At 33.0% G+C, this 142,281-nt stretch overlaps 13 protein-coding genes and 4 pseudogenes across 22 annotated transcripts in view; 2 read left to right on the forward strand and 15 right to left on the reverse strand.

Annotated features, from left to right (window-relative positions):
* Window positions 1–259: 259 nt before the first annotated feature.
* LOC146902398 (uncharacterized) lies at window positions 260–4,289 on the reverse strand. The gene is made up of 6 exons (XM_085734284.1): window positions 4,048–4,289; window positions 3,852–3,934; window positions 2,731–3,167; window positions 1,921–2,348; window positions 1,222–1,311; window positions 260–936 (listed from the first exon to the last, which is right to left on the reverse strand). The coding sequence occupies exons 1-6, from the start codon at window positions 4,167–4,169 to the stop codon at window positions 723–725; spliced, it is 1,374 nt and encodes a 457-aa protein (XP_085590410.1). The 5' UTR covers window positions 4,170–4,289; the 3' UTR covers window positions 260–722.
* Window positions 4,290–10,374: 6,085 nt separating this feature from the next.
* Window positions 10,375–12,215, reverse strand: LOC146902399 (class V chitinase-like). Its single transcript, XM_085736138.1, has 2 exons — window positions 11,123–12,215; window positions 10,375–10,560 (listed from the first exon to the last, which is right to left on the reverse strand). The coding sequence occupies exons 1-2, from the start codon at window positions 12,192–12,194 to the stop codon at window positions 10,538–10,540; spliced, it is 1,095 nt and encodes a 364-aa protein (XP_085592264.1). The 5' UTR covers window positions 12,195–12,215; the 3' UTR covers window positions 10,375–10,537.
* Window positions 12,216–13,886: 1,671 nt separating this feature from the next.
* Window positions 13,887–16,632, reverse strand: LOC146902400 (ankyrin repeat domain-containing protein 2A-like). Its single transcript, XM_085733982.1, has 5 exons — window positions 16,487–16,632; window positions 16,245–16,368; window positions 14,424–15,522; window positions 14,135–14,291; window positions 13,887–14,033 (listed from the first exon to the last, which is right to left on the reverse strand). Exons 1-3 carry the CDS (start codon window positions 16,624–16,626, stop codon window positions 15,400–15,402), a joined length of 387 nt encoding a protein of 128 aa, XP_085590108.1. The 5' UTR covers window positions 16,627–16,632; the 3' UTR covers window positions 13,887–14,033; window positions 14,135–14,291; window positions 14,424–15,399.
* Window positions 16,633–17,778: 1,146 nt separating this feature from the next.
* On the reverse strand, window positions 17,779–23,454 carry LOC146902401 (ATPase 8, plasma membrane-type-like). Its single transcript, XM_085733861.1, has 14 exons — window positions 23,236–23,454; window positions 22,778–22,996; window positions 22,520–22,657; window positions 22,044–22,358; window positions 21,594–21,920; window positions 21,363–21,482; window positions 21,122–21,244; window positions 20,682–20,786; window positions 20,097–20,406; window positions 19,467–19,981; window positions 19,044–19,217; window positions 18,624–18,806; window positions 18,187–18,356; window positions 17,779–18,083 (listed from the first exon to the last, which is right to left on the reverse strand). Exons 1-14 carry the CDS (start codon window positions 23,284–23,286, stop codon window positions 17,987–17,989), a joined length of 2,847 nt encoding a protein of 948 aa, XP_085589987.1. The 5' UTR covers window positions 23,287–23,454; the 3' UTR covers window positions 17,779–17,986.
* A 2,644-nt stretch (window positions 23,455–26,098) lies between these two features.
* On the forward strand, window positions 26,099–31,118 carry LOC146902402 (uncharacterized). 2 transcript variants are annotated; one of them, XM_085734225.1, is made up of 9 exons: window positions 26,099–26,319; window positions 26,525–26,615; window positions 27,006–27,080; window positions 27,172–27,208; window positions 28,227–28,310; window positions 28,442–28,502; window positions 28,636–28,742; window positions 29,160–29,225; window positions 29,530–31,118. In XM_085734225.1, exons 1-9 carry the CDS (start codon window positions 26,253–26,255, stop codon window positions 29,551–29,553), a joined length of 612 nt encoding a protein of 203 aa, XP_085590351.1. In that variant the 5' UTR covers window positions 26,099–26,252; the 3' UTR covers window positions 29,554–31,118. The 2 variants fall into 2 exon arrangements, with proteins under 2 accessions (XP_085590351.1, XP_085590350.1); XM_085734224.1 differs by having other exon boundaries at window positions 30,758–31,118.
* A 1,567-nt stretch (window positions 31,119–32,685) lies between these two features.
* On the reverse strand, window positions 32,686–34,967 carry LOC146902403 (nod factor hydrolase protein 1-like; annotated as a pseudogene). The gene is made up of 2 exons (XR_015022949.1): window positions 33,714–34,967; window positions 32,686–32,962 (listed from the first exon to the last, which is right to left on the reverse strand). The product of XR_015022949.1 is annotated as a nod factor hydrolase protein 1-like (transcript).
* Window positions 34,968–38,393: 3,426 nt separating this feature from the next.
* Window positions 38,394–40,188, reverse strand: LOC146902404 (class V chitinase CHIT5b). Its single transcript, XM_085737437.1, has 2 exons — window positions 38,991–40,188; window positions 38,394–38,712 (listed from the first exon to the last, which is right to left on the reverse strand). Exons 1-2 carry the CDS (start codon window positions 40,114–40,116, stop codon window positions 38,687–38,689), a joined length of 1,152 nt encoding a protein of 383 aa, XP_085593563.1. The 5' UTR covers window positions 40,117–40,188; the 3' UTR covers window positions 38,394–38,686.
* A 1,481-nt stretch (window positions 40,189–41,669) lies between these two features.
* Window positions 41,670–44,936, reverse strand: LOC146902405 (G-type lectin S-receptor-like serine/threonine-protein kinase SRK). 2 transcript variants are annotated; one of them, XM_085735220.1, is made up of 5 exons: window positions 44,777–44,936; window positions 42,869–43,079; window positions 42,534–42,771; window positions 42,308–42,458; window positions 41,670–42,207 (listed from the first exon to the last, which is right to left on the reverse strand). In XM_085735220.1, exons 3-5 carry the CDS (start codon window positions 42,620–42,622, stop codon window positions 41,899–41,901), a joined length of 549 nt encoding a protein of 182 aa, XP_085591346.1. In that variant the 5' UTR covers window positions 42,623–42,771; window positions 42,869–43,079; window positions 44,777–44,936; the 3' UTR covers window positions 41,670–41,898. The 2 variants fall into 2 exon arrangements, with proteins under 2 accessions (XP_085591346.1, XP_085591347.1); XM_085735221.1 differs by lacking the exon at window positions 44,777–44,936 and having other exon boundaries at window positions 42,869–43,097.
* A 648-nt stretch (window positions 44,937–45,584) lies between these two features.
* Window positions 45,585–46,405, reverse strand: LOC146902406 (class V chitinase-like; annotated as a pseudogene).
* A 3,435-nt stretch (window positions 46,406–49,840) lies between these two features.
* Window positions 49,841–53,665, reverse strand: LOC146902407 (cysteine-rich receptor-like protein kinase 19; annotated as a pseudogene). Its single transcript, XR_015023245.1, has 7 exons — window positions 52,843–53,665; window positions 52,237–52,349; window positions 51,938–52,117; window positions 51,327–51,538; window positions 50,932–51,166; window positions 50,703–50,852; window positions 49,841–50,585 (listed from the first exon to the last, which is right to left on the reverse strand). The product of XR_015023245.1 is annotated as a cysteine-rich receptor-like protein kinase 19 (transcript).
* Window positions 53,666–56,009: 2,344 nt separating this feature from the next.
* On the reverse strand, window positions 56,010–61,488 carry LOC146902408 (cysteine-rich receptor-like protein kinase 10). Of its 2 annotated transcripts, XM_085736139.1 has the most exons (8): window positions 60,389–61,488; window positions 59,928–60,038; window positions 59,619–59,806; window positions 58,466–58,676; window positions 58,066–58,303; window positions 57,840–57,990; window positions 57,358–57,671; window positions 56,010–56,858 (listed from the first exon to the last, which is right to left on the reverse strand). In XM_085736139.1, exons 5-7 carry the CDS (start codon window positions 58,152–58,154, stop codon window positions 57,360–57,362), a joined length of 552 nt encoding a protein of 183 aa, XP_085592265.1. In that variant the 5' UTR covers window positions 58,155–58,303; window positions 58,466–58,676; window positions 59,619–59,806; window positions 59,928–60,038; window positions 60,389–61,488; the 3' UTR covers window positions 56,010–56,858; window positions 57,358–57,359. The 2 variants fall into 2 exon arrangements, with proteins under 2 accessions (XP_085592265.1, XP_085592266.1); XM_085736140.1 differs by lacking the exon at window positions 56,010–56,858 and having other exon boundaries at window positions 57,004–57,671; window positions 58,466–58,721; window positions 59,568–59,806; window positions 60,389–61,436.
* On the reverse strand, window positions 58,347–61,518 carry LOC146902409 (class V chitinase-like). Of its 2 annotated transcripts, none has more exons than XR_015023055.1 (4): window positions 60,389–61,518; window positions 59,928–60,038; window positions 59,518–59,806; window positions 58,347–58,676 (listed from the first exon to the last, which is right to left on the reverse strand). XR_015023055.1 is itself a non-coding variant. In XM_085736141.1 (4 exons), exons 1-3 carry the CDS (start codon window positions 61,476–61,478, stop codon window positions 59,643–59,645), a joined length of 1,365 nt encoding a protein of 454 aa, XP_085592267.1. In that variant the 5' UTR covers window positions 61,479–61,518; the 3' UTR covers window positions 58,347–58,676; window positions 59,619–59,642. The 2 variants fall into 2 exon arrangements, 1 of the variants encoding a protein (XP_085592267.1); XM_085736141.1 differs by having other exon boundaries at window positions 59,619–59,806.
* Window positions 61,519–63,903: 2,385 nt separating this feature from the next.
* LOC146902410 (stem-specific protein TSJT1-like) lies at window positions 63,904–66,714 on the reverse strand. The gene is made up of 5 exons (XM_085736142.1): window positions 66,398–66,714; window positions 64,881–65,121; window positions 64,674–64,794; window positions 64,252–64,361; window positions 63,904–64,077 (listed from the first exon to the last, which is right to left on the reverse strand). The coding sequence occupies exons 1-5, from the start codon at window positions 66,601–66,603 to the stop codon at window positions 64,042–64,044; spliced, it is 714 nt and encodes a 237-aa protein (XP_085592268.1). The 5' UTR covers window positions 66,604–66,714; the 3' UTR covers window positions 63,904–64,041.
* Window positions 66,715–71,026: 4,312 nt separating this feature from the next.
* Window positions 71,027–71,813, reverse strand: LOC146902411 (uncharacterized). Its single transcript, XM_085737137.1, has 2 exons — window positions 71,782–71,813; window positions 71,027–71,510 (listed from the first exon to the last, which is right to left on the reverse strand). Exons 1-2 carry the CDS (start codon window positions 71,811–71,813, stop codon window positions 71,027–71,029), a joined length of 516 nt encoding a protein of 171 aa, XP_085593263.1.
* Window positions 71,814–107,834: 36,021 nt separating this feature from the next.
* On the reverse strand, window positions 107,835–109,406 carry LOC146902412 (putative aspartic proteinase GIP2 pseudogene; annotated as a pseudogene). Its single transcript, XR_015023582.1, has one exon. The product of XR_015023582.1 is annotated as a putative aspartic proteinase GIP2 pseudogene (transcript).
* A 24,410-nt stretch (window positions 109,407–133,816) lies between these two features.
* On the forward strand, window positions 133,817–137,010 carry LOC146902413 (dual specificity protein phosphatase 1B-like). 3 transcript variants are annotated; one of them, XM_085737837.1, is made up of 6 exons: window positions 133,817–133,874; window positions 134,043–134,173; window positions 134,250–134,385; window positions 135,018–135,137; window positions 135,966–136,112; window positions 136,536–137,010. In XM_085737837.1, exons 2-6 carry the CDS (start codon window positions 134,057–134,059, stop codon window positions 136,787–136,789), a joined length of 774 nt encoding a protein of 257 aa, XP_085593963.1. In that variant the 5' UTR covers window positions 133,817–133,874; window positions 134,043–134,056; the 3' UTR covers window positions 136,790–137,010. The 3 variants fall into 3 exon arrangements, with proteins under 3 accessions (XP_085593963.1, XP_085593962.1, XP_085593964.1); XM_085737836.1 differs by lacking the exon at window positions 133,817–133,874 and adding an exon at window positions 133,879–133,952; XM_085737838.1 differs by lacking the exon at window positions 133,817–133,874 and having other exon boundaries at window positions 134,030–134,173; window positions 134,263–134,385.
* A 5,245-nt stretch (window positions 137,011–142,255) lies between these two features.
* Window positions 142,256–142,281, reverse strand: part of LOC146902414 (uncharacterized) — a 2,800-nt gene continuing 2,774 nt past the window's right edge. Inside the window, exon 3 of the mRNA XM_085737839.1 lies at window positions 142,256–142,281. This exon is cut by the window's right edge and continues 1,884 nt beyond it. The gene's annotated coding sequence lies outside the window, so the exon portion shown is untranslated.

The following is a 142,281-nucleotide window of genomic DNA, read 5'->3' on the forward strand; positions in this document are numbered from 1 at the left end:
TCTCTTTCCAATTACAGCAGCAAGGCAGTACATTACAAAACAAGCTTTGTCATAGGTACATTATGAAATCCATCCCTGCATTTGGAACATTTTCAGTAAATAATTTGTGTTGATCCAGCAAACAAACAAACACGTCTAAAGGCTGCCAGTACTTCAATTATGCAGCAAACAAAATTGAGTAACCTATATAATTATGCTCAATGTATAGCAAACATATTTGACATATGGATGATAGTTAACAAGAAAAAGCCAGGAAAGATAAGCGGAAACTAAAATGTTTCATGTCTCTGCATCCAACAGAAGTGTATGTAGAACTAGAAATCTGCGCTAAATGTTCAAATATAGACCTGGGCTAATTCTGCATAGTTGAAGTTTTGAGTGATTTTCAGAAATCAATTGTATACCACATGGGATACTTCCCCATTATAGCATTTGCCATATCCAGCGGACATAGTTGGCATATAGATGATACTTTACACATACATGAGATAGGCAAATAAAATGGTACAAGTTTTTGCATCCATTAGAAGTGCATATTGAGTAAGCATATTTTAGTTGTGGGATATTCAAGAAACGCATGGCCAATCAAAAGTTTGTATTTATAAAACTTCATACAAGTTGCGTCCCAAACAGCATGGGGACTCGAGAATTTGTGCTGCAATACCACACCAAAACAGCACGGGGACTCAAGAATTTGTGCTGCAGATTATAGAATAAAAATCTTAGCTTGATGTCCAAACATAGACCTGGCCTCCGCTAGTTCCTCCTGCTAACATCCCAACCTCATAAGAGTGTGCATCAAATTTAAGTGGATTTGCAGATATGAGTGGACTCTCTAGAGTCATCACGGTTGACTTTTGAACTGCTGAGACAACGTCAACTCCTTTTTTCTCACTCCCCATGAAGATGTATGAGTCGTCCCAACCCCATATTGCCCTGCTACCATAAAATCAAGATAGCAAATGTCAACTGTTTTTGTTTTGAATCCAATAAAGTCCTTTTTAACATATGAAGATTGGAAACTTAATTGAAATGTCTCAAAGCTTTGATGTAAAAACATTTCTTGAATCCAATAAAGTCCTTTTTAACATATGAAGATTGGAAACTTAATTGAAATGTCTCAAAGCTTTGATGTAAAAACATTTCAAACAGAAGATGGCTAAAGAGATGCATAAAAAGTAAAAACTCAACAAAAATCTGATGCTTCCTCGGAAACCGCACCTGAAAGTAGAGGTTTTCATACTTTTATTATAAACGAAAGCTGCATCCTCCAAGTTAACTCCGCTGTATATGCCGATCGTGTTGTTCATGCTACATCAAGAGATTATATCAACCCAATCCAATCAAATTCACAGTTAGGTAAATAAAACCAAGGATTGAAATCATCAAGAGATTATAATCAAGGATTGAAGATTTAAAAACATACTTTTGGAATCAAGATACTATGCAGAACTGGAGTTGGCAAATAACAATAAACACTAAACTACAACTTCTTATTATCTTGTGAAGAAGTTGTTCACGACTCGTAGTAATTTATCACTGTAAATACCAGCATTTCTTGGAAACTCAAGTACTTGACAGTGTTGGATATTTGATCAGATGATATCAAGACAAAGTAATATCTCAGAATTCACGGTTTTGCAACAAACTAACCTTAAAATGATTCACCCAAGAAGAAATGAAAAATAAAAACGGAGTAATGCCATAATTTCAACTTCGACAAATATTTATGGAAACAAATAAGTTTCTTGAGGGGAAAAAAACATCCCATTGATATGTTGGGAACGAGACAGGAAGAATATTATTCATAGACAGCAACCATCAAATAAGTAAACGAAAAACAGCAAACATAATTGCATTGTACCTCACTTAAAAGTATTGAAAAATAGTAACATTAAGAATAGAACATGTGCTTCATACCTTGTGATTGCAACACTGCATCCAGAAGGAGAGAAGTAGGCAGACTGCAAGCCCCTTTTGTAGGTAAATGTCCTTAAAGCCGCGAGGTTACCCTTACCCCTACCACTAATACATCTAAAATCCCATGTACATGCAGTTCCATCAGATGAACTAGTAACTGCAATGTGAGGGTTTTCAGGGTTGAAATCAATTGTATTAATCCTCATTTGATGCAAAGCCAAACGGGATGAAGACGAACATTTCCCTATCCTGTTATCCCAAACAGTCAAACATCCAGAACCTTCAGCAAAATATAAACAGTTTGCTTCATTCTTTGGTTGTGAGAGAGCATATATACGTTCATCCTCACTACTATGATATACCATATCAAAAATTTCCTTTTCAGCATCCATCATCCTAACAAATCCATCATCACAACTTGTGTATATCTGCATATTAGAATCAGTTATCACTGCATCAGAAATTTCTTTTATTTCACAAGCATGCTAACAGAAAATAACTACAAGCCTGTTTGAATTGATTTATTTGAGTGTATCTACTGGCATAAGTACTTATGAAACTGTTTGAGAGGGTTTATGGAAACGGTTTATGACATGTCAATGAGCTGCTTTCAGCTTATTCCAATAAGCTCTCCATAATAGCCTATACGAACAATGTATAGCTTATATGAAAACAGTTTGATTTTAATTTATCCTCTGTTATAAAAGTAACTTATATATAAACAATTATATGATAAGCGTTTGTGTTATAACCACTTAATTACGCTATTTATTATCCAAACAAAGTTTAATTACTTGAGAATTCCTACACCTTTGACAGGCAATGTGGTTGAACAGAGATCCCAGAAATGGGAGCTTGATGTGGACGGTAGACAAAAACCTCACTTTCTCCAACATTCCAGAACCCAATATCCCCTAATCTGTCACCTGCCACTACCATCTTGAAATCATTGGAAGGTAAAAATCGCACTTGAGTTATCCTGTCAGGAACAACTCGTGCTATATTTTTACAATCCAAAGACAGGGATTCCAGCTCAAGTGAACACTCAATTTTCTTCTTATTTTTTGCAGTTCCATTAAGTTGTTTTAAGGCTTCCTTGTTGGATATACTACTATCAGCTAGTGATTCAATGAACAAGCGATCTGAGCGTGTACCCTTGTAAGCATCCTTCATGGGAAGAGGACCAATGTTCTGATGATCAAGAGCATCAGTTTTATGCGTTAGAGTGTCAGAATCGACTGGAATACCTGTAGGAGATAGTTTGAGTTTTGTTAAAATTAGTTGAATATTGTTTAAAGTAGTTACAAGTTAGTTATGATTAGTTGATATTCGATTATATTTATATAAAGCAATCATACATAGGGGTATTGAAAACCAAACCAACCCAAAAGAAAACCGTAAACTGAACCACTCCAAGCTAAAAAACCGCAACAAAAAAACATGTTTAGTTTGGGTGAATTCGGAGCAATTTTATACTCAACTGCGTAGTTTGGTTAGTGGTTTTTGTTTTGTCAACCTTACCTAACCAGACCAAACCGCAGACTCTAAGGGTATTAAATTAGTAACTCAGTCCAACCCAAACACTCAACACTTTTTTCCTTCTTTCTCCAATTAGCTTTATATGTACAATGTAATCATTTTCAATTCATTAAAAAAATCTAAATCATTTTTAGATCGTCCCTCTCTCCCAGCTGCTAATATAATCAAAATTGTTGACAGATTCTGTAAATTACGTGTTGTCTCGCAAGTTTTGAAACACGGATACGGACACGGACACGGGATACGACATGGACCACGACACCGCTAATAATTTGAAAAAATCACATAATTCAGTGTAATTACAAGTGTCGGTGTCCGGGACACGCCTAATCCGACATAAAAACACATGTTCAAACATTATCTCTTCGAATTTTGAAGAATAAAGATAATACCTCTAGTTCGAAGGGAGCGCCTGATAGGTGCAACAGGGGTTTCGGTAGGTTTCTTCTTCTTCACTTTCAATTTGGTTGAGGAACTGTAAAATGAAAATTAACAATGTCATGCATGAACAATAAGTCCAATTAATTAATTAATGTTGAAATTAGAGAAAATTAATAACAAAGAAATAGTAGTAGAGAAGAAAATGACTTGGGACGCTTTGAGAGTTGGGAGGCTTTGGAATGGATTTTGAGAGCTGTCATCATTTCATTGTTGCGGCGAATGTTTTCGAGTCGATTGCGTTCATACTCAGTCAGTTTCTGAGGCGCCATTGAAGAAAAAAGTGGAAATTAGGGATTTGGTTTTCCAAATTGGAATAGTGAAGCAAATGCCATAGCCCATAGCAAAGGACACTTTCTTTTCCCGCCGAAAAAGTCTCACCTTTAATGCCTATGCCCCATTGGAATTGGTTTATTTTTGAGTTTATGCAAAATAACTTACAAATAAATAAGTGTTTATGTATTATTCATAAACTTATTGAAAAAAAAAGTACCATTTTTATCAAAGTGGTTTAGGTAAAAATAGCTTATAAAATACAAATTTTGTCAATAAGAATTTATGAATTAACATAAAAACATATTTATTTGCATAAGTTATTTTTATAAGGTCAAAATTATGTCAATCTAAAGAGACCTTTACACTATTCCAAAATATCATTTTCGTTTAACATATAAAAATGAGCGTTGTCAATATAGAAGTATACAAAGAACAAGTTAAGTCGAGTTGTAGGTGTATCTTACAGACTCAACATTAGATCAAACCAATTTTTCAATTAAACTTGAGTCTAAATTCGATGAAGTACATGTTCGAGAAGGATGGTCCGTGACATAACCTGGTTAGTCCAAGACAAGTCACCAAATTAAACAATAGGTTAAATTAGATTATTAAATAAAATTAATCAACAACTCATCAAAATTTGTAATTCGATGGTTAAACATTGTTGGGTTATGAAGAGTTTCTGTCATTGTTATTTCTAAACAAAAGTTATGAGACACCCTTATGTTGTTTTGTAAAGACAAATACATTTTTGGAAGGAGAAAACAAGTAAAAGAAGAAGTTGATGAAATCAGAATTCAAGCATCAACCCCAATTAGAGAACACTAAACAATTTGACTTTATTTTATCTTTTGTTATAGAAATTACTTTTACATAAACATTAATATGATAAGTGTTTAATTAAAATGTTTATCCAAAGTTTGAATCCTATTGCCCTTTTAAACACAGACTTGAAGATGCCTTTTCATTTTCAACTTTGAAGAACTCCTAATGACAATGACTAGAGTGTATAATGATTTTTGCAAATTTACCCGGAACATGTTTCTCGCCCAAGTGAGAAGATCATGAGTTCATTAAGCATGTGGAGGGAGACATATAAAAAATGCACAAGTAAAATGAATATTTTATTCATTTTAATATTATGTTTTTTTATTATCATTAGTTCAGCCACATATTGCAATGCTAGTTTAAAACAATTGAGCTTATGGATGCTGAAATTGAATTGGGCATATTACGTGATGTTTCTATTGACCTTTGAAATTCATGAATAATTGTTATTGATTGGCTTGGAAGTTTGAATCACAAAATGCGGTTTCAAATGGTGATGAACCTTACGAGTGGACCTTTATCTTAAGTGTATTCATTTGGGAATTAATTATCCATTTGCATTGAATTTGATAATTGGAAGCAAAGCAGCTAGCTAAATGGACTTGACATGGAATGACCAGCCAAATAATAAAGGTGTTTTGCATGTAACATCGGTTACATGATGTTAGTGAGTCGTATAGCTCTTTTCGATCAAGTACACATGTATTAGTTTTAATAAGTGTCATTATGAATTAGTCTAATTAGGCATAAATTTATATTTAAAAAGAATATTGTGTTATTTTAATTCATTAAGGTCTTTTCGAGTTCATTACGGATAGAGCTCTATAAATTGTAAGTTTCATTATGAAATAAGATAAGTTGAATTTTATAGAATTTTACACATATGTGTATTGAGAGCCTTGTCTCTTGTGGTTCTGGATTGAACCATCCTTGATCTTATCAAAAAATTCTTTTCTTGTGGCGATCCTCGCATCCATCGACTTATCACTTTCTTGGATTAGAAAGTGTGGCGTCCCTGTCTGTCCATTCCATTTCTTCAATTTTGAGTCTTTTCCACCAAAATATTCATAGTTGTTTTCGACGGCTCCGTGACACTCATCACCAAGACTCTATATTGGTCTACTATGATGTCATTGTTCACGGTGAGTGACTAATCCAACCCATTGCCATTTTCTTGCTTACAGATTCTGTTTCTTAAAGACTATATTTGTGTTATTTATTGGACTTGTCTCATATATGTTTCTATTTATAGCCATTCATAGTTTCCATTCTTTTATTACTACAAGAAAATTAGAACAAAATGTTTTGCAATTCATCTTATTTTAGTATAAATTGTGTTCTCATAAAAGGACTATTGATGTTAGCTTAATCTTTTTCATCCATACACTCTCATTATATAAAAACGAGAATACTATCAATATTACTTTACTATACGAAATTTTCTTCCAAACTTTTTCCTTTACAACTTTAGGGTTATTTTTGTCAAATCCACTATCAAAACCCACTTTACTAAAACCCACTTTCTCACATTTCTTTATTTAATAATAAACTTTTCTCTCTCATCTTTCTTTATTTATAATAATAATTTTTTTCTCTCTCATCTTTATTTATTTAATAATAAACTTTTCTCTCACCTTTATTTTTTAATAATAAACTTTTTCTCTCTCAATCTCACTCTCCTCTCTTATCTTTTTCTTACCAACTTTCTTCATTTTTCATTTTCTCTCTTCATTTTCTCTACTAATTTTCAATTCGGTTTTACTAACAAGTTTTTTTTTTTAGAGGAAACTAACAAGTGTTGTTGTTATAGCAGAATATGATTTTGTATTTTACGATAACACTATTATATAATGGTGACTTTTAGGGTGCACAAATTGTTAAATTTGTGTACCCATACACAAACATACTTTTAACCTTAGATTTACTATTTAAAAATTGAATGGCTTGGATGTAATGATGGTCTACATTTACAAAAGTTGTTTATAATGTCGGCTTTAATGAAAATGAATTTTTTCGAATTGTGGCGTATTTGCACTTCTTTTTTGAAATAATGTTCTACACATTGTTAATTATATTCGAGATATTGTCGGATATTAAACATGAACACCTCTTTTATATGAGATTTAAAAATTGGTTTGCAACGTTATGAGAGTCTAACTTCTTCGGATAAAATGGAATCGATAAAATTTAATATTAGTTAATAATTTATATTTGAGGTTTGACAAGTGAATTTTTTTTTTCTTCATATAAAGTAGGTTTATGGGTGCACATGATGTCGAGGTTTTGAGACAAATGTAAAAGAATTTTATAAAAATAAGAAGAAAAAAAATGACTCTCAAAAAGTAAAATATAAATTCAAAAAATGAATTTTTTGTACAAATAAATATATAATAATTGAATTTAACTACGTTAATACAAAAAACAAAAGTAGTTGACGAAAAATAGCAACCAAAATATATATATATATATATATATATATATATATATATATATATATATATATATATATATATTACTGAATAAATGCATCCTAAAAATTCATATTTCTTTTAAGAACCATTTTATAAAGTAAACAACTTTTGTAGACCACATGGCCATACAACACGGCGAAGGCGCGCTACCCGTGCTTTGTAGCACGGATATCTCGACTAGTGTTTTAACAAAATCACATCCATTATCTTTCAGTTACATGTTATCAATCATGAAGTCTAGAACATACATTTGCATCATTATCACATGTCCCCACAATATCAATTCAAACATTTATTTTTCTTGGAAGATTTTTTATTAAGATCTCCTACAACTATATTTCAAGTAGTGAAATTAATTTCTTTTCAATCCTCTTCCTCGTCCCTGAATAAATTACTTCTTTACAAGTTTTTTCGAGATAGACATATTTTGAAGCCAATGGAGTATCTATGAAGCCCCGATACCCGACACGATACCGATACGATGCGATACGGCGATACGGGAAAATTTTCAAAATTTCCGATACGATACGGCCTCGATACGTTATTAAAAAATTAAATTTAAAATTAATAGTATAAGTGCACAATGTATAAACATAACTAAAAATGATAATAAACAAAATTCACATTAATAAAAATGATCAAAACAAGTGACAATTACATATTTTTTCCGCACAAATTAGATAGAATATAGCTAAACATCATTAGTACCATCCAAAGAGAACATCATAAGTACTATAAAAAAAAGAACATCTTTGTCTAATGTTGACTACTTAACAGCTTAACTTTAATTTATATCGAAAACAAACAACAGTAAGAAACATAACATTAGAGAGAAGAGAAACAGAGTAGAATTCAATCGGTGGTAATGGTTAGAAGAGAGAATAGCTATTGCTATGTGGTGACGAGAAACCCTATTTTTTTAGGTTAGAAGAGACAATATGATTTTGATAAGCGCCGTCGGACTTGTAGTTTTATTTCTTCTTATTATTTTTTTTTAAAGGAAATATGTAAGACAAAAGTATAGGTGTCGGAGTATAAGTAAGCTGTGTCGGAGTACAAATTAGTCGTATCCGACATATATCGGTCATTTTTTTTTCTTCAAAAAATAAATATTAACTGCCCGATACTTCTCCGATACGCGTATCGGGACGCATCCGACACGTATCGGTCATTGTTTTTCAAAAAAATAAATATTAATTGCCCGATACTTTTCCGATACGCGTATCGGGACGTATCGGGGCGTATCGGTATCGGATACGTGTCGGATATGATACTTCATCATTTTTGGAGTATCGGGGCTTCGAGAGTGGAGTATGGATCCATGTTTATGTACACTCACATTGATGCACAACTTATGCTATTACAGACAGTTCCAACATCGTGTGTTCTTGGTTCGTCATGGGCTGATTGGAAACATATATTTATTATTTGCACAAACAAAGTATTTTCGAGTTAATTTTCTTAATTCTTTACCAAAGTTACATTTCTTCGACAAACCTCTACGCATTCTCTTCCCTATGTCAATCAGTTTATTTTTCAATATATCATCCCTCTTTAATTTGTTTAATGAATCACTTGAAGATGTTTTGAGTTATTTTTCGAAGAAGCTAAATTAACCCACCTAAATTGGCACTTGGAGAGAATCGAATGCGAGACCTCGAGGAGGAGCACACTCCCAGTCCCAAACCAATTCCAACAGACCAACCCAAGTGGGTTAAGATGTTTGAGTTATTATATTCATGTTTATGAAGACAATTTTTTAAAAGCAGCATTCTCTCTTCTTACTAGTTACTATGCTTGCGAGGTTGTTTCCGAACAGGAAAATTTTCCACCAATAGAATGACAGACATCAGCTGACTATCCCCTTGTTATTTTGTGTATAATTTTATGTTGACTCACACACACTTCATTCCTCGTTTTGTTCTACTGTTCTTAAGTTTTCTCTATTTGGTTGTTAGAGTAACATGTTCATCTTAATTTGTAGGAATGGTCTATTTCTGTAAGCTATGGAACATTAGCTGGTTACCTGGTGGGATTGGTTGTATCATTAGGCTTTGTTCTTGCTCATCGTAGTAGGTTGCAACATGTCAAAAATGAATGAAGTGCAAATGACTGATTCTGGTAATTAGCAAGTTAATAAAATAGCATCCAATTTTGATACTTTGTTGAAATCATTAAGAAGGGATAAAAAAGAAAAAAGAAAGATAAATAAGACTCTTAATAGTATTTTGATAATGTGATTCTATGAATTTGCCTGTGGTAAAATCTTGCTACTATTCTAAAAAGGTTTAAATACGTGAAGTGTACCTATTACAAGCAAGTACAAAAAGACTGCCATGACCATCATCATAGGACACCTAATTTATATGGAAAATGAATCATTGATCTGTCATGAGTTTAAGCGCAGCTGCAACCTACAAGAGAAGGATAAGATATGTTGTCCGATTTGAAAACCACTTCAGGTAAAGCATTTAGATAGGGGAGGGTCCTAAACCATTTTAGCAAAAACTTTAACTTGTTTATTTGGGATATACGATGCAAAGACGATACTGTTGTACTATGAATTTACTTGTTTATTTAGAATATATAATCTAATGGTGATAATGACAGCACTTGTAATATGAATTTTGTTTTGTTCAATTTAGACATTTAATGCTCGATTATTTGTCGTTTTCTCATTGGTTTTGCTTGAAGTAATGGCAATCAATCAAATGAGTGATACTTTAATTAATCAATGTTTATGAACTGTTATTGCTATTAAGTAAACTGTGCTCTATCTTTATTCTCTTACCTTTTTTGGTATAAAAGTGAACCCACATACCAAGACAGCAAAACCACATATACGTTTGCCATGCCTTTGAAACTAAACATATTGTAGTAAAAGTCTTCTTATTAGATCAAGTAAAGCAAGAGTGAGTTCCTTTTTATTACCAGAGATCCTTTAATATCTCATTCTTATTTTTTATTATTACATGAGAGCATAGAAGCTAAAAAGGTTATAACTTTATTATAATGTATATATCTTTGTTCCCCTTGCTGCACAAGATCATCTCTACAATCCATTACTAGGCCTCCCATGCTTGAGAAGCTGCAGAAAATACAGTTAATTTTTTCCATTAGAATGACTCGCTATGATACAGTTTGAAATGGCATTAAGAATAAGAGGTAAAACTCTAAGGTTAAGTTTTTCTATCTATCTTTTTTGATATGGGAATTGACCAAAAGTATCCCTTGGGAATAGGGTCGGCCGAATAAATATATAGGTCTAAAGCATGATTAATCCCAAGAGATTGCTCTTTAGGCACCTAGCAATTGCTCACATGCACCTAACTCGAACGGTAGTTAATTACTGTTTGCTCCCCATCAGTAGTTAATTACCGCTCATCACTTTTTAAACCGGTTTAACCAATTTAAAAGGCATCCGAATGGTGATATACTACCTGATGGCGGGGCGTTTTAGGTGCCTGTGAGAAATTGCTAGGCGAAGAGCAACTTCCTTAATCCCATGAGGATAGGGTCAGCCCAACAAATATAGGCCTAAACCAAAATTTGAAGTTAGCCATATAAAAAACAAACAAACAACAAACTCCGTATGATTATATAATAAGTAGAACGGAGCTATGTTTAATTAGGAGAACTAATCCACCTACCTGCTTGAGAAAGAGCCCAGTTGCTGTCTTGTTCAATATTCCAAGCAAAATATCCAAACAAACCATTTTGCTTGGCATAATCAACCTTGGCAGATATACTCTGAGTGTCATCGTATCCATACCAATCTGTCCCTATGAAGCAATAATTAGTAACATATGTGGAATTGTACACAACCTGCGCCCCAACATTTATTATATCTTTGTACTTCACTGCCCCAAGCCCCTGTGTAGCTTGATCAAAAATTTCATGGTTATTAGGATCTGACAAACTCCACTTGAAACCGTAGAAAGGTACACCCAATGCTAGTTTGCTTTTTGGAACTCCTAACCCAATCCATTTTGTGATACCTTCATCTACACTGAATTGGCCTGTTGGATTTTTCAAAGGAGCAGGTGGTTGTGTCTGAGTTTGATACCTATCTGACATGTAAAGGTCGTAAGTCATTACATTGACCCAATCCAAGTTGTTTGCAATATCCTGACCTGGGTAGTATTCCAAAGGGGTGATCTGATCAGAGCCACCCACTGCAGCAGATAACAACAGTGTCGGCTTGCCAGAACTGCTAGACTCTTCGGCCACAGCAGCTCTCCACTCCGTAATGAGTAAACCAAAGTTGGTCTTATCCGCGTCGGAGGATGGATACTCCCAGTCAAGATCAAGACCATCGAAGTTGTTATTTCTAGCAAGTTGAATGGAAGAATCTATGAACGATTTTCGGCTACTGGCTTGGCTAGCCATATCAGCAAATTTTTTTGCCAAAGTTGAATTCCCACCACCAATTGATAATAGGGTTTTCACCGAACTACTCTTTGCCTGAACGGTTTCAGTGAAGGTTGAGAAACTAGCTGTGTTTGTAGAAGAAATAGTGAGTTGGTTGGTATTAGAATCAAGGTCAGCAAATGCACAGAACAAGTGGGTGAAATAAGAGGGATCAATGTCAGAAACTGCAAGGCCACTATCAGAATTCCAATAGCCACCTTTAATGGCAGCGTTTGTGGTGGATAACTGGAGTTGGAGAATCATGAGGAGAGTGGAAATCAAGAGGAATGAATGCTTTTTGGAGTAAGCCATTTTCTTTGTTGCTGTGGATGCAAATTGTCTCTGATAAGTGATGTAGATATATAGCAATATAGCAGCACCTTTTGTTGACTCTTCTCTTGTTTGTTTAACAAGTGGTCTCCTCCAACCTTAGCTAATCGTATGGAATTGGTTGTATAACTATGCTTGAATTTTCTTTATGGTTGAATGGGAATGAGTCAATATATTGATAACTCTAACTCACAAAACATGACATTTTTCCCCAAGATGATACTTTTTTTTACTGAAGATTACATTTCCTGGTAATTTTAAAGGTTACGTTTGCTATAGAAGAACATTCTGAAAAAATATTTTCATTTAATATTTTTTAAAATGATTTTTATGAGAAGAACTTACTCAAACAATAATAAAAGCTATTTAAACTTAATTGGTATAAATTAAAAGAGTAATATTGATGTTTTAAACATTTTTTGAAATTTTATTATCCATAATAAATTGTAGAAAAAAGATGAAAACTGATTTTTTGAGGGAAGTTGAGATGAAAACTGATGTGAAGTTATTTAAACCAATTGCTCATTTGAAGTTTTTTTTTTATAAAAAATTCTCTTTTAAAAAAGTAAATAAAAACTAAATCTTCCATATTATATTACCACCCTTGGAAAAATAGAGTTGTATGTATTCACTTTTTTTCTTTCAAGTGCATGTATCACTTTATTGTTTGTATAAATGTATTCACTTTTTTTCTTTCAAGTACATGTATCACTTTATTGTTTGTATAAATTACCAACAATAGTTTTAAAGTTTTTTTTATCCACTTTTTTATTTGCATTATATCGATTTTATAATATCTATATTATGAAAACTTATCTAAATTTCGGTTTAGATATGCATATTTTATTTTTACGTTAAAATTTAAATTTAGAAAAGACATGTTTTATCAAAAGATTGACTAGCAGAGCAGCGTTCTCTGCCCTCCCAAAAAAGTCTCTAAAATGTAGGGTGGTATGGTAATTGCATTTGACCCAAAAAAAACATTTAGTCTCACTTTAATACTTATGACACATTTGGATTGGTTTATTTTTGAGCTTATGCAAAATAACTTACAAATAAATGTTTATGTATTATTCATAAGCTTATCAAAGTGGTTTAGGTAAAAACAACTTATAAAATACAAATTTTGTCAATAAGAATTTATGAATTAACATAAAATAAAATCATATTTATTTGAATTAGTTATTTTTCATAAGGTCAAAATTATGTCAATCCAAACACAGCTTTACACCGTTCCAAAATATCATTTTCGTTTAACATATAAAAATGAGCGTTGCCAATACAGAAATGTACAAAGAACAAGTTAAGTCGAATTGTAGGTGTATCTTACAAAATCAACATTAGATCAAACCAATTCAATCAAACTTGAGTCTAAAGGAGCATACTGCAGTAAATTAAACTATCATTAGTTGTTTCATGGATAGGCTTATGCAAGTAAATTGAAAGAATGATCTTATGTAACTGTCGACGATCGATCAAATATCAAATGAATGCAACTGGGATTTTTAAAGAAGCATACTGCTAGATGAATAGCAGTAGCAGCAAACTTGAAAAGTGTTAAGTTAGTTTATTTTCATCAGGTATAATATGGAGGAAACGGTTAATTAATTGCTGAGATCAGACCATTGTTTGGAGTTAATACAGACTTGCTTCTTTGTAACTAGTTAATAGGAGTAATAAGAAAAGATAGTTGGGAGTATGAGGTATCTACTATCTACTACTCAGCCTTCATCTAACTCAGCCTCCAACTGTTTGCATCTCTCAAAATAATTCAGCCTCAAGTTCCCTTGCACTAGCCAAAATTGCCTTTCCCCTGGCCACCTGTTGATGTTGAAGAATTCAAATATGCACAAAGAAATTAAAGTTGTGAAAATTGAATCAAAAGCATTGATAAAGCTCCATAAACTTTGTCAAACACTTGCCTGCTCTTCTTCATCAATTTGGATACTATGAGTACAACCCAGTTTGCAAAGACTATGATTTAGAAGGAGAACTAGAACAAATTCCTTTGTGAATCGAACAAGGTTTCTCCTCCTTAACTCTAGCCAGGATAGTCAGCAATGCTTTACTCCCAGCCACCTGCTGGTTTAAAAAATCGATATCAAAGAATAAAAATATGCATAAAGAAACTAAAATTGTGAAACTTGAATCAAAAGCATTGCTAAATGCCCTATCCCGTATACTTTGTTAGCATTTGCAGAAAAAACTTGCCTGGGTTTCTTGATCACGTGGGTTGTTAGTCAAAGTTGAAGATTTAGCCCTCAAATGGCCAGATTTAGCCCTTGGATGACCGGAAAAATCCCTCTCATAGCCGTACCAATAATAAGGAAGAGGCACCCGGGGCCAACGTCTAAAGAGAAGGTCAACTAGATGGAGTTTGAGTATGACCAAAGAAAGCTCTTTTTATGCTCTCTAGCAAAAATAAAAATATAAAAAGGGAATGAAAGCACAAATCAGTGTAGGACGACATCAATAATAATGAATGAAATGGGCTCGATATCTCAAGTCTAGAAACAATCCCAACCAAAACATTACCAACCTATGTGCATCAACACTCAAGAGCTTGCATTTTCATAAAAATAAGAAAGAAAAAAAATTGCATCTGCACATGTTTCTAAAGTCAAAATCTAAATCGTGAAAGATAGATGGAGTACAAGTTAACCCAAAAAACTCGACCAATTGCCGAGAACATATTAATAGTTCAACATTACAACATTGAGCAAATTTACTTTCACTTTAAGTTGCCTTATCTTAATAAAACAATCTAGAATAAAAACATGCATACAATTAAACAACAACCAAGCTTTATCCCACAAAGTGGGGTCGGCTACATGAATTAAACAACGGCATAGTGTTCTATCAAAAACCATGTCTTTCTCTTATAAAATTTAGAGGTATGTTACTCAAACAACCATTTTTTAGACAACTTATGAGACAATCAAAGATATGTAAAGAAATCTAGGTATTAGCACAAAAACCGAGCAATAGCGAGACATAGGAAGAGCACAATGAGAGTATGAGAGAGAGAGAGAGAGAGAGAGAGAGAGAGAGAGAGAGAGAGGGTTGTCCAAAAAGTTGTCACAAAATGGTTGTGCAAATATCATTTCACTAAAATTTAATACTCAAATTAGTTTATGATAATTTTATACGAGGGGCACATATCAAAGACTAGATCAAATAAATAGAATTATAACAAGGCCGCACATTCCTTCTTGTCATAACCTGATGGATGATGAAGAGTTGTGTTCTTGTTCTTATCCAAAGAATCTACTTTTGCCCCGGACTCAAGGAGAAATTGCGTATACTTGACCTGGAATAACATCACGAGCAACTTTTAATCCATACATTACAAGAACAAAACTAAATTCATAAAATTATAACTCCTTGAGCTTTATTTCTCTTCTTGCACGCCCTGCCTTGAAGGAAGAGAGGGCTGGATGGAGCTAGAACGTTCATCCATATATATATATATAGACACACACACACAAACACACTATAATACTTGCATTGAGGTTTATGCAGATCATAAGTGATGACAGGAATGGCATTGCAAACGTCAAATGAAAATGCTACTTATATCGGCATTTTCAAACCAAGGACCTTAGTAAACTTGGGCATTGTTGGGTATAAAAGAGACCAGATCAAACTAATAAGGATTTTATTTTTATCAAGAGGAGATATGCAACCAATTTGTAGAAGGAAAGACATACTCTAGAAGCTAAACTGGTAGAAATTCTAAAGGATCAGTTGAAAAGCTAATAACTAGTTTACTTGGTTGTGATTCATTTTGACATTCCTTTAACAATTCATGCAGAAACCTGGAGTTCCAATTCCAATTGCAAGACAATTCATTACACTAGAAGCCTATTTTAATTTCTTCAAATTCAACGTGAACTTAACCTTAACGTTTGTGTTCCACATCTGCACCCGACCCATAAAATTTTCATGCTTGAGCAAAACTACACAAATTTTATCTTTTACAGTTTCATTTGAATGACTTCAACGATAAAGTGAATGGCCATTATGTCATACCTGGACGTCACCAACATTAGCAGTATGATGAACAATTGATTCAGAAGCAGCTACTACTCCAGAGTTTGGAGGAATGCCCAAGGCTTGTCCGAACTTCTTCAAAACCTCCTCATCATTCCAGTATCTGCATGGAAAGGATCATTCAGAAACTATCTACCAATTTATACAACAACAAAATATGGTGGAAAAATGGAAATGCCAAAACAATAAAATATGATTTAAAAAATAAATGGTATTTAAACCTCATGATTACTGCAGGACCACCATTCTCTATCTCATCTAAAATCTGTTTCAAATATGGTTCTTCGTTGATGTGTGCTTTTCTCTCTTGAAGCTGGCGTTCATTTGACGGATTGGTAAAAATTTCAAGCATGGAAGACATTGACGGATCCTGTGATAGACAACATATACATTCTAATCTAACAACCAGCAGATGTTTAACAAACGTAACGAAGAAATTTTATAAATACCTGCATCAATGCCACCCAGTGCTCTCGGCCATGGTCATAAAAGTAGGATTCTTCATTACTTGTCCCATGGTTGAATTATAATTCTTAGGAAAATGTTAACTTGTGCCCTTAAGGCACAAGTTTAGAAGCCAATTGTAGAAACTAATTCTTGAAAATTGTGCATTCAATGCTTTGAAAGTTTAAAAATTTATTTTTTCAATACAAAACTTATGTTTTATTTCTTTTTTAGATCCTTAACTTGTGCCATAAGGGCACAAGTTAACATGACCCTAATTCTTATCATCAAATTTTGGGAGACCATCCTGTGTTGCTACAAGTGAACCCTCCCCTCCCTTCCCCTCCCAAACCCTCAATCCAAACACGCCCTAAGAGAACAATGAGGGTATGAGAGAGATTATTATTTCACTAAAATTTAATATTCAAATTAGCTTATGATAGTTACCACCGTATTGTTTCTAGATCCCAAATCCCAAAAAAAAAAAAAAAAATCCCAAATCACAGGGAGGAATTGAAAGATTACAAGTAGTATAGTTGAAGTTTACAAGAGAAATTACCCTCAAGAGGATCATTCATCCTTCTCAGCCTTTGAAAACAAAGGAAACATGCGGAAAACACACACACACAATTAGTGTTTAGGGTTTAATTCCACCATCACAACACGCTCAAAAGTTTAAATTGTAACAAAAAAAAAGTTTATATGTTTAAGTTATTTGGACTAAGTTATTATAGCGATAAAATGAAATGGGACAAGTGACCCGGAGGTTAACCCAAATCCGTCATTCCCTTTCACTAATTATGTCTTAGGGCATCTTCTTGTTCAAAAAAATGTCTTAGGGCATCTTTCGTCCCCAATTTTCATTTGAGTCTGTATAGAATAAGATTGGTCAGGTTTTGTACATCCCTATAACTATATGTATAGAAGGATTCCACTTACAAGCAAAACATATCTTTTTTGTTTTTATGTAGAAGTTAAATTTTCAAAGTTTTATTTGACCGAAATCAGAGAAGGGTAGAGGTGAAATCGTGAAAGTAAATTAGAAAACAGATGACATATTATTTGTAAATTGTAGGGAAGGACTGTAAATTAATATTAGCTTATTAATTTTTTTTTTGCTGGTATATAAAAAATGACCAGCTACAATAGATGTACGCAAAGGGAAAAACATGGGAATGCATACTAAGCACAAGAGACATCATTTCATTTGCTCCATCTAGCTCTAGTCCCGTCTTCAATGATAAATACACCCCCTATGCATTGATATTTGTGTTGATTTAGAGTGTGTAGTGTTGTTGAATTGTGTCAATGTCAAGACCCTTCAACTTCACCACAGATTCAACATGTCCCTTGAGTGTATGGAGCTCTTTCAGCCTGGAAAAATATTTATCAAGATTAAAATAAGAATTGTTGTATATACACTAATCCAAAATTAAATAACATATTTTAGATTGCATTTTTTATTATAGAAATGTACCTGGCCGCTTCAGCACGTCTCTTGGCTTGCTCAGCCATTTCAGATTGTTCATGATGGTGGTGGATGTTCTTAGATTCTGGAACATGGAGACCATGGAGTGTGCGTTGATCCAAAGCCCATTGAGCCTCCCTCTCTCCTCTTCCATAGTCCTTCTTTGTTGTGAAAGCAGTCTAAAGTCAATCAAGCCAGAAACAAAATCATTCATTGGCATTGACATATACTATATAATCAAATTCCAAAACACTAACATTTGACATGTGACACCAGTTATATACTATAATTTAAGATAATAAAAATAATTGGATACATGTTGTGTTAGATACTAACACGCATCGAATACTAGACACGCTTTCAATCTGAAGTGTTAGAGTTAGTGTCGATAGTATTATATATATAGACTTGAAATTAATTTGGTGATTTTAAGAATGTTTATAGACCTTATTATCAAGCATGTTGTCCCATGCCCTGCCTGACAATCCCAAACGGATGATGAATTTGAGGATGTCAAGAGGAATGTAAGTGACAATGGTGAAGATCCAGATTACTCCAGCCCATCTCCAACCAATTCCATTGATTTTAGCAAATCCCCAGTGTGCATACACAGCAATGAGAGTTGCCACCTAAGTTCAATAATTCACAAATATAATTTAAGATTAATTTCACAAACAATAAAACCTTTAAAATTGTGCTGCAAAATTTGAAAAAAATGACTAAATTAATTGGCATTGTTTAATTTAAGAGACTAAGTTGTTGTTTCGTAAATTCGAGGGACTAAAACTACGAACACTTACAATTTCAAAGATTAGAATGCTGGTTTACTAATTTTCAAATTGTAGGTAGAAAAAAAAAGGACTAACCAACTGTGCAGCAAAGAAGGCTACAAGAAGCAACAAGCCAGGGCGTTCGACATAAGACCAACTCCTTGACCTTGTCACAAAGATGAGTGCTTGACTAATAATGCTCACTTGAAGGTATAGAGCTGAGTTTAGGTGATAAGTAGAGTCTGCTATCGGCTTTACACCAAAAACTCTCTGAAACAAACAATGAAACATGTCATGTCATATGATAATTAAGAAAATCTATAAATAAATGAAAGGATGTTTAATGTTACAAAACTATATTTATTAACTATTGGTTACTAATCATTTTCATAAAATTTTAAAGTAGAATATAATGATTTGAAAGTGGTGCATTGTTTTGAAATAAATTTTATATGTTAAAAACGACGATTAATTTGCAGCCGAGGGAGTATTGAATTTCAAACTGCTAGAAATACTTACGGTGAAGAAATCAGTGTCATGAACTAAATAGAAGAACACAACAGTGATGATGGCCATGTAAGATCCAAGAACAATTCCAGTAGCAAAGATTTCTTTAAGCTTCCATGAATCAGGAACTGGTGATGGCTTCACTCTATCCTTAGAGATGGTCATGATGGTTCCATCATTCAAGATGGCAATGATGAGGACCATGAATGGTGAGAAGTCAAACTTCCATATCAAAGCTACAAGCATGAATCCAAAAACAATACGGATGGTGATAGAAACAGCATAGATTGTGTAGTTTTTCATCCTTTGGAAGATGGCTCGGCTAGTTAACACCGCACTCACAATCACACTTAGTCCTGGCTCTGTCAAAACAATGTCAGAAGCACTTCTTGCAGCATCAGTTGCATCATCAACTGCAATACCGATGTCTGCCTTCTTCAGTGCAGGTGCATCATTCACACCATCACCAGTCATACCAACAATGTGTTTTTTGTCCTGCAGCCTCTTCACAATCTCGTATTTGTGTTCTGCATATATGTCACATAAGTATCAGGTGTTAGGTCAGTGGAAATAATTTGACTTTATAATCTCAAGAGACGAAGTTCAAAAGATTATATTATATTGATGTCAATAATTAGTTACCAGGGAAGACTCCGGCAAATCCATCAGCCTTCTCAATGAGTTCATCAATTGGGATGGATGCAATGGCAGGGTCCGTGTTATCACCAAGAAGAGACGATGAAGGGTACATGTTGGTGCTCATCCCAAGTCTGCGACCAGTTTCTTTCCCAATGGCAAGTTGGTCACCAGTGATCATCTTAACATTAACACCAAGATCAAGAGCACGTCGAATAGTCTCAGCACTGTCATGTCTTGGAGGGTCAAAGAGTGGCATGAGACCTAAAAACTCCCATGAGTCTCCTTCACTCTCCTTGGTCTTTTCTGAAACAGTCTATTAACCAAGAGCAAAAGTAAACATTAGTAAGATATATAATTTCCTCATTTTTTTCAGGTCATATGACAAATTGACACTAGACCCTAGACAGACCAGGATCTAAGATAAACAAAAGACGTGGTTACACGTAGTTTTTGATCTCAGTCTTTAGTTTAAGTTTCACAAATACAAAATTAGTTTAAAACAATCTAGACTGTTAATTTGATATGAGATAGAAGACTGTGTGACCCAGTTACTGCACCAAATTCAAATTCACTGGACCCTTTACTCACCTGGCGAGAAACAGCCAATGAACGCAGACCGCGTTCAGCAAACTGATCAATGATTTTGTGGGCCTTTTTCAAAGTCTCTCCCTTGAGCTCACAAAGTTCAATAATCTGATATACAAGATGTATGGTTAGTCAAATATCAAGTGCTGTGTTATATTAGTTAAACAATAGTTATTTAATGGTGATTAAAGTTATATATTAGTGTTATATAATGCATACTTATCATACGGCGTTAGTCTCAACGTATCTCAATAACATATAAAATGGACTTAAATTTCAATAAAAATTTGCATAGATGATCTATATGATGCAAACTTTTCATCCAATAGTCAATTTTGTAAAATATATACTATTTAGTAAAACATTTTTTAGTAGTGTAACTTGATATATTCTTTATTACATATATACACAAATAATATTTGCAAATGAAATGAATCCCTTACTTGCTCAGGAGCACCCTTGCTGCATCTATGCCAATTTCCTTCACTATCAATGTAGGTAATCGCTGTACGTTTACCCACTGGATTGAAGGGCAAAAAATGAACCTCAGTGATTCCTGCTCTTGCCTAGAATGTCAAAATTGAGCCAGTTAGTATTGCGTTTCTTATTAAGAATTAAACGTAAGACTAGTTAAGGTTTGTATACAATAAAAGAATATAAGTTCAAATAAAAAAATCTCAGTACCTCCTTGGGGTCACCCAACATCCCAACGATTGAAGCATCAATAGCATCCTGGTTTTCAATCCTAGAAGCCCTGGCAGCAGCCAAAAGAAGACCATCCTTGTTTACACCATCAATGAACACCTGTATTTACAAACAACCTTGATCAGAACAAAAGGAAATTTTTGCAATGCAATATGTTGATTCATTATCACATTTTTTGTGACAATCTAAACTTTTAGATTGGTCACTGACCTCGATCAAATTTTTGTCAACAGAGAGCTTGTTAAGTGTGAGAGTTCCAGTCTTGTCACTGCAAAGAACATCCATCCCGGCCATTTCTTCAATTGCTGTCATCCTCTTGGTGATAGCTCCTTGCTGAGATAAACGGTGAGATCCGATAGCCATGGTCACAGACAAAACTGTTGGCATGGCGATCGGGATACCTCCGATGAGAAGAACCAACAAATTGTCAATACCTTCCCTATATGCCCTTTGTTGGATTGGGTACATCACAATAATCTCAATCAACATTCCTACTGCAATGGAGCAGATGCAGAAGTTTCCAATTGATGTCAACACCTAATAGAATCCAATCAAATAGTATGCAAAGATTAGTCCATATAGTCTAGAGTCATCAAATAAATTAAATTAAGAAAACACTTGCTAGAAACTTATATAAAACTAAAAATCACAAAAGTTTACCTTTTGGAAGTGACCAACATTGTTGGTGCTATCGACAAGGTGAGCAGCCTTTCCAAAGAAGGTATGGACACCAGTGGCAATGACAACAGCTTCAATCTCACCTTGTTTGCAGGTGGAACCAGAGAAGACTTCATCACCAGGGTTCTTGGTAACTGGAAGTGACTCCCCTGTGAGTGCAGATTGGTCAATCTTAAGGGCATCTCCTTCCAAGAGGCGAGCATCAGCTGGGACAATGTCTCCTAGCTTTATGCTCACCAAATCTCCTGGCACCAAAATTGCAGCCTCTTGTTCAGTCCATTTTCCATCCCTCAACACCTACAAGTTCGTTAATTAATTATTCCCTGTTAGAACAGCAAGTATGATTCGAAAGAAAACATATCCGAAAATGAAAATAGAAAACACATAATTTGATCACGTAGTTTGGCCAAATATGCCTACGTCTCCACTATAGAGTGACTGCAATGCATATCAATTACCTTGGTTTTGGGTGCAAGACCAGCCATTAAAGCTGCTGCGGCATTGCCTGCATTGTTTTCTTCAATGAAACTAATGGTTGAGTTGATGATGAGCAACACAACAATACCAACGAAATCTTGCCAATCCGCTGGCTTGCCCTATTAATTGATACACAACGAGTTATTTGTTAGATAATAAATACAACATACATTAATTTTGAGTCCCTAAAACTCAACTCGCTAAACTTTTTTCTGTTAAAAATAGTTATTTGTAATTACCCCTCCATTGGCCAATCCAATGGCCATAAGGGCAGCAGCCTCCATAACCCATGATAGTGGATTCCACATGAAACCCAAGAATTTAAGTAACTTGCTTTCAGTTTTCTCCTCTAACTTGTTAGGACCAAATATTTGTAGCCTATTCTCTCCCTCAGCTGAAGTTAAACCCTCTCTAGTACATTTTAATTGCTTGAAGACTTCCTCAATTGGAATGTTTTCCTGCACATACACACATGCAAGGTAACAACTTAATTGTCATTACAAAGGAAAATAAGTAATTAAAAATTAATAAGCATGCCAATGCATGACATCATGGTTTTAAACAGTGGTCGCAGCATCAAACATTTATATCGAGGAAAAGTACAGCTAATACAGTTGAACTGTATAGACTTCAATGCAGTTGCGAACCACAATTTAAAACCATGCATGGCATTATACGCGTGTCATTTTTGTCTTACAAGATCAACATTTTCATTCTTGAGTTCTTCAAATAGATTGTCAGACGACATAATGACAAAACTATAAAATTTCTCTCTTCCTCTTTCAAATTTTTCTTTCAACCAGCCCTAGGAGCTCTACTTCTCTAGCTCTCTAACAGCAGAGGCTCCTGCTAAGGGTTGAAAGAGCAATGAAAAAAAAAATTATCAAGTGATGATTTTTTGCATTTGGAAGATGACAATAATTCTAGGCCCTTGTTTCTCTTGTTTTATAGTAGATGGAATGCGTTGTACAATTTTTATGTTATTATTATCAACCACTAAGTATTCGTTTTCCTAGGGAATGTTTGTTGCATGGTCTTCCTAGGGAATATTTGCTGCATGTTTGTTACAATATCATGGTATAGAATTTTATAAAAACAAATTCATGAAATATAAGCTATTTTTGTTGTGTAAAAAAGAAAGCTATTTTTGTTGGTGGTCTATTACATGCTAAATTTGGGAGAACAATTTAATGATGGGATACAAAATTTGTTGGGAGGGTTCAATTGGAAATTGAAATATAATTCACCAGGTTGTACAATAAAATTGAGCCATTCCCTTGCTATATAGGTTGAAAAACAACTCACAGCCTTTAAGTAAAACCTCATTCAAATGGAAATTCGTTCGATTTGTTTGAAGAGGTTTTGTAACTTGCATGAATAAGTGTCTTAACAAAAATGTTAAATCGTGATTCGTTAGTACCATGAGTTGCCATGATTTTTGTTAGATATGTAGTTTTCCTTTTCTTTTTCATTTTTTTATTTTTTAACAATATTGTTTTTGTTTTGTTTTAGATAACGTTTAGTAATGTTATGTCAAATAAAATAACATTTTTATAAACAGATAAATTTTTTTGAGAATTCGAAAATAAAATTCAAAATTTTTAAATAATTGTTGGATACTATGAGGCCAGAAATATTTTTTTAAGAGGCCAGAAACAATTAAAAATCACCATTTGAAACACAAGGTGTGCCTAAAAGGGAGTAAAAAGAGTAAACATTACAAAGAAGCTAGATAAATTAGCAAAAAACACAAAGCTAAACATTATAACATATTATTACCCATACAAACCAATGGATTAGACCATCAAGAATGTAAGTCGACAAAATCAATAGGTTTGCGCATATTCGATCACCACCAAGAGCGAAGCTTAATACGATCGATAAAATTCTTCAACGTTAATTTCTTTGTTACGAAAAAAATCTGAGTATTACACTCCTTCTAAAGAGTACAAATACAAGCTGTCCAAATTGCAAAGCATGCTTGCCGTTATGAATCTAAACTCATTCATCCACAACATTATCTTGCAAAAAAAAAAAAAAAGGAGTTATTTAAAAGAGAAACACACGACCCAACCTGCTCTTCCTTTCACGCAAACAATCGTCTTCTCCATCGCCACCTTTGCCTATAAATCTTCGACTTTGTCTCCGATCTCCGCAAAAGTAACATTACTAGCAACATATAAATTAAACGAGAAGGCTAAATCTAGACCTTAGACACCCTCCCTCCGGCCAAGGATCACACCAAAAAGACGTGTTTTCACAATTACCAATAATACGACTCACCCCTTCCTTAAATCAAGTCGCACCCCACCTTCCACCCCTTTGCTAATGACATGCAAATCCTTCCACCACAACGACGTCGTTCTCCCACCTCTCCTAATACGACCCTATTTAACCCCATACTTAGCGACCAAAACTTTGAACCACGACCCTCCTTGATCCACATACAACCGCCAACTCCACTTTTCCCGACAACACAAGATTAAATTCAATAAACCTCCTTACCCCCCATATTGTCATTCTCCATACCTAAGCAAGCTTTATCCCAATGTAACCAATGTATTTTGCTAGCTTCTTCACTCCCCCGATAAGAAAGATTTTAAAAGAGATTCAAGGAAATAAATAATACAAGTGGGAGCAATGAAGAAGGAAGTAAAATAAATCGGAAGCAACACCATGACAAATTTAATGAGTATAAACACCAAACACCTTTAGATACTCTGTTAATAAATTGACTTGAGAAGGGAATTCAGAACCCAGAACAATAGTACACAGCTCACATATGGTCTCAATATCTATGCTCCTTTGCTTATTCCTCTAAACAAAAGTACTCCAAATTTCGAATAAGTATAATCTAACTCCCTCCGACTTTTTTTTTTAAGTAAATTCCCTCCAACTCTTATCATAAGAAGTTTTGCAACAACTTTTTATTTGATTCTATTTATAAAAAAATGTCATAAATTTTAAAGTGTAATATTATTTAAAAGACTATTTACCTTATATATGTTTTTTTAATATTAGTCAAACTTTCACAACTTTCTATAAAAATATATATTTATAAAAAATTTCAAAAAGTTACAAAATATATTCCTTCAAAAAAAAAAGTTACAATATATATATATATATATATATATATATATATATATATATATTCATATATTTTTTCAAAAAGTTACAATATTTAATTATTGCATTGGTTTTAATATTTTTTAGTTTTTTTTTTTTGTCGGGAGTGGCTAGAATTCACCTTATAAGGTGAATAAGTGGGGTGTCGGGGTTCGAACCCCGACCCCATATAATAATGCATTGTCCATTTGTCCTACCAATTGAGTTAGACTCACGTGACTATTTTTTGGTTTTTTCATTTTCTCACAATAAGGATGTGAAATAATCTTATTTTTGGTCAAAATAATCTTGATTTATTGAAGGACATAATCTTATTTTTGGTAAAAATAATGTTATTATTTATTGAAAAAATAGAAAGTAAAAAAAGATAGCAGCACGTTTTCCAAAGCAAGGAAGGAAATATAAAACCTCACATAAACCTTGTTCAATCATCCAATCTTTGAACGCGATGCTCCTCCCTCCTCTTCTTCACATCACCATTCTCTACAAATAAATAAATAAATAGGGTTTCTTCTTTCAACGACTAGGGCTTTCGATTTCATTCTCAATCGCTCTTCGATTTCACCATTCTTCAGACGAACGAAGAAGATGCCTCCTCGCTCCAAACGAAAACCGGTCCCACCAACCACTGACGTCGATTCTTCCATTCGTACCGGTACTTCTTCAATTTCTCCTTTCTCATTGGTTCTCCGTTTTTACGAGTCACAAAACAATAACGAAATTAACTTCTTAATTCTATTTTATTAATTTTTAATTTATTGGATTATTATTTTTCATATGATTAATTCGCTGATTTTGCTTGATCTGATTTATTTTCTTGAGATTGATTTATTTAATTTCATGTTGTTGTTGTTATTCAGAACCGAAGACGAAGAGAACAACTACAAAGCAATTTGAACGGATAGATAAACTCTTTGAAGCATACACAAATAAATCATTGGATATGATTGAGTAAGTATTATTATTATTATTATTATTATTATTATTATTATTATTATTATTATTATTATTATTATTATTATTATTATTATTATTATTATTATTATATGTTAATGTTAATGTAAAAGTATTATTATATGTTATGTTATTAGTTGTTGTATGATCTGGTTTCGAATTGAGAAAACATGAGTCACTATGACACTTCGATGGAAGGCGTGATGTCCATCAACGACACATGTCATTGCATTAAATTAATTCATTTTTTGAATTTTTTATCGGTGCTGATGTGTCGGTGTCTGTGTTTCGTTGGAAGTTACTGTGCTTGGATTATTTTTTATGGTACTTTGTTGTGCTTATGTGAGTGTTGATGCAATGCTTTATACTTTTTGTTTGGTTGGTCAGCCCAGATGGGATTGAAGCACTTTGTAAAGATGTGAATGTGGACCATACAGATGTTAGGATGCTGATACTTGCTTGGTACATATCTGACTGGATTCTTTTATTTATTTTTTACTGTTTATCTTTAACTCGTTTTTTTAACTTTTTTAATTTATGTCTTTCTTACCAGGAAAATGAATGCTGAAAAGCAGGGTTATTTTACCAAGGTTGGTAGAAATTTTTTTGCTTCACAATCTTTTTAGTGCTTAAAATATTGAGATATTCAGGCATATGCTTATTTATTCCCCACTTTTTTTTCCATGGGACACATGCATATTGTGGCGCTATGCCGTTATAGGGTAGTGCTATTTGAACAAATCACTATTGTTTGATATGATATTTAGTATAAACTGTCATCAAATAAGACTATTTTGACAATATAGTCCTTTAGCATAGCAGAATTTGAACAAATTGCTATTTTATGCAATTGACAACACTGTCATGTTTGTTATGGAATGCATTGCTTAATATTTATATGTTTTAGTATATATTCACACACACATAAACTGTGTTTTTCTTATCTGTCTGACAGTTGAACAATAACAATGGTATTGTAATCAAATTATTCTTGTTTCAACATATTTTAAAAGTATATATCAAGTCAATTTTGATGTATACAAAGTACTGTTAAATAGGTCTTGTTGATATGTATGACCTGAACACTGAATCCAGCTAATAATAGTTTATTCCGTGAAAAGTTATTCAATGGTGTAAGAGTGATTTTGACAAGCAGTGGTTTGAACTTTAAATTGTGTGTGTCTGCATGTGTGAGTCCAAGACGAGGGGAGGTTCAATTTCTCATTTTTGTTCATTTAATTTCGTAGTAGCTGACAATAGAATCAATCTAAGTGAAATAGGTAACTTGAGACTGTTAAATCGTAATACACTGGAATGCTGTCCTTTTCTTAATCTTTTCTCCGCCCTAAAAACTGAAGTACGTTTTCTTACCTCAAAAAGAGAAGAGTTAACAATACGGCTGATAGCTATACAGTGAAACTTTTGGTTTTTGTGTGAAAGCACAAGACTGTTGGATGCCATGATCCAAACTACAATCCATTTATACTGTTGATACTTGATACGCCATTCATATCATCATCAGTTTAGACAACTTGAATATCCTTCTCGTAGTATTACTTGATTTTGTATATGTCATGATCACAGCTCTTTCTTTCTTTCTTTGAATAGGATGAATGGCGAAGAGGTCTCAAATGTTTAGGGGCCGACACACTCCCAAAATTAAAAAAAGCAATGAATGGACTGAAGAAAGAGGTTTTTTTCCTTTCCCAGCTATAAAATACTTATGAAGTTCATTGTGTTCTTGTTGAGATTAGCAATTATTTACGGATGTCCCTAATAAGGTTTTGATGCAATTTATTTCCTTTTTTTTTGGTCTTGGGTAGGTGATGGTTCCAGAAAGTTTTGAGGATTTTTATTCCTATGCATTCAAATATTGCCTCACAGGTAAGCTTAGTCTTCTCGGGTTTATTTTTCAACTGTAATTCAGACTGGTTGTGATACATAATTATATTGCTGCCTTGATGATTTTTTCTTCACCACTTTGTGAATCTGTTTGAACACTGATTAATACTTTCAGAGGATAAGCAAAGGAGCATAGATATTGAGACCATATGTGAGCTGTGTACTATTGTTCTGGGATCCGAATTCCCTTCTCAAGTCAATTTATTAACAGAGTATCTAAAGGTGAGTAGGTGTTTGTATTTCTTTTTGTTGAATCCTAAGTTGTTACTTTATGCTACTCAGCTCTGCGTTTGATCTTTTAAGTTGTATGTAATTTGGGACAATGACATTCATTGATGTCCAGCACAACCATGTTAGATTGTGAAGAATGTCAATGTTACTTTCTTGTATTAGTAGTTGTTCCATACTTGTAGCCAGTCGTACGCATGAAGTTTTGTTTATTTCGTGGTTCATGATACAAAGTTGGTTACATCCTGGAAATATTTTTCGTTGTAATGTATTGAATATGAAATCCAGTGATAGAAAAGATTTTTCTCAATGACACTCTAAAGTTATGTTGTTTGGGTGGAAAATTTTGATTAGAAGAATTTTAATTCCGTATTCATAAATTATTTTCTAATGGTTGTTTTTTCTTGGCAGATCCAGAATGAATACAGAGCGCTAACAATGGATCACTGGAGAAATTTTTATCGGTTTTTTAAAGAGGTAATGCTATGATTTGTTTACTTTACCCTTTCTTGAGTTTTTATCTGATTGAGGTCCATTGGAATCAGAAATTCATCATACAACAGACATCAACCTGTTATGTGTGGTCATCTTATACCACAGCCTTATGATTTGTGAATTTAGTGAGTATGCCTTGTACTTTTTATCATTAGAAATTCATCATACAACAGAGAAGCCTATTATGTGTGGTCGGCTTATACCATTCTTATGATTTGTGAATTTAGTGAGTATACCTAGTACATTTTGTTTTCAACTGAGTGAGTTTACCTTTTTCATCTATTAGGAAAAACTTAAGTCCCATATATAAGGACTGTTTAAGAGCTTCTGAAGCATAGACAATTGTCACCTTAATGAGCCACTGTATTATCCACACACCAAACACAACATTGCTGGACATAGGTGGCGTTGGAAAAAAACCCAAGTTGCACATAGGCTGGAGACAAGAACTCTTTAGAGCTTATAAAGTTTAGACAATTCTCTCCTTACATGTCGATTTTGTGGGATCTACTTAACTCTTAAACCCATGACTCTCAAATCTCAACTACAAAATGTTCATATATTTTTATGTTATTAACACACTTAGATAAAAATTGTATAGAGGTTTGTAAATAATTTTTATGTTATTTAACACACTTAGATAAAAATTGTATAGAGGTTTGTAAATAATTCGAGTCATGCTAAGCACTTGAAGCTAAGGCTTGGCATGTGAAATTTGAAACTTGGTATTGACTTATTTACAAATATGAAATTCAAGTTTGGCTTATGTAGCTTGTTGTTTGCTGTCCCTTTATCACTTTTTTTTTTTTTTTTCTTGAAATATTGTAAATGTACTAATTTTTTATGTCGTAAAAAAATAGAAAGAGAAAGGATGTAAAAGAAAATATTTGATCATGGAGTAAGGTATAGTTCCTTATATAAAATTCGAATGTATTTAGTAACAGTGATATATAAGTTATTACTATTATTTTTACCCATTTCTTTATCTAATATTATATTTTTTGTTATTCTATTGACACAAACACACTCACTCATGAGAGTTATTCATAAGCTTTTGTTGTCAAGCTTATAAAGTTTGTACTTGGTTCACTTGGATAATGGTCTAAGTTAAGTTTGAGCTTGTTTGTTAATATCATTTATATAATGGTCTAAGTTAAGGTAGACTTTGTTTGTTATTTGTTAATAAATTGAAAAAACTTGATTGAGCATTAATGACTTGAGCTTGAATAAATGTAGACAGATTTAGTCCATTTAAGAGACACTACAAAGAAAGACTTAGAGATCAATTTGCCGAGCCCACTAAGTGGAATCTTGGTTGTTGTTGTTGCTAACTCATGCGCACTCTTTATCTGCATATATGGTCTCTGCTGTTATGAAACATGTCTAATTGTCTACAATGTGTAGTATATTTTGCATAAGTTGTGCATTTCATTAACATAGTTTATTGATGCTGTTATTGTGTCCATTTAAAGAAATCACACTCACAAAAGATGTTAACATTTTGTTGCTGCCAGGTAAGCTTTACTGACCTTCAAAGTTATGATTCCAGTCAAGCCTGGCCAGTGATTGTCGACAATTTTGTTGATTGGTTGAAAGAAAAAGAAAAGACAATATAGTTATAACCTCCTGAAGTTTCAGTTCAACTTCACTCATACTCCGAACCAGAATACAGATTGAAGCTGATTAACAATTGTATATGACTGTTCTGAGTAATCTTTTTGCAGTTTTCTGCTAATATTGTCATTGATTAGTCATATGTTGCAACACCTCAATATAGGGTCAACTGTCAAAGCTATCTTAATTCTTGAGTTTTACATACTTTGGGGATATTGTTTTGATGCAATTTTGTTTCCTAGTGACATATTTCTTTTTTAACATCTTTTTTGTATGTTAACCATTTCTGTGATAAAACTTTTTCAAACCTGCATATTTGGTCTGTCTAACGAGAGTCTTAACTAAATTTAAAGTTTGAATCTGAATGTGAGACTGAGAGAGTATCAACCAAACACTACCAGTCCTTTATTATTTTTCATTGTTATAGCTATAGCTATAGTATCTTGACATTCCCCCAATTCACTGATTGGTAAACAGTTTTTGATAGCTGATTATACAAATGGAATCAACAACCAATTAAAATGGACAGCCATTTGTAACTATTTTCTTTTATTGTGTTTTGTCCAATTAAATGCAAATTTACTTTAAAAAATAGTTATATTCCTCTTAAAGATTAAAAAATCCATTTAATAATGTTACCGTTCTCATATTTTTTTTTTTTGGAGAGGACTGTTCTCATTAGTTGTTAATCTAAGGGGGTGTATTGAATTTAGATTTCATGGGATTTTAATAGACTTTTTAAAAATAAAAAAGTCTTGTGGTATTCAATCAAGACTTTTATAAAATATAAATAAATCTAGTGGTATTCAATTAAGACAATCAAGACTTTTTGTTCAAGGCAATGAAATCCGGTGGTATTCAAATGAGGCTTTGGGTGACTTATAAAATGTCCGTTGGTATTCAAAAATATCCAGATTTTAATGGATTCTTCTATGGAATGGATTTTGTGAGACTTTTTAATTAAAATTACACATAACATGCTCATTCTACAATCTCACAAATATCCTTGAGACTTTTCAAGACTCTCATAATTTTTATTTTGTTCTTTTCTCATACCACACTGATACCTTTTCTTGTTATTATTCATAAGCCCTGACTACTACTGCTACTGTTGTTCCCTGTTCACCATGCTTATTCATAAGCCATTTTCTTGTACACAGTAAATATTACAGATTAATTTTTACGTGTTAAGATTTTTAAGTCAATGTTTTTCTTCTAAATTATTATTATTTGTTTTTTAGCTGATTATTTTGTTCTTGTTTGTATACCTTACATTACTTTTGCAACGTTTTGTTATTATTATTATTATTTATTAGTAATATTAATATTTTATTTTTTTATTTTGAGTAACTTGTTATTATTGTAATTATTATTAGTCAATTTCATATTTTAAGTTCATAATTTTTTTCATTCACTCTTGTCATTTTGAATTTTTCTTAAGAATCCATGTGATCCTCTTAAATCTTTAAAATTTCATAAAGTCTATTGAAATCTTTACAAATCTGTGTTATAAATCCATTAAAATCTTGTGTTCAAAATCCTGATTGTAAAAGTCATTTTAAAAAAGTCTTTTAAAATCCCATAAAATCAATACAATCACACAAAGTCTTTTAAAATCTGCGGGATTTTGTTTGCCAAAATAACCTTTTAAAATCCCAATCCAATACACCCCTAAGATTTGTTTCTCAAAAAATAAACTCCCTTTTTATACAGAAAAAGAAGTGTCCTTTGTAGAAAAAATAACAAAACTTCCAAAATAAACTTATTCAAAATTTAATGATCAAACGAACATAGATAAAAGTACAAGACACTTAATAAAGAATACACGTGGGACACAACAAATAATCATAAATTATTATAATCGTAATAACTAAGAATAAGAATTGAGAATGGAAAAAAAATCCACAGGAAAGTGAAAAACTTGTCAGTCATGTTTTCTCCAATGCCATCAATTTGTGCAAATTCAGTTACTTAACCGTTGACGTTGAATATAAATAAAGTCCAAACTTCCCCTGCATGATGAAAGAATGATAACGGAACCATGCAAGGCAAGACCTCAATTCACTTCTCCAGTCTCATTCACTCAAGCCTCCATGCTTTCGAAGCTGCATTTTGTGAACAAAAAAAAAAAAAAACATTGAAATTCAGGTTGGCAGTTCTCATTTTATGGTTTATTGCATGAAAATGCTATATAGTGACAGCTATTTCTTTATGTTAGACAATCAATATCAAGAAGTCATAAGAATTAAGAACCATGCCGATAAGCTTTGAAAGCATATTATTAAGTTTTTAATATCGGTTAGGTCTAACTTATCCTTATAAAGTTGATTTTTAAGACGATGAATATGACTCTATGTAAATTCATTTCATGCCTTATCTATATCCTATGTATACAATGTTTGGACCATTCAAAATCACGATTGGTTAGACAAATCAATTATACCTAAAAACTAATATTTCCAACTTATGGTGTAACATATCATCAATTCTCAAATTTATTTATATATGTACACCCAAAATCAATTTTGATCCGAACAACTTATTTTGAAAAAACAAAGATTAGTATAGTTAATTTTATGTTTCGGTGGGATATCAAACAATCAACCTCTTTATCAATCTACTCCTTAGCATCTCCACTTAAACCCCAAAACCATCCTAATACATTATTTTCCATTTTGATCAGAACTATTTAAACATAAATCATTTTACATTCAATCAAAATCAAATTTATAAAACCAATTCGAGGCAAAATCAATTTTTGTCACAAATTATCACACACTTAGTTTGTAAACCATAAAAATTCTCCTAAAGTAATTTGTCAAACATCTACATGGTTAAGAAAGGGTGTTAATTTACCTTGAGTTGAGACTTTCCAATCACTAGTATCCAAACCGGCAACCCAAAAGAAATATCCACGTAGTTTAAGAGCTTGAGCAAACCCAACCTTAACGAAGCGTAAACGGATCATCATACCCGATCCAAGTACTCCCACTATACGAATAAACCGACCCAGTCTCCTTGTCATACACCACTTTTGCACCCATTTGTTTATTAAAATCCACAACTTGAAAATACGCCATTAATCCACCATCAACCCCGGGGGCCCGGCCCAACACTCGGTGCCCCGATTCCATGCACATTTGGATCCTGAAGCTTCCATGTCTTTCCATAAAGAGGCATACCCATAACAATCTTTTCCGGAGCAACCCCGCCCCGGATCCATGAAAACAACCCACTCACCACACTCACATTACTTTTTGAGTCAAACATTCCGAGATGGAGCCCCGGTCACATTTTTACCCGGCCCGCGAAGATCATAACTCATAACGTTAACCCAATCCAAATTCTTGTTAATAGAATCAATCGGATACATCCGCTGTTCACCGGAGAGGAAAAAATTCACCGCGAAATAAACAGCGGCGGTGAGAAGCAAAGATGGTTGGCCGGTGGAAGGCTGCTTCGTCGGAAATTGCTTTTCGCCATTGGAAAAGCAATTCTCCAAAGTCATTCATTTCTTTTGTGGTTTTAGGAAACTCCCAATCGAAGTCGATTCCATCGAATCCAAACGTTCGAGCGACTTCAATTGTAGAGTTGATGAAGGTAGCGCGTGCAGTGGGGTCAGAGGCGATGAAAGCAAAGAGTGTGGAATTGCTAGCTGCACCTCCAATGGAAAGGAGAGTAGGAACGGGAGGGGTTTTAGTTTTGAAAGTGTTGGTGAAAGTAGCGAGGGAGGTGGCTACAGTAGTTGAACCTTCTTCTTCTTCTTCTAGCTTGTAAGTGAATTTGTTGGGTAAAACAAAAGCGTAGAAAATGTGAGTGAAAAGTGATGTATCTATTGAAGATGGAGGGAAAAGTGGGTTTTCTATCCAGTATATGCCTTTCACACGTGTGGTTGATGATGATGGTGATGGTGATGGTGATGGTGATGGTGTGCTTGTGGAACTTTTGGTGGCTAGGGCAAAGAGAATTAATACTAAAGTTAGCAACTGTTTGAGTTTGAGGAAGTTTGCCATGACAAAATCTATATAATGTTTTGGTTATTTGTGGACTAGTTTGTATTTTTGCTTAATGATGAGGTAGTTATAAGGAACATATATATAGCACTATGGATTTGGATACTATATATAGTTAAGGTGAAGGGGCGTGTTCAACATTCTTAAGTGGGAATAATGGCATGTCACTTTTATTTAAAAGCTGGCATAATCTTTTGTTATTGGTTCGAATCAAATCTCAACTCAAAGGTTCCCGCGTTGCATGGAAGACTCGAAGGAAATGGTTGACAATCATTACTATATTCTTTTTAATCATATTATAGGTAGAAAATATTCCCCAATTGCAACTAATTTTGTTTGAGAATTTTTTGAACACACAAAATGAGTTATTTCCTTTTAACTGAAATAAGACCCAAAGATGAAATACCTCAATAAGAAAAGAAAAAGCTTGGTAATGATCATTTATTTTTCAATTTAATTTGAACTCCAATCATTTAGGTAAAGAAAAAATGTTAGTGTCTGGTTATCAAACCCGGAACTATCCATCCTTCGACTGTTCGACATTAATCATACTTAAGCATCGTTGAGTTTGGAATATTATCTAATCTAACTAAATCTTTTATTTATTCTATCTATCTCTATTTTACGTGGCCACCAAACTTGTCAAAGAGTATGTGAGGATGTAAACAGTAAATATAATCGTGAGCACACAGCCGTCCATGGCCCTTTGGATTAGTTTTTTATTCGATTATTACAATTCGGTTTAGGAATTCTCTTTTCGTTTAAACAAACAACAAATTGTTTAGCTCACCAACAAAAAAAAAACAAACAAACAACACTTGACCAAAAAAAAAAACAACTAATTACAAGCGTTTGTTTTCCTGTACGGAATGAAATACAATTAGCTCAAAATCTTCTAATGATTGATTAATCCATTAATATTAATAATACTCCTTCATCCTAAAATATGAGTTTCTTTAACAAATCATTTGTCCAAATTTATAAGACCGAAAATATATATATTTTTTATCATAATTTCTATTTAATTCACATATTTTTTTTTTGTGAATGAACAATAGATATGACAATGTACCAACACAAACTCCTTTTTTTAGGAGAAAACCTTTGTGAATAAATTTAAGGATTGAGTAAAACGATACAACTTGTAGACAATTTTAATAATTTAACTATATTAATAAAAAAAATTGGCTTCCTTCAGATAAAAAAACTCGTTATTAATGAGATGAAACTGTGTCGAATCGTGGCAACTTGGTATTAACTTAATTATGGCTAAGAAGGACGGTAGACAATAGCTTTGTTCGGCTGTGTGTGAACTGTGGTCTGTGAACAATTGTTATAGGAGGAATTTTGATCTTGACTTAAAATGATTTGTTTTGCCTTTTTAAATATTATTTTGGGAACTGCCTTGTTAAATATTAGATGTTACTTTAGGTTGTCTCCTACTCCTAGCATATGGGGTATAAATTAGTACTTTAGGACGTCCTTCCTTACATTCAAGAAGGTGGAACTAATTTAAAATTAGCTTTTCTAAATATTGCAAGTCGTACAAACCAGCAAGTTTACTAATTAGACATACTTGGTACCGATACATGCATGTACGGTAGCAAGTGGATCCATCCATCCATATTAAAGTTGTGCCATAAAAAAAATTATTTTAAAGAATTCTGATATTTTGATACCTATACGTATACCTTCTCCCACACCTCTACTAGTTTTCATAATTCCTCACCCTTTTTTTCCTATTCCTTTGATTCCCTATATCTCTCTTCCTAATTTACCACTTGAGTTTATATCTATACTCTACTATATATAAAAAGAATAAATAAGTTTCGAGGTGACATTTTTCTCACCTATTTTATCATTCTTTTTTTTGTTAAATTTTATCATTTAATAATATTATCTAAAATATTAATTAAAAAATAAATCTCATTAAAATAGGACTATCCCATTAAAATAGGAAAAATATATCTTTAAGTGAATACATGAATTTGAGTTGGGTTTTTTCACTTCCAATTATACCTTTAAAAAAACTATAAGAATGCTATTTTGTTTGTGTTATTCAAAAAGATAAGACTTTATATTATATTTGTTATATTGTTGATGTTATTGAAAAAGATAAGCATAATTAGTTACAATATGAAAGTGCAAAATATCTAATACCAATACCTATAACTTTAATCAAAATAAAAATAATTTTTATCACAATTTCATACAAAAATATTGTTCGTAATTTATACGCATTAGCGCAATAAAAAGAGTGGACGAGACGGACACAAAATTCCCTTACGAACGCTAGTAGTAGTAGTAGTAATAATAATAATAATTTATATCTATACTATATACAAAGAGAATACATGGTTTTGGGCTAAATTTTTCACTTCCAATTATACTCTTAAACAAATTTGACTATAAAAATGTTATTTTGTTGGTGTCATTTAAAATGATAAGAATTTATATTATATTTGTTATATTGTTGGTATCATTGAAAAGATAAATATACTTTGTTACAATATAAAGTGCAAAAAATCTATTATCTATACCTATAATTTTAATCAAAATCAAAATCATTTTAATCAAAATTTCATAAAACTATAGTTTGTAATTTATACACATTATCACAATAAGAAGAGCGAACGAGATGAGCACAATGATAACACCATTTACATGTAGTAGTTTCAATTTACGTCATATCATCTCACTGCTCATAACTAATCGATAATGCAACGCAAAAAAGGAATTTGTATACACTTACAAATAAATATCGTGTTAGCTAAAATTGGTGGATAGGCGATTTAGAAAAATATCCCTCAAACGATAGCAAGTTAGGCGAGCGTTAATATAGTTGAATGAGTGTCGGTTAAATCTCTCGAGTCTTTAGAAGTATATATACGAAGGTAATGAACACATTAGACTTAGCCAAAGCTCAATGAAATTGGATAATTAAGCATTTAACTCGTGCTCCATGATTATAGCGCGCATCTAACCGAAGGGAGCGATGAGCACACGGGCACGTTATGTAGACATTTGTGCACATGTAGATTATATTAATGGATTACGCCACTAAGTGGAAGACTTCAAGCCGAACGTGGGGAGCCTTGTATCCCTCACTGGGAGAACACTTAGGCATTACCCATGTAAATAGTCAAGTGAGGTTAATCTTTGTAGGTCACATCATTTTGACCATTAGGACTAGTGTTCACCTCTAAATACTGGACTTGTACGTTTTATTTGACACACACAATCAATCAAATAAACTATTTAAATCATTTGATCTCTTTATCTTTACTTTATACATTTCTTGGTTTAGTAGCTGAAAACACCATACTTAACGCTCCTCGAAGTAATTAGAAAATCCATAGCTGAGGGATATATAAAGTTTCTTCATCATGATAATTGCTTGAAGAAAGAAAATCATGACTGAAAGTTATTAACAAATACCTCAGTTAACTTCCAAGTTCAACAACAGTTCCATAATTGTTTTTTAAAACATTAAAGAACAGACAAACAAATACGTACCAAAGTATTGCACAAGAATATAATATTTTATAAAGAAAACACGTAGGACACTACAAAGAATCATAAATTACAATCATAACTTAAAATTGAGTGAAATAGGGGAGAAAAAATCCACAGAAATGTAGAACATTCCCCCTTCATGCTTTCTTCAATGCCATCTAATTGTGCATTGTCTACTCAGTTATTTAACCATTATAACGTTGAATATATAGTTCAAACTTCCACTACATAAATGATGAAACAATTGACAACGGAACCATGCAAGTCATCACAGGTCTGAATTCACTTCTTCAGTCTTATTCAAACAAGCTTCCAGGCTTTCGAAGCTGCATTTTCTCAACAACAACAAAAAAAGACAATTTAATAATAATGAATATGCACTCATCATTGTGTAAAATTATTTTATACCACATTCAATTATAATTTATAACTCTTAAATTTGTTATATCATGTTCGTTTTTAAACAAAGACAATTATGTTCTATTGTTCATCCCTAATTGATTAGTTTTTTTAACAAGTAATTGATTAGTTCCTTCAAAAAAAAAAAGTAATTGATTAGTTATTACTCAATTAATTATATTGATGCACTAAATGTTTAATTTACCTTGAGTTGAGATTTTCCAATCAGTAGTATCCAAACCTGCAACCCAAAAGAAATAGCCACGAAGTTTAAGAGCTTGAGCAAACCCAACCTTAATAGATACCGTAAATGGATTATCGTATCCGATCCACGTACTCCCACTATAGGAATAAACGGAGGCAGTATCCACGTCATACTCCACTTTAGCACTTGTTTGTCTATTCAAATCAAACACTTGGAAATACGCCATTACACCATCAACCCCAGGACCCGGCCCAACACTCGGTGCCCCGATTCCATGCACATTCGGATCTCTGAGTTTCCATGACTTCCCATAAAGTGGCATACCCATAACTAACTTTTCCGGCTCAACCCCACTCTGGATCCATGAAAGCAACCCACTCACCACACTAACATTACTTTTCGGGTCAAATGTTCCGGATGGAGCCCCGGTTTTATTACTCCGTGGCCCACGAAGATCATAACTCATAACGTTAACCCAATCCAAATTCTCGTTAATAGAATTAACCGGATACATCCGTGGTTCACCGTAGATGGAAAAATTCACAGCGAAGTAAACTGCGGCGGTGAGAAGCAATGGTGGCCGGCCGGTGGTGGCGCCTTCGTCGGAAATTGCTTTTCGCCATTGGAAGAGCAATTCTCCGAGGTCGTTCATTTCTTTCGTGTTTTTAGGAAACTCCCAATCCAAGTCGATTCCATCGAATCCAAACGTACGAGCAACGTCGATTGTAGAGTTAATGAAGGCGGCACGTGCGGTGGGGTCGGAGGCGATGAAAGCGAATAAGGATGAATTGCTACCTGCACCTCCAATGGCAAAGAGAGTAGCTGCAGGAGGGGATTTGGTTTTGAAGGTTTTGGTGAAAGTGTTGAGGGATAAGATTTGAGAAGATGAAATTTCAAGTTTGTAGGTGATGTTGTTGGGTGTGAGGAATGAGTAGAAGATGTGAGTAAAGAGTGATGTGTCTACTATAGATGGAGGGAAAAATGGATTTTCTAACCAGTAAATACCTTTCACACGTGTGATTGATGATGATGATGGTGATGGTGTGCTTGTGGAACTTTTGGTGGCTAGGGCAAAGAGAATTAATGCTAAAGTGAGTAACTGTTTCAGGTTGAGGATGTTAGCCATGACAAAATCTATATAATGTTTTTGTTATTTGTTGTGGACTAGATTTTGTTGTTTTTGCTCTGCTAGCTATATTTAAGGAGCGTATATATAGTTAAGGTGAAGGGTGTGTTTGTTCTACTTCTACATTCTTAAATGGCGTAATCTTTTGTTATTGGTTGCTTTTGGTTCAAATTAAAAATCTCAATTCAAAGGTTTCCGCGTTGCATGGAAGAACCAGAATCGGTAATGGTTGACAATTATTTAAGAATATTTTTTACACATCAAAACTTAATACTAATAGACAACACAACTTAGAAATATAAAAGGGAAAACATATTTCAGAAATAACAAAAATAATAATTTTGCATTCTCAAAATTTCTAAAAATATTTTAACTATTCCCAGAAGTAGTAATAGTAAATAGTGTGGAAATTATTATCTTATTATAACCTTATATTTTATTAGTTAAAGTGAAAATTAAAAACATAAAGCATATATCAGAAGTGAACCGGTTCGAAAAAACCTCGTACTTCCTTTAATAGTCAGGAACACTTTTTCTTTTTTCAAGAACCTTCAAGCGGAACTCATATACACTAAATGTTGAAAAGTAAGCAATTGTTGGTTCGAACACACAACCCAACCTATCACATGTCTATACATCTACCATCTGAATTGTTAGTGAGATGAAATTGTGTTCTATCGTAAAGTTGTATAATATAATGAGCCAGTTTGGTTTGGGGTTTGTGAGAAAATAATTAACCTAAACTAGTAAAAATATTGGTTTGGTTTTTTACAGTAATTACTTATGAAATTTGAAGCAAATCAAACTAGTGAAAAACAAGTAAGTTGGTTTGGTTTGTTTCAACCGGGTTGATATTTTTAACAAACTTAAGAAAGTTATTTTCAAATATCTAAAAATTAGCAATGTTTGTTTATTCAAACATATTGGATTTTTTTTTTTATGTATATCCAAATGAATTAATTTAATTGGTTTGAATCTTTAGATTCATCTAATCATTGATTTGTTTCTTACACCTTATTGAATAGTATTAGCGCCAAGTGATATTAAAATGATTGTATATATCTTTGTTCGGCTGTGTGTGAAGTCTAACCTGTGAACAAGAGTTTGACTTGAACCTTGGTGATAAAATATGACTTCCATATTAAATATTAGATGTTAATTTAGGTTGTCTCTTAGTCTTATAAATTAGTTGTTACTTTAGGCCGTCCCTCCTTACATTAAAAAAGGTGGAACACATTTATTTAAAATTAGCCTTTCTAAATATTGCAAGTTGTACAGACCAGCAAGCAAGTTTACTAATTCTAGCTACTGCTAGTGGATTCATTAATAAATCATTTTAAAAAATTCTCATAATAATGTTTTTTTTTCTTTCAATAAGTAGAGATTCATGAATAATGTCTAGCTACACCATCATTGTGAGCAATGAGTGATAGATGTAAATGTGGCTACTCTTGCTAAAGTATAGTGACCATATTTATTTTCCGTCTAAGGAATTCATCATGAGTGTTTTCAAAATAAAGACTATACATAAAGTTCTACATTCATCTAAGACGTAACCGATCGAACTGAGAAACAATTTATTTTCAAGAGGGAAACTATGCATCATCCGTAACATTGCTTGATATAGTCCCAAAACTTCCACATCATGAATCCTTAAACAGGGTGATGAGCACATCAAATTAGCATGTACTAAACCTAAAATATTCTCTGTTTGATCTAAAAATTCTTACATGACCTAAACTAGATATCACATTAACTACTAAAATATGCTTATCGACAACATTATCTTGGTAGCATTTGAGAAATTGTAACATCATTGATTGAAGAGAATTTGAACCCAGATTTTAATGTATCCACCTTATCTTCATGTTTTTTCATCGAAAAAGCAGGCACGTTTGGAGTACCGACATATGCACTTTCATTCTTGAGCAGCGAGTCAACTTCTAACATGGATGGTCTATCTTCCGAGTTCTCTTGAACGCACAAAAGAGCTACTTGCATGCATCTCATGATTTTACAATGCGATGTTGAATCATCCAATGAAGGGTCAACAAACTCCATTCCTCTCCCTTCCATCCACAGCTCATATGCCTGAAAAATGAAATAGTCAATTGGTTATATGTTTTAACATCAAGAAAATTAGTAAAGATCTTGTGTAAGATTGCCTGAAAAATTAGTAACGATAACTTACATATTCCAAAAGGTTCATATTTTCATGTGGGCCATAATATCGTGAAGTCCTCTTTCCGCTTATGATTTGCAAGAGAAGGACTCCAAAACTATAAACATCATACTTCGGTGAGTATATGCCTTTTCCGACATACTCGGGAGGCACATACCCACTACAAAAGGCAATACGCGTGGTTAGAGTCATCCAAGGAACAACGATAACACATTATTGATTAAAATTTACTTACTATGTTCCCACGATCCTGCTTGTATTTGCTTCAAGTTCATACTTCTCAAAAAGTTTAGCCATACCAAAATCCGATATCTTTGGATTCATATCATGGTCTAACAAAACATTACTAGCTTTAATATCTCGGTGGATTATAGTAAAATTGGAGTACTCTTGGAGATAAAGAAGGCCTTGAGTAATCCCTTCAATGATATTCACACGCTTGCTCCAGTCTAGAAGAATTGATTTTCTTGGATCTGCATTAAGTTCAATTGTCAATCATTAGTAACTAAAAAATTAATTATCCTATTTTTCTGAGAAGAAAACTTAACAGGGGCAAGTAATGTTACAAACCAATTAGAAAATGATCTAAGCTTTTATTTGGGAGGTATTCATAGATCAGAAGCTTCTCATTCCTTTTTGTGCAGTAACCCAAAAGTCTAACTAAATTAACATGCTGTAGTCTTGCTGTAAGTGTGATCTCATTTTTGAACTCTTCAAGTCCTTGTTTTGAGGTTTTTGAGAGTCTTTTGACAGCTATTTCTACTCCATTACGTAATTTCCCCTGACAAACAAAATCATAACATTGTCATTAGAGAATTACTCTACTATACTCTCAACTAATTATGGCTTGGATGTAACATAATAACTTGTATACTTGATATTTATGGTCCATTAATATCTACAGTCCTTCCTTCCTCTGAGGTTAAAGTTAAAGTTGTTTACAAAGTGGAGAGATTTCAAATTTTGATAAATTTGCAAAATTGAAGAGGAAATTCTTAGAAAACAACAAGTCACTACATAACAGAAAACATGGCATAACTAACAACTCTGCATCCATTAAAGTTCAAAAAATATAGTGTTGAGAGCAAGCATATCCTCTTAGATTTGGGGTTGAGTCTAATACACTACCTCACACCGAGGACTAAAGTAACATGATGGCGGGTAACTTACAACTACAAAGCCAGTTTATAAGATGATGCATAGTATTAGATAGTACACACAAAGAGGATATTACTTGCATGTCAAGCAACTAAGATTAGAGTGTTTAGAAGTAATATAGTGAGCTTACCTCACCTTAGTTTACTATGTTCCTACACTTTTGTATAAATATAAATACTCCTTGTACCTTCATTTGCAGATAATAATAATATCACATTTTACATTCATTCTTTCTCTCTTAATAGATACCTCAAACTCCCATATTGAATGATTGTCAAGGCTATAGTTATGAAAATTTATCAATATTAAATTAATAGACGTATTTTCTTGCAAAATTCCATCTATGTAGGTCTGATTCATGCACCGATGTTAAATTAAATTAGTTTTTAATGTTAAATTTGCTGGCTTCTTCAAAAAAAAATGTTAAATTTGATGGATGTGTTAGTGTACTGGATATTACGTAGATAATATAGTTTTGGGGCTAACGAGATTAAAATATCTCAACAATGTATTTAATGCATAGAAATTCGCATCATTACTATCCTTAGGGAGGTGCGGGAGCTCGAATCATCGATCATCTTTTCCTTCATCGTGAGGTGATTACGGAGGTGTGGGGTGGATTATTTAGATGGCTGGGTTTTCATTTTTGGACTCCTCCGAATCTGTACATTCATTGGGAATGTAGGAATGATGGTTGCGAAATGAAAGGATTCGTAAGGGGTACCGGCTTATTTGGGCATGCGGCGATTTGGACAATTTGGAAGGTGAGAAACGACAGAATCTTCAACAATATACTGCTTGGGGTGGAGGAGATAGCGGAGGATATCATGGTTACGTCGTGGAGGTGGACTTTGGAACGGCTGAAATTGCCGGCATGTTTGTTCTACGAATGGAGTTGGGATCCGACGGATTGTATGTTGTGGTAGGCGTGTCTTGTTGGTATGGTGCGGGTGCTGAGGCCGGGGTATGCCTTCTTTACATTTGCTGCTGTTTGCGCTTTTCTTCGGGAAGTGTTTCGTTGTGTTTTTTGTGGTTTCCACTTTGGTAGGAGTTTTTTGGTTTGTTTGGCACTTGGATTTATAGGTTTCCGGTTATTTCGGTGCTTTTGTATTGTTATTATTTGGCCGCGAGTATTTTGGTGCCACTTGCACATACTTGACGAGAATAAATTTGTTGATTCAAAAAAAAGTTACCATAGTAATTCCTTTAAAAAAAAAAAGTTACCACCGTAATATTTCAACTTTGATAATCTTGAATTTACATTTCACAGGTTTCTATTTGCATGAAATATTTCGAAACACATGAATTTCCAAATGTTACCTTGTACACTGCACCAAATCCACCCTCTCCAACCTTATTTTCTTTTGAGAAGTAACTTGTTGCAAGTTTTATTGTGAGATAATCAAATACTATCAAATCAGAACCATTTCCATTGAGATCTTCTTCGAGTCTTGATAAATGTATCCTCAATCTCGTACATCATTCTTGTAATAGTTATCAACATTCTGCCAAACGGTGTCGAGATAATTAAAAAGTGAAAATTGTGCACATTGTCAATATCTTTATTTATTATTCAATTTTCTCGCTCTAGGGTGAAAGTTAATTATATCCTCATTACCTTTGTGGTAGTAGCAAAAAAATACCATTCCGAAGAGAAAGGTAGCGATCAAAGCATTAACTGCAACAACTATCGGCAACCTTCCGTTATGATGATGTTCATTTACTTCATGAGCTGAAGAAAATGATATGAATTAAACAATCTATTGATATAATGATATGTCCACCTATTCTTTATATCTAGGTCAAGAACATGGTATTTAACTTAAAATACTCAAATTAACATCTAAAATTTGACTAGGGATCAAGGGTAGAGAAAGGTCTTGTTTGTTCAAGAAGATACAAAAAAACATACAAATACCACAAAATGTTTGATCACGGAGTTCGGCCAATTGTACTTACCTCTCCGACTAATGTGGCTGCAGTATTTTTCTAGTAATCAAGCTTAGGGTGTACGAGTATAGGCGGTATTTTAATACTACGGTCCAATTTAAAAGATTACAATGAACCTTACTTGTAACTATGATTCATAACCAAAATATCTTTAGCATTTCGAATCGATCCAACCGTGTCAAATTTTCAGGTCAAATATTTTGAATCGAAAAACTATCCAAAGAGGGTAGAAAAAATTTACTGCCTTTGAAAGGATCCAATTGTCATCATTCCCAACTTGGTACACATTGTAACCAAGTAATCCATTTCTTTGCATAAGATACCTTTTGTTTAATAGCTTCCACATCATCAAAATTAACCCAAGTAGATGCGACGGTGAAATAATTCACCACAAAAGTATCATTATAACATGAAACTACTCCATCGCCATGGCTTCTAATGTAACTTTTTATCAACTTATAAGCCATTGAACCATCCATTGTAATAGCGGGACTAGAAGTTGGTGTACCAACACCACCTTCACCTTGTTTCACAAGTGTCCATGCATATCCATGATAAGGCAAACCAATTACAAGTCCGTTAGAAGAAAATCCTCTTTTTCTCCACTCTTTGATACTGAATCGGTATTTTCCCAGCCAGATGAACCGTATAAAGGTGCATGAAAACGTGTGACACCGTCCCTTGTAGGAAGATAGTAATCATATGCAGCAAAATGAACCCAATCAAAATTCTTCGCATTGATTCAAAAGGATAAGTAAGGGAATGCTGAAGCTTTAAGATAATAACCTATCATCACCAACACTAATTCTGATCTTTTAGTGTTTCTAGCCTCGAAGTTATCGCAACACGCCACTCTTTCAAAAGGGTTGCGAAATTGACAAGATCTTTGCCCCTGCTTTGGTAAGACTCCACAAAGGTCTATGCCTTGAAACCCATATTTTCTTGCTTTGTTTGGATGGAAGAATCAATGAATGATTTTCTATGAGAAGATTGGTTTATCAATGAGTTAAAAAGCGAAGAATTTAATTATGCAGTGTAGATTGATAGAAGAGATGTAACAGATGGGTTTTGAAGCTTTACTTCGTAATTGAAGGAGTCGAATTTAGAATACTCGAGTCATGTATAAAAATGTTGTAGTTTGTGGAATTTATGAAAGCAAAACCACATAAGAGGTGTGTGAAAAGAATGGATTTTATGTCCGAAGCCGAAATGTCATAAGCTGGAAAAATAATAACCGGCTTTTACCCGGGAAGTTGTTGTGTCGATTTTGAGTAAGATTTGAGAAAGAGGAAGACAAGGATGATAGCAAAATGTTTTGAAAACATTGTATTGTACTACTTGTTTAAGGATAGGATGAGTTCTATTGTTTCAAGACTCCTTATTAACCAACCCCTGTGGTGTGAGACAAATGTATATATGTATGTATGTATTATTACGTGTTTGCCAAAACCAAACAAAGACTCTCTTTCTACGTTGAGAAGGGAAGGAGTAGTTATTTAGTCATCAATTGGACAATTTGACCTAGTACTTAGGAAAAAAAAATTTTTGAAGCAAGGTACTTAGGAAAATTGTTTATATTTTTACTATAATTAATTATTATATTTTTATTTATGCTTAAAATTGTTATTATTAATTACGTATCGTTTAACTCAATTATTTTTATGACGATAAAGGGTTAATATTTATTAGTTTCTAATAATTTTGCAAAAATGTAATTAATGAATTATAATTTATAAAATTATTATTACGATATTTATTTAAATTTATGCTTAGAGTTACACGTAATACTCTTTTGACGAAAAAGTTACACATAATTTTTTAATTTTTTTTTATGAGTTATACGTAATTTTGACATAGAAAAGATGGAAGAACATAAAATAAAAAAGGGAGTAATATTATCAAACCCTTATAATTGTACCATTTGTTGTGTTACGTAAATAACATGCATGCACTTGATCAAAAGAGATTTTGGAAATCATGAAGAGAATTAGGAATTTTGACATTGTCCTCATCGAAGTGAACATTCTTTTCGTAATGTTTGGCTCTTCTTCAAATGATTTGTCTTCCTCAAATTTTCCTTTGTCTCCTCTTCATTAGAGTCTTCCTCTTCTTTTCCTTCTTCGAGAGGTTTCATTCAATTCTTCCTCTTCTTTATCGGGAGATTTTCTCGCTACTTTAATGCGAAGTTCTTATACTATTCTAGCAATAGTTTCCTCAATGTGTTCTTGTTTGGGAGCATCAAAAGCATCTCAATCCGAGTTTTGAGGAGTTTCCACTTCAATGAATCGATCAAGATCTTTCTCAAATTGATCTTCAACGAGTGGAATGCTTAGAGGCTTATTATGATGATAAGCGGTCATCTCTTCAAGTTGATTCTCAACTTGATCGGTGGTCTCTTCTCGAGTCTAATCTTCTTTCTTTTCTTCGGTGCGAGTTTCAATATGAGCATCGAGCATTTCACCAAGGTTTCTTTTCCTTGTGAGCTTCCTTCTTGATGGAAGGAGTTTGAACATTTTTCTCTTTCCTGTTTGATTTGTTCTCTTTCTCTCGTTGCCACGGCATATCAAGTGTGGTGGACTCACTACACCATTTATTGCTTATGGCAACACTTTTTCATGCAACACTTGTAAAACGTTGCCTAAAACTAGTTTACGGCAACGTTTTACGCACGTAGCCTTTATGTTTCAGCAACACCAAAAAATCGTCCCCTAAAATCTTATTGGGGACAGCTTTCGGCTCGTAACAATAACATTCAATTGGCAATCAAGTTGAAATCGTCCCCTTAGATATTTTAGGGGACAGTTTTAGAGTGTTATTGTTTGCCACGGCATATCGAAGTGTGGTGTACTTTTGGATTTTGCGGATGTGGAAGCAAATTTGCAAGCTTCTTTGAATGGCATGCCATGAGAAATGCTCATGTGTAGTAGATTCTTAGCATTAAAAATGGTGTATTAATCACTTGTTTTTCATTCTCAAGAGGTACCTTGAAGAATTTGAGAATCTACGTGATAGCCATACCATAAGTTAAAAACAAATGGCTAAAATATGGTTTTAGTCCCCGCAAATATGCCTCGTTTTGGTTTTAAGTCCTGTAAAAAAAATTGTTTTTGGTCCACTGCAAAATTTTTTGTTTTTTAAAAAACAAAAAATTTTGCAGGACCTTTTAAAAAACAAAATATTTCGCGAGGACCAAAAACTACAAAATGGGTTCGGTCATCATGCGCCACGTATGCAAATCATCACAAAAATGGGTTCGGGGACTATTTTAAAAAACAAAAAAAAATTGCAAGGACCAAAAACAAATTTTTTTTTACAGGACTAAAACCAAAACGAGGCATATTTGCGGGGACTAAAACCATATTTTAGCCAAAACAAATCATGTAATTTTGCATTGGAGTAAAAAAGAGATGGGTCTTTTGCATTTGGAATTCTTTTGAAAGGCTTAAAAAAACATCTATTGTAAAAAAATGCACATTACACGCCTAGTTGGAATCAACATATAATCCCTTATTTTTTTCTTGCAAGGAGATTCTACCGGTACGATATAATATATATAGGTGGGCCGGGCCGGGAGTTGGTGTCGTACTCAAGTATTTTAGGTAGTTTAGGTAGCTTTGTAGGATTGGGGTCTTGTAAGAAAATTAGGCTAGGATTGTATTGGTTTGGCTAGCTGTTGTGTGGGCGGTACGGAACTCCCGCAACTATATTATCTATGCAAGAGGGACTATGGTTGTCGAGCTTTTGGTGGATCGGATGAAGTTCTCGTCCTGGCCTCCTGGGAGTAGTTCCTAGGAAAAAGTTTTGTTAGCCTCTCGCTCCTTATATGAGTGGGAGGCGCAACCTATCATGTCTTGGTTTTCGGTAGGGTGTGTTGGGGGTGGGTCCGGGGACTTCGGTGAGGTGGTGTGGAGCTCGGGTTGGTCTGGCCGGCTTTTCGGGATGGTTTTACCTTGTGTGAGCGGTTGGGGTGATTTCGGGGTTTGGTGATTGCTGTTGTTTTACTTTTTGTTTTTGCTCTTCCATCACTTTTATGGTGTCTTAGTTAGGCGTGTTTTAGCCCAAGCACCTCTGGTGCTATGGTTTATTTCCAGTGTTTCGTCTATCTATTGTACTCATCAAGATCTTGATCGAGTAACATAATTCGTTGGTTCCATTGGAGAACCGCGGGTGGTTCGCGCGAACCGATTCGCGGTACTTCCGCGTACCGGTTCGCCGGAATTCGCGTGAAAATTCGCGGCCGCAAGCGTCCGGAGTATCCGCGAGAAAATCTGGAAAAATAGATCTAGAAATAGGGAAGAGATAGTTTACGAAAGTCATGATGAAAAGGAGGAAATAGCGATTTTGTATGAGAAGAAGGCGGGCGAAGCTAGATCTTGAATCCGGAAAAAGAGGAGCCGGCTATTTGTTAGGAGGAAGAAGATGACTTACGATTTCGAAATTAGGTTTTTTCATTGGGCCTCTGGAGTCTAGACGGTAAATGGGCCTTTGTTTGGACTATTTGTATTAAAATATAATGAAGTTACAATTCCGAATCATACCCCCTTTCACAACAAATTATAATCTTACCCATAATAGTGTACCAATTAATACATTAGCGCGTACCGCAAGCCAAAATAGCGTACCGACTATGTATACCCCCCACGTACCCGATTCTTTGAAGGATGCGTACCACGTACCCGAACTCGTACCACGTACCGAAGCGAACCACGAATTATGTGACTATGATCTTGATCCTGTTTCCTTTCTTTTATATTGCCATTAAAAAAATAACATGTATTAAACCTAATTTTCTCTGTTTGATCTAAGAAGTGTTACACGACTTAAACTAGATATCACATTAAGTACTAAAATATGCTTATCGACACCATTATCTTGGCAACATTTGAGAAATTGTAACATCATTGATTGAATATAATTTGAACCGGAGTTAAATGTATCTCCCTTATCATCTTCATGTTTGTTCATTGAAAAGGCGAGGCATGTTGGGAGTACCAATTGGCGTACCTTCATTCTTGATTAGTGAATCAACTTCTAACATGGAAGGTCTATCTGCCGAGTTCTCTTGAACACACAAAAGAGCCACTTGCATGCATCTCATGATTTTACAAGCTGATGTTGTATCATCCAATGAAGGGTCAAAAAATTCCACACCTCTCCCTTCCATCCACGGCCCATATGCCTTACAAAATATATAGTATGAAAAAATATGTTAAACTAGTAAAAAAAACGAAGTGTGAAATTTTGTCACATGTCATTAGAAAGACTTTTCTTAAAAGAGAAGAGATAGATAGCTTACATATTCCAAAAGGTTCATATTTTCATGTGGGCCGTAATAACGTGAAGTCCTGTTTCCACTTATGATTTGCAAGAGAAGAACTCCAAAACTATAAACATCATACTTGGGTGAGTATATGCCTTTTCGACATACTCCGGAGGTACATACCCACTACAAAAGCCGTTACAAGTGATTAGAGACATTGAGGGAACAAACAACGATGATACATTATTGATTATGATTAACTTACTACGTTCCCACGATCTGCTTGTGTTTGCTTCAAGTTCATACTTTCCGAAAATTCTAGCCATACCAAAATCGATATCTTAGGATTCATCTCATGGTCTAACAAAACATTACTAGCTTTAATATCTCGGTGGATTATAGTAAAATTGGAGTACTCTTGGAGATAAAGAAGGCCTTGAGTAATCCCTCAATGATATTCACGCGTCTCCTCCAATCTAGAAGAATTGATTTCCTTGGATCTGCATTAGGTTCAATTCTCAACTATTATTAGTCACTAAAAATGAAATGTATATTACGGAATTATTGCTACTTGAAGATTAATTGAGCATAGTAGCAAATAAAAACTTAATTTCCTATTTTTTTAAAATAAACTTAATAGGGGAAAGTAATGTAACGAACCAATGAGAAAATGATCTAAGCTTTTATTTGGGATGTATTCATAGATCGAAGCTTCTCATTCCTTTTTGTGCGGTAACCCAAAAGTCTAACTAAATTAACATGCCGGAGTTTTGCTTTGTTAGTGCGATCTCATTTTTGAACTCTTCAAGTCCTTGTTTTGAGGTTTTTGAGAGTCGTTTGACGACTATTTCTACTCCATTACGTAATTTGCCACCGAAAAAACCAAAATCATAACATTGTCATCGAGAGAATTACTCTACTATACTTCCAACTTATGGCTCGGATGTAACATCGAAGTTGCATACTTGATATTTATGGTCCATTAACATTGTTTTCATCTGCATAAGATGTAGGTCGATTCATGCATCAAGATTAAAATATCATGTAGCTAATAGAGTTATGGGGCTATCGAGATTAAAATATCTCAACAATTTATTTAATGCATAGAAATTCACATAAAACAAACATAATTACTATCCTTACCGAGTTATCACGGTAATTCCTCTAAAAAAAAGTTACCACAATAATTGTCAATTTTGCTAATCTTCAATTTACATTTCACCGTTTTTATTTGCATGAAATTTTTCGAAACACGAGTTTCCAAATGTTACCTTGTACACTGCACCAAATCCACCCTCTCCAACCTTATTTTCTTTTGAGAAGTAACTTGTTGCAAGTTTTATTGTGAGATAATCAAATACTATCAAATCAGTAACCATTTCCATTGAGATCTTCTTCGAGTGCCGATAAATGTATCCTCAATCCGTACATCATTCTTGTAATAGTTATCACTTTGTTCTGCCAAACGGTGTCAGATAATTAAAAAGTGAAAATTGTGCACATTGTCAATATCTTTATTTATTATTCAATTTTCTCGCTCTAGGGTGAAAGTTAATTATATCTTCATTACCTTTGTGGTAGTAGCAAAAAAATACCATTCCCAAGAGAACGGTAGCGATCCAAAGCAAGAACTTAACAACTATCGGCAACCTTCGTTATGATGATCTTCATTTACTTCATGAGCTGAAGAAAATGATACAAATATTAATCTAGAATTAAACAATATATTGTTATAATGATGTGTCCACCTCAGCCAATTATTCTTTATATCTAGGTCGAAAACATGGTATTTAACTTAAAATACTCAAATTAACATCTAAAATTTGACTAGGGATCAAGGGTAGAGAAATGTCTTGTTTGTTCAAAAGTAAGAAGATACAAAGAAACATACAAATACCACAAAATGTTTGATCACGGAGTTCGGCCAATTGTACTTACCTCTCCGACCAATGCGGTGCGGTATTTTTCTATTAATCAAGTTTAGGGTGTACAGAGTACAACTCGGTATTTTAATACTACGGTCAATTTAAAATATTACACCGAACCTTACTTGTAAGTTGTAACTATGAGTCATAACCAAAATATCTTTAGCATTTCGAATCGATCAATTGTGTCATATTTTCGAGTCAAATATTTAGAATTGAAAAACAATTCAAAGAGTGTACAACAAATTTACCTGCCGTTGAAAGGACCCAATTGTCATCATTCCCAACTTGGAACACACTGTAACCAAGTAATCCATTTTTCTTTGCATAAGAAACCTTTTCTTTAATAACTTCCACATCATCAAAATTAACCCAAGTAGATGCAACAGTGAAATAATTCACCACAAATGTCTCGTTATAATATGAAACTACTCCATCACCAAAACTTCTAATGTAACTTTTTATAAACTTATAACCCATATCACCTTCCATTGTAATACCGGGACCGAATCTTGGTGATCCAACACCACCTTCGCCTGATTTGGCAAGTCTCCATGCATATCCATGATAAGGCAAACCAATTACAAGTTTGTTAGAAGAAAATCCTCTTTTCCTCCACTCTTTGATACCCGAATCGGTATTTTCCCAACCGAGATGAACCATACAAAGCCGCATGAAAATTGGTGACATTGTCCTTTTTAGGAAGATAGTAATCATATGCAACAAAATGAACCCAATCCAAATACTTTTGCATTGATTCAAAAGGGTAACTTAAGGAATCTGAAGCTTTAAGATAATAACCTGCCATCACCAAAACTAACTGCGGTTTTTTAGTGTTTCTTGCTTGAAGTTATCGCGATTCGCAATTCCTTCAATAGGGTTGCCAAATTTGCAAGTTCTTTACCCCGCTTTGGTAAGACTCCACAAAGGTCTATGCCTTGAAACCCATATTTTCTTCTTTGTTTGGATGGAAGAATCAATGAATGATTTTCTATGAGAAGATTGGTTTATCAATGAGTTAAAAAATGAAGAATTTTCTCCTCCGGTGTAGATTGATAAAAGAGTTGTAACGATTGATTATTAAATGGAAAAAAACTTTAAAAAATACCTTAAAATGCATAAAAAAAATTAGAAAATAAAGATAAAATGTAGGAATTACAAAAAAAAAAATTATAAAAATCGAATTTTTTAAAAAAAAATACCTTAAAATGCGAAAAAATACTAGAAAATAAAGATAAAATGTAGGAAATAAACCAGAATAAACAAAAAAAATTCCATTAAAAATACATGGAAAAACGGTATAAACGGAAAAAAAATCCCATTAAAAATACATGAAAAAAAACATAATGCACCCGTAAATATTTGGATGATCATTAGCCAAATATACGAGTGCAATAATACACCTAATAATTGATCATCCAAATATTAGCCATGTATTTTTAATGGAATTTTCCATGTATTTTTTTTTGGATTTTTTCGTTTATTGGTTTATTTCATACATTTTATCTTTATTTTCTAGTATTTTTTCTGCATTTTAAGGTATTTTTTAAAGTTTTTTCAATTTTTTAAAAAATTTATTTATTTTTTGTAATTCCTACATTTTATCTTTATTTTCTAGTATTTTTTAGAATTTTTTCTGCATTTTAAGGTATTTTTTAAAGTGTTTTTCGATTTTTTTAAAAAGTTGTTTATTTTTTGTAATTAAAAATTATTTAATTTAAATAATTAATTAGGTGGATAATAAGATAATGTGGTCGAGAGGGTAAAATTTCGAAAAACATTAAATTGGGGGGTAAAATTCTGAGTTTTAAAATAGGGGGTAAAATTTCGAAAAACATTAAATTGGAGAGGTAAAATTCCGAGTTTTGAAATAGGGGGTAAAATTCCGATTCGGTCAAAATAGGGGGCGAAATTGCACTTAAGCCTTAAAAATAAAATAAAAATATTAAAGAATAAAATTGTAGATTTTAACGTAAGATGGTATCATGATGTAATTCAAGGGGGAGGAGCGTGAAATATTTTTTAGACTTAATTGATCATCCAGGTTTCTTAACTTTTTTCTTCATTTTGGTCCCTTAACTATTAAATGTCTCAAACTTTCCTTTATATGTGTTCTCTCGATCAACTTAGTCCTATTTTGTTAATTTAACCACTTAAAAAGAAGATCGTAGGATAAAGAATGTCCATAAAATTTAACGATATGCCATCAACACCTAATTTATTTTACTCATCATCTTCGTAAAACCTTCGTCAATCTTCTTAAAAAAAAATCCAATTATTTTTTTCTTTCAAGAATTTATTATTTCAACTTCAACAAAAACCACGTAATTATACCTTTCAATTTAAAATTAACACTAGCACCGTCATCGTCATCTATCACACAATCAAACTCATCTTCATGGAGATTTATAACGAATGATCAACAAGATAATAACGAAATAGGTTAAGGAAAACCTACCTCCGCGGCTCAATCGACGGCGTCTTCTCCGTCCTCCAACACGCATCCTGTCCAGAAAACATCGCCTTCCACTTCGTCACAACCCCACACCGCCGCCGTCAAAGCTCCGTCGCATCATCATTTCAATTTTCAACTTTTCCTTACCTCAGCTTAACATCAACCCCTTCGATTCAAATCTCGTTCGCGGAAAGTTCACATACTCCATCCGCCACGCACTCGATAAACCACTCAACTACGCGCGTTTGTACCTCGCCGATCTAGTTCCGGCCACCGCTCAGCGAATCATTTACTTCGATTCCGATCCCATCATCGTTGATGACGTGGCAAAACTCTGGAGTATCGATTTAGGAGATCATGTCCTTTGATGAGGAAGATTGGAACACTGTTAGTATTATTGCTGAATGCTCCAACTCGAAATGGTTCGTCAATTTAACACCTATCATAATTCAATTCTATTATGTGTTCAAGAGATTGATGCGTTTTAAATTGATGACTATTCTTTTTCATGTTTAAGAGATTAGTGATGATATGTCATCTAATGTTCTTATATCATTTTGGATTTCAAAGTGCTTAAGGGATATGTATATAAAGGATTTGAATTGAATGGTATAAAATCACATGAGTTCGATCGGCTACTTAATCTTGAGGAATTTATAGTTTTGATTGTGTTTTAGATGATGGTGGTGGTGTTAATTTTAAATTGAAGGGTTTAATCATGTGGTTTTTGTTGAAGTTGAAATGATAAAAAATTTCAAGAAAAAAAAATTGGGTTTTTTTATGAAGATTGATGAATATTATATGAAGATGATGACAATGTGTAAAATAAATTAGGTGTTGATGACACCAAGGGGGTTAAAATTAACAAAATAGGACTAAATTGATTGACAGAACACACATAAATGACCAATTTGAGACATTTAATACATTTAATAGTTAAAAGACCAAAATGAAAAAATAAAATAAGAGTGAAAATTATTGTATATTTTAACATAAGACAAGAGAAAAGTGTAATTTAAATATTAATTTAAATATTTTTAAAGGAGGGAAGTGTAATTTAATTTACTCTATAATTTATAAATAACATGCAAGTTTTTTGGTTCTTCTTCAAATGATTTGTCTTCCTCAAATTTTCCTTTTGGAGAATTTATCTCCTCTTCAGCTGAGTCTTCCTTTTCTTCCACTTCTTTTCTTTCATCATAGGTTTCCTTCAATTCTTCCTCTTCTTTCTCAAGAGATTTGCTCTCTACTTTAGTGTGAAGTTTGTACTGTTCCAGCATTAGTTTCCTCAATTTGTTCCTGTTTGGGAGCATCAAAAACATCTCCATAAGAGTTTTGAGGAGTTTCCACTTCAATGAATCGATCAAGATCTTTATCAAATTGACCTTCAATGAGAGAAATGTTTAGAGGCTCATTTTGATCTTCAGTTTGATTCGCAATCATTTCTTCAAGTTGATTCACAACTTGATCAGCGGTCTCTTCTCGAGTCTGATCTTCTTTCTTTTCTTCAATCTGAGTTTCGATATGAGCATCAGATTTCACCAAGTTTTCTTTTCCTTGTGAGCTTCCTTCTTGAAAGAAGGGGTTTAAACATCCTTCTCTTTCCTGTTTGGTTTGTTCTCTTTCTCTCGTTGCTACGGCATATCAAGTGTGGTGGACTTTCGGATTTTGCAGATGTAGAAGCTTTGCAAGCTTCTTTGATAGGCATGCCATAAAAAATGCTCATGTGTAGTAGATTCTTAGCATTGAAAATGGTGTATTAATCACTTGATTTTTCATTCTGAAGAGGTACCTTGAAGAATTTGTGAATCTCTGTGATAGCCATACCAAAAGTTATTAAGAACAATCATGTACTTTTGCATTGGAGTAAAAAAAGACGGGTCTTTTGCATTTGGAATTCTTTTGAAAAGCCTAAACAAAATATCTATTGTTCAAAATACACATTACACGCCTAGTCTAAATTGTAACAAAAACAAAATTATGAGCTCCATCTAATAAAAGTTTTATTTACATTACAAGACTCACATTCATTATACAATAGGATTTCGAGAGCGAATTCTATTGTAAAATCTTTTAGAAACTATCTAGTAATGATTCGTGCAAGATTTATCGGATGTTAACGAGAAAATAAAGGCGTGAAATTCTGACCCGTGCCATTAGGCGGAATTTTTTTTTCTCAAAATAGATCGATTTTTAGCTCAATATAGAAATTCTGTTTTTAGTTTCTCAAAATTTTCCCTGGTTGATCTAAAAATTCTTACAAGGCCTAAACTAGATATAACATTAAGCACTAGAATGTCTTGCTCCATACCATTATCTTGGTACCATTTGAGAAATTGTAACATCATTGATTGAAGAAAATTTGAACCCGGAGTTAGATGTGTATCCCTTATCATCTTCGTGTTTTTTCATTGAAAAAGCAGGCACATTTGGAGTACCGACATAGGCACCTTCATTCTTGAGCAATGAATCAACTTCTAACATGAAAGGTCTGTCTGCTGAGTTCTCTTGAACACACAAAAGAGCTATCTGCATGCATCTCATGATTTTACAATGTGAGGTCGAATCATCCAATGAAGGGTCAAAAAACTCCATGCCTCTCCCTTCTATCCAGAGCTCATAAGCCTGAAAAATGAAATAGCAAATTGATTACATGTTTCAACATCAAGAAAATTAGTAAAGATCTTGTGCAAGATGCACAAATGTGGTAAAAGAATTACAGAAAACAGAAGTGTAAAATTCTGTCACGTGTCATTAGAAAAAGACTTTTCTTAAAACAGATAGATAACTTACGTATTCCAAAAGGTTCATATTTTCATGTGTGCCGTAATAATGTGAAGTCCTCTTTCCACTTATGATTTGCAAGAGAAGAACTCCAAAACTATAAACGTCATACTTGGGTGAGTATATGCCTTTTTCGACATACTCGGGAGGTACATACCCACTACAAAGGCCAATTCAAGTGATTAGAGACATCGAGGGAACAAAGATAACACATTACTGATTATGATTTACTTACTATGTTCCCACGATCCTGCTTGTGTTTGCTTCAAGTTCATACTTCCCGAAAATTCTAGCCATACCAAAATCTGATATCTTAGGATTCATATCATGGTCTAACAAAACATTACTAGCTTTAAGATCTCGGTGGATTATAGTAAAATTTGAGTACTCTTGGAGATAAAGAAGGCCTTGAGTAATTCCTTCAATGATATGCACACGCTTACACCAATCTAGAAGAATTGATTTCCTTGGATCTGCATTAAGTTCAATTCTGAGCCATTAGTCACTGTAATTCTATTATAGCTGAACAAATCAGTGCATTCTGCAATTATTGCTACTTTGAACATTAATTTTTTGTTCCACCATACTTTGAACATTAATTGAGCTTAGTAGCAAATAAAATATTAGTAACAGACCAAAGAGAAAATGATCTAAGCTTTTATTTGGGAGGTATTCATAGATCAGAAGCTTCTCATTCCTTTTTGTGCAGTAACCCAAAAGTCTAACTAAATTCACATGTTGTAGTCTTGCTGTAAGTCTGATCTCATTTTTGAACTCTTCGAGTCCTTGATTGGAGGTTTCTGATAGTCTTTTGACAGCTATTTCCTGTCCCTTCCGTAATTTTCCCTGACAAAAATTAAATCATAACATTGTCATCAGAGAATTACTCCACTGCACTCTCAATTTGTGGCATGGATGTAACAGAATAGCATATAATGTTTGATATTTATGGTCTACAAATATTTGGACTCTTTCCTTGCGCTGAGGTTAAAGTTGTTTACGATATGAATATTTAAATTTTGATAAGTTTTCATAGTTGAAGAGGAAATTCCTAGTAATCGACTAATCAATAGATATCAGCAAACATAACCTATTACCTACGGAGCAGTGATCACTGACGCATAGACACCGATAACAATTTTAAAAAATAGAAGTGTTAAATGCAACATGTTTCAGTGTCGTGTTGTGATCAACTGACGCATAGACACCGATAACAATTTAAAATAATAGAAGTGTTAAACGCAACATGTGTCGGTGTTGCGTTGAACTCAAAAGGTGCCTTCAATATTAAGTGTCGGTGTTACATATGGCATAACTAACAACTCTGTATCTACTGAAATTAAGATACTATAGTCTTGGGATTTAAGAGCAAGCAACCTCCTTCATTGAATGAGTGGCAAGAGGCTCTGACTATGAAAATTTATTAGGTATCAAATAAATAGTCGTTCTTTCATGCAAAATTTCATCTGGATCAATGGTAAGTGACTAGAAGATGCATGAGCTATAGTTCTGATTCATGCATCTGATATTAAAATTAATTAGTTTTTAATGTTCAGATTTTCTGGATATGATATACTGTGCTGGATATGATGTGGCTAATAGAGTTTTTGCTAACGAGATATTAAAATATGTCAACAATTTAGTGCCTAGAAATTCCTATAAAAGAATACATCATTACTATTCTTACCAGTTATCACAGAAATTGTGAACTTTTCTAATCTTCAATTTACATTTCACAGTTTCTATTTCATGAAATATTTCACCAACAGATGTATTTCCAAATGTTACCTTGTACACTGCACCAAATCCACCCTATCCAAGCTTATTTTCTTTTGAGAAGTTATCTGTTGCCACTTTAATTGTGAGATAATTAAATACTATTAAATCAGAACCATTTCCATTGAAATCTTCTTCAGCTGCTGATAAATATATCCTCATTTTGTATATCATTCTTGTAAATGCAGTGGTCATTGTTCCTAACAAAGGAGTTTGAGATAAATAAAAACTTAAATAGGGAAAAATTGTACACAACTCAATCTCTTTATTTATTATATATTAAGTTTATCACTCTAGGGTGAAGGTTAATCATATCCTTACCTTGGTGGTAGTAACAAAATATTACTCCCAGGATAATGGCAGCAGCCAGAATAGTAAGCAGCACAATTATCAGCAACCTTCTGTTATGATGATCTTCATATACTTCTTGAGCTGAAGAAAGTGATACAAATGTTAATCCATAATTACAACACCAATTTATTCATAAAGTGGTGTGTCTACCTCAACTAATTAGTCTTTATTAAAATGGTGTTTCAAAAACCTGGTATTTAACTTAAAATCTGACTAGGGAACAAGGGTAGAGAAGGGTCTTGTTAGAACAAGAACCCGGTTCAAAAGTAAGAACATACGAACAGCGCAGACAAATAACACACAATGTTTGATCACAGAGTTAGGCTAATTGTATCATAATTACGTCAATGAATTAAGTCATAATTACAAGTCAAATATTTTGAATTGAAAAACAAGCAAAGGGAACTGAAAGAGGGTAGAAAAAAATTTACCTGCCTTTGAAAGGACCCAATTGTCATCATTCCCAACTTGGAAAACATTGTAACCAAGTAATCCATTTTTCTTTGCATAAGAAACTTTTTCTTTAATAACTTCCACATCATCAAAATTGACCCAAGTAGTGGATGCAACGGTGAAATAATTCACCACAAAAGTATCATTATAACATGATACTACTCCATCACCAAAGCTTCTAATATAACTTTTTATCAACTTATAAGCCATTGAACCATCCATTGTAATAGCAGGACCAGAAGCTGGTATTCCAACACCACCTTCACCTTGTTTCACAAGTGTCCATGCAAATCCATGATAAGGCAAACCAATTGCAAGTTTGTTAGAAGAAAATCCCCTCTTTCTCCACTCTTTAATACCTGAATCAGTATTTTCCCAACCAGATGAACCAAACAAAGCGGCATGGAAACCCGTAAAATTGTCCTTTTTAGGAAGATAGTAATCATATGCAACAAAATGAACCCAATCCAAATTCTTCTGCATTGATTCAAAAGGGTAACTAAAGGAATCTGAAGCTTTAAGATAATAACCAGCCATCACCAAAATTAACTCTGGTTTTTTAGTGTTTCTTGCTTCAGAAGTTATCGCGATTCGCGATTCCTTCAAAAGGGTTGCCAAATTTGCAAGTTCTTTACCCTGCTTTGGTAAGACTCCACAAAGGTCTATGCCTTGAAACCCATATTTTCTTGCTGTTTGGATCGAAGAATCAATAAAAGATTTTCTATAAGAAGATTGGTTTATCAATGAGTTAAAAAATGAAGAGTTTTCTTTTGCAGTATATATTGATAAAAGAGTTGTAACAGATGGATTTTGAAGTTTTACTGTGTTAGTAAAGGTGGAGAATTTGTGTTCCTCAGAAGAGTTTATAAATATTTTGTAGTTTGTGGTGTCTATAAAAGCAAAAGCACATAAAAGGTGTGTGAAAAGATTGGATTTTATGTCTGAAGCTGAAATTTCATTGCCTGAATAGTAATAACCAGCTTTGATCCAAGAAGTTGTGTCTGCTGCAAATGAGTGAGATGTGACAAAGAGGAAGAGAAGAAAGATAGCAAAATGATTTGAAATCATTGTACTGTTTAAGGATGAGTTCTATTGTCTCAAGACTCTTAACCTTGTGATGTTAGACAAATGATTATGTATACGTGTTGCCAATATAGGCCCCATACCAAACAAGCAATGATTTTATATTTACATGTAAAATTTTGGAATTGACTTGTGATAAATGGACATGTATATTGATGTCAGCAATAAATAAACTTTAGCTATAGTTAGTTATTGCAACTCTCATTAGTGTGTTTGGTTTTAGAATTTCTGAGGTGTTGAAATTTTAGAAAATAATTTAAATTCTTTTGAGTAAATTTTTTTTTGTTTGGGTTGCAAACTTGGAGATTTTTCAAAATGAGTGGGTATTATGAAGTGTTTTGTAAAAAGAAAGCAAATGTGAATTTCACATTGAAATTTCTTTCATAGTCAATAAAATGGGAATCCTAATTTGATTTTTAGAATTCATTCAAAGAAGAGTGTTATGGATAATAATGTCTAGTAGAATGTTAGAAAAAGAGTGTTCATAATATTTTTCTTCATTCAAATTATGTAGTTGGTTCCTTAAAAAACGTGAAATCAAAAACGCCGCACAAAACAACGAACAACACTACGTCGTACTCGGACGATGAAATCACAAAAAAAACACAAGAAAAAACTTGATATATGTGGAAATCACTTAATTGAAACGAAAGAAATGGGAAAAAAGATGCAAGGGTGATTCTAGGTCAAAAAATTACATAAAACCATCCCTCCTCGATAAATGAAAGAGAAAGATAAACTTAAAGAGAAGTTGAAGTTTCACTTACTAAAAAATTAGGGTCGGCTTCTTCAAAGTAACAAAATAAATGAACTAAACCGAAATGCTGATTGCTCCCATATTAATTTTTAAAAATACTTTATAAGGAAGTACTCAAAAAAAAAAAAAATTGACAAAAAGGAACTACTCAAATTTTACTAGTATATGAAATTTGTTGAGGAAAATTTTCATACGTTTTTCCTTCTTAATTAAGATGTCTCCTACTCAATTTAGTATCTATTTTTCAAATTTGTAGGACCTGTTGAAACTTGAATGTACCATTTACTTTAAATGTTTCCTTGTGAAGTCAAGTAACACACACATCTAATATTAATCTTTTATTTATTCCTGATATTTTTAATATCTGTGAAGAAACTTAAAGTTACACGTAACATTAGATGTGTAGAGAATATGGTAGAAGATATATTTTTTTGGTCAAATCGATTTTTAACTTGAATTAGCTTAGCTTGGTAGGCACGAGTTGGCATGGAAAAATCTAAAACTTTGACTAATATATGACTTGTGTAGTGTATGTTGAAATGCCACCTCTTTCAACTTGTGTTTTTGGTAACGCCACCTTCAACTTCAAAATAAAATAATGAAAAAATTGAGTATTTAAAGTACTATTGTTTATCTGCTTCATTAACTTGTGATTAGAGAAGTGAGCGTAGAACTTGGATTGATCTTTCCATTGCCTATTCCGTTTGCTGTCCAAATAGCTGATACATTTAGTTTGGTGAGTGTTACAGTTACATAAATGGAGATGAAGTATTTTGAATATATCCTTTGCTCTCTTTGTTGAACCTAATAGGCAAAGGGATTCAAATCCAGCTTCTTGCAGATTTTGAGTTGAATCCTTAGCGATTGAACCAACATACGTTAGAATAGAGTAAAAACATTACTCACTTTCACAAGAATATATATGATATTATTATATGGGTCTCGCAATTTACGTGGAATCATTTTCAGAGTGAGTGTTTAAGTGAGATTGATGTTTTTAACATTTCTCTCATTCAAATTAATCGTATTCCGCTCTGGTATATACCTTCCAATTCTTCCATTAACTAGCAAGCATATGTTCAAAGATTGTCTAGTAAATATGTTTTTTTAATTTTTATAAGCATACCACTCAAATTGGGGCAGTGCTTAAATTCGGAGATTCAACTAGAGAAGTTTCTTTTTTTGCTTGCATTTGCAGTCCTATTTTTAAATAGTACCGTATTTATTATATTTTAGTTCTAGTTCTGAAAATCCAATAGTTTTGGGATGCATTGCATTGTCTACTTTGCAAGAAAACTTGTTTTTGTAAAACCCGAACGTTTACAACATGTTCGTTTGTTTGTTTGTAAAACAAAGTTTATCCTTAGATAACTTCGGTTGAAGATTTATGATTGTTCCAACTTACAAGTCACATTTCCAAATTATTGTCCATTTTGAGGTATTTCTGAAACACTTGGACTGTTCTTTGTAAATGACGTCTAAGTGTGTGTTTTTTTCATAAATTACCCTTGTGTTGTTTACTATCTTATGTTCGATTCCCAAATAATGAGACTTTTTGGTGTACCAAACCAACGAACCAATGCTAAAGGCACCCAACAATCACATATGTTTGCTTATTTGCGAAACTCAATAGAGAATAAATAATAAGGACAATAGAGAGAACCACATTCAGAATTATTATTAGATTGAAAAAATACAAATGTACATGGATAGAAATAGTAAATTATAGATCTAAATAACAAGGTTACACTTCTACCACTTTGCTTCACTCATCATCAAGCCATTTAATTACTACTCTCTGGCTGCAAGAACTGTTGCCCCTTCAACCTGAAGATCAGTAACTTAATATTTAGAAGTCAAGTTCATTAAGAGAGAGCAACATTAACCACAAATTAATTAAGTACGATCAGTATACATGTATCACTGAGATTATTTGTTACCAAAGGGAAATTTAATTATAATAATCTTGGTCACATTTTATTTATGTTCTCATTGTGTTACCTTGAAGGTTGCACCCCAGAAATCCTCTTCATTAGCAGGCACTGCAGTAATTTTATTCTTAGGGTTCTCATAGCACATCAATCCTCCAACAGCAGTTGAATAGAAACATCCTGTCCAATTACAGATCAAAAGTGTCAACAATGAGAAAGAACTTAGAATATCCTTGTACCAGTTACTAAACTTGTATGAATCCAAACCTTTCTCAAACACCATCCAAGTTAGACACAATTGGTTGGTGCATGTGTGCAAGTGTTATAAAACGCGGAGTACCAAATTCGATTCAGATAAACGCAGAGTGTTATAATTTTCATGTCAAACATGAGTCCAGTTTTGAGCTGGACAAATTCTTATCGAATAAAGTCGAGCTGAAGCAAGTGTTAACTCAATCGGACTAATTTCCATGATAGAAGAAATCATTGTACCTTGAGGGAAAGAAGCAAGTGACTTGCCACAAGCACCTTTAAGCAATTCAGCATCATCAGCAAATGCTACATATCCATCAGCAGTTATTCCCCAAAATAGTGGTACCTTACCAAATTGATCCTGTCAAAAAAATAATACATTAAGCAAAATGAGAAACGAAAGTTAAACAAGAAACCTTTAAAACATGGTTTAGGATTAGTGCTTACAGAGGCCACAAAAAGGGTAGAAGTGGATTTGTCAAAAAGTATGAAAGCAAAAGTGCCACTGAGATGACCAACAACGTGATTGGGAGGGTAAGGTGCTCTGTCACGTAAAGCTTTGTAGGCCTCAATCACCAAAACAACTTCATTAGCTGACTTGGCTAGTCCATATTGTTGCCTTAATCTCCCTAAATTGTCTAGAGCTCCCTCAAACATGCAGAATATCTCATCTTTTACACCAAACATTCTGCCATTTTCCATTCAATATTTAGAACTTAAATAATAATATAAGATGATAAAGAAACTACTAAAAATAGGGTGCTGTCTAAAAAGGATACAGTGAGAAAAAAAAAAAAAAAGAACATTTACTATTAATTCTACAAATTCAGTTTTTTTGACAAAAATGTATAAATTCTATCTTTAGAAAGTAAAAATGACTCAAAAAAAAATTAAAAGTTGATGTTGTTTAAAATAAAAACTGTGTTAATTCTTAGGAAGTAAAATAAAAATTAAATGTGCTCAACTTAGTTTTGATTATTTTTAAATTATATAACTAAAAAAATTTATTGAGCCAAAACAAAGTAAAAGTTTATTGAAAATGTAGAAATAAAGTTTACCTACCAAATTTACAATCCAACCAAAAAAATTGAATAAACCTATCCAACCAATTGAGAAACTATTGCATGATCACAAAATTTGGATACAACCACATAAGTGTGAAAAAAATACAGAAAAAAAATTAAAATTAAATAATATTTATTTTATTTATTTTTTTTGGTCGGGTAGCTTAGTGGCTTTTTTTTTTTGGTCGGGTAGCCTAGTGGTAGAATTCACGCTTATAAGGTGAATAAGTGGGGTGTCGGGGGTTCGAACCGACCCCGGCAATATAATAATGCGTTATCTCTGCGATTGATTTATCATCACTTAATGACAAATAATATTTATTTAAATCCCCTCAAAAAAAAATATTTATTTTTAAATAATTAAATAATATATATGTTTATGATTCGTACAAATATTGCATCAAAAGTTTGTCACATGCAAGTATTTCCCCCAACCGACTCAAGTCCTATCCAGTAATAAGTTTGGAATTTATAGTTTCTCTCTCTTTTTTTCTTACAAGAATTTCTCTCATCTTATAATTAAAACTGATTGTTTGATTTGTTTTATCTCTGTAAGTTTAGCTCAATCAACAGAAAAAAATGTATTGTAGCTAGGGGTTGAGTTTGAATCAAACACCTTACTTTTTCACTTTTGAAAAAGATGAAGATGAATTTCTAGGTGCTAAACTTTATTGGAGAAGTATTATCTTTTGGTATGTAAAATTGGCCACATAAGCCAGATTCTTAACAGGATCTGAAATCATGACAACCTAAGAAACAAACACAACTTCTAGATATACAATACAGGTAGCATTTATGAACTTATATACATACCCTTTCTTTTTTTTGTCAATTAAAAAAAGTAAGTTAAGTAATCAACAAGCATTGATATTGACGTCGTTTAGGTGAGTGTTTAATTACCTGGGTTGTAACGACGACTCGTTCTGATGGGTATAGGCAAACCGGACTTGATCTCCAACTTCCACCGACACTGTTGAACCACCGTTGCTTTCAGAGAAACGCTTCAACAGTGCCGTCGCAGTCGTCTTAGGTGACGGCGTTCGGCTGCCAGCGGCAACGAGCTCATCTGGCGGGGACACGACGGAGCTGCTGAACACACCCAACATGTTTAGTTATTATTTGCTCAAAATTTAGCTCTTTCTCTTTCTTTTGTTATGGCAAAAACAGAGCAACAAGAATGAAAATACAGAATAATATATGTATGAAAGAAATGAAGTAGGCTATGAAGTAGGGGTTTTGTTTTATTATATAGTGGGAGGAACGAGGGCAGTTAAGTCATTTTATCATCATCATAATAATTGAGATTTTGGAGAATCTAATACTCCCCATCCGGAATATTTGGCCGTTTCTGAAAAAAAGTGTTCCAAAATAATTGAGTTATTTCAATTTTCAATACAACTTTCATCATTCCCAATACAATGTAACACTAAATAATACTACTTTTATCATTCCCAATACAATATATTTCACTTTCCCTTTATTTATACATTTTTCTTAATATGTGTGAAATGGCCAAGAAATTTCAGATAGATTGGGACGGAGGGAGTAACTTTTCTTGACAAATTCTTTTTCTTGAGTCAAATAAAAGAAAAAAAGGTGTCAAGCTTTTTACGTGTAAGAACTTAATGGCTAATGTTAACTTGTGCCCTCAGGCACAAGTTAAGAAGTAAAAGTAGAAATGTTTTATTGTAATTAATGCATTTGAATTTAACTTTTTAACTTTTAACTAATTAAATGCACAAAATTTAAGAAATAATTTCTATATTTGGATTGCTTAACATGTGCGCACAAGTTAACATGATCCGAACTTAATTTCTAGTTTATCGTAGAAATGTGCTAAATCATTTGGATTACCATGTTATGAGTTTTCACAAGCGTTTAATAATGAATAAAAATCTTCGATTGGATTATGATCATTGATGTTTTTTTCTTCATTTTCTTCCTAAAATTATCATCCTTCTATTAAATGCACTTCTTTTTTACAATTTTGGTCCCGGCCTAGACTTTTCTTACATGTGGTTTTTATAGTTCAAAAAATTGTGCTTTATTGCCGAAAAATGGATTTGAAAAGAAAACACTAGTGCACCAAAATCACCATTTTTTTTAGGCTAGAAAACACTTTTTTTGGGTAAAATATATGTGTTGGATTAAAACTACAATGAATGTGAAAATTGAGAAAGTAAAAAGTTTAATTTTGAAATAAACCATTTTTCTGAGTGTGGTAAGATAGCATGATCAAAAGTATAATTAAAACAACATTTTTCCCTAATTGTATACCCGATTTAATAATACTTGTATTTCTTTTAAGTTAATATATCAACTTTGCATGTATGATAGTGATAATTATATCAATACCTTTTTTATTATAAAATACCAACAGTTGATAGGAATATTTTATACAATTATTATTCTCAAGTAATGCAATATTTGTTACAGAGTTCTAAGATATTATATAATCTAAACACAATTAACATGATGAAATACATATTAGAAAATATATTGTATATTGATCGTTTCTTATTAGAATGTGACTACGGACGAGGCATTTGATGGTGGTTGTATGTGGTTGTTGTGATTGTAACGGCGGGAGATGTATATCTCACAGAACTTTGACGCTCAAGTTAGTATTGAGAATAAGAATAGGGGTTAGGAGAGTAGAGTGAATCTAACCTTGGGGACTCCTCGAGTCCCTTTTATATAGTGTGGTGGTGCAGGTCCCGTCAATAGGGCAAACGTGGGGTTCGACGGTTAAGGATTCGTGGAAATCGTAATTGTCAAAAAAGAGATTCGCAAGCATGTTTAAGAGACGTTAACAATTGTTTGAATCGGTCTCCCGGGTGCTACGAGCACCTCCCTTGTCAAGAGAGGGTGTGTTGCGAGTAAGTGGCCCGAATATTAGATTTAAATATTTTTTGTATTAGGACTATGTAAATGGATTTTAAAGCGTTTGTTCGATCTAGAACATATATTTTAAGGTTATACAAATTATGTGCCCAAAAAAAAGTTATACAAATTAATATGCATTAGTATTTTAAGAAGATCTAGATTAAATTCATTAGGGCGTGTTTGTTTCAAGATTTATAATATGATTTTCGGAAATGTGAGATTGAAAAAACAACATTCATATGTTTGTTTAAAGTTTTGAAAATTTGTTTCCAAAAATGTTATATTCCCAAAAATGTTATTTACAAATAATTTCTTCTATTCTTATTCTCATGTTTAAATGATGGGAATCTTACATTCTTTTTTTTTTTTGAAGAAGCTAAAATGAAATTTATTTAAAACACAAAGAATCCTAGCAAGCACAAGGAATGCTAAGCTAGAAGACTTAAATAGCAACATACAAAGGAAAAGTGTCCGTATATATGCGGAACACCCAAACAAGCACCCATGTATCAAATATAAACTTTTAGAAGCAAACCAAAAACACCACTCCAAACCGTTAAAAACCTCTCCAAATTAACAAGCAAACCTACCAAAAACCCATGTAACCGCACCTTAACCAAACCACACCAACTTAACATCCGTGTATTTGAAAACCTCATCAACAACAAAACTCGTAGAAGAAAACCCACAAAAAGCATAACCACCACTAGCCACCACATGCACCAACCACCAAAACTACCATTAACCACCAAAAAACCACCGGCATCGAGACACCACGAAAACCAATAGACCCCACCGACCCTCTCATTAGCCACCACCACACACCCCTATCCGCCACACAACCACCACAAAAACAACAACAAAGACGGCTAAGACGTTTTCGATGCTCTCTATCACCACTTCATCACCACCACCACATAAATCCACCACCACATTACGAGATCCACCACCACAAGTCGGACTCTTCTCTCCACCGATCCACCAAAACGACATCGTCGACACCACTCGCAAAACCACCACGTCATCACTACGTTCACCTTCTATCATCGCCAAAACCGTGCCCTACTCCACCACAACACACCAACAAAAATAAAACACGCAACAGTCAAAACGAAAAAGTCGCCGTCATTTCGAAGAGGAACAAAAACAACCAAAACACACAAGACCATCGGAGAACCGCAAACTTAACGCCGGCGCCGACAAATCCGACGTTTAGAGGTGGTGCGGAGGGCGGTGTCACTCGTCGCACCACCACCCCGAACGACTACATCTTGCAAATAGAACTCAACTTGTTATAAATTCTCACTACTACGACATTTCTTTCCATTTTTATTTTTTAATTAAATCATTTCTAAAACTTTCTCGAGAAAATCTAAATTTTTACCAAACACATAAGCATAAATGTTATAAATGTTTTTTTGAAGAAGAAAGTGTTATAAATGTTATTCTTAAAAATATTATTCCTGGATATCATTCTAAGTAATGTAATTTCTTACCTTAAAACAAAGGGGAATTAGTCACTTTAGTCCCGAATGGGGAACGATTCGTCAATTTAGTCCCCGAATGCGGATAAATTGCAAAATAGTCCCCGAATGTAGACTTTGTTAGTCAATTTAGTCCCCGAATGCGGACTCGTTAGTCGATTTAGTCACTGAATGTAGATTTCGTTAGTCACTTTAGTCCCCGAAATTGACCATGCAGTGACCGTTTTGCATATTATCTGCGTTCGAAGTAAATTGACGAATCGTTCCGTTCGCGACTAAAGTAATTAATTTCCCTAAAACAAACACATCCTTACACCGTGGGGCCCACAACGGCGATGTGAAAAATAAGTGAAAAGTATTTATAAAATATTAAGGGACGTGTAAAAATAATTCAAAATAAAATTAAGACCCATGACATGTGGGGCCGACAGCGGCGATGATTTTTGTCACCGGAATATGACAAACGTGGCTGTGGGTCCAAGTAACTTCTCTCTATTTCTGAGACTGAAATTGATGGCTAATTTATTCCTGCTTGCAGAATCATCCAGAATTTACATGGGATTTTGATTTGTTGTGTGCAATGTTTATGCCTTATTTTTTGTTTCAAATAGTCCAACAGGAAAATTTCCATACTGAATCGATAAATGAAAAATTGTGGATTTTAAAAATACGACAAAGGTTGATATCTTTGCATATTATATAGATTTTAAAAATTGAAATTAAGAAGAGTAAATCATGAGAGGAATTGCGACTTCTCTAGCACATTCCATAAAAGTCTACACAACTACTAATGTGATTTTTGTTTGTTTTCCCTCTTCTAAATGTGGATGTCTCCATTTAATTTATTTTACTCGCGTGAAAATATAATTTTACTAACGAAAGACGACAATAAATCAATGGTTGAGATAGAGTCTCTTCAATTCAAACTCAATTCAAATCTTTTTTTTTACCAAAACAAATTTAACTATTATCATTAATCAATCAAGGTTCAATACAAGAAGGATAAGAATCAAGAATATGGTGACTAGCCCAAGAACGGACCACCCCAACTAAAGTATGAGCAACCATGTTTGTTTGTCTCCTAACAAACTTCACCTCGAAGTTGGAATGTAAAGATAGCGGATAAATAATATTATAAACAATAACATAGAATTCCGAATCACCATGGCTCGGATATGATAGAGCTTGTACTAGAGCGAGAGTTAGTCTCGAAGACAACCCGATCCCATCTATTTACATCGGCAAAGTGAATGGCATCAAGTAAGGCTACCGCCTCCCCCTCCAAAACCGTCATATTTCCCCGCCGCCATTTCGTTTGAGCCCGAATAAATTGTCCACGAAAGTCTCTAACGCAACATGTAAAAGATGTAAGATGGTTACGGTCGTGGAATGCGGCATCCACATTGCACTTCAACCACGTCTCCCTCGGTTTTCCCAATGGGATGTTACCTTGCACTCTGATTCGCCCTTGTTGCATAATCGATGGTGACGGATGTTTATGAACCTCTTGCCATTGTTGCCATGCATCTAGTGTTGCCCTTCCAATGCTTGTTGAAGTATGATGAGCGTCGTTCCAAATGACATCATTACGTGCGACCCAAATTTGCCAAAGAAGTAAAGTCACCCGACCGGCAATGTCTCGGCTTTACGAACAACATATGTCAAAAACAAAATCTGTCACAACCGCTCTCGGTTCCAACTCGCATTTGCGGCACGGTCGAAAGTCCCGCCCAATACCAACTCTCACACACCACCGTACAACCTACAAAAGCATGTCAATCATCCTCAACAGTAGTATCACACCGGGGACATGTCACCTCACATTGTATGTCGTGATTGTAGTCGGAGACGCGTCGGAAGACACCCCCCGCAAATCCTCCATAACAAATTACGTGCTTTATGAGGGGAATTTACCTTCCGCATTCTATGCCACTCTCCTTCAACATGGAACCGATCGGTGTGTAACAACTCCATCAAGCAATTCAAATCATAAATAACATATTTAAATGATGGACGAGTTTGGTTAGCGACACGATCCACACGCGTGACATGCATGAAACAATATATATAATAAAAACATTAACATTAATACAATTTTAGGAGGTCTCCAACCGGCATCAACTATAAGTAAATTTGAATATCCATTTAGCTTCTTTAGCAAAACTATACTAACACTCTTAAAGTTAGCAATAGACGAATTAAGCAATTGAACTCGAAGTGGTTAATGAATTTTACGAAGGATAAATTGTTCAAAAGAATCCGAGTTAGATTTATAGATGGAACAATTTTTGGGTAAACTATCTTTAACTCACGGTCAAACTTCGGATTACTAGTGCCTCTTTCCCCGGAAACCGGAGAGTTAACGCCAAAACGAAAGTTAGTAATAAATTTTTGTGCCTTCGAACAAGCGTAGCCACATCAACGTCTCCTCTATTTTAAGACATTCAAAGGGGGAGAAAGTTTCATTAAGGGTGTGTTTGGCGGTAAAGAGAAAGTGGAAAGAGAGAAAGAGATGAGAAAGAGAACTAGAAGAGAGAAATAGATGAGAAATAGAGTAGATTTGATAGGTTGTTTGGTATAAGAGAAAGATAAGAGAAATTGAAAAGAAAGAAGTGCTTGATTGTTTCAAAAAGTACAAAACTACCCTTAGATATAAAAAGTTAAACAACTTAATTTTTTTAGTCATATTAACTTAATTATTCAATTGAACCAAAAAAAAGAAATTTAATTAAAATAAACTTTCACATTTTTCTCGGTCCTCAAATGGTGAGCCTCCAATTACCGAAAATAAAAGAAATGGCGCGTCTCCCAACACTTCTTTTTGGCAAAAAAAAATGGTACATCAACACAAGAAAATCAAGAAGGCAAAGGGTAAAAATGGAAAGTGAAAGAAAAATGTTCACTTCTTGGACTTTCTTCGCTGTTGAGGAGAGAACCAAAAAGTTGGTGGGGTCCACCGATTTTATTCTATCTTCTCTTTTTCTTTGCTCAACCAAACAAGAGAAGTAACCTCTTTCTTCCCTCTTTCTCTCTCTTTTGTTTCTCTCTTTTCAAAATCATCTCAACCAAACACAGTGTAAATAAAGGAGCATTCTAACATTGAATATCATGACGTGTGAGATCCGAGTTCCGAGACAAACATAATATCACTTTTAAGTGGTTCTAGAGATCAACTTTTGTGACCATGTTGATAAGAAAGTCAATTTTCCTCTCATATACGAATTAGATGACCATTATATACTCCATTTTTCGAAAACATATGCATGAGCTTGCAAAATGTTTCTCCAATTATAATTTGGACGGTAACCAATTGATGTTGTCAAAAAATTACTCTCGGAAAAATAAATTGTTTCCAAATGTTGTACGATCAATATATTTTCATTATTCATAACATGCCACCCTTGTTTAAACAATGTTTCAAGGTTAAAATCATGGAATATCCTAAAGCTCATCTCATGCATCTTTCCTTTTTTTGCTTACATAATGTCTCCTGTTTAATTAATCTAATGACTTATAAGTTTGCCTCCTTCATACCCCACCAACACTTACTAATAATGTTTTAAATATGATCGCATAAACTTATAGGAAGTATAAAACAACTCATCACATACATAAAAATTGCTTGCTTGAACAATTTCTTTGATAAAAAAATTTAGTCTTGAAGTTGATAAAAAAAACATTTCCAACATTTCTTCTTCTTCTTCCACATTCTACCTTGGATATAAATAAATGTTGCTTAGACCTAACAACAAAATAAGATACTTTGAATAAATGTTGCTTAGCCTAAGATACTTTGAATGAAACTCAACAACCTTAACCTTAATTTGATGTCAACCTTAGAGCAAGAATTTACGATCAACAAGTACATTTTAGTTGGAAGAGATTTCTAATTTATTGAAATTGATAAGTTGACCAAAATAATATTGATGAGTATTAAGGACTATTTGAATGGTCCGAGCATCTTAAATTGAAATCCTAAAAAAAAATAAGACTATCATCTAAAATAAATAAGGTTACCATCTCGAAATTTGAATTCAATGAAGATCATTTCATGTGCCTTATTAAGAAGCCCGAAAAATACATTGAAACATAAGATAAATAGATAAGAAGATAAATGATCTCATTGATGAAGACCACACTAAATATAAAACTTATGAAAAGAATTTCCATTAAGTAAAACAGAGTAAGACATCGTAGCAATACAATTAAAATTCGAGTTTTTTCCATTTTTGAGAAACATTCATACACTAGAGTATCCAACTTTTATCTCACACATTCCTTGTTGCCTACATCTTTTTCCTTATATAAAAGTTTCAACAAGCGGTAAGACATTATCACCGATTAATTGTCCCAAAGCACAAAAACACTTTGTAATTTTACAATAATACGAGGAAGAACAAAATTCAAAACATTTGCAATTGTGTGAGTAATTATTTAAGAGTTAATTATAATATGCGCGAAGTTGAAAAATGACTATGTAAGAAAAATATATAAATTCTACCTCTATAATTTGATATTCTTCATATTTTTTACCTTATATTAATTTTTGTAAATATAAAGTCCAGAAAAGTGACATAGGATTGAGTTTTTCACCATTTTTTGTGGGCATGATTAACACGTTAAAATATGACTTCCTACATAAAACTAGAATTTTATGATGAACTAATTCATTATGAATTTTTAAAGTACAAATAACTCAATAAAAAACAGAAATCTCAACCATTTTGTGTTTGTTTTTTACTAACACCTTTGTAAAAATACAATGATACGATTTGCAAGGCTTCGTAACATTTCGAATACACTTTTGATTATTTTGATTTTTCAACTAAGAAATAATACACTTTCAAATCTTAAGCCAATACCATCGTATCAACCTTCATACTTATAAGACGATTAAAAAACATATACTCCCTCCGTTTCAAAATACATGTTCAATTTTTGCAATGTGCACTATTCATTTGACTTACTTTGACCATATTTTTTAACTAATGTATAAATACAAATATTAGCACGTAAGATATTGTTTGATTTGTCTCGACAAATATTTTCAAAATATTAAATTTTTATAATTTTTTACTTTAGATAATTAAAGATATTAACGGGTAAAATTGTACATTGGCATATGTGAAGTGGTTGACTTGGACATGTATTTTGAAACGGAGGGAGTATTACTTAGAATTGATTAAAGAATTTGTGTATGAGAGAAACAAACTACGACCGTGGATTTGTCAAAGAAAAAAACTAAGACTTGTGGTGGCGGGTCCCAATGAGATGGTGTTGACTGTTGAGTTGGGTAAAAGACAAAATATGACATTCCTAGCTACCTCCAACCGTTTCACCAAACATAGAGATCGCTTGGAATATTAAAGAATAGGATTAAATGTTCGATTAGTCGCTTAATTTGATTTCAAGTATTGGTTTGGTCTCATAAATAAAAAACGTCTGTTTAGGTTCCTTAACTTTATTTAAAGTAATGGTTTAGTCCTTTTTGTTAATTTAATTCAAAAAGTTAAATTTTGGTCTCTTAACTTATTTAATTAGTATTAGTTTGGTCCCTAAACTTAACGTTTTTTTTAATTAAATTAACGAAAGGACCAAACCGATACTTTAAATAAAGTTAAGGGACCTAAACAGACTTTTTATTGCTTATGAGATCAAACCGATATTTGAAATCAAGTTAAAGGACCAATTGAGCATTTAAGCCTAAAGAATACATATTCTTAAACACTAATCTTGCTTCCTTGTTTAATGCATTTAAAAAAAATTAAAAAAATGACCACCTCAAATTTATACTAAATTCAAACCATAGTAAATTTGAATATCCATTTAGCTTCTTTAGCAAAACTATACTAACACTCTTAAAGTTAGCAATAGACTGAATTAAGCAATTGAACTCAAGTGGTTAATGAATTTTACGAGAGGATAAATTGTTCAAAAGAATCCGAGTTAGATTTATAGATGGAACAATTTTTGGGTAAACTATCTTTAACTCACGGTCGGAAACTTCGGATTACTAGTGCCTCTTTCCCCGGAAACCGAGAGTTAACGCCAAAACGAAAGTTAGTAATAAATTTTTGTGCCTTCGAACAACCGTAGCCACATCAACGTCTCCTCTATTTTAAGACATTCAAAGGGGGAGAAAGTTTCATTAAGGGTGTGTTTGGCGGTAAAGAGAAAGTGGAAAGAGAGAAAGAGATGAGAAAGAGAACTAGAAGAGAGAAATAGATGAGAAATAGAGTAGATTTGATAGGTTGTTTGGTATAAGAGAAAGATAAGAGAAATTGAAAAGAAAGAAGTGCTGATTGTTTCAAAAAGTACAAAACTACCCTTAGATATAAAAAGTTAAACAACTTAATTTTTTTAGTCATATTAACTTAATTATTCAATTGAACCAAAAAAAAAGAAATTTAATTAAAATAAACTTTCACATTTTTCTCGGTCCTCAAATGGTGAGCCTCCAATTACCGAAAATAAAAGAAATGGCGCGTCTCCCAACACTTCTTTTTGGCAAAAAAAAATGGTACATCAACACAAGAAAATCAAGAAGGCAAAGGGTAAAAATGGAAAGTGAAAGAAAAATGTTCACTTCTTGGACTTTCTTCGCTGTTGAGGAGAGAACCAAAAAGTTGGTGGGGTCCACCGATTTTATTCTATCTTCTCTTTTTCTTTGCTCAACCAAACAAGAGAAGTAACCTCTTTCTTCCCTCTTTCTCTCTCTTTTGTTTCTCTCTTTTCAAAATCATCTCAACCAAACACAAGTGTAAATAAAGGAGCATTCTAACATTGAATATCATGACGTGTGAGATCCGAGTTCCGAGACAAACATAATATCACTTTTAAGTGGTTCTAGAGATCAACTTTTGTGACCATGTTGATAAGAAAGTCAATTTTCCTCTCATATACGAATTAGATGACCATTATATACTCCATTTTTCGAAAACATATGCATGAGCTTGCAAAATGTTTCTCCAATTATAATTTGGACGGTAACCAATTGATGTTGTCAAAAAATTACTCTCGAAAAATAAATTGTTTCCAAATGTTGTACGATCAATATATTTTCATTATTCATAACATGCCACCCTTGTTTAAACAATGTTTCAAGGTTAAAATCATGGAATATCCTAAAGCTCATCTCATGCATCTTTCCTTTTTTTGCTTACATAATGTCTCCTGTTTAATTAATCTAATGACTTATAAGTTTGCCTCCTTCATACCCCACCAACACTTACTAATAATGTTTTAAATATGATCGCATAAACTTATAGGAAGTATAAAACAACTCATCACATACATAAAAATTGCTTGCTTGAACAATTTCTTTGATAAAAAAAATTTAGTCTTGAAGTTGATAAAAAAAACATTTCCAACATTTCTTCTTCTTCTTCCACATTCTACCTTGGATATAAATAAATGTTGCTTAGACCTAACAACAAAATAAGATACTTTGAATAAATGTTGCTTAGCCTAAGATACTTTGAATGAAACTCAACAACCTTAACCTTAATTTGATGTCAACCTTAGAGCAAGAATTTACGATCAACAAGTACATTTTAGTTGGAAGAGATTTCTAATTTATTGAAATTGATAAGTTGACCAAAATAATATTGATGAGTATTAAGGACTATTTGAATGGTCCGAGCATCTTAAATTGAAATCCTAAAAAAAAATAAGACTATCATCTAAAATAAATAAGGTTACCATCTCGAAATTTGAATTCAATGAAGATCATTTCATGTGCCTTATTAAGAAGCCCGAAAAATACATTGAAACATAAGATAAATAGATAAGAAGATAAATGATCTCATTGATGAAGACCACACTAAATATAAAACTTATGAAAAGAATTTCCATTAAGTAAAACAGAGTAAGACATCGTAGCAATACAATTAAAATTCAGTTTTTTCCATTTTTGAGAAACATTCATACACTAGAGTATCCAACTTTTATCTCACACATTCCTTGTTGCCTACATCTTTTTCCTTATATAAAAGTTTCAACGAGCGGTAAGACATTATCACCGATTAATTGTCCCAAAGCACAAAAACACTTTGTAATTTTACAATAATACGAGGAAGAACAAAATTCAAAACATTTGCAATTGTGTGAGTAATTATTTAAGAGTTAATTATAATATGCGCGAAGTTGAAAAATGACTATGTAAGAAAAATATATAAATTCTACCTCTATAATTTGATATTCTTCATATTTTTTACCTTATATTAATTTTTGTAAATATAAAGTCCAGAAAAGTGACATAGGATTGAGTTTTTCACCATTTTTTGTGGGCATGATTAACACGTTAAAATATGACTTCCTACATAAAACTAGAATTTTATGATGAACTAATTCATTATGAATTTTTAAAGTACAAATAACTCAATAAAAAACAGAAATCTCAACCATTTTGTGTTTGTTTTTTACTAACACCTTTGTAAAAATACAATGATACGATTTGCAAGGCTTCGTAACATTTCGAATACACTTTTGATTATTTTGATTTTTCAACTAAGAAATAATACACTTTCAAATCTTAAGCCAATACCATCGTATCAACCTTCATACTTATAAGACGATTAAAAAACATATACTCCCTCCGTTTCAAAATACATGTTCAATTTTTGCAATGTGCACTATTCATTTGACTTACTTTGACCATATTTTTTAACTAATGTATAAATACAAATATTAGCACGTAAGATATTGTTTGATTTGTCTCGACAAATATTTTCAAAATATTAAATTTTTATAATTTTTTACTTTAGATAATTAAAGATATTAACGGGTAAAATTGTACATTGGCATATGTGAAGTGGTTGACTTGGACATGTATTTTGAAACGGAGGGAGTATTACTTAGAATTGATTAAAGAATTTGTGTATGAGAGAAACAAACTACGACCGTGGATTTGTCAAAGAAAAAAACTAAGACCGTGGTGGCGGGTCCCAATGAGATGGTGTTGACTGTTGAGTTGGGTAAAAGACAAAATATGACATTCCTAGCTACCTCCAACCGTTTCACCAAACATAGAGATCGCTTGGAATATTAAAGAATAGGATTAAATGTTCGATTAGTCGCTTAATTTGATTTCAAGTATTGGTTTGGTCTCATAAATAAAAAACGTCTGTTTAGGTTCCTTAACTTTATTTAAAGTAATGGTTTAGTCCTTTTTGTTAATTTAATTCAAAAAAGTTAAATTTTGGTCTCTTAACTTATTTAATTAGTATTAGTTTGGTCCCTAAACTTAACGTTTTTTTTAATTAAATTAACGAAAGGACCAAACCGATACTTTAAATAAAGTTAAGGGACCTAAACAGACTTTTTATTGCTTATGAGATCAAACCGATATTTGAAATCAAGTTAAAGGACCAATTGAGCATTTAAGCCTAAAGAATACATATTCTTAAACACTAATCTTGCTTCCTTGTTTAATGCATTTAAAAAAATTAAAAAAATGACCACCTCAAATTTATACTAAATTCAAACCATAGTAAATTTGAATATCCATTTAGCTTCTTTAGCAAAACTATACTAACACTCTTAAAGTTAGCAATAGACTGAATTAAGCAATTGAACTCAAGTGGTTAATGAATTTTACAGAGGATAAATTGTTCAAAAGAATCCGAGTTAGATTTATAGATGGAACAATTTTTGGGTAAACTATCTTTAACTCACGGTCGAACTTCGGATTACTAGTGCCTCTTTCCCCTGGAAACCGGAGAGTTAACGCCAAAACGAAAGTTAGTAATAAATTTTTGTGCCTTCGAACAACCGTAGCCACATCAACGTCTCCTCTATTTTAAGACATTCAAAGGGGGAGAAAGTTTCATTAAGGGTGTGTTTGGCGGTAAAGAGAAAGTGGAAAGAGAGAAAGAGATGAGAAAGAGAACTAGAAGAGAGAAATAGATGAGAAATAGAGTAGATTTGATAGGTTGTTTGGTATAAGAGAAAGATAAGAGAAATTGAAAAGAAAGAAGTGCTGATTGTTTCAAAAAGTACAAAACTACCCTTAGATATAAAAAGTTAAACAACTTAATTTTTTTAGTCATATTAACTTAATTATTCAATTGAACCAAAAAAAGAAATTTAATTAAAATAAACTTTCACATTTTTCTCAGTCCTCAAATGGTGAGCCTCCAATTACCGAAAATAAAAGAAATGGCGCGTCTCCCAACACTTCTTTTTGGCAAAAAAAAATGGTACATCAACACAAGAAAATCAAGAAGGCAAAGGGTAAAAATGGAAAGTGAAAGAAAAATGTTCACTTCTTGGACTTTCTTCGCTGTTGAGGAGAGAACCAAAAAGTTGGTGGGGTCCACCGATTTTATTCTATCTTCTCTTTTTCTTTGCTCAACCAAACAAGAGAAGTAACCTCTTTCTTCCCTCTTTCTCTCTCTTTTGTTTCTCTCTTTTCAAAATCATCTCAACCAAACACGGTGTAAATAAAGGAGCATTCTAACATTGAATATCATGACGTGTGAGATCCGAGTTCCGAGACAAACATAATATCACTTTTAAGTGGTTCTAGAGATCAACTTTTGTGACCATGTTGATAAGAAAGTCAATTTTCCTCTCATATACGAATTAGATGACCATTATATACTCCATTTTTCGAAAACATATGCATGAGCTTGCAAAATGTTTCTCCAATTATAATTTGGACAGTAACCAATTGATGTTGTCAAAAAATTACTCTCGGAAAAATAAATTGTTTCCAAATGTTGTACGATCAATATATTTTCATTATTCATAACATGCCACCCTTGTTTAAACAATGTTTCAAGGTTAAAATCATGGAATATCCTAAAGCTCATCTCATGCATCTTTCCTTTTTTTGCTTACATAATGTCTCCTGTTTAATTAATCTAATGACTTATAAGTTTGCCTCCTTCATACCCCACCAACACTTACTAATAATGTTTTAAATATGATCGCATAAACTTATAGGAAGTATAAAACAACTCATCACATACATAAAAATTGCTTGCTTGAACAATTTCTTTGATAAAAAAATTTAGTCTTGAAGTTGATAAAAAACATTTCCAACATTTCTTCTTCTTCTTCCACATTCTACCTTGGATATAAATAAATGTTGCTTAGACCTAACAACAAAATAAGATACTTTGAATAAATGTTGCTTAGCCTAAGATACTTTGAATGAAACTCAACAACCTTAACCTTAATTTGATGTCAACCTTAGAGCAAGAATTTACGATCAACAAGTACATTTTAGTTGGAAGAGATTTCTAATTTATTGAAATTGATAAGTTGACCAAAATAATATTGATGAGTATTAAGGACTATTTGAATGGTCCGAGCATCTTAAATTGAAATCCTAAAAAAAAATAAGACTATCATCTAAAATAAATAAGGTTACCATCTCGAAATTTGAATTCAATGAAGATCATTTCATGTGCCTTATTAAGAAGCCCGAAAAATACATTGAAACATAAGATAAATAGATAAGAAGATAAATGATCTCATTGATGAAGACCACACTAAATATAAAACTTATGAAAAGAATTTCCATTAAGTAAAACGAGTAAGACATCGTAGCAATACAATTAAAATTCAGTTTTTTCCATTTTTGAGAAACATTCATACACTAGAGTATCCAACTTTTATCTCACACATTCCTTGTTGCCTACATCTTTTTCCTTATATAAAAGTTTCAACAAGGTAAGACATTATCACCGATTAATTGTCCCGGCACAAAAACACTTTGTAATTTTACAATAATACGAGGAAGAACAAAATTCAAAACATTTGCAATTGTGTGAGTAATTATTTAAGAGTTAATTATAATATGCGCGAAGTTGAAAAATGACTATGTAAGAAAAATATATAAATTCTACCTCTATAATTTGATATTCTTCATATTTTTTACCTTATATTAATTTTTGTAAATATAAAGTCCGAGAAAAGTGACATAGGATTGAGTTTTTCACCATTTTTTGTGGGCATGATTAACACGTTAAAATATGACTTCCTACATAAAACTAGAATTTTATGATGAACTAATTCATTATGAATTTTTAAAGTACAAATAACTCAATAAAAAACGAAATCTCAACCATTTTGTGTTTGTTTTTTACTAACACCTTTGTAAAAATACAATGATACGATTTGCAAGGCTTCGTAACATTTCGAATACACTTTTGATTATTTTGATTTTTCAACTAAGAAATAATACACTTTCAAATCTTAAGCCAATACCATCGTATCAACCTTCATACTTATAAGACGATTAAAAAACATATACTCCCTCCGTTTCAAAATACATGTTCAATTTTTGCAATGTGCACTATTCATTTGACTTACTTTGACCATATTTTTTAACTAATGTATAAATACAAATATTAGCACGTAAGATATTGTTTGATTTGTCTCGACAAATATTTTCAAAATATTAAATTTTTATAATTTTTTACTTTAGATAATTAAAGATATTAACGGGTAAAATTGTACATTGGCATATGTGAAGTGGTTGACTTGGACATGTATTTTGAAACGGAGGGAGTATTACTTAGAATTGATTAAAGAATTTGTGTATGAGAGAAACAAACTACGACTGTGGATTTGTCAAAGAAAAAAACTAAGACTTGTGGTGGCGGGTCCCAATGAGATGGTGTTGACTGTTGAGTTGGGTAAAAGACAAAATATGACATTCCTAGCTACCTCCAACCGTTTCACCAAACATAGAGATCGCTTGGAATATTAAAGAATAGGATTAAATGTTCGATTAGTCGCTTAATTTGATTTCAAGTATTGGTTTGGTCTCATAAATAAAAAACGTCTGTTTAGGTTCCTTAACTTTATTTAAAGTAATGGTTTAGTCCTTTTTGTTAATTTAATTCAAAAAAGTTAAATTTTGGTCTCTTAACTTATTTAATTAGTATTAGTTTGGTCCCTAAACTTAACGTTTTTTTTAATTAAATTAACACGAAAGGACCAAACCGATACTTTAAATAAAGTTAAGGGACCTAAACAGACTTTTTATTGCTTATGAGATCAAACCGATATTTGAAATCAAGTTAAAGGACCAATTGAGCATTTAAGCCTAAAGAATACATATTCTTAAACACTAATCTTGCTTCCTTGTTTAATGCATTTAAAAAAATTAAAAAAATGACCACCTCAAATTTATACTAAATTCAAACCATAGTAAATTTGAATATCCATTTAGCTTCTTTAGCAAAACTATACTAACACTCTTAAAGTTAGCAATAGACCTGAATTAAGCAATTGAACTCAAGTGGTTAATGAATTTTACAGAGGATAAATTGTTCAAAAGAATCCGAGTTAGATTTATAGATGGAACAATTTTTGGGTAAACTATCTTTAACTCACGGTCAAACTTCGGATTACTAGTGCCTCTTTCCCCGGAAACCGGAGAGTTAACGCCAAAACGAAAGTTAGTAATAAATTTTTGTGCCTTCTGAACAAGCTGTAGCCACATCAACGTCTCCTCTATTTTAAGACATTCAAAGGGGGAGAAAGTTTCATTAAGGGTGTGTTTGGCGGTAAAGAGAAAGTGGAAAGAGAGAAAGAGATGAGAAAGAGAACTAGAAGAGAGAAATAGATGAGAAATAGAGTAGATTTGATAGGTTGTTTGGTATAAGAGAAAGATAAGAGAAATTGAAAAGAAAGAAGTGCTGATTGTTTCAAAAAGTACAAAACTACCCTTAGATATAAAAAGTTAAACAACTTAATTTTTTTAGTCATATTAACTTAATTATTCAATTGAACCAAAAAAAAAAGAAATTTAATTAAAATAAACTTTCACATTTTTCTCAGTCCTCAAATGGTGAGCCTCCAATTACCGAAAATAAAAGAAATGGCGCGTCTCCCAACACTTCTTTTTGGCAAAAAAAAATGGTACATCAACACAAGAAAATCAAGAAGGCAAAGGGTAAAAATGGAAAGTGAAAGAAAAATGTTCACTTCTTGGACTTTCTTCGCTGTTGAGGAGAGAACCAAAAAGTTGGTGGGGTCCACCGATTTTATTCTATCTTCTCTTTTTCTTTGCTCAACCAAACAAGAGAAGTAACCTCTTTCTTCCCTCTTTCTCTCTCTTTTGTTTCTCTCTTTTCAAAATCATCTCAACCAAACACAGTGTAAATAAAGGAGCATTCTAACATTGAATATCATGACGTGTGAGATCCGAGTTCCGAGACAAACATAATATCACTTTTAAGTGGTTCTAGAGATCAACTTTTGTGACCATGTTGATAAGAAAGTCAATTTTCCTCTCATATACGAATTAGATGACCATTATATACTCCATTTTTCGAAAACATATGCATGAGCTTGCAAAATGTTTCTCCAATTATAATTTGGACAGTAACCAATTGATGTTGTCAAAAAATTACTCTCGGAAAAATAAATTGTTTCCAAATGTTGTACGATCAATATATTTTCATTATTCATAACATGCCACCCTTGTTTAAACAATGTTTCAAGGTTAAAATCATGGAATATCCTAAAGCTCATCTCATGCATCTTTCCTTTTTTTGCTTACATAATGTCTCCTGTTTAATTAATCTAATGACTTATAAGTTTGCCTCCTTCATACCCCACCAACACTTACTAATAATGTTTTAAATATGATCGCATAAACTTATAGGAAGTATAAAACAACTCATCACATACATAAAAATTGCTTGCTTGAACAATTTCTTTGATAAAAAAAATTTAGTCTTGAAGTTGATAAAAAAAACATTTCCAACATTTCTTCTTCTTCTTCCACATTCTACCTTGGATATAAATAAATGTTGCTTAGACCTAACAACAAAATAAGATACTTTGAATAAATGTTGCTTAGCCTAAGATACTTTGAATGAAACTCAACAACCTTAACCTTAATTTGATGTCAACCTTAGAGCAAGAATTTACGATCAACAAGTACATTTTAGTTGGAAGAGATTTCTAATTTATTGAAATTGATAAGTTGACCAAAATAATATTGATGAGTATTAAGGACTATTTGAATGGTCCGAGCATCTTAAATTGAAATCCTAAAAAAATAAGACTATCATCTAAAATAAATAAGGTTACCATCTCGAAATTTGAATTCAATGAAGATCATTTCATGTGCCTTATTAAGAAGCCCGAAAAATACATTGAAACATAAGATAAATAGATAAGAAGATAAATGATCTCATTGATGAAGACCACACTAAATATAAAACTTATGAAAAGAATTTCCATTAAGTAAAACAGAGTAAGACATCGTAGCAATACAATTAAAATTCAGTTTTTTCCATTTTTGAGAAACATTCATACACTAGAGTATCCAACTTTTATCTCACACATTCCTTGTTGCCTACATCTTTTTCCTTATATAAAAGTTTCAACGACGGTAAGACATTATCACCGATTAATTGTCCCAAAGCACAAAAACACTTTGTAATTTTACAATAATACGAGGAAGAACAAAATTCAAAACATTTGCAATTGTGTGAGTAATTATTTAAGAGTTAATTATAATATGCGCGAAGTTGAAAAATGACTATGTAAGAAAAATATATAAATTCTACCTCTATAATTTGATATTCTTCATATTTTTTACCTTATATTAATTTTTGTAAATATAAAGTCCAGAAAAGTGACATAGGATTGAGTTTTTCACCATTTTTTGTGGGCATGATTAACACGTTAAAATATGACTTCCTACATAAAACTAGAATTTTATGATGAACTAATTCATTATGAATTTTTAAAGTACAAATAACTCAATAAAAAACAGAAATCTCAACCATTTTGTGTTTGTTTTTTACTAACACCTTTGTAAAAATACAATGATACGATTTGCAAGGCTTCGTAACATTTCGAATACACTTTTGATTATTTTGATTTTTCAACTAAGAAATAATACACTTTCAAATCTTAAGCCAATACCATCGTATCAACCTTCATACTTATAAGACGATTAAAAAACATATACTCCCTCCGTTTCAAAATACATGTTCAATTTTTGCAATGTGCACTATTCATTTGACTTACTTTGACCATATTTTTTAACTAATGTATAAATACAAATATTAGCACGTAAGATATTGTTTGATTTGTCTCGACAAATATTTTCAAAATATTAAATTTTTATAATTTTTTACTTTAGATAATTAAAGATATTAACGGGTAAAATTGTACATTGGCATATGTGAAGTGGTTGACTTGGACATGTATTTTGAAACGGAGGGAGTATTACTTAGAATTGATTAAAGAATTTGTGTATGAGAGAAACAAACTACGACTGTGGATTTGTCAAAGAAAAAAACTAAGATTCGTGGTGGCGGGTCCCAATGAGATGGTGTTGATTTGGTTGAGTTGGGTAAAAGACAAAATATGACATTCCTAGCTACCTCCAACCGTTTCACCAAACATAGAGATCGCTTGGAATATTAAAGAATAGGATTAAATGTTCGATTAGTCGCTTAATTTGATTTCAAGTATTGGTTTGGTCTCATAAATAAAAAACGTCCGTTTAGGTTCCTTAACTTTATTTAAAGTAATGGTTTAGTCCTTTATGTTAATTTAATTCAAAAAAGTTAAATTTTGGTCTCTTAACTTATTTAATTAGTATTAGTTTGGTCCCTAAACTTAACGTTTTTTTTAATTAAATTAACGTAAAGGACCAAACCGATACTTTAAATAAAGTTAAGGGACCTAAACAGACTTTTTATTGCTTATGAGATCAAACCGATATTTGAAATCAAGTTAAAGGACCAATTGAGCATTTAAGCCTAAAGAATACATATTCTTAAACACTAATCTTGCTTCCTTGTTTAATGCATTTAAAAAAAATTAAAAAAATGACCACCTCAAATTTATACTAAATTCAAACCATAGTAAATTTGAATATCCATTTAGCTTCTTTAGCAAAACTATACTAACACTCTTAAAGTTAGCAATAGACTGAATTAAGCAATTGAACTCAAGTGGTTAATGAATTTTACGAAGGATAAATTGTTCAAAAGAATCCGAGTTAGATTTATAGATGGAACAATTTTTGGGTAAACTATCTTTAACTCACAATCAAACTTCGGATTACTAGTGCCTCTTTCCCCGGAAACCGGAGAGTTAACGCCAAAACGAAAGTTAGTAATAAATTTTTGTGCCTTCGAACAACTGTAGCCACATCAACGTCTCCTCTATTTTAAGACATTCAAAGGGGGAGAAAGTTTCATTAAGGGTGTGTTTGGCGGTAAAGAGAAAGTGGAAAGAGAGAAAGAGATGAGAAAGAGAACTAGAAGAGAGAAATAGATGAGAAATAGAGTAGATTTGATAGGTTGTTTGGTATAAGAGAAAGATAAGAGAAATTGAAAAGAAAGAAGTGCCTGATTGTTTCAAAAAGTACAAAACTACCCTTAGATATAAAAAGTTAAACAACTTAATTTTTTTAGTCATATTAACTTAATTATTCAATTGAACCAAAAAAAAAGAAATTTAATTAAAATAAACTTTCACATTTTTCTCAGTCCTCAAATGGTGAGCCTCCAATTACCGAAAATAAAAGAAATGGCGCGTCTCCCAACACTTCTTTTTGGCAAAAAAAAATGGTACATCAACACAAGAAAATCAAGAAGGCAAAGGGTAAAAATGGAAAGTGAAAGAAAAATGTTCACTTCTTGGACTTTCTTCGCTGTTGAGGAGAGAACCAAAAAGTTGGTGGGGTCCACCGATTTTATTCTATCTTCTCTTTTTCTTTGCTCAACCAAACAAGAGAAGTAACCTCTTTCTTCCCTCTTTCTCTCTCTTTTGTTTCTCTCTTTTCAAAATCATCTCAACCAAACACAGTGTAAATAAAGGAGCATTCTAACATTGAATATCATGACGTGTGAGATCCGAGTTCCGAGACAAACATAATATCACTTTTAAGTGGTTCTAGAGATCAACTTTTGTGACCATGTTGATAAGAAAGTCAATTTTCCTCTCATATACGAATTAGATGACCATTATATACTCCATTTTTCGAAAACATATGCATGAGCTTGCAAAATGTTTCTCCAATTATAATTTGGACGGTAACCAATTGATGTTGTCAAAAAATTACTCTCGAAAAATAAATTGTTTCCAAATGTTGTACGATCAATATATTTTCATTATTCATAACATGCCACCCTTGTTTAAACAATGTTTCAAGGTTAAAATCATGGAATATCCTAAAGCTCATCTCATGCATCTTTCCTTTTTTTGCTTACATAATGTCTCCTGTTTAATTAATCTAATGACTTATAAGTTTGCCTCCTTCATACCCCACCAACACTTACTAATAATGTTTTAAATATGATCGCATAAACTTATAGGAAGTATAAAACAACTCATCACATACATAAAAATTGCTTGCTTGAACAATTTCTTTGATAAAAAAATTTAGTCTTGAAGTTGATAAAAAAAACATTTCCAACATTTCTTCTTCTTCTTCCACATTCTACCTTGGATATAAATAAATGTTGCTTAGACCTAACAACAAAATAAGATACTTTGAATAAATGTTGCTTAGCCTAAGATACTTTGAATGAAACTCAACAACCTTAACCTTAATTTGATGTCAACCTTAGAGCAAGAATTTACGATCAACAAGTACATTTTAGTTGGAAGAGATTTCTAATTTATTGAAATTGATAAGTTGACCAAAATAATATTGATGAGTATTAAGGACTATTTGAATGGTCCGAGCATCTTAAATTGAAATCCTAAAAAAAATAAGACTATCATCTAAAATAAATAAGGTTACCATCTCGAAATTTGAATTCAATGAAGATCATTTCATGTGCCTTATTAAGAAGCCCGAAAAATACATTGAAACATAAGATAAATAGATAAGAAGATAAATGATCTCATTGATGAAGACCACACTAAATATAAAACTTATGAAAAGAATTTCCATTAAGTAAAACAGAGTAAGACATCGTAGCAATACAATTAAAATTCAGTTTTTTCCATTTTTGAGAAACATTCATACACTAGAGTATCCAACTTTTATCTCACACATTCCTTGTTGCCTACATCTTTTTCCTTATATAAAAGTTTCAACAGAGTAAGACATTATCACCGATTAATTGTCCCAGCACAAAAACACTTTGTAATTTTACAATAATACGAGGAAGAACAAAATTCAAAACATTTGCAATTGTGTGAGTAATTATTTAAGAGTTAATTATAATATGCGCGAAGTTGAAAAATGACTATGTAAGAAAAATATATAAATTCTACCTCTATAATTTGATATTCTTCATATTTTTTACCTTATATTAATTTTTGTAAATATAAAGTCCAGAAAAGTGACATAGGATTGAGTTTTTCACCATTTTTTGTGGGCATGATTAACACGTTAAAATATGACTTCCTACATAAAACTAGAATTTTATGATGAACTAATTCATTATGAATTTTTAAAGTACAAATAACTCAATAAAAACAGAAATCTCAACCATTTTGTGTTTGTTTTTTACTAACACCTTTGTAAAAATACAATGATACGATTTGCAAGGCTTCGTAACATTTCGAATACACTTTTGATTATTTTGATTTTTCAACTAAGAAATAATACACTTTCAAATCTTAAGCCAATACCATCGTATCAACCTTCATACTTATAAGACGATTAAAAAACATATACTCCCTCCGTTTCAAAATACATGTTCAATTTTTGCAATGTGCACTATTCATTTGACTTACTTTGACCATATTTTTTAACTAATGTATAAATACAAATATTAGCACGTAAGATATTGTTTGATTTGTCTCGACAAATATTTTCAAAATATTAAATTTTTATAATTTTTTACTTTAGATAATTAAAGATATTAACGGGTAAAATTGTACATTGGCATATGTGAAGTGGTTGACTTGGACATGTATTTTGAAACGGAGGGAGTATTACTTAGAATTGATTAAAGAATTTGTGTATGAGAGAAACAAACTACGACCGTGGATTTGTCAAAGAAAAAAACTAAGGCTTGTGGTGGCGGGTCCCAATGAGATGGTGTTGATTTGTTGAGTTGGGTAAAAGACAAAATATGACATTCCTAGCTACCTCCAACCGTTTCACCAAACATAGAGATCGCTTGGAATATTAAAGAATAGGATTAAATGTTCGATTAGTCGCTTAATTTGATTTCAAGTATTGGTTTGGTCTCATAAATAAAAAACGTCTGTTTAGGTTCCTTAACTTTATTTAAAGTAATGGTTTAGTCCTTTTTGTTAATTTAATTCAAAAAAGTTAAATTTTGGTCTCTTAACTTATTTAATTAGTATTAGTTTGGTCCCTAAACTTAACGTTTTTTTTAATTAAATTAACAGTAAAGGACCAAACCGATACTTTAAATAAAGTTAAGGGACCTAAACAACTTTTTATTGCTTATGAGATCAAACCGATATTTGAAATCAAGTTAAAGGACCAATTGAGCATTTAAGCCTAAAGAATACATATTCTTAAACACTAATCTTGCTTCCTTGTTTAATGCATTTAAAAAAATTAAAAAAATGACCACCTCAAATTTATACTAAATTCAAACCATAGTAAATTTGAATATCCATTTAGCTTCTTTAGCAAAACTATACTAACACTCTTAAAGTTAGCAATAGACTGAATTAAGCAATTGAACTCAAGTGGTTAATGAATTTTACGGAAGGATAAATTGTTCAAAAGAATCCGAGTTAGATTTATAGATGGAACAATTTTTGGGTAAACTATCTTTAACTCACAGTCAAACTTCGGATTACTAGTGCCTCTTTCCCCGGAAACCGGAGAGTTAACGCCAAAACGAAAGTTAGTAATAAATTTTTGTGCCTTCGAACAACCGTAGCCACATCAACGTCTCCTCTATTTTAAGACATTCAAAGGGGGAGAAAGTTTCATTAAGGGTGTGTTTGGCGGTAAAGAGAAAGTGGAAAGAGAGAAAGAGATGAGAAAGAGAACTAGAAGAGAGAAATAGATGAGAAATAGAGTAGATTTGATAGGTTGTTTGGTATAAGAGAAAGATAAGAGAAATTGAAAAGAAAGAAGTGCTGATTGTTTCAAAAAGTACAAAACTACCCTTAGATATAAAAAGTTAAACAACTTAATTTTTTTAGTCATATTAACTTAATTATTCAATTGAACCAAAAAAAGAAATTTAATTAAAATAAACTTTCACATTTTTCTCAGTCCTCAAATGGTGAGCCTCCAATTACCGAAAATAAAAGAAATGGCGCGTCTCCCAACACTTCTTTTTGGCAAAAAAAAATGGTACATCAACACAAGAAAATCAAGAAGGCAAAGGGTAAAAATGGAAAGTGAAAGAAAAATGTTCACTTCTTGGACTTTCTTCGCTGTTGAGGAGAGAACCAAAAGTTGGTGGGGTCCACCGATTTTATTCTATCTTCTCTTTTCTTTGCTCAACCAAACAAGAGAAGTAACCTCTTTCTTCCCTCTTTCTCTCTCTTTTGTTTCTCTCTTTTCAAAATCATCTCAACCAAACACAGTGTAAATAAAGGAGCATTCTAACATTGAATATCATGACGTGTGAGATCCGAGTTCCGAGACAAACATAATATCACTTTTAAGTGGTTCTAGAGATCAACTTTTGTGACCATGTTGATAAGAAAGTCAATTTTCCTCTCATATACGAATTAGATGACCATTATATACTCCATTTTTCGAAAACATATGCATGAGCTTGCAAAATGTTTCTCCAATTATAATTTGGACGGTAACCAATTGATGTTGTCAAAAAATTACTCTCGGAAAAATAAATTGTTTCCAAATGTTGTACGATCAATATATTTTCATTATTCATAACATGCCACCCTTGTTTAAACAATGTTTCAAGGTTAAAATCATGGAATATCCTAAAGCTCATCTCATGCATCTTTCCTTTTTTTGCTTACATAATGTCTCCTGTTTAATTAATCTAATGACTTATAAGTTTGCCTCCTTCATACCCCACCAACACTTACTAATAATGTTTTAAATATGATCGCATAAACTTATAGGAAGTATAAAACAACTCATCACATACATAAAAATTGCTTGCTTGAACAATTTCTTTGATAAAAAAATTTAGTCTTGAAGTTGATAAAAAAAACATTTCCAACATTTCTTCTTCTTCTTCCACATTCTACCTTGGATATAAATAAATGTTGCTTAGACCTAACAACAAAATAAGATACTTTGAATAAATGTTGCTTAGCCTAAGATACTTTGAATGAAACTCAACAACCTTAACCTTAATTTGATGTCAACCTTAGAGCAAGAATTTACGATCAACAAGTACATTTTAGTTGGAAGAGATTTCTAATTTATTGAAATTGATAAGTTGACCAAAATAATATTGATGAGTATTAAGGACTATTTGAATGGTCCGAGCATCTTAAATTGAAATCCTAAAAAAAATAAGACTATCATCTAAAATAAATAAGGTTACCATCTCGAAATTTGAATTCAATGAAGATCATTTCATGTGCCTTATTAAGAAGCCCGAAAAATACATTGAAACATAAGATAAATAGATAAGAAGATAAATGATCTCATTGATGAAGACCACACTAAATATAAAACTTATGAAAAGAATTTCCATTAAGTAAAACGAGTAAGACATCGTAGCAATACAATTAAAATTCAGTTTTTTCCATTTTTGAGAAACATTCATACACTAGAGTATCCAACTTTTATCTCACACATTCCTTGTTGCCTACATCTTTTTCCTTATATAAAAGTTTCAACAGCGCAGTAAGACATTATCACCGATTAATTGTCCCGGCACAAAAACACTTTGTAATTTTACAATAATACGAGGAAGAACAAAATTCAAAACATTTGCAATTGTGTGAGTAATTATTTAAGAGTTAATTATAATATGCGCGAAGTTGAAAAATGACTATGTAAGAAAAATATATAAATTCTACCTCTATAATTTGATATTCTTCATATTTTTTACCTTATATTAATTTTTGTAAATATAAAGTCCAGAAAAGTGACATAGGATTGAGTTTTTCACCATTTTTTGTGGGCATGATTAACACGTTAAAATATGACTTCCTACATAAAACTAGAATTTTATGATGAACTAATTCATTATGAATTTTTAAAGTACAAATAACTCAATAAAAAACAGAAATCTCAACCATTTTGTGTTTGTTTTTTACTAACACCTTTGTAAAAATACAATGATACGATTTGCAAGGCTTCGTAACATTTCGAATACACTTTTGATTATTTTGATTTTTCAACTAAGAAATAATACACTTTCAAATCTTAAGCCAATACCATCGTATCAACCTTCATACTTATAAGACGATTAAAAAACATATACTCCCTCCGTTTCAAAATACATGTTCAATTTTTGCAATGTGCACTATTCATTTGACTTACTTTGACCATATTTTTTAACTAATGTATAAATACAAATATTAGCACGTAAGATATTGTTTGATTTGTCTCGACAAATATTTTCAAAATATTAAATTTTTATAATTTTTTACTTTAGATAATTAAAGATATTAACGGGTAAAATTGTACATTGGCATATGTGAAGTGGTTGACTTGGACATGTATTTTGAAACGGAGGGAGTATTACTTAGAATTGATTAAAGAATTTGTGTATGAGAGAAACAAACTACGACTGTGGATTTGTCAAAGAAAAAAACTAAGACTGTGGTGGCGGGTCCCAATGAGATGGTGTTGACTGTTGAGTTGGGTAAAAGACAAAATATGACATTCCTAGCTACCTCCAACCGTTTCACCAAACATAGAGATCGCTTGGAATATTAAAGAATAGGATTAAATGTTCGATTAGTCGCTTAATTTGATTTCAAGTATTGGTTTGGTCTCATAAATAAAAAACGTCCGTTTAGGTTCCTTAACTTTATTTAAAGTAATGGTTTAGTCCTTTTTGTTAATTTAATTCAAAAAAGTTAAATTTTGGTCTCTTAACTTATTTAATTAGTATTAGTTTGGTCCCTAAACTTAACGTTTTTTTAATTAAATTAACGTAAAGGACCAAACCGATACTTTAAATAAAGTTAAGGGACCTAAACAGACTTTTTATTGCTTATGAGATCAAACCGATATTTGAAATCAAGTTAAGGGACCAATTGAGCATTTAAGCCTAAAGAATACATATTCTTAAACACTAATCTTGCTTCCTTGTTTAATGCATTTAAAAAAAATTAAAAAAATGACCACCTCAAATTTATACTAAATTCAAAACATTGATTATTAAGTTCTCTATTAAGGGAAAACATTGATTATTAAGTTGAAGTTTAATTTTTTTATTACAAAATTGGAATATGAAATTATCACCACAAAAATATATATGACGAACAAGAACATGGCTGTCTATAATTGTATTTTATATTTGATTTGAAATGAGGTGAGATTGATAATTAAGTTAAGGAGGCTACTCCCTTGGGTAAAAATTAAGGACTATTCATTGGGGTCACAAAACTTTTAGGATTAGTTTGGGAGTTTACCGAGAAAGAAAAGGGGAGGAATTTGATAAAATGATTGAGAAAAAAGAAATTAAAGAAAGGAAAGTCCCCTAATTTGAATGGAAAAGCTTACATTTCTCTATAATACGAATTTTTTTAAAATGGGGTAATTCAAAAATGATATTGGAGTAAAATTTTGAAGGGTTTAGAAATTCTCTTCAAAACATTACTTATCATTCTCTACAAAAACGTTTTGCTAGAAGCCACTCATGAAGGTGTCTTTTAGCAATCCACATCTCAAGGCGTGCTTTTCACTTTTTAGTTATAATTGTGTTAAAAGACACATTCATAAAAATTAGTTGATGTCTTTTAGCAAATACTCATATAATAACTTGCTAAAATACACCTTCATAAAAGGTGTCTTCTAGCAAAACTCATATATATATATATATATATATATATATATATATATATATATATATATATATATATATATAGGTTTTGCTAGAAGCCACCCATGAATGTGTCTTTAGCAATCCACACCTCAATGTGTGATTTTCACTTTTTAGTTATAACTTTGCTAAAAGACACCTTCATAAAAGGTATCTTCTATGCAAAACCCTATATATATTAAAAGTGTTAGCGAGAATCAAGTCTAAGATATTTAAAGGAGCACATTCTAAGATCTCACGTCAATATCATCAAGTCAACCTAAGTAGGTTAAAAGGTTTATATCTATATGCATTTCTCTATACTTCCATCTGCTCTAAACTCTCGAATAGATCCTTAATTTAGTACAACTTGGGCGAAAAATGGATCAAGTTAAGTCAAATTTAGTTCATGCATACTCGTCTCAATTAAAATTGGTTTGACTTAGACTCGATTGAAATTATCATGATTCATGAACTTTTATGTGTTCAAACTCAATTTGGTTCAAGCTCGTGAACATTAATATTTGGCTTGTTATTAAACGGCTAAATTGTATGTTTGACCCTTTACATTTATTTTTTAGGTTTTAAATTGGTCCTCTAAGTCTTAAAAAGTTTTAAGTCGGTTCATTATGCTACCAACTAACAATAAGTTAGTCTTTTTAGACAAATTTACGTTTAAAACATTCATGTGACTAGTTAACACGCGTACATAGGTATCTTTTGGAGCGCCACATAGACGTTTTAGAAAGAATTCACTTAAAATTTGATGAAAATGACTAACCTATATCGACATCAATAACATACATAAGAAACTAAACATACAATTTAACATTAATTAGTTCAAATCATGTAACTTAGAGATGTGTTTATTCAACTTGATGAAAGCTCAAATGTTCTTGGTAAAATAGAATTTTAACCAAGAGTCTGTATATATGATTTCTATTCAATTATAGTCCCATTGATTCATTTTCTTTGTATCACTCACTCAAAACTCATTACTCATTTTAACTAAATATAAAAGTATTTGAGTTATATATAATTTGGTTTGGTTCATCGTAAACCCTATTCACGGTGAATATTAAATAAAAAAATCAATTGAGCAAGAGAGTGAAACTAATTAATTACATAGTATACAAGAAGAGAGTTAATATTTATAAAAAAATATTATAATTCTAACTGCTGTTGTTTAGTTCAATCATTCATTGTTGGAATTTAAATGTAATCGTTGAGAAATCAACCCTCTACAGATGAAATATTCTGTTATCTGTATAACATTATAATCGTATATTGAAGTTTAAACAAAGTAAAGGTTAATCATGGTGCTTCCGTCCACAGTATTAAGAGCAGATTAACAAAAAGAATGCAAGATTCTTAATAATTCAACTATGTAAGCTTCAATCTGCGGGCTGTATGCAAAAACTGTGGGTGAGATGAAGCGTGTTTATCCAAAAAGAATCAAATCCACGTCAATAATATGTACCCATTTTTGATTTTTTATCTTGACTCGACTTACAAGACATTCCCTTTCCATATTTCACTTAACCACGTAATTGACAATGCACGTTCATCCTTCACCGCTAAATTGTAGACCCCGCATCATCATGATGAGACCCCACCATACATGAATTAGGTGAAATGTATCCAAAACATACCCTATGTGCGTTTGGTTGTTTTGAATATAATTGATTCGAGAGAATTGATTCGATAGAATTGATTCTAACGAATTGATTCGAGAGAATTGATTTATGTTTGGATACAATTATGTAGAATTGATTAAACAAAATGATTTATGTTTGGATGCAATTATGTAGAATTGCTTTTGAATGTATAATTACTAAAATAGACATAGCTAAAGGAGAATTGATAACGAATGAGAATTGATAAAGGGCAATAAAGTAAAATAACATGTTGTAATAATAAAATATACAAACCTATACACGTTGTTCAAGGAGAATTGATTCTAGAAAAGCTAGAAGCTAGGATTTGTAGCTTCATGGAGAATTGCTTTTGGAGGATAAAAGCAATTCTCGAAAAGCCGAACCAAACACGTTGTTTTTGGCTAGAATTGCTTTTGGCACCGTAGAGAATTGATTTTGGGCTAGAATTGCTTCTCGAAGCCAAACCAAACAGGCCCTATATTAAGTTGATAAAAGTGCTTGTTAGATTCCTTGTGGGAGTCCGATTTCGGAGCGTCTAGCTATTTTGAATCTTAGTTTAAACCGGTTAAATTATTTGAATTCGGACACAAATTTTGATGATATTTTTTAGGGTTTTTAGGGTACGATTTCAGATTTTGATGATAGTAGTTGTATTTGCAAGAACATTGTTTCTCATAAAACACATGACGAATGTTCTTTTCAATAAGTTAAGTTTGATATGACCTCTAGCATAAAACAAAATTATGGTGTTTGCAAATAACACATGATTAGGATTTTCTTCTAACTATCTATGGGTTAGGTCAACATATGTTATCGGTAGAGTATTGTACTATTTTTAGATATCGCCTTATGATTCCACTATTTCTTATTGATGAGGTTGTTTGTCGTAAGGCGTGCTTGAATACTTTTGGAGAGCATGCGGTTCATTGTAAGGAGCTTCACGACTTTAAGTACGGACATGACTTTGTTAGGGATGTATTTTTTTATATACTCGGGCGGGCGGGAGTATCGGCGGCGTTCGTGAACTTCCCGACTAACCCACTAGATAGAAGATCGACACTTAGGCCTACAAATGTTATGATGTACGAATGGGTATGAGAAAAGCATACATGTGTGGACTTGACCGGGGTTTCATCATTTGGGAGATTAGCGGCCGGAGCTTTTACGGTAGGACATACTAAAGTGTAGGACATACTAAAACATTGGCGAAACCTACATGCATTTTAATCAATACTAAAACATAATGTATTGAAAAGTGTAGGCTAAAGAATGTATTGCTGTCATTTTTAGTTTCATTTTCCATTGGCAAAAGTATGCAAGACTTGAGGCTTAATAAAGCCGTAATTAAGGCTTAAACTATTCATCATGCAAAGCAATCTTTTATGTGACTACTAAAACAATTTTCTATACGTTCATATGAGTCAGCATCAAGTTGTAATTACATGTTGATGTTGAAATAATGCATTTTTCATCGATTCGATTGGTGCATGAGTATTTTCATACTATTATATTAACAATCATCCTCGCCAAATTACAAATATAATTTTTTGTTTTTATTTATTTTAACAATCATCCTCGCCAAATTACAAATATAATTTTTTGTTTTTATTTACTTGTACTTAAAAAAAACTTATACATATTGTTTAGATTGTTGATTTGATGAAACTTCATTCATGGTGGTGGTTTAAGGTGTACATTTAACTTTTGATTTTTATGTTTGGTGGAGTAATCCATCTTTTTGTATTGATTATTTGATCGGTAATGTTGCTTGCATGTTTTTATCTTCTTTGCTTTTTATGTTTTTTGTTGTAAAGTGAGATCTTAGGTTCCTTGGTAGACACATTTTGCGCTTAACTTGTTATCATCCATTTCTTCATTGTTAGTTACCATTTGGCTTTTTTCTAAAAAATTAGAGCAATATAAAATATTAATTCGATAAACTTGAAACAAGATAACTAATATTACAATTAAAAAAGATAGTATAACAATTAATTTTTGAATAAGTTAAACTAACCCACAAAAATTGATACAGTTTAAGAGAATCACACTTCAAAGTTTTAAGTCAATATTATGAGACAAACCCATATGGGTTTAAGAGAATATGACACTTATTTTAAAATATTTGTCTTTGTTAAAACTATACTTCATCGGTTTCTTGTTCCTTTTAAATTGTCAATTAAATATATTTTTTTTGTTTTTACTTAACCGTTGTTTTGATAGATTAAGAGTATAATATGCCAATTATACTCTTTCTTAATTATTGTTATTCAATAAAACTAAAAATAGTTTTTTTTAAACAAAGTTTGTTTTATTTTTGAAACAAAATTTGTTTTTTGTCGAATGCAAATTTAAATTTCCATGAAACTAAATTTGATTCTTTATAATAGCGGTTCCATGATAAGATCAATTTTATTTGAAAGAGATAGTATATGTAAACGGTACGAATTTATTGGTGGATTAAAATTAGGGTATAATAAAAAGAAGGCAAAAAACTACAAAGATTCACTGATAATTTCTTCACAAACTTATATTTTTACATAACTTATAATGTTTCTTATAAGCTAATTCTTAGTTTATAACTTATAAATTTTTCCTTTTAATTTTACCATCGTTACAATTGAAAAAAATTAATTAAAAATGTATTTTTGTCTTTTCATATTTTATTTTGAGCGGTTGTCTTTTCATATTTATCATTTAGTTCATCCGTTACTTTTATGAAGTACTACAAATTTAATCTGCTAGTCTTTCCGTTCTCACCTATCAACTAACTTATCTCTTATAAGTTCATCCAATATTTGTTATTTGTTATTGTCAATCAAACAAAGCTATCATTGTACAGGGGACTAGTTAGTAGTTACAAAAGTAAACAAATTTTATTTGATTAAATTAATAATTAACCGTATATATTATGAATATGTAAGCATGATAAGGTAAATTTGTTTCTTTTTAGTTTAAACACCAAATGAAACAGCCAGAATTGAAGTATCATACTTGACTCAGCATAGAAAGTGACGAGTTTAAACTTTTTTTCTATAATCTATTGAGTCACAAAACTTCTCTTTTATCGGATGCTTGTGATTGTATAAGACATCATTACAATAATATTTCATCTTTTTTCTTTTATTTATAGTTTTATAATTAAAAAATGGAAAAAGTAGTTAATGAGTGTCCAAATGACACTCTTTAAGAACTTTTTTTTAAGGACTTTAAGAACTTTAGATAGAAGTTTTTATCGAAACTTGTACATTTAATGCTTCGAAATCAGAATATTAGACTTTTTCGGTGGATAATTTTTTTATTGAGAATCCTTAAAATGTGTCCTTAATAAAAGTGGACAAAAATAACCAAGAACTGAACCGAACCGCCGAACGAACCGAACCGGACCAAAATTAACCGAATTATTTCATCGGTTTTGAACCGAACCATTATTTTGATAGCGGTTCACTAACCGAACCGAACCGTTAATAAACTCAATTAACTTTTCCGAACCGAACCGAACAATTAACCATGTTTGTAGGCATTTTGATAACACACGTTTATTTAGTTTGAGAACTAAAAATTAAAAATTCCAAAGTGAAAATTCCCAAATTGATGAATATGATTCTCAAACTCTAAATTGATCTCAACTCCCCAAATTGATCTCAACTTTCATAACCCTAAATTTATGAACCCTTCAAACCCCTACAGTGAAACACGAATTTAGTATTGGTACAAAAGTAGCTTTGATATTTTGAAAACACACCAGAAGGATTCTAGAATGTCTTGGTATCAAGGATTAAACATCTTGATTAACTATTTGTTGACACAAGTGAAACACATAAGTACCGATGACACTAGGTCATATAGCACTTTTATTATAGTTTTTATGTAATTTTGGTTGAGTTCAGATGATTATGCATGAGTTAGAAACTACAAAAGGACATATTTTATATGCCGGAGCAAGTGGGAAATCGTACTCCGATTTGCGGCATCGTAGTACGATTTGTGAGCCGTTTTGGGACATTTTGTCTCGTAAAAAATCGGACTACGATTTACCTACATCGTACTACGATTTTGAAGGCGCGTCGAGGTCAAATTTGCATTTAATGAAGCAATCGTACTACGATTTCGAGGATCGTACTACGATTTTGGCGTGAATCGATTTTTATTATAAAAGCCAAGTTGTGTTACGAGCCGGGGGTTCAAAATTTTGGAGAAAGAAACTCGACTTTTGGAGCCGGAGATCTGGAGAGAAGGTTGGAGACCATCAAAACTCATATCCGGTTACCAATTTCATGCAATGAATCCTTCTTTCATATTAGTTATTTATGTTTTAGCCATGAGTAGCTAGATCCTCTGTGATTGGGTCAAGAGATGATTCTGTTCTAACACATGTTTATGTAACTTGTAACTCTTAATCTTTATGAATGCCATTCTAGTTTATTCGGTATAAATTGTTCTTAATGCTTTTATGATTCGACCCAATATAAGCTGATTTTAGAGTATATATGACTACCGACACGCGTGTAACTGCGACATATTTATACCGTTCAATCTAACGGACAATCTAGGGATGGAGCGTTGTTAGGTTGTGATAATTGAATTAACGGACTTAAAACCTTTGATGATTATAGGTTCACCTAAGGGATTAGGGAATTATAATCGAAAAGAGGGCTTAGGATCAAAGGATTGACCTAAGCTATTTTGTTAATTTTTCGTTAACTTTATAGCGTTCGTAGACTTAAGAAACGAGGTTGCTAATGAGTGATGAACGGATGAATCGATTGACCTAGTCATCTCTCCATATTATTTCTCGAACCAAATTTACATTAACCATTTTATTTACATTTGCAATTCAAACCAATTGCCTCTGTGCACTCCCCATTTTACAACATCATTAATAATAATGACATTCCCGAGTAGAAGTTGAAACAATCCCTGTGGATACGAATCTTATAAATTTTATTACTTCGATATAAGTTAGTACACTTGCTAATCATGTATCAATTAGGAAGCCTTGATGGTCTTGAATACCGAAGTTATATTTCATATTTCAAGTGAAACACATGAGTTATAGACTTCAATTAAGAACTATCATATTTATTGTATTGAAGTCATATTTCAATTAACTTTGACAAATACCTATTGCTTTATGGTATTCTCATCAAAGAAGAAAAATGGTTGAAAGTGTATATTTAGACTGATACTTTTCTCACCCCGCTGCCTTCTCGCACGCCCCGCAAAAATTCCAAAAATACCCCCGGTCCGGATTTCGTTTTCCAAACCCAGTTGTTAGTGTTTTCGAAAAATAAAATCCGGACGCATACGCTATGAATATTTGACTCTTTCTTTGATGTCAAGGGTCTGCTGTTGACCATTATACGACCTCCGCATAAGCCGCAATGCAATTGCAAGGGTCGTATGAGCGGTCAACAATGACCATGACACCACAAACACTCCTAAAAGCTACCTAAAAAACTTAAAATTTTTGAAGAAAATGTAAGAAAGGAGGTGAAGAAGAATGAAGGAAAATGTTGAAGATCCAAGCCTTTTTATAGCCTAAAACAAATCCTAGGTGATTTGGAAGTCAAAGAAAACGTGTTTTTCATTCAAAACCGTTCAAAAAACGCGTTAAAACTCCACTAACCGGCCAAACCTTTGGTGAAAAGACACCGGCAAAATTGTTACCGAGTGTTCTGGATTTTATAATCCGGATAGCATGAAGTAGTTCCGGATTATAAAGTACGAATCGCACCGGACCCTTTATTTGGATCGTTTTCGTTGCGAATGCCTTGGAAAAAAATAGGTCAAAGATACATAACATAAATAGAAGCAACATAAGACAAATAAACATTTAAAAAAACAATAATAGCATAAATGATGAATCTTTTGGGAAGGTGTTCAAAGAGGAGCTTTTGAACTTGATCCCGTCGGCTGTCAACCGACATGTTACGATCGGCAGGCCAACATTATCGAGTTCATAAGAACCTGTTCTTTTGGACTTATATCTGCAACATAATGAAGAAGGGCAAGGTGTTTCAAGAGGGTTTATTTGAGTTAGATCTCGCCGCATTGCCAAATGACATATTCATCCGGCATGCGGCAAAGAAGATCTAACTCATAGCAACCTCTTGATATTTTTGACTTAAGCATGTATCAAGGAGGCATGAAGGAGTATCTATATTCTTCATCATGCCGTCAAATAGAGAGCTAACTCATCCATTTGCGACAGCATGAGAAAGATCATCGGCTTAATGACAAAAATTTGCATGGTTTTCTTTGGTGTGTTTGTGTGTTTTGATGGTATTGAAGGTGAAAACCGGAGAGGATGTATTTATAGAGGTCCTTGGATGTTGTGGACCACATAAACTCTTGGTGCGATGTGGTCCATACAAAAGAATCCTATGATGAGGCATTCGGATTTCGTTTTCCGAATACACTTACGCCCTATATTATTCCGGATTTTGTAATCCGAAAATCATATATTTGGTTATTTTATCGATTAAATGAACATCTTTGCCGTAAATTAAAACATAATGAAAGTTTAAATAATATATATATATATATATATATATATATATATATTATTCAAAACATAATGCAACAACTTAATTCAACAACACATAACTAACACGCAATTAAAACAACATAAAACACGCGATTAATTAAAACATAACACATTATCACGGATCATCTAAACTAACTTCTTCCTCCTCTGGTCCCTCCGGCGGAGCCCCGATCTCTTCGTAGTTCCCGGGCCGGTGCAAACTTTTCGAATTTGTTCGGCGGATCTAACCAACGAAGCGTCCAACTCAAGCGGTCCTCTAGTGCCGTGCCGACCAAAGATAGAGAACATGGTTCTCACGTCACCGTCGTTTGTGAGTTTCATCCCGCCGAAGCAAAGAGATCCGCCGAGTCGGACAATGGACATCGATATTCAACACCGACCACCCTCCTCATGTCTTTGTGGTGAGTTGACGGTTGATTTGATCCGGCTCATCCTTTAGCCGGAGAGGGTGACATCGTCGCGAATCCTAAACAGATGGGGTTGTGTTCCACCGTTGTAGTAGACCGCTAGCTTGGTGTTCGGATCAAAGCCGAGAGAATTTCATGTTGCAGAGGTATCCGGGCGTTGTAGTTTAATTGTAATGAAAACGGGGACCCCTATTTATAGAGGTATATGGGCGTTGTGGACCACGAAAATTATCGGTGCAATGTGGGACACACAAAAGAATCCAATGCCGAAGCAATCTGGATTTTAAAATCCGAACCAAGCATCACCATACACGGTCCCAAGTTCTCCTTTGGTTCACGCCATGATCGTATCTTTCGGGAATATATAATGCGGAATATATGTGTATTCCGGATTATATATTCCGGATTGCACTGAAGCTTTTGGTCGGTGGTACGCGCCACAAAGAAAACGTTTTTCAAACGTTTTGGGCGGTGGTCAAGTTGAAAAACGTGTTTTTACAAGTTTTTTGACGGCATTGATGGTTTCCCCACCTTTTTTACCCCCTCCCCTATAAATATGGTCCTCTTTTACAATTTCTCACACCCTCTTCTTTCTCCTCTTCTCCTCTACAACGATGTGTTTCCATCGTTGGCCTTTCATAGAAAGAGGCCTCTTTGGAAATCCATCGGGGGTCATATGATCGGTCGATAGGGAACGGGTCGGTGCAGGTGTGAGGTTGGTTTGCTGGGTGTCATGTTGACCATCATGGTCTCTTGTTCCCTAGAGGCCCCTGTGCCCCCTCTCGTCTCCCCACCAACACCAAAGCTACCGGTATGTCCCATCCGGAAGCATTGGTTTCTTCTTCCCCGCAATCTTCTTTCCTCCCACCCTCTTTCCTCTCCGCCACTTGGTATAGCTTATGTAATAAGATAATATTAGAAATAGTTTTAGGATGTAATAAGCTTAAAAAGCTTGAAAATTATTGTAATGTATTGTTCATATATTAATAAAATGAGTTTTTTTATTCTTATATCTTTTTATTTCGAGTTTTTAATTTTATTCGCATTTTATTCGGATTAAAATTGCAAAAGTTACAGTAAAACATTATTTCGGATTGTAAAATCCGGAAACATCTGCAAAATTCTAACAATGTAATCCGGAAAACGAAATCCGGCCCATAGGTAAAATTGGAAAAAAAATAGGACGCGCGAGGAAAGACATAGGGTGGGAAAAATAATAGTCGTATATTTATTATCTCATATTCAAAATTTAATTAAACGAGCCGTATAGTACAAGAGGTCCAGTCCGCTTCAAAAAAAAGTACAAGAGGTCCAGTTCGGTGTAAGCATAACAATAAAAATTTCTTATTTTACCTTCGTATAGTACATGAGATTATATAATCTAAACTCTAATAGTAATGTCCATTTGCCATGGTTATCAATGTCACATGACAATTGACATGAGGAATATATGAACTAGTAATTGCTAAAACCAAATTTGCAAATGGGGTCTCAAATGGTTATTACTCCTGCTATAAGCAAATGTTAGATTAACAAAAGTTAATGTATCTGGCTTAAAATTTGAACTAAATATATCATCAAACTTTTATTTATATATAGGATTAGAAGGAGTATTGTATTAGATATAAAAAGTTATTTTTAGGAGAATGTTTGATATAATTGTTGGTTACAATAAGGATCATCATAACAAGTGTCATAATCACGTTTGTTAAGAAAGCAAAAAGTAAAAACTATATATTGAAACTAAATAATTTTTAGACATTCAAAAAGTTGAATATGCATTTTCTTACCAATTCCCAAAATTATATTTTAATCTAGTTTCGTTAACGAATGTCTTAAGACACTATTTAGATTTTGTCGTACATTAATTACTTAACTAAAATTCAAAATCACATATGGAGGTTTCCCTAAGTTTTTAGACAATAGATATAAGATTGATTTAAAAAAGTTTTGCTAGCACTCTTTTTAGATACTAACACTATCTCACTTGATTTTTGAACTTGGCCAACACTATCTCACATTCTCACTTGGTTGATACTCTCTCCGTCTAAGATTAAGTGTCCCTTTCTTATTTTTCCTTATCTCAAATTATTTGTCCCTTTCATTCCATCAATACAATATTATTATTTTTCCATTAACATATTCTTATTTATTATATTTCAATTATTTATAACTACTTCACTAACTATAATTAATATATGTGTTTTAGTAAATGATATTTTATATGTCTCAAAATATAAGCAAAAATGAGATAACATAAGTTGATGTATACGATACAAATTTTGGATCAAATACATTAACTTTTGTTGACTAATTTTTGTTTATATTTTAAGACGAAGGAAATACATATATATTATGCCCTAAAAATCAACATTATTAATCATTTTCTTAATAACTAGGTAAAACTCGAATTAAACACCCGATGTGAGACATAGCGAGTAATGATTCTAAAAATAAATTTTAGGCTAAAATATGATTTTAGTCGTGCAAATATGCATCGTTTTGGTTTTAGTCCGTAAAAAAAATTGTTGAAAAAAGTCCTTGCAAAATATTTCGTTTTTTAAAATAAGATTCGACCCCATTTTTGTGATGATTTGTATACGTTGCACATGATGACTAAATCCATTTTGTAGAAAAAAGTCTCGCAAAATATTTTGTTTTTTAAAATAGTCCCTTGAGTAGCCCAAGTGGGCCACGGCTCCCCCTATACTTTGATATTTATACTAAACATGCGACTGATGTATATTGGTTTGCATCGCAACATACATAGTGGTAGAACATTGTCCAGTCAACAACATGGTGGTGGGTTCGATCATCCCCACTAGTTTGTACTATCCCCACTAGTTTGTACTGTTTGTACTTTTTTACTTTTTGTTTATTGTTTATCCATTTTTTTCTTTTTTTCTTGTGCTAGATGGTGGTGGGTTCGATCCCCACTAGCTTGTACTTTTTGTTTATCCATTTTTTTCTTTTTTTCTTGTGCCAGATTAAATAATAAACAAGTAAATCATAGACAAATTGTTCAAACCATTCGGCACCCCTTAAGGTAAATTAATTACACTGGTGAATTTTAATTTTTGGCACCCCGTACTTTTTTCAAGATCCGCCACTGCAGGAACCTTTTCTTCAATTTTTTTACGAATACTAAAACCAAAACGAGATATATTTGCGGGAATTAAAACTATATTTTAGCCTAAATTTTATTATGGTTACATCCAAATCAAATCAAATAGGTATAGGCTTAAAAAACACATAAAATTTTCTCTTAATGTAGAGCAATACAACAACCAATTGTGAGTGGTCTTAACTTGTTTCGCAGAAGTTTGAGTTTGCCTCCTTAATGATATTTTTTCCCATTTTCTCTTTTCTTTCTGTATTATTTTTCTTTTTACAAACCAATAAATTTCAAAAAATGAATTGATTTCCTGAACGTATATTTTGTCTAAAAATCTAAAATTCTAGTTTTTAAAAGTTTCAAAAAATAGTTAAATGAAAATAATTAAAATTATGCTGTTCAAAGACTGAGTGTGAAAGCACAAAGAATATTTATTTCAAAATCAAATCCCTAGTTAGCTAGTTGGGAGTTTAGTTAACCCAGGGAAAATCGAAAGAACCTACCCAAGCCCAGCTCACAGTCAACTCCTGGATTCTTGCGCATTTAATTATGACTTCCATAAACTGTATTTTCTTATGAGCAATGCTATTTAATTATTGATGATGGGTGAATTGGAGATCAAGAAATAACAATTTTTTTTTCATTTAAAATTAAAAATGTGTAGAAGGAATGAAGAAACAACACTATATTTTAAACATGTTTTTTAATATTTATTTTTTTATTGGATGAAATCAATATATATACCACCACTTTATATGAGAAAATGTAAAACTCATATTAACTTAATCGATAAAATAAAAGAGAAAACGTTAAAAAAAATGTTCAAAAGAAAATATTGCTAACATTACTCTAAAACGAATTTCTTGACCGGTATATTGTAAAGACAATTTAATTTGTCAAAATGACAAGTATTAAATACTACTCTGCTTATTCTTTCATATTGCACTAAAAAAGAAAGGAAGCATATCCATCTACCAAGATCATCAGAATCTGTGACACAAGATATTTAGGACACATCGTGCTAGGACTGTGACAATGAACAAAGAGTACGACAAAGATAATCGAGAAGACATCTAATTGTCGCGTTTAATGGTTTTGCAACTACTTCTAATGATGAAGACGATGGAGAAAACGACCAACCAAAATGGATAATCTGGTTTTAAAACCACTTCTAGCCATGTAACTTACAAAAACGGAAACGGTAGACACTTTAAAGTGATGTTGCATTTTTTTTTTGTGGAAAATGATGTTGTATTTCATCAAATTTTAGCATGAAACTAGTTTATTTACACTGCTTTTTTTCATGACACAGTTTATATAGAGTACCGAAGATGTTTCAAATGGTAATATTAAATTTAATAGGGACTAAACCAATAGAGACACCGGTGGGAATAGTAGAATTGTTTTATATAAATATAATACATATTTGGAATTACAATGAATTTGTCAAACAAACTCTATGTGAAACCAGACACATTGAAAGATATAGATGACTGCATGAGTGTAAACTAAACACTTATTTCCATACATTAGAGTTTATGATATTAGACGAAAAGTCAAGTCTTAAAATCCCCTAAAGTGGGAACAACTTGCTTTGTTGAGTAAAAGTGAGGAGCTAAAGCCAAGTTTTGAGGAAACAAGATCAAACTCCACAAGATTATCTTCCAATTGATGCCCACCAATAATAATTGAAGTTGCTGATGGTCCCACTTCCTCAGAACCCGCATCAACAAATCCAAGACATAACACATTTTCATTAACCTTAACCATTGAATTAGCACCAAAGATTCTCCATTCAACATCCCCCTTCAAGACCAAATCAATTGTAGGCACATTTGGTCCGGTAACACTCTTGCTAATTGTTCTTGAATCAAAACAAGCTCCAAATGGTGCAACAGCTTTCACTCTCTTAATCTTTCTAATTTCAGCTTTCTTCACAAAAGCATTCAAAAGTGGATTATATATTGAAGTGTGTAATGTTGTGTGAGGAATCACTGTGCTGAGTTTGGTACCACCTTCTCCTAGTTTGTTAATAGAAAGCAACGTGGTATTAAAATTGACAACGTTGTTGTCTACCTTAATTGACTTCACCTTAATAAAGTACTCGGTTGAAGGAAAGTTATCAAATATAGGACCAGTACTGCGACGGTTAGTAATAAGAGGGGTGTATTTAAGAAATTTGGAAGCATCATCTTTATTAGAGCCCAAATTATATGGACCCCCACCAACAAACAGACTCCCAGGCCCAAGCCCATTCTTTTGGGAAGTTGAAGGTAAACATAGTGTAAACTTACGGTCGAGTTTAAATCTAGTTGCGAATTGTGTTGGTAAAGAAATAAGAGTTCTCGCAAGACCTAACACTCCTTTTTTACCCTTGCTTAGACCTTGAAGAAAGCCTTGAACGCCAAATTTATCTGGGTACACACATGATGAAATGAAACGTGGCACGCGCACGTTGGTAACTCTTCGGCCATCGCTAGTGATACGTGGGAAGGATATGATATCCTCTCCTACATCTCCACTCACAAAGAATCCACCGAATGGGTTGAACGGTTCAACACCACAAGTGTTGTTTGTGCATCCGGTTTTGAAAGGATGATTGGTACAATCGATGCAACCGGTGCCTCTAGCTTGCTTGCATTTCTTTGTACCACATTGGGTTGGGTTGTAAGTTGTGGAATTGTAGGAATCATCACATTCAAACCATAGGAAACGCTCCCTTATGTCAATGACAAGATCTAAGGGCACTGCAGGGGTTCCCATTTTAATACTAGTTGAGTATTGAAGCGTTTTTGGGTCTTTTGCAATGGGAAACACAAAGGTGTCGGGTTTAGGTATATGGGACTTCGTTAATGCAACTGATGAAGATAAAAGTGAAAGAAGAGATAGTGAAAGGAGAAACAAGTGGAGGGTAGAAGAAGTAGCCATTGTGAAAATCTTTATGTTCGTTGTTTTTCAACGATGGATTGTAGCTCTTATATAGAAATGTGATAGAGATCTACACTCCATTAAACAATTTTGTCATCATGTGACAATATGGTATATTAAATTAGTCAATAGTTTATTAAATTACTCAATATAGCTGTTTTTTGGTGAAACACTAGTATAGCTATTTCTTCAAGTAATCTTCACGTTCCTTCCCCCACATATTTCGAATAAAAACAATACAATTAATAATATGATCAAAATATATATAAAAAAAATAAAAACTGGACTCACTACTACTAAAGTATAGTAGAAATTGCAGTAACTTCTTTAAATCCTATCAAAATGTTGGGAATAATGATGAAAGACTGCTGAAAAATAAAATAAAGGTATTATATGTCCATTATACATTGAAATGAAACTATAAATTTAACTCTTAATTGTTTTGTTTAAAACCTTTCATTTAACCGTAATAGTTAAGAAATGCAACGTGCATGCGTGAAAACTTATTGAACATGCAGGTTTATTTATAAGTAGTATACCAAAAATTCTAAAACTTAAGTTTGAAGTATTTGAACGCCTTGTGAACTATAATATTTAAAGTAAAACTAAGTAAACTTTATAAATGTCAATGGTATTCAAGATTTGATTGTTTGCACTTTCTAATAAACAAAAATTAGTTTCATAATTAAGTAAAGGGTCTTGTTAACGAGTGCCCCCGGGGCACTCTTTAAGCATGCTAAATAAAGTAATTATTTTTTCAAAATTTAAAAGTTTTCGATTTCCAATGCACCGATTACACAAACTTTTATAAAAAGTTGCTATTTTAGGTCCTTAACCAAAGGCTCCGGGGGCACTAGTTAACATTTCCCTTAAGTAAAGTACTCAAAATTAATTCTCATTTGAAAGAAAAAATAGATGCTTTTTCTTCGATTTTCATTTTTTTAAAATTATAACGATTTATGTAACTAACGGACTAGGGGTGGGCAAAGTTAACCAAAAACCAATCGAACCGGTTAACCGAACCGAACCATATTAAAATTAACCGAACCATTGCATTGGTTAACCAAATTGAACCGTTATTTGAAGATGGTTTACTAACCGAACCGAACTTTTATTATATTCGGTTAACTAGTATTATCCGAACCGAACCATTACAATTTACAACTCAATTAATCGGTTATCGCACAAAACTTCTTTTCACACAATGACACAAAACGTGAACCGAACCCTTTTCTAAACCCTAATTTCAATTTCAATTTACGAACCCTAATTTCTCCTCTTCGGGGGCCGGTGATGGTGATATCGAAGCTTTCTTCACCCCACTCAATTCACTCTTCTGCGATTTTCCCACTTCGGCGACCGGCGACCATCGACCGATGAGCATTTTTTCTCTTCGCGATTTTCCCACTTCTACTTCGTAGACCATTTTTTCTCGCGACCTTCACCTCTTCTTCGAACTCTTATGCGAACTCTTCGCCTAAGGTACAAATTAGTTTATGGGTATGATTTATTTTGAGTTTTGTTTTTGGGTATGATTGATTTTGGTTTTTGGGTATGATTTTGTTTGATTTTTGTTTCGGGTATGATTGATTTTGGTTTGTGGGCATGTTTTTGTTTCGGCATGTTTGTGTGATTATATGATGAGTGTTAATTTGTTAGTGATTGTTGCAAAGTGACGTGTGAAATATTTGGACTCTTAGAAGCTTTTTTTAGCTCATTTCTATAACTTATATTCATTTGTATTCTCTCTTGTGGAGTTTTTTGTTAGGATGGTGAATCTTTTGTAACTTTGTTATTATTATTGTTGTAACTTTAAAGCCTTTGGTAATCAAATTTATTGGAACAAAAAATGATGTTATTACGAACAAATAGAGAACCAAATATAGCAGCACCCTTTTAGATTGATTTGAGAGAGAAATAGGTTTGGCTTGTATTGAAAGGTAAGCAAGAAATCCAATGTTGTTATAGGCGGTGGAGAAAACGGACTAGTCTTGTAGTCTTAGGAGTTGTCAAATAAAGGTGAATTGTTCAAGTTGTTGATCACTTTGTGTAACAAGAAAACTACCGAGAATCACTTGTGTGTTTGTAAAGCAAAATCTTATAAACGGTCATCTTTTTGGGATTTGTTATAGCCTTTTCACTCCCTTCTTATACTCTACAATTCAGCAATAATCATCACACCTTAAGTTGCATTGACCTTAAGTTGCATTGCTTCTTGCAATTGTGAAGAAAAGATTATAAACATCATCATCACATTCATCATTTGATTCATCATTTGTGATCACTATTAGTAATCTTTACTTTTGATATGGAAGTTGTAACTTTTTGATTACATGCTTGATTTTTTTTATATTTTTCTTTGTGTTTGTTGCGGAATTGGAATATATTCTTAACCAATGTTGAGTTTAGTTAATGATAATAAATGATTGATATTGAAATGTTTGCTCTTTCATTGTATTTCGCTAATATTTTATTTTGAAGTTGTGTGCAACTTAATGCTCCTGATGCTTATGATTAAGTGAAGATTGATGTGTTTCGATGAATTTGAGATATATGTAGTGTAATTAGTTTCTACCATATGATGATAGGATCCCTTGGTTATATATATTTTTGATGTGTTCTGCGGCTTCGCATCTATTTGTGTGTTACTCATATTTTTGAATTGAGCTATACGAAATGCATTCATTTGATTTGTGCTCTGGTTTTCTTGAGGCTTCTTTTTGAAGGTGAGAAAAACACAAGAAGGGGGTTGAATTGTGTTTTGAAAAATTCTTCGTTTCTCCTAAAAACCGAACACACCGATCGAAGCTAGGTGAGACGGCTTCGAAGTGATAATCGAATCTAAATGCGGCGGAATAAAACAGAGAGAGAAGAAGAACGACACAAAGCAATTATCTTGGTTCCTTCCACAATCCGGAAGTAGTCCGGTCCCCCTTGCACTTCCAAGGAGATTTCACTATGAGTAATATCTCGATTACAAATGCTCAAGCACACAAGCAAGAGACTTCCTTTGCTCAAGCACACAAGCTAGAGACTTCCTTTGCTCAAGAACACAATCAAGAGACTTCTGCTCAAGCACAACCGCAAGAGACTTCCTAACTAAACAAAATTACACGAGAAAATTGTTTAAGGTTGAACACTTGATATACAATCGAGGTGCTCACAATACAAATCAGATACGGTACTCAATGAACTTAAGAATTTCTAAGATATGACTTTGAGACACGTAAATTCTAAGTGAATGCGTAACAATTTCAGCGAGAGGTTTGGTACTTGTGAAAATCTTGTGAGTCTATCGTTTAGCGTTCTTGCATTACCAATTCTCTAGGTCTTCACTCCTTTATATAGAGGTGTGAAAGAGACGTTATGAAATTGCCGGCACTCAAAGAGTCGTTGTTGAAGCTTGATCTTTCACCAATGATCTTTTGCCTGATTTGGTTGTTGTCCTATGAAGAACCAATTTGAAATCCATTCCTTATCCAAAGGAACATCTATGCGAGGCGAAGCCGTATTCTGGAGCTGTTTTCTTGTCTTGTAGCGTGGACACAAAACGAGTAGTGGAGTGGTTGTACAATTCGTACAAAGTACAATGTCAACGCTTTCGTCCAAAATGCAAGCACAAGCCTTCAAACACCTTTGAAATGACCGTTGCAAAATTCCACTAATCCTTTGTTTGTGTTTTCGAATCCAATGGACAGCTTTTGCATTGATAATTCTTCAATTCTTGAATCTTTTGCAAATCCGAGTTGAGATTCGGCTTCGGTGAAATAGCTTCGATGAGGCGGCTTCGATGATGCAGCTTCGATGATATGACTTCTGCGGCTTCGATGACGCAGCTTCGATGATGTGGCTTCGGACCTCTTGTCTTCGAAGCACTATTCTTCAGAGTGGCTTACTTCAGAGCGCTATTTCTTCGGGAGCGGCTTGACTTCGGAGCGCTTTGCCTTCGAATCATCTAAGCTTCATTTTCTTTTGCTCTTTATTTGCTCATTCAGAACCAATGATGATGTGACTTTATAATTATGGTCCTGTACACTTGAACAAATATTAGCTAGTCCAATTTACAATTTTTAATACCTTGTTATCATCAAAACTTTTTAAGGTTCATTGTTAAGCACATTTTGTTCCAACAATCTCCCCTTTTTGATGATGACAAACAAAAGTATTTAAAATTGATCAATTGTTGTTAATCTAATTAACAAGTTGACTTTGGGGTTCTGAGGTTTGTAAGCTCAAACTCCCCGAGTACGATAGTATTTAAGGTGAGGTTTGTAAGCTCCCCCTAAGTTCTATCCAGGTTAATTAAATTCATTTTTCGCACAATAAAACATATCGGCGCTTAAAAACAAAATTGAATCATTGAAAGAATTAACTTATAGATAAGAAGAATGGTTCAATTAATTTTACTTGAATTTTGATACTCCTTCGTTCGTTCATAGCTTAAAAAAAGATAGAAGTTTTTCAAAAAATTTCAAATGCCATTAATGGGGCTCGAGCCTTTAAATACTTGTCACATATACTCCCCTTTTGTCATTATCAAAAAAAGATAAAAAAAATAAAAAAAAAAAAAGAGAGTATACAAGAAATTAATCGGAAAAAAATATATGAACATGAATATCAAAAATATCGAAGCAGCTAAACAATCGAATCGGTAAGCATTCGAAGCAAAGAGAATTAAAACGGAATGGTTTCGAAGCAAGGACTAGGAATTCAAAACAAACAACAAACAAAAAGAAAAACACAAGGGTGTGCAACTAAGTGTTGGTTTGATGTTGTTTCTTCATCTCCTCCATTTCTTCAATCTTCTTCTCGCAACAGCTTCTTCAAGCCGTTGTTGCCTCCGGAGAAGAGCCTGTTCCCTTTCCTTAGCTTCTTCTTCTTCTTTGTGCCATCTGTTTCTTCGAAGCTTACACAACCTTGCTTCTCTGGTCAAGTAATCCGTTTCTAAGAAGAAAGGCTGGTTTGCCGGGAGCGATGTAGAACTTCTTACTACGAGACTCGATTCGGATGCTCCATTAACTTCCCGACGAAGCTTCCTTGCTTCGATGCACTTAGCCCTTAAGCTTTCAATTAGCTCGGTTGCCGGTTCGAAGTGATGCCCGGGAGTCTTCATATGCACTTGTGAGATCAATTGTCCTTCGTTGATCCACAAGATTAAGCAATTGACTAAGGATTGTCGAAGCTCGAAGTAATATATCCAGATTCCGGGATGTTTGAGGGTGGTTGTTCAAGGATTTCAAGATCAGAATCACCGATTTCCGGATCTTGAACGGGGTTAGGAAGTGGAATGGTAAAGTGTGTTTGTGTGTTTGAAGATGAAGGCTGGTCGAGGCAATGTGAGTGGTAGAGGTTGAGGCTTGAACATTGACTAGAGAGATGTCAACATCCATGGGAGTTGGTTGTGGGGAGTGTTCAATTTCGGTTGGTGGTTGTTGTGGTGAAGTTGATGTTTGAGTGTTGAGTTGGGGGTCAATGGTAGGCTGTTGGTGATTGTGGGGGTGTTGTGGGTTTTTGTGGTTCGGGTGTTTGTTGATGAGGGTTTTTTCGAAACAACGTTTTCGAAGCATGCTTACGGAGTTGCTTCAGAGGCCTTTTACGAGGTAAACTCAACATTTTCTGGAGGAATCATGTTGAGAGGTTGAATGTTAAGAGGTTGAGGGTTAAGGCGAAAGATAGTCTCAATGACTCTTTCTCTGCACGGCCATTTCAGCCAACTTCTCATTAATTATGTGACCAACCGGTTCATAAGTAGTTGATCGAGAGGGCTTTTTGTTGGTTTTGGTTGATGTTGGCCGGCTTTTCTTGGTTTTTGAAAGAGTTGGGCTAAGGGTATATCATCATCGGAATCATCGAATCGATAATGGTGAGGATGCGGAATTTGATGATATATTAATTACCTTCTGCAGTTCGGGATCGAATCCTCTTTAACGGACTCATGGTCATCGGCAACGGTTGCTTGGCTTCGAAACTACGGACTCTTGTAGCTCGGCGGCAATCTCCATAGCTTTTCCAATAGCTTCGACACACTAGTAGCAGCTTCGGTCTTCTTAGACACATGAGGGAAGTTCTTGGTTCTCCTTACTGCTTGCTTCCTTTTCTTCTTTGGTATTGCGGAGTTGATCAAGAGTAATGCCAACATCCATGATCATCCTGGAATCCATGTTTTCAATAGCTTCTTCGATTGAAGGTATTGATGAACCACCAATCTTGAGCTTGTCAACGGCAACTTTCGCCTTTTTAGCGATTGTTCAACCTCTAGATATTGCTGCGGTCATCTTTCTTTTTGACTTTACGCCTCCGGCTCGTGGCGAGCACCACCATACATTTCCTCTGGAATATCTTCCAATCCGATTCTCCGATTGGTTGCCTCAAAATGTTCCTTGATATAGTACATCCGCACTTCAATGGGATCCTTCTTGCAGATGGGTGGAAAGTCCTTCATAAGATCGGACTTAACAAGTGATTCACTCAAATCTGTATTGAAGCTTGGTGACGGCGGGGATCAACTTCATATTCTTGAGGGTTTGTGCATTAATGAACTTTCCGGTTTTAGTATCAAGCAGCTCATCTGTGAAGGCTTCAAAGACTGCTCGGCTTGTCCAAGACTCCTCCTTGATAGAATATTTACGACAGAGTCTTCCATAAGGTACCCAGTTCTATTCTGCAGTGATTCTTGTTTCGGACACTCTATCAAGTATTTGAACATATATTTTGGCACGTTCACTTTCTCCTTCTTAATGAAGTCTTGAAGAAAGACCTTCCGTGCCAAATTGGGTTTCTCACTTCCACCACATGGGAGTAAGTCCTCATTCGAATCTTCGAAGCGGCTTCTTATCCATGCTTAGATCGGCATACTTTCTGCTTGCGTTGAGTTGTACGGTGCCAAGTTTACTTTTTCCTTCCGAGGCGTTCTTCAGTTTGTATTTGAGAGATCAATTCCGTAGTATTTTCCAGAGGCCTCTCTACAGAGTACGGCTTCTATCCGCCATTCCGCAATTCTTACTTTGGAATACCACAAATACTTGACCCGATTTCAATGCCTGTAAATGGCTCAAGTCCCATCTCTTCTCTGGTCTTCCCTTCCGGTTCGGGATAAATCAACACCATTTGACTTTCTTCGGTTATAGACGCAGCTTTGTCATAAACCTTGGCCCTCACCCGAAGTGTCTTACCAATGCTTCGTATGTTGGTCCATTCAACATCTTGAAGTAATGCATAAGTTCCTTTGCTCTTCATAGTAGCTTCGATCCAACACTCATGGAAGGCGAGTGATTCAAAATCTACCGGATTTTCTATTTGAACTTGTAGTTCCCATTCTTCCAATTTCATGCTTCTTCCTTTGTAGTCATATTCGGGGATCATTCGTGAAGTAGATACCGAAACTTCTCGTTGCGAGCTTGATGATGCCATTTGTTGATTGACGAAGATTTGAAGAAGATGAAGATTTTAGGGTTCTAAGGTTGAGAGAATGCGCTTACTTCGCAAGAGGTTTGAGAGCAAATGTGTTTGTTGTGAGTGAGTAGTGTGTGAATTGTCAAAGTGTTAAAAGTAAAACGATTGCAATTCAAAAGAGACAAACAAACATAACATTAATGACAAAATTGGGGGCGCGTGAAAAGTACTTTCAAAGCTATTAAATCATCATTGCCCTTTTAGTTATACACCAACACATACAAAGCCACGTAAGAAGTTCACAGAGTGACTACCAAGTTAGTGGGCCGAAGTTACTTTTTAAAAGGTAACTTCCAACGTTTCCACTAATTCAACTATTCGAAGCAACAAATCCGGCTTCGGACTTCGATGCCGACGTCATCATCGAAGCGAGTTTTCCTCGAACCTCAATAAAGAGCTTCGATGGACTACCGCTTCGAACTAACTTCGTAACCTAAAATCCTATTCAGAGCAAGCAAGCATTTAATCGGATACAAAGTGCATGTTCAAATTTTTCTTTATAAAATCAAATCTTTCAACAGTTAAAGGCTTAGTAAATATATCACCCATTGATTTTCGGTATCAATGAATTGTATATCTAAAATTCCTTTTTGAACATAATCTCTCGATAAAATGGTGTTTGATTTCAATGTGCTTCGCTCTTGAATGCAAAATTGGATTTTTAGACAAACAAATAGCGACGGTATTATCACAATAAATGGGAATACCGTTAGCGGTCATCCGATAATCTTCCAAGCGATGTTTCATCCGGAGTAGTTGTGTACAACAACTTGCGGTGAAATGTATTCTGCTTCGCTGTAGACATAGCAATAGTTGTTTGTCTTTTGCTAGCCCGGGATATAAGATTATCACCCGAGAAATTGACGGTTGCCACTTTGGTTGACTTTCTTTCAATCCTATCACCAAGATAATCGGCATCACGGAATCCAATTAGCTTATAATCTAAGGATTTCCTATAAAGGAGTCCAAGATTAGTTGTTCCTTTCAAATACTGAAGATTCTCTTGACGAAGTCATATGAGATTCTCTCGGGATCTGATTGGAATCTTGCACACAAGCATACACCGAATAAAATATCCGGCCTAGATGCAGTGAGGTATAACAAAGAACCAATCATACCTCTATACAGCTTCGATCTACTTTAGCTCCTTCATCTTCTTTGCTTAAGGTGCACGTAGGGTGCATTGGAGTGTTCATCACTTTACAATCTTCAAGTTTGAACTTCTTCGAAGCTCCTTTGTGTACTTTGATTGATGAACATAGACTCCATCTTTGCATTGATTGATTTGAATGCCAAGGAAGAACTTCAGCTCTCCCATCATGCTCATTTCAAATTCATCCCGCATCAACTCGTAAAAATTCCTTGCAAAGAGATGCATTAGTAGAACCAAATATTATATCATCAACATATATTTGCACAACAAGAATATCTTTCCCAAGGGTCCTTCGAAGAGTGTAGTATCAACCTGTCCTCTTTTAAAGTCATTTTTGATTAAGAAATTACTTAGTCTATCATACCAAGCTCGGGAGCTTGTTTCAAGCCATATAGTGATTTCTTCGGTTTAAAAACATGGTCGGGATATTTAATATCCTCAAATCCAGGAGGTTGCTTGACATACACTTCTTCTTCTATGACACCATTTAGAAAAGCACTCTTGACATCCATTTGATATAATATTATGCCATGATTAATCTGCATAGGAAAGAAGTAACCCGATTGCTTCCAATCTTGCAACCGGAGCAAACGTTTCGGTGTAATCAATGCCTTCTTGTTGACTATACCCTTGTGCAACAAGCCTGGCTTTGTTTCTTGTTACTTCACCTTGCTCATTCAGCTTGTTTACGAATACCCATTTTGTTCCAATAATGTTCTTGTCCGAGGTTTGGGTACCGGATCCCACACATCATTTCTTTGAAATTGATTCAACTCTTCTTGCATAGCTAGGATCCATCCATCATCCGAAAGTGCTTCATCAATCGTTGTAGGTTCAATCATTGAGATTAGTCCAATCATTGACTCTTCTTGTACGAAATGTGATCTTGTTCTTCTTGGACTATCCTTGTTTCCAATGATTAGCTCCTCGGGATGTGAAGACTTGTGTTTGAATGTGTTTACGGGAGGATCTCGCTTGATGTGAGCCATCTTGTGCTTCATCGAAGCGGCTTCATCTTGTGCTTCGATGTGGGTTCGGCTTTCCGGACTATCTTCGGACTCGGCTATCGATCGTGTTGGAGTAGCTTCGGGAACCCGTATCTCTCGCAGAACTTTCACCTTGCTTTGAAGTTTTATCTTCAAGCTCCTTGTCATCAAATTTAACGTGCATAGATTCTTCAACACAAAGTGTTTCGAATTATACACTCTGTATGCCTTTGACCTTTCGTAGTAACCTAAAAAGGTTCCCCTTTGGGCCTTGGCATCAAATTTCTTTAGGTAGAGCTTGTTGTTCGAATGTAACATGTACATCCAAATTGATGAAAGTAAGAGATATTGGGTTTTCTTCCTTTAAAGAGTTCATATGCTGTTTTCTCCAAAATAGGTCTAATATAGATCCCGATTCCGAACATAGCATGCCGTATTCATCGCTTCGCCCAAAAATGTTTTGGTAAATTGTTTTCATGAATCATGGTTCTGGCCATTTCTTGTAAAGTTATATTCTTTCTCTCTACAACCCCATTTTGTTGTGGTGTTCTAGGAGAAGAGAACTCATGGAAAATTCCATGTTTTTCACAAAAAGCTTCAAATGGCTCATTTTCAAATTCTCCACCATGATCACTTCGACTTTCAAAATTTTTGATTCTTTTTCGGCATTGAATTTGAATGCGAAGCTACCGAATACATCACACGCAACATCTTTACTCTTTATGAATTTCACCCAAGTCCATCTGTTGTAATCATCAACAATGACTAATCCATATCTACTTCCATATAGGGATGCGGTACTCACTGGTCCAAATAAATTAATATGGAGTAATTCTAAAGGTCTTGAGGTTGAAACAATGTCTTTGGTTTTAAAAGATGATTTCACAATTTTCCCTCTCTCGACATGCACCACGAGTGCATCCGAATGATAGTCAATGTCCGTAGCCCTTTCACAAGTTGTAACTTACTAAGCTTAGAGATTAACCTCCAGTTAGCATGTCCCAACCTTCTGTGCCACATCCATTTCTTATCATTCAGCGATAGTAGGCAAACCACCTTCGATCGGCCGGTTCGGAAAAATTGATTTTATAGACATTGTCAACTCTCTTTCCCTTGAACACAATGGATTTGTCTTTCTTGTTGATTCTTGTACGGTTGGGTTTTTCAAAAGCACATCATAACCATTATCACAAAATTGACTAATGCTCAAAAGGTTATGTTCAAGACCATCTACCAACCATACATTATTAATTGAGGTAGAGGAATTACCAATAGTTCTGTACCTATGATCTTGCTCGACTGGTTGCCCCCAAATTTCACATTTCCTCCCTCTTTCATTGTTAGGTGAGAAACATGGACTTGTCTCCCGTCATGTGTCTTGAGCAACCGCTGTCTAGGTACCATGATCTTTGCTTTGGCACTTGCTCTTAGACATACCTGCATCATTGACATTTTTAGATTTAGGTACCCATTGTTTTATGGGTCTGGAAGGTTAGTACTTAAGGCTTTACTCTTCACTTCTTGTACCTTGTGCCGTGAGTTGGGTTGCTTCGATTAACCATCACCTTAGGTTTTGGTACTTCGAAGCAGTAACTATCTTCTTCGAAACTTAGACTTCGTAACCCTGCATTTTGGTTTCACCGGACTCGAGGAATAGGTTCGATCTTTTTAGGATCCCGACCTTTGAAGTCTTGGAATCGATTTGATCATAGCCTTTGACTTAGAGTTCTTTGGCGTTGAAGTAATCTTAGCCTTAGGACTAGAAGCTTCGGGTTCGATTGAACAACGGTTTCCAACTCGGCCCTTCGGTACAAAGAATGTTTTCGGACCTTCCTTGATGCATTCACAACAAGATTTTAGATTGGTTTTCTCAAGTTTCACTTACGGAAAACCAATTCCTCTCGCCATTGTTCTTGTAAATGCTATAAATCATAGAAGCTACTCGCTTCGTCAATGCCGAATATAATAAAATCTTCAAGAGCAATTTCATGGTTACTTAAAGGTTTTTCATTACACTTTTCTTGTAGCTTCGACATAAGAACTCGGTGATCTTCATATGTTTTACACATGAAGTCAAAGCCCCTAAGTCCTTGTTCGAAGCTTTCGGCATCCAATAGAGTTGATTTTTGCCGTTGTACCAAATCGGCATATTTTTCTTTTAAATCCTTCAACTCATTGGTTCTTACTTCAAAATGTGTAAGAAGTTCTTTAAGTGACTCAACAAGTTCATCTCTCGGGAATTTTGGAATATACCTCGTTTTCATCTTCGAGTCCGAATCCGATCCGGCTTACGAAGTTCTTTGTTGCTATCAACCCAACAAGCCTACCTTTGCATCTTCATCGGCTTCCTCTTTATCGGATCCGCATTCACTACCCAAATCATCCCAGGTTGCCATTAAACTCGCTTAATCCGCTTCTTGAGTTTGCTTGGTTTAAATGTAGACCTCTTTGACTTGTCCTTTGACTTTTCTCTTTGAAGATCGGGGCATTCGGCAATGAAGTGTCCGGGCTTCTTACGATTGAAGCATCCCTTCGATCTTCTTTCTTTGAGCTTCGGAGTTACCCCTTCGGAGAGAAACTTTCGTTCTTCTTGGCCGGATATTGAAGTCTGTTTGAGAGCATGGCCATTTCGGCGGCATCTCGGTTCGAATCCGAACTTGACCGTTCTTCCTCTTCGCATTCAACTACTTTGAGAGCTTTTGATGACTTGCCTTTGGATGGAAGAGCTATTGATTTACTCTTCTTAGTAGACTCATGTTCATTAAGACTTAACTCATGAACTTTGAGAGAACTAACAAGATCTTCGACACTTAAAGTGTTTAAATCTTTAGCTTCCTCAATGGCGGTCACTTTTGGTCTCCATACGGCGAGTAAGCTTCGAGTATCTTGCTTACATGATCGAAGCAACATAGCTCTTCTTTAGAATCTGTAGCCCGAAACTAAGGTTTGAAACCTTGAGTACATCTCCTCAATAGTTTCATCATCCTTCATCTTGAATAACTCATACCGATGTACAAGCAGGAGAGCCTTTGCTTCTTTGACCTTCTTGCTCCCTTCATAATTTGAACAGAGAGAAGCAAACATAGCTTTAGCGATGGATTTGTCACTCATCTTCATATACTCGCTTTGGGTATGGCGGTGACAAGGGCTCCTACGATAATATGATGCTTCTTGTAAAGTTTCCTCGGTTACGGAGTATGTTTCTTTCTATCCACAGCTCCTTCTTCATCAAGGACTAAATCACCAACACCATCTTCCAGAATATCCCATAATTCTTCATCCAGGCTCATGATGTAACCTTGTAAAAGTTGGTCTTCCACCAAGAGAACTCTTCAAAGCATCTCCATTGAACTTTGGAACTTTTCCAACACTTTGGTTTTCTTACTATCACTATAATCATGTGAGACATGTTTATAGCTAGTATCACTAGAACCGGTAGGAGGAGGAGTAGACATGTTTTTCTCGCATCTTTGACTGTTGCATGGTTAAGTGTTACACAACGGTACCAAGGCTCTAGATACCAATTGAAGGTGAGAAAAACACAAGAAGGGGTTGAATTGTGTTTTGAAAAATTCTTCGTTTCTCCTAAAACCGAACACACCGATCGAAGCTAGGTGAGACGGCTTACGAAGTGATAATCGAGAATCTAAATGCGGCGGAATAAAACGAGAGAGAGAAGAAGAACGACACAAAGCAATTATACCGGTTCCTTCCACAATCCGGAAGTAGTCCGGTCCCCTTGCACTTCCAAGGAGATTTCACTATGAGTAATATCGATTACAAATGCTCAAGCACACAAGCAAGAGACTTCCTTTGCTCGAAGCACACAAGCTAGAGACTTCCTTTGCTCAAGAACACAATCAAGAGACTTCTGCTCAAGCACAACCGCAAGAGACTTCCTAACTAAACAAAATTACACGAAAATTGTTTAAGGTTGAACACTTGATATACAATCAGAGGTGCTCACAATACAAATCAGATACGTACTCAATGAACTTAAGAATTTCTAAGATATGACTTTGAGACACGAAATTCTAAGTGAATGCGTAACAATTTCAGCAGAGGTTTGGTACTTGTGAAAATCTTGTGAGTCTATCGTTTAGCGTTCTTGCATTACCAATTCTCTAGGTCTTCACTCCTTTATATAGAGGTGTGAAAGAGACGTTATGAAATTGCCAAAGACTCCAAAGAGTCGTTGTTGAAGCTTGATCTTTCACCAATGATCTTTTGCACGATTTGGTTGTTGTCCTATGAAGAACCAATTTGAAATCCATTCCTTATCCAAAGGAACATCTATGCGAGCGAAGCCGTATTCGGAGCCGTTTTCTTGTCTTGTAGCGTGGACACAAAACGAGTAGTGGAGAACGTGGTTGTACAATTCGTACAAAGTACAATGTCAACGCTTTCGTCCAAAATGCAAGCACAAGCCTTCAAACACCTTTGAAATGACCGTTGCAAAATTCCACTAATCCTTTGTTTGTGTTTTCGAATCCAATGGACAGCTTTTGCATTGATAATTCTTCAATTCTTGAATCTTTTGCAAATCCGGTTGAGATTCGGCTTACGGTGAAATAGCTTCGATGAGGCAGCTTCGATGATGCGGCTTCGATGATATGACTTCGCAGCTTCGATGACGCAGCTTCGATGATGTGGCTTCGGACCTCTTGTCTTCGAAGCACTATTCTTCGGAGTGGCTTACTTCGAGAGCGCTATTTCTTCGGAGCGGCTTGACTTCGGGAGCGCTTTGCCTTCGAATCATCTAAGCTTCATTTTCTTTTGCTCTTTATTTGCTCATTCAGAACCAATGATGATGTGACTTTATAATTATGGTCCCGTACACTTGAACAAATATTAGCTAGTCCAATTTACAATTTTTAATACCTTGTTATCATCAAAACTTTTTAAGGTTCATTGTTAAGCACATTTTGTTCCAACACTTTTGATTTGGAAATTCACAAAGAGAAAGTGAATTTGGCATACACAATTTTCATGTTCACAAAGAGAAAGTGAATCTGGCTTTTTTTTTCTTCATGTTCTTGGTTGTATTGGAGTTCCTTGCTATTGAATTATTTCAGCAATGGTTAGTTTGCCATGACTAACAATGAGATTATCCTAGTTGATGGAAAAGAAACTCATGTAATTTTAAGACCATAGGTTGATTAGTACGTGTTCGGTTACAATTCGGGATATAGAGACTCATTTATCGGGCACATAATTGTTTAATGCGAATGCAAATGTATAATATTGAGTTCTTGTCAAATGTCTTGAATCTCTTTCTAAGCCAATTCACTTCAATTCATGTCTTTTTGTTTTGCAGGGCCAATACCATATGAATGATCAAACATAATTCATAAAGTCGAGTAGATCAATTTGGACTTCAAAGTTGAAGTTATTAGCTACTTGTTGAGAGAAGATGTCCTTTATTATAAACATTTAGCTTTATTTTGTTTTGCCATTGTAATAGTTTTCTTTGAAAGGATGTTGACCCTATTAACTTATGCAAGTATGATGTATTGAGAGTAACTAAGGAATTATTGTGCATCTTTATACTTCAATGCGAAGTTGATTTTATTGTTACTTAAGGATTAAGCTCTTTGATTCTGTGATTCCATTAAATAATAATATTAAATATTAAAGAATAAATTAAAAACTATATTGCAGATTTTTCTATCAACTAATGGAACTAATAACATATACACACTTTGATTATGTGATTCCATTAAATATTAAAGAATAAATTAAAAACTACATTGCAATCGTAACCAATATGACATATTTTTTTACCGTATTTAATCTTATATATTACATTAATTTAATCTATATTATTATTACTTCATATCTTTCAAAAAATAATCGATAATAATTTTCATACCGTAATTTTTATTTCTTAATATATTTTGCATTAAACTTATTATTTTACCGTGTTTGTGTAATAATAATATTAATAAAAAAAATTATATTCTTTAAAAAAATTAATTAAAAAAATATTTTGCATTTTGGATAAAAAAAAGGATAAAAAACAATTAAATTCACCAAAGGATAAAAAAATACATTTCGGTTCAAAATATTGGTTTTGGTTCGGTTCGGTTCATAGGCAAGAAAACGGTTAACCGAACCACAACTTTGGTTCGATTCGGTTAGCTCCATATCTCAAACGGTTCGGTTCGGTTTTCCCGAACCATTTCAAGATTTCGGTTCGGTTCGGTTTTTAGGTTAACCGAACCATGCCCACCCCTATAACGGACTATCCATTTAACTTTTCTTTTCAATAAAACAATTTTGAAGGATACACCTAGGTTTTGTCCTAGAATATTGGCAACCAAAAATATATTGTTTAAAATTGCGGGGGTTTTAAACACTACTTTAACTCTTGATGAGAAAATTAGGAAGATAATTTTTGGTCATTTTGTCGAGTTCTAACGAGAGGTTGATACGACTTTAGATATGCAAGGAAAAATCGTTGTTTGTAGGAAATGTTTTGATTTTTATGTGGGTGTTTTTTTGAAAAAAGACGAAATTGTATTAATTCAATAAATCACGGAAGTACACCTCATTTATGGAGGGGGTATCTCTTCAATCCAAATTTTATTTGGATCTCGTGAGAGCTAGATGGGCCGATTGATGGGCCGCGGCATTATTCTCCCTATGAGTAAATTCAAAATTACAAATGTCAAAAGCTAACTGGGTCCTTTGGATTTCCGAATAATGCTTCCTAGATAGGTTTTATCCTCATTACTATCCTTTTGTATCAAACTCCGGATTCGTTTGTTATCGCCTTCAAAGGTCACCTTCCTAAACCCACACTCGCGAGTCATGCACATGGTGTTTAACGGGCCAAAAGCACGCAGTTCCACATTATCCATCCCGGGTACTTTCCAAGTTGCTGCAGCCATTATACTAAGGTCTAAAAGAGTTACAATTTACGAGTTTGTGGGAAATGTATTAAACCATGAGGAGGTTGTTCATAATATCTCTGTTCAAAGGGAGGTCCAACATAGCAACAATTTTTCTAAGGAGAATATTAATCGGTGCATTCGGGACATTGGTTAAACAACCAAAACAAATCACTTTTTATAAAAAGTGGTGTAATTATTACTTAATCAAAAGTCAAAACTGATATTTTCAAGACAAATTTTATATTTATAGTTTCCTTAATCATTGCTGCTGAGGGCACCGGTTAACAAGACCTTCTAATATGCGTATCGTTGATCCTTGAATAGATCGATTGAGAGGGACAATACATTGTTATATGCAAGGGTCGGATTCGAACCACAAACACTCCACTTATTTATCTTAAGAGGTGATTAACCATTAGACTACTTATAAAAAAAACTTGATAAGTGGTTTTCACATATATCAAGTTTTTCTTTTGTGTTTTTTGTGATTTCGTCGTCTAAGTGCGGCGTTGTGTTGTTCGTTGTCTTGTGCGGCGTTTGACTTCACGTCTTGTCGCGGTGTTTGTTTAGTTCCTATTGAAAGATCGACATCGATCAATTACAAATTCAAGCAATGATTTGGGAGTCAACGTGACTTAGATTTTATCATATATTTGTAGGTATTTTGCTTTGTTGTAAGCTATTAACTTCGGTCTTTGTGAGTTTGTTCGCGATTCACCCATTACATTTATAGCGTTGTTTGTATTTGATCTACTCCATCAATTTGAATGAATGAATATCGTTTTGTTTTTGTAAAAAAGAATACTTGATATTTATGAAATCATTAACATGTACTCCTCTCGTCACTATTATAAGCAAAAAACTACTTTTTAGGTTCATTGAATAAATGATGTATATGGTCTATATTAATAGTCACATACATCATTCATTCAATGAATCTAAAAATAGCTTTTTACTTATAATAGTGACGGTCTGACGGAGGGAGTACACGAATCATAAAATAATAATAAATTAAAGACAATATTCATCCCAAAATTTGAATGGATCAAGAGATGCTAATTCATTAATGTGATATGGAGATTCCCATCACTATTAGATTACAAATTGACTTTTGGTCAATTGGATTACCGTTAAATATGTAACTTACTGGAGGATTCGATCTTTGACTTTTATCAATCGACAAGAAACCTCCGGTCCTCTTTATAAGAGAAACTTGAGTCAACAAAAATTAATGTATCTGGTTATAAATTCGGTCTAGATACATTGAGTTTTGTTGACCCAATTTTCTCTTATAAATAGGACCGGAGGGAGTACATAATTTCATAAATAAATAAATAAACTAGTAACAATAAGACGCGTTAAATAACTAGGATTCGCCTTTCTTCAAAAAAAAAGGTAGTGTTAATTTGTGCCCTAAGGGCACAAGTTAAGAATCTAAAAGTGGAATTAAATCATAAATTTTGTCTTGAAAAGATAAGATTTTAAATTTCTAGAATATTGAATGCACAATTTCTAACAAAATATTTCTATCTTTGGTTTCTTAACTTGTGCCTTGAGGCCACTAAGTTATCATTTCCCAAAAAAAAAAAAAAAACTAGGATTCGCCTAGAAACAAGGTCTATGAAAAATTGTAAACAAACCAACCTAACAAGTGTTAATTCCTTTCGGTTCCATATCATTACATCTTGTATTTACGGAAATTCCATTATCTTCGGTAGAGTACTCCATCTGAACTTATAGATAATTAATTAAAAATAGCTGTATATTTATTTTACTTTTTTATGCACAATTCTGTATAGGATTTATTTTATTTTGTTGAAGGGTATTTACAGAATATTAACATGAAATTTAAAATTATAAAACCATAGTTGTATAAAAAAAATATTAAACCATAGTTAAATTATATTTATATTTGTTCACAAGTCTTAACTTAAATCTTAATATATAATACGAAGGTTCACAATGCATGTCTAATATGAAAACCCTAAACCTAATTCAAATCTCACAATTACCTTTGTGTCCTCCTGCCTTTTTTGAGGGTTTTGAAAAATATTTATGAAAAAAATTCTCTCCAAAGATTCGAACCCATGACATGATAGGTTCACAATGCATGTCTAATATGAAAACCCTAAACCTAATTCAAATCTCACAATTACCTTTGTGTCCTCCTGCCTTTTTTGAGGGTTTTGAAAAATTTGAGGGTTTTGAAAAATATTTATGAAAAAAATTCTCTCCAAATGAAAACCCTAAACCTAATTCAAATCTCACAATTACCTTTGTGTCCTCCTGCCTTTTTTGAGGGTTTTGAAAAATTTGAGGGTTTTGAAAAATATTTATGAAAAAAATTCTCTCCAAAGATTTGAACCCATGACATGACATGTTGGTTACTTCAAAGCATTTTGACCACCAAGCCACTTACTATTTACGTGATATCATTTGGCTTCCACTACATGATATCCAACATTAAACTCCCTTTTCTAAAAACCAATTAATTCTTTTTGCTTTCTTTCCAAACGGTTTTGAACCCTTTTTTCTCCTTCGCAATCTAAACCCAAAAGCTTGTGATTTTCAACCATTTTTTCGCTTCATACGGTAACTTTTTTCCAAAAATTTGTTCATTGTTTAAACATGTCGACAACTAATGATATAGTCAATACTGATGCTTATATATGAAAATCGAAATAAACCATCTATTTTACTTTATCCGTGTCATCTCTTTTTTTCAACTTCAATACACCATTTTTTTCATTGTTCCATCTCCCTCTCTCTCACTTCTCTGTTCACTATCACCATTCATTATCCACACCATCGGTGCGGTAACCAAACAATCATCACTAACCAACCGTCACCGTCGCCACCGTTAACAAACCATCGCCGCAGTCAACTTTCATCACGTCATTACCATCAACGCCATGACAATGACTCCGTCGCCGTCGGTCCCCTCGATCCTCTCCGGCGATCTCATCCTTGATGTACTTTCGTTTCTTCCTATAAGATCTTTTCTTCGATTCGGGTATTAAGTAAGTGTTGGAAAACCCTAATTTCCGACCCCACCTTTGTGAAATTGCATCACCGTAAATCACAATCACAAACACGAAATTCACCCTTCCCACTTGCAGGTTGAAGAATTCGGGTGGTGGTTGCGGTTATGAAAACGGACCAATGCCTCTTCTGTCGCTATCATCTATATTTAAGTTTTTTTTTAGCTTTTATTTGTTACAACTATTGTTTTGTCTGTGATTCTTTATCTTTTATGGTATTAGATGATTTGCCGTGAAATTGAGAGCAACCGAATCATTCGGGAATTAAATAACTTTGAATTATGTTGTCCGTAGGAAAGAAACTAATAGAAGGTATGTATGCTCTCTCTAATCTGTTTCTCTAATCATGGTTGTGTGATATCCGGTGTTCATTCTTTTGCAAATAAATTTCCTGTAGCATCGATTCGGTTAACTCTCTGTTTTGATTGTGTCTTCTTTGATTTTTCAATTTTCAAACTTCCTTGAGATGGACTAGACATGACAATGTTGTGATTGTTAATCTTTTATTGTTTATTTGATAAAATTTTGTCTACACATTTTGCGGATGGGGAACAATTGTTTCATCGTGCTTATAAAAAAGTTGTTTCATTGTGATTATAGTAGAACGTGCTAAAACTACTATTACTTAATTCATATATTTCATTTACCTATGTCTCTGTTGTCATGTCCGGTAGAAAGAATGGAGTTTATATTGTTAGGTTAGTTTTTTATTTTTTTCATTACTTCTAACATTACCGAATTGAACATTTATAATTTTGTTATCTAATGACATAAACCTTTTGATTGTTTTGAACTTTTTTTTTTAATTCTTACCTTTTGATGTTCTAAACTTTTTTTTTTTTAATTTGTAGGTTCTAATGAAGGTCCACACGAGTTATGGTTACTTGAATGCGAAGAGAAAAAGAGTACGAGTATTGAAAGGTCCACATTTAGTTACACCGGTATCGCCACTTCATATCCATTAAGTATAACTAATTTCCTAAATCTCTCGTGAAGCGATAATCGACAATATATTTTCTCTGCAACATACTCTATTATACGATTGGAAAAAAGCATCGATTCAAACCTTACACCGCAACTCATTGTATCTACAAAATGCATGCGATCGGTTCGGCTTATGTTTTAAAGTTTGGTGACTGTTAAACCATAGTAGTTACGGTACACATAATATTTTCGCTAAACTTTGTCACTTAATGCTGAACGGGACGCTATTTGACATCTTAGTATAGTAAATTAATTGCCGACTGATCTCTATTATGTTATCATTCCGAGCAACCTTCTATGAACAACGTACCTTATTATAATCTCATTGCTTATGACATCATTACCATCAATCATAACTTCATATCTCTTACGTATAGCTAATATTCTAATTTTTCAAGAAGCAAGAACTGATGCAATTATTCACCGCAAGATAATTTAAGAAACCATGTTATCTTATCCGTCGGTGCATCTAATATCTTAAATTGCGGTGATTGTTAAACCAAGATTACGGTTACAAGGCACAAAATGCATTCAAATAAACTTTGCCTTTTTTCTTGGAAAGGAAATTTTTCGACATCTACCCATAGTCAATTCATAACTGATCTCAAGTTAGTTATTATTCAAATCATAATTCTATGTTTCCCTATATAGCGGCGAGTATCCAAAATGATTAAGATATTCGTTTCGAACAACTATTCGAAAACTAATCTTTGTGGACAAACTACCATATATTTAATGTCGGTTTCAACAAATGAAACACATGTATCTGTTAGTATATGGTGGAGATGGTTCTCATATTTTAGATTGCGGCGAATTTTTGAATCATTCAAATCATCCTAAATACAATGTTGTTTACAAGGAAATTCTTCGTAATGTACCGGCATGATTTGTTCCCTTTTTTTAAGTTGTATTATTATTTTTAACATTGTATTTGCACAAATAGATTATGAATTAACGGTATAATTGAATATTTTGTTTGCCATCAATATGACCCGTGCGGCAACACGGGTGCAAGGTCTAGTGTCATAAATATCAAAATTGTTAGGGCGAATCCCGATTTCACTTGTGTGTTTTAGTTTTCAATGACTTTAAATATAACTTGCATTTCATTTATACTCAATATGATATCAAATATAACCCTTAAAAAATATATCGAATATAAGGATTAAAAACAAAATTAAACAAATATAAATATAATTTATATATATATATATATATATATATATATATATATATATATCTAGTTCAGATTTTTAACTCATGTTTTGTTTGACTTTTTTTCTTCTTATATCACATTAATGTGTTAGTATTTCATTTTGGAGGAAACAAAGTTTTTTTTTTCTAAATAATAAAAGAAGTGATAAAGTTTCATCTCAAAAGTCACATACATAAAAGATAGATCTTGAGTTACCATTAAAATATTATATCTAACAATATCAATATTGTCAATTGAGTTATGTCTTACAAACATACATAATTTAATTTCTATACAGTATAAATGTAAAATGTTTTTCTTTCAAAAAAAAGTGTAAAATGTTTTAATGCCTACAAATCACAACCAATCAAATAAGTGAACTTACAAGATCAAAAATTTGTAATAATTTAACGATTATTATTGATTGATAATTTAACTTTTTATACTTACCGTAAATATATATGTGTGTGGATGTTCTAACATTCTAATTTTAATAAACAAATCTTTTTATTGAAAGAGAGGTGACTAACACAAGATGTGCAAATCAACTCTAAGTTATCTTACCATTTAAAGTAACACACAATGTCCCCCTCAACACTGACATGCGAAATACAAGAAATTGGGGGAAACTTGATCCTAAAAAATTGAAAATTGGAGTAAAATTGCACTTGGTGATTGATATATTTTGCTTGTGAATAATTGTGTTTGTAAAATGTTAAATTAGATTAGTTGCTTGTGATTAGTCGTGTGTGAAATTTCACTTGGTACAGACCGTGTGTGATATAGGGGACTTGTGGAAATGTTGAAAATTTGAAGGTTTATTGATAAACCAATCAAGTCAGGTAGTTTACCTAAGATGCCGTTGATGGAGAAAGAAAGGATTTGTAGCTGAGAAGAGTTGAAGATAGAGTTTTGGTAGTAAAAGGAGAAAAGATGAAACTCTCAAGAGGGAGTCAAGTTTCATCGTGATTCGTTTCGATGACACAACACAACTGTATAAGTTCATGGTGTAGAAACATGCCTTATTTTCACTCCGATTTAGGCATTTTATATCAAAGATATTGTGTAAAGGCATCTCAGTAAAATTCAATTTTTGAGAGAAAACACAGACACTTGCCGAATGTCACTAAAAGTCGACCCTAAAGTTAGAAAAGGTATCTTTGGATTGCTTATATTTTGCATCAACTTTACTTAACTATATAACAAAACTCGACCTTAGAGTTGCAAAAGTATTTTCTTGATTTTAATAAGGAACTAAAGATTATGCATTATGAGTTTAATCATTATGAGTTTAATCTATATAAAAACCCATACTCTTTGCATTTTGATTCATTCCACTCTAATGACAATCATGAGATTATTGGGCATAACTTTCTCTAGATTATCAAGTAATATTGTTAGTGCTCTTTGTCCCCTAATATCTTTTAAGTATTTGGATTGGGAGACCATCCACTCACTAGAAATTTCTCACGTAAAAAAAAGTTATGCGCACCTACACATATAAATTATAATTACGTGTAGTTTCTTTTACTTTTAAATTATTATAAAATAATATCTAATTAAAAGCAATATTATAAAAATAAATTAGTGTTCCAAAAATAATCTCAAAATGGTCAAATTTGATTTAAAGTTTTTCATCATCACTTTTGGTTTTGCTTTTAAGTCAACTCATGTGTATCATTTTAAATTTTAAATTTTTGCTCGCAATCATGTTGAGTTCATTATACAATTTATGTTTTAGACGCTTAAAAATTCATATTTAATTTATATTTTGTAAAAAAAATTCTAATTTTTCTAAAATGAATTCTTATAATATTTTAAGCATTGATGCAAAAACTCATTCAAAAATATTAAGGGTACAAATGATACGACTTAAAAGAAGAGACTAAAAATGTGGATCTAAATTTTTTTGGGGAAAAAAGTCGATTTTTTTTATTAGGAGGACTAAACAAAAGTTAAAATATTTATAGGAATCAAAATTTAACCCTTTAAATTATATCCAACATAATATCAACATAGTGCAAGGTTTTCTCAAGAGGGAAATAAATTAAAAAAGATAGAGGAAAAAAATTCTTAAACCTACTTGGCAAACCAACCTACTCGGTTCGATCCTTGATCCGCTTTTTCATTTAGTTAAACGAGACAAATCAATTTGAATGACCGAGTTCAAAATTCCAACTCACCCCACTTGACATAGCAAATTAAGAACGTGTTTGGTATAATTTTTTTAAAAAAAATAGATTTTATTGAGTAACATTTTTTTGCTATAATTTTGTTTTAACAAAGAACTTTTTTAAAGAATGATTAAATTGAAAATTTCATTTGAATAATTTCTTTTAAAATGTCGTTCTAAACATTTCAACATTTTGTTATAAATTTTTTTGGATGATAAATTTTTTTAAAAATTCTCTAAAATAAGAAATTATTTCAAATAGCTTCTCACAAAAATCATTTTTGAAATATGACTTATTGATAAAATATGTGATTTTTAGTATGTAAAATCTTTAACACTGATTATTTAAATAAATTAGTGAATGTCAAAACCTTTTTTTTTTACTTATAACAAATGTGTTTATAATAACGTCCACTATTTTTTAGTAAATTTCCAAATAAAATACATTTTTAGAAAATAAAAGGAATTTTTTTAAAATGTTTAACAAATGGGCTTTAAAAGGTTTTGCGGGCTCGAGCTGTTTTACCATCCTAAAGGTAAATAAAATGGGAAAATTAGGTTAAAGTTAAATATAAAGCTAATATAATTAGAGTCTCTACCTGCAAAATTATAAACGCTTTATCGGTGAGTTTTTTCTCACGATCAACTTTACATCCCATTCTTTCACTCTATTTATAATCACTCTTTCACACTAAATGCACTGTAATCACTTCATTCTTTATATTTGTGATAATTTGATCATCTTTCTTACAATCGATTATATAAACTAATTGATTATCAGCACTGAATCAGGAAATGGCCAGGAAATGGGGGCAACGTCAGAAGCTATGAATCAATTCTGCCAATCATTGGAGATACGAAGACAATTAATTCTGAAAAAACCCCTAGCGATGATGGACAATATTCCCTGCGAAATTGATGAGGTTATTATAAATTACTGCTTCAATTTGATTATTCTTCTGAATTTTGATAATAATGATGAGTGCTATTCCTCTCTAGGGATTGTTTTTAGGTTCGGCTGAATCTGCAATGAATAAGGTTGGTTTGAAAAATGTCAATGTTACTCACATTTTGACAGTGGCTTGGAAACTTCCACCTGCACATCCTGCAGATTTCATCTATAAAGTTTTATATGGTACGATCACTGAATTGATTTTGATATTGACACATTTTTAATCTTTTGAGTTAAATGTGTTTTTGTTCTTATAAATATTTTAACTTTTTGTTTTAGTCTCCTTAACATGTTTAGAATATAATAAGAATTTCTCAAAATAATATGTATAATCTTTTACCAAAACATATTAAATATGGACTTAGTTTCAAAAACATAAAATTTATATTTAATTCATCGATTGTCAAAAAGAAACTTAAACATTTGCAAGATAGAATTATATAATGTATTGAACTGCGAGAAGAGAAAAAAATTGAATGATACACATGAGATGACTTAATAACATGAACCAAAAGTTGTGATGTAAATTTTTGGGTCGAAGAAATTTTTAGAGCGATTAGAACGAAAAGTTTGAATATTGATAGGAACCAAAACATATTTAACCCTAGTCTTTTTTATTTTGGTCTTCAAGAGCTTCTTTTGATTTTGTGGTGTCAAGTAATGCAAGTGAGATCCAATTAAGGTTGATTATGATTATATTGTTTACACTCTAATTATGAATGAACTTAGTATGTGATGTATTTCGTCTTAAGTTTTTTAGGCATGTGGTACTGTATCCATACTAAAGTTACACTTTTGTTGAAAAATTAAGGAAGTTGCTGACAGAGAAACTACCAACTTAAAACAACACTTCAATGAGTGTTTTGATTTTATCGACGAAGCCAAAAGAAATGGTGGACATGTTTTGGTTCACTGTAGAATGGGAATATCGAGGAGGTAATTTTCACTGTTCCTATCTTTCTCCTTTGTTTACATTGGATCACTTCTTGTTCTTTATGAAGACTATAATTTTACTTTTGACATGTGTGTCAATAATTTCTTTGAGGCATGTTTAATGACATGTTTTGTTTTAGTATGCAATAGCACATGTTGTGTTTTTCTTATAAAGTTGGGAAAATATCATGGAAACTTAAAGTTTTTATTTATATTTATAGTTCAAAGAGACTATCTCTTGAAATTTGTTGTAATAATGTTCTGAATATATAAATGTGTTTGTTATGTCATGTGCAATTCGAGGATATGATCGTTGAGCTGAATATCAAACTGTTTCATATATGCAAAACTGCAAATCTTATTTAGAGACAAGATTTTGTTGTTCTCTCTGTTTCATTATTGTCTTCTTTTTCAAAAATTTGCTTTTTTGTCTATCTTTTCAGTCTTGAATTTTAAGTATTAAACATTTGAACCAGTAATTGAATTGCTTGCTTAATATTATTTGCTGTCTTTTTTCATTGAAATAGAAGCTCAAAACGCTTTATAGTTTGAATTGGATCAACCTGAGATTTGCTTTGCTTCTGTTTTTGAAATGATATGAAATTTGTTAAAATGTTGAGTGGAAAGTTAAGTACGTAGCTTGAGATTCATGAAGAATGATGGTTATGTCCTTATTTACTTTGGGCAGAATTTATGTCACTACTTCCTTTTTATTGTTCGTGTTGGAACTTAAAATAAAGAATCTTGATATCCATATTGTTCATTTGACTATTTTCTTTTTCATTAGATTACCTGGAATGAATTTGGTTCTAATTGATTTCCACTTTCCGGTGTGACTATCGTTGTGGCATATTTGATGAAGTCTCGTGGAATGAGCTTATCTGAAGCTCTGCAATATGTAAAGAACAAAAGATCACAAGCAACTCCAAATCGTGGTTTCATTCGTCAGTTGGAAGACTTTGAGAAATCTCTTCAAGGTGAAAACTTCATTAATCTTAAATATGATTAAACATCAGCATATAAGATACATTTACATCTTAACTATATTTTAACTTCATTAATCACGAAGTCACTTTACTCAAAAGATTTTATAATGCATATTGCTTAAACTGAAAGAAAACTTGACTTGTACATAATATAGTAACCTAGCAGAGTGTGCATGGTAAAGGAAGTATAAAGGGTCTACTCTGTGTCTGTGTGTGGTCTGCTTCTCAACACACTGTGTTTGAGAGTAAAGATGAAATGTTGATGCTGAGAATGAAATCATATTCTCTTGAAGTAGGTTTGTGATTTACAAGCCTACATATGATGAGAATAGAAAACACTTTTACATATGGCTGTGATTTATTGTGAATTGTTGAAATTCCTTTAAAACTTAAACCAAATTCTCTTGAACTTAGGGTTTTATGGCGGAGTTGGCGGAAGGCTGGGGTTGGAGGGGTCAGCCACAGAGACCCCTTGCTGGGAAGAAGATTTGGGGCCCGGACAGGTTGTGGATAGTGAGGAGAATGAGGAGGAGAATGAGAAGAAACAATGCAAGTTTGAGAGTCGTGCTGGAACGCGAAGAAAAACATCGAATGAACACGAAAAAGAAGAACGAATGAACACGAAGAAGAAGAGGGAAGAAGCATGCATGGTTTTACTCACACTGTGAAGATGAAATATTAATTCAATGCTGTCAAAAATGGGGCTTCATGGGTTTTTCAAATGGTAAATCTATGCTTTAATTTTAGAGTTTAATTATAATGCATAATATTCCCGCGATAATGGAACTCACGCATTAATAATCTATGATGATCTTAGTAAACATTTATATTTGACTTCAAAAATACCGGTGTTCTCTTTATATGGCTTGTTTTCCTTTCATTTTCTTCACTACTGGACTTCAGATTTCATTTTATCTTAGCATAGTTTTATCATCGAAGATTCATTGGTCGGATCTAATTTGTTTTTGTAAAGACATCTAAATGTCTGGGTACATAACATGATCGCGATTAGACAAAGATAGTGTGGATGATATTTAGTGCGACTATCGCAAATGCAAGAAGACAAGGTTATCGAGAGTTGAAAATTTACATTACCAAACATAGAGATTTCTTGTAACATGATAAAGTTTGTTTTCTATTACTCAAATGTTGTCTCGGTGGAGCGGTCTCCATTCTTGGTTTAATAACAAATCACTCTAGGGAAAGTACAAATGAATTTTTTGATCACTCATGTGTATAGAGAAGGGAACTCCTGTGCAGATAGTATGGCTAATGTTGGTTTAGTTCTATCTTCATTTGTTTGGTTCCCTTCACTCCCTGACTGCATTAGGAAAGACTATATTACTAATAGACTAGGCATGCCTAACTATAGGTTTGTTTATTTCTAAGAGGGTTATGACCTAGTTCCCCCTCTCTTTTGTATTTACTCTTTTTGTTTAGAATTTTTTTTTTCTGACCCAATTTCCCAAAACAATTCCACTTTTGACCCCCTATGAGAATTAATGACATAAATGACCCACTTTCACATTTTTTAATTTTTTTTTTGTCCTGTAGTGGGTTATTACCGCCAATTGAAATGGCGGGAATGGCAGAGATTTTGACACGTGTCAATGCAGCCGTTTTTGTTTTGTCCTGTAGTGTTTTCAGAAAATTGAGAAAAATTTTAATTTTACTCCCAGAGGGACTCGAACCAGGCGCGTGTGAGACCATGCAATGCTGTGTTGCCACTACGCCACTGCAGAACTGATGTTAATTTGCACATCCAATAATATATATACCGTTTCTAAAACCAGTTTCACATGAACCATCCAATTTTTCATTTTTGTTTTTTTTTTTAATATAAGTCTTATAAAAAAAATAAATATAGGAGATTTTATAATTTTAATTGGATTCTAAATTTTATTTTGAAATTTTTTTCCATACGAATATGAACAAATATTTTTCACCGATAAATATTTGTTCATATTTTTCACCGATAAATATTTGTAAAATATTTGTACATATTCGTCTGGTAATTTTTCACCGATAAATATTTATAAATTACCAGACGAATATGAACAAATATTTTTCACCGATAAATATTTGTTCATATTTTTCACCGATAAATATTTCTAGATATATTGTTCCCTTTCTCTACCTAAAAATATATATTAATCCCTACATATATTTTTCACCGATAAATTATCCGACGAAATGATATATATGTATATATTATTTCAAAATATATATATTCAAAATAAAATCTAGATTTTGTTCATATTCGTATGGTAATTTTTTAAAATAAAATCTAAATTTTGTTCATATTCGTATGGAAAAAAATTTCAAAATAAAATCTAGAATCCAATTAAAATTATAAAATCTCCTATATTTATTTTTTTATAAGACTTATATTAAAAAAAAACAAAAATGAAAAATTGGATGGTTCATGTGAAACTGGTTTTAGAAACGGTATATATATTATTGGATGTGCAAATTAACATCAGTTCTGCAGTGGCGTAGTGGCAACACAGCATTGCATGGTCTCACACGCGCCTGGTTCGAGTCCCTCTGGGAGAAAAATTAAAATTTTTTCTCAATTTTCTGAAAACACTACAGGACAAAACAAAAACGGCTGCATTGACACGTGTCAAAATCTCTGTCATTCCCGCCATTTCAATTGGCGGTAATAACCCACTACAGGACAAAAAAAAATTAAAAAATGTGAAAGTGGGTCATTTATGTCATTAATTCTCATAGGGGTCAAAAGTGGAATTGTTTTGGAAAATTGGGTCAGAAAAAAAATTCTTTTGTTTATATATCATGATGTAATGCTTAAAGCATTACTTTTGCTTAAAAAAAAAAAAAACTCTAGGGAAAGTAATGAAAATTCAAATGCCATAAACGCAATACATGAGGTGAAACAATTGCATTTCAAATCATCAATCTCTTTTCCAAAAAAATCACTTAACTTAAACATTGGGATACGGTCATTTTGATCCCTAAATATGTAACGAGTAGCAACAATAGTTCAATATATCAAAATTTCAAAAGATAATCTCTCGATTGTGCACTATATTAGTCAAAATAGTGTTAAAAGGTTTCTTTAATATTGTCATATTAGTCCATCAATATATTTATTTAAGAGTAGAAATGGAAAATGAATATTAATATAATGAGGTATGTTATTTGAACAACCATTTATGTGACAACTTTATGGACAACTATTTTTTGCTTATAAATATGATGAGATGGATGGTGTATTTATTAAAGGGTTAAATATGTTTTTGGTCCCTATAAATATGTCAACTTTTCGTTTTAGTCCCTCTAAAATTTTCCTTCAACTTTTAGTCCCTATAAAATTTTCAATTTTTACTTTTGGTCCCTCTTTTAAAGTAAACTCATATGTAGAATTAATATTTTTTAATAAAATTTTTCAGAAAAATTCAAAATATTATAAGAATCACTCCAAAAAAATTTTAGAATTTTTTAACAAAACATGAATTTAATATGATTTTTTATATTTTTTAGGGTTAAAAATTCATATTTAATTTGTGTTTTGTTAAAAAATTCTAATTTTCAGGAAATTGTTTTAGAATATTTTACACATTTCTGCACAATTTCATTAAAAAAATACAAAAATTAAATTAAAAATAGGGACCAAAAGTAGTGATTGAAAATTTTATAGGGACTAAAAGTTGAAGGAAAATTTTTGAGGGACTAAAACGAAAAGTTGACATATTTATAGGGACCAAAAACATATTTAACCCTTTATTAAATTATGAATTACCTCAAAATATTGTTTTTTTTTAAGTAGGATCAATTTGTATATATTTTATTACTTATTTTAATCGTGAGACTCATGGCTCAAGAGAGAATCCTTATATACTTGTTTGTTATTTAATAGGTACACCCTCCGGTCACTATTATAAGTAAAAAATCTATATTTTAGATTCATTCATTTAATGATGCACATGGTCTTTATTATAGACCACATACATCATTAAATCAATAAACCTAAAATGTAGTTTTTTGCTTATATTAGTGACCGGATGATGTATTTTTTCTTCCTCCAATGGAGGGTCTTTGACATAAAGTGGTCATCGTGAAGTAAATAACCTCCATTGAAGATAAAATAGACACTTCCACTATAATAAAAATTTGAAACATAAATTAATTAAAAATAAACATGTCGGATACCAAACACGTCTTTTATCGTAAATACTCCCTCCGTCCCATATTAGATGGCCTAGTTGACTCCGACACACGTGCCAATGCATATGTTTTATATTTGACATCTTCAATTTTCTACTTAAAAAAATTATGAAAATTTAATATTTTTAAAATATTCGTCGAGACGAATCCAACAACACCTTACATGATATTATTTATCTTTGTGAATTAATAGAAAAATATGATCAAAGTATATTAAATCAATAATGTATATTGTCAACTAAATTGCATATTGAGGGACAGAAGGAGCATCAATGTAGAGATCAAAACCAAATCCCACATTCTTGTCACAATAGAAGGAAACTGTGATTAGATAGATGGATGGAGGAGATGCACCTTATGAATATCATCATATCATAATGTCACCTATCCCATCCCAACCAAATCACCTTGAAGAGAACAGAGTGGCATAATAAGTGGGTCCCCTGTCACTCCTCTCTCATTTGTTTATAGGTACTACTACTGTATATATAAAAAAATCTGGAGAGATACTCTGTGCTGAAAAGACAATAATACACTTCCTTGATGAAGTGTCAACGCCGTTAGATTTTTAAAATGTAATAAAAGTAGTTAGCTTGTCCCTGTCAAACTAGTTAACCTCATCACACACCTTCTCTTTCTTCACTTACTCCTCATTGCCACTCACAAGTTAGTAAACTGACAACTCTTTTTTTGGTTCAAGTATGCTGACAACTTTAATTTTACAATTTTGCGTTACTGTGAAGTAACTTGCAACGAACAATTTCTGAATTCGATCATCTAAACTAACATAACTACTAACAATGCTAACATTTTTTTATAAAAAAAAAAGTTAAATAAAACACTAGTGATTTTTTTCTTTAGATAAAGTGATAAATACCACTGAAAATCATACGCTACAAGATTTCTGATTCAAATCTTGATAAAAGTGACCAACCTAACAATTTCGAACTAATTGAATTCTCCATCCGTCTCAAATTATAAGAAATTGGTCAACAAAAGTTAATGTATTTGGTTCAAAATACATAACTTATGTTAGACACCCATTTTCGTTTACATTTTAGAACGGAGGAAATACATTTTAGTAGGCTTGAAACAAGATCCCAGATTTTTTATTTTTTTTGAAAGCACTATGGTTCTTACCGAATTTTCCTTATCCCAGTCTCAGATGGATCAACAGTCAACTCTATGCCCCTAATATCTAATCTGCACCCATAACAATTCCACAGTTATTGCCATTAGTTCTAGCACAACATTCATTTGTGGCAACAGTAATTGCCAGAATAATTCTTTAGATGTTATCTACACCGTTTGACCTAATTTTTATTTTTGATAAACGTTCACAACATGATGAATTATGTGTTTACCACACGTTGTGGGATGACTATATGATGCATATGGCACAGTTTGGTGCCATAGCTTTGGTGCCATTGGTGCCATAGCTTGCATCTCCACCACACACACACATCACACAAACATCCCGACACACATCCACACACATCAATGGCTAGGATTTCCCACGATGGCCAATGACACCAAAACTATGTCATGGAAGTATTTCCCCTCTCAATACTAGTCCTATATACTCTATGGTTGATATTATAAAAGTATGCAGAGCAATAATTGATTGGAATTAATAACCTTAAAATTAGAAAATGACATATAAATACACTCAATTTATTATCAAAATGCGATTGAAAATCACTGTTAGGGTTTGATTTGGATTGTGAATTGAAATCCATGAGTTAATGAAATAGAGAGATCCAACTGGGTGGGGTCCATCCCAAAATGGCTGAATTTCCCAAGTCATTGTGGCCACCGCATCACTTCACATAAACAAAAATCCATGATGTCTCGCATTGCAACAAATGGAGACAGGAAATAATGTCTACATATGAGATGAGATGCCAGAAGATAAGCCAATAATATTTTAATAGTAATACTACTAGACGCTGAAAATAGATAACATTGA

This window comes from Medicago sativa, chromosome 8 (genome assembly GCF_051527215.1).
Source record: "Medicago sativa cultivar Bolivia chromosome 8, Bolivia_mono, whole genome shotgun sequence".
NCBI lineage: Eukaryota > Viridiplantae > Streptophyta > Magnoliopsida > Fabales > Fabaceae > Medicago > Medicago sativa.

What these genes read in the sequence shown, in the direction of transcription:
- LOC146902398 (XM_085734284.1), bottom strand. Translation starts at nt 4,169, where the DNA reads ATGGCGCCTCAGAAACTGACTGAGTATGAACGCAATCGACTCGAAAAC. An exon ending in CAACTCTCAAAGCGTCCCAA is followed by an intron (nt 3,935 to 4,047) that starts GTCATTTTCTTC and finishes TTCATTTTACAG; the next exon opens with TTCCTCAACCAAATTGAAAG. An exon ending in AACCACATTGCCTGTCAAAG is followed by an intron (nt 2,349 to 2,730) that starts GTGTAGGAATTC and finishes TCTAATATGCAG; the next exon opens with ATATACACAAGTTGTGATGA.
- LOC146902399 (XM_085736138.1), bottom strand. Translation starts at nt 12,194, where the DNA reads ATGGCTTACTCCAAAAAGCATTCATTCCTCTTGATTTCCACTCTCCTC. An exon ending in CTGGGCTCTTTCTCAAGCAG is followed by an intron (nt 10,561 to 11,122) that starts GTAGGTGGATTA and finishes TATTTTCTGCAG; the next exon opens with CTTCTCAAGCATGGGAGGCC.
- LOC146902409 (XM_085736141.1), bottom strand. Translation starts at nt 61,478, where the DNA reads ATGATTTCAAATCATTTTGCTATCTTTCTTCTCTTCCTCTTTGTCACA. An exon ending in TTGGGTCCTTTCAAAGGCAG is followed by an intron (nt 60,039 to 60,388) that starts GTAAATTTTTTT and finishes CACTTTCTTCAG; the next exon opens with CTCAAGAAGTATATGAAGAT. An exon ending in ATTTTGTTACTACCACCAAG is followed by an intron (nt 59,807 to 59,927) that starts GTAAGGATATGA and finishes CTCCTTTGTTAG; the next exon opens with GAACAATGACCACTGCATTT.
- LOC146902402 (XM_085734224.1), top strand. Translation starts at nt 26,253, where the DNA reads ATGCCTCCTCGCTCCAAACGAAAACCGGTCCCACCAACCACTGACGTC. An exon ending in ATTCAAATATTGCCTCACAG is followed by an intron (nt 28,503 to 28,635) that starts GTAAGCTTAGTC and finishes TAATACTTTCAG; the next exon opens with AGGATAAGCAAAGGAGCATA. An exon ending in TTTATCGGTTTTTTAAAGAG is followed by an intron (nt 29,226 to 30,757) that starts GTAATGCTATGA and finishes TGTTGCTGCCAG; the next exon opens with GTAAGCTTTACTGACCTTCA.
- LOC146902400 (XM_085733982.1), bottom strand. Translation starts at nt 16,626, where the DNA reads ATGTCTTCCATGCTTGAAATTTTTACCAATCCGTCAAATGAACGCCAG. An exon ending in GGTCCTGCAGTAATCATGAG is followed by an intron (nt 16,369 to 16,486) that starts GTTTAAATACCA and finishes CTTTCCATGCAG; the next exon opens with ATACTGGAATGATGAGGAGG. An exon ending in CTAATGTTGGTGACGTCCAG is followed by an intron (nt 15,523 to 16,244) that starts GTATGACATAAT and finishes ATGTTATTCCAG; the next exon opens with GTCAAGTATACGCAATTTCT.
- LOC146902401 (XM_085733861.1), bottom strand. Translation starts at nt 23,286, where the DNA reads ATGTCGTCTGACAATCTATTTGAAGAACTCAAGAATGAAAATGTTGAT. An exon ending in GCAAGGGTGCTCCTGAGCAA is followed by an intron (nt 20,787 to 21,121) that starts GTAAGGGATTCA and finishes CTTGTATATCAG; the next exon opens with ATTATTGAACTTTGTGAGCT. An exon ending in ACAACATGCTTGATAATAAG is followed by an intron (nt 18,357 to 18,623) that starts GTCTATAAACAT and finishes GATTGACTTTAG; the next exon opens with ACTGCTTTCACAACAAAGAA.
- LOC146902408 (XM_085736139.1), bottom strand. Translation starts at nt 58,154, where the DNA reads ATGAATCCTAAGATATCAGATTTTGGTATGGCTAGAATTTTCGGGAAG. An exon ending in AGCAGGATCGTGGGAACATA is followed by an intron (nt 57,991 to 58,065) that starts GTAAGTAAATCA and finishes TGGCCTTTGTAG; the next exon opens with TGGGTATGTACCTCCCGAGT. An exon ending in ATATGAACCTTTTGGAATAC is followed by an intron (nt 57,672 to 57,839) that starts GTAAGTTATCTA and finishes TTCATTTTTCAG; the next exon opens with GCTTATGAGCTCTGGATAGA.
- LOC146902413 (XM_085737837.1), top strand. Translation starts at nt 134,057, where the DNA reads ATGGGGGCAACGTCAGAAGCTATGAATCAATTCTGCCAATCATTGGAG. An exon ending in TTCCCTGCGAAATTGATGAG is followed by an intron (nt 134,174 to 134,249) that starts GTTATTATAAAT and finishes ATTCCTCTCTAG; the next exon opens with GGATTGTTTTTAGGTTCGGC. An exon ending in TAGAATGGGAATATCGAGGA is followed by an intron (nt 135,138 to 135,965) that starts GGTAATTTTCAC and finishes TTCCACTTTCCG; the next exon opens with GTGTGACTATCGTTGTGGCA.
- LOC146902410 (XM_085736142.1), bottom strand. Translation starts at nt 66,603, where the DNA reads ATGTTGGGTGTGTTCAGCAGCTCCGTCGTGTCCCCGCCAGATGAGCTC. An exon ending in ACTTGCTTCTTTCCCTCAAG is followed by an intron (nt 64,362 to 64,673) that starts GTACAATGATTT and finishes GTAATTGGACAG; the next exon opens with GATGTTTCTATTCAACTGCT. An exon ending in TCTGGGGTGCAACCTTCAAG is followed by an intron (nt 64,078 to 64,251) that starts GTAACACAATGA and finishes ACTGATCTTCAG; the next exon opens with GTTGAAGGGGCAACAGTTCT.
- LOC146902411 (XM_085737137.1), bottom strand. Translation starts at nt 71,813, where the DNA reads ATGTTGAAGGAGAGTGGCATAGAATGCGGAAG. An exon ending in AGTGGCATAGAATGCGGAAG is followed by an intron (nt 71,511 to 71,781) that starts GTAAATTCCCCT and finishes TTGTTCGTAAAG; the next exon opens with CCGAGACATTGCCGGTCGGG.
- LOC146902404 (XM_085737437.1), bottom strand. Translation starts at nt 40,116, where the DNA reads ATGGCTAACATCCTCAACCTGAAACAGTTACTCACTTTAGCATTAATT. An exon ending in TTGGAAAATCTCAACTCAAG is followed by an intron (nt 38,713 to 38,990) that starts GTAAATTAAACA and finishes GAGAAAATGCAG; the next exon opens with CTTCGAAAGCCTGGAAGCTT.
- LOC146902405 (XM_085735220.1), bottom strand. Translation starts at nt 42,622, where the DNA reads ATGAATCCAAAGATATCGGATTTTGGTATGGCTAAACTTTTTGAGAAG. An exon ending in AGCAGGATCGTGGGAACATA is followed by an intron (nt 42,459 to 42,533) that starts GTAAGTAAATTT and finishes TGCCTTTTGTAG; the next exon opens with TGGGTATGTGCCTCCCGAGT. An exon ending in ATATGAACCTTTTGGAATAT is followed by an intron (nt 42,208 to 42,307) that starts GTAAGTTATCGT and finishes TTCATTTTTCAG; the next exon opens with GCATATGAGCTGTGGATGGA.